Source organism: Vigna unguiculata, chromosome 9 (assembly GCF_037176805.1).
Source record: "Vigna unguiculata cultivar grain cowpea cultivar isolate G323 ecotype 2 chromosome 9, ASM3717680v1, whole genome shotgun sequence".
In the NCBI taxonomy this organism is placed as follows: domain Eukaryota; kingdom Viridiplantae; phylum Streptophyta; class Magnoliopsida; order Fabales; family Fabaceae; genus Vigna; species Vigna unguiculata.
In genome coordinates this window covers 40,855,290-40,982,907 of record NC_140800.1, presented here as the reverse complement: position 1 = coordinate 40,982,907, position 127,618 = coordinate 40,855,290, and the positions used below count along the sequence as shown (strand labels likewise).

The following is a 127,618-nucleotide window of genomic DNA, read 5'->3' as shown; positions in this document are numbered from 1 at the left end:
AAAAAAAATAAAAAATAAAAGTGGGGACCCATCCATGCTTATCTCTTGTATTAATTTTACTTGCGTCAGATTTTTTTATTATTATCGATAAGTTAATTACTACAGCGTGTGCATTATCATGTAAGAAAAATAACACAGAAAATGGGTGATTAAAAAATTTAAGTACATGCCAAAACATATTTTGGCTAAATTTTAATTATAAATTAATTATTCACAGAATCAGTTTCGAAAAGCAAATACTAACATGCTAAAAAAGACGTGTAAAAGACGAAGTCAAGAATAACCTGACTGAGAAAGATAATGTTCTGCCAAACATATATAAATATATTAGGTTACATAATTAGTATGTCTTTTAATGTAAAGACGAGATTTTGGGAAGAATCTGAATATACGTGTTTTTAGTCGATTCATATAACAAAGCAAGTAGATTTAATATAAATTTTATAAAAGTTAATATTGATTTGAATAAAGTGATAAATTAAAAAAGAAAATAATAAATAAAACTTTAAAATTATTAAAATATTTTTGATAATAAAAACAAAATTAAATAAGTATTAGATGAATTAAAAATATTTTAATTATTATTAATTATTATACATATTTTTTATTATTAATTATTATATACATATGTTAACCATTATTATTATTATTAGTATTTAAAACTATTTTAATTATTATACGTATTTATATTTTTATTATTATTATTATTAATTATTATATATTATGTAAGCGGTTATGGTTAAATATATATATATATATATATATATATATATATATATATATAATATGAAGAGGGAACAAAAGTAAAATGATTATATATTTTTTAAAATTTTTGTAAAACTGAGTGATGGGCTTTGAGAATAAATTTGCAGGTCCGTCTTTGTTTTTTTTTTTTAAATCATCGAATGAAAATATAAAAATGATTTTAGATGTGTCTGTAAATCGGTGTATTTGAATAATTTATTAAGAGAATATAACGTAAAGAAAAAATGAAAAAGAATAAATAAATATATACTTACAATATTAAGCATTTATCGTTGTTGAATAAATAATACAAACAGTATAGACTCTATTTTAAAGTTCCAGTGTGTAGAATCTTCTTGTTTACTTTCTATAGTTGTGTCTTATCATTCAAATGATAGTGAGAGTAACGTCTTATGTGTAATATTATAATTAATAACGGAAAAGTGTCTTAATAAATAGCATGAAAATGAAAAAGAAAAAGGAAAGAAAGTTTTGTTGCAGGAGATGACAGAGATGTTATTGGTGAAGAGAAAGGTTGCATTGCATGTTATGCAAGTGGCTAATTTTCTGTGTAAACTTAATTAATATTATTTAAAGCTGACAACACATTAAGAGCTGTGCTATTGATTCCTTTGCCTCAAATCAATAAATAAAAAGGATCATTCACAGACATTACATTAATTACATCCATCAGGTTTCAGATTAAAGGTAATATTATATTACCGAGTAACATTTACTTTCTTTATCCCTTCTTGTTTTATTGGGAGCTAGTTATCATACATGGTTATGATGCTTGTTTTTTTGTTCATAGTATTTAAATTTTATAAGAGTGCTTGTTGAGTAGTAATTAATAAATATAAAGTTTATAATTAATTATAATATTAATATTGAATAAATGTTGATTGTAGTGATTATTAGTGTAGTTTTAATTTATTTAACGAATTAAAATATTCATAAATATTATATAGTTATAATTAATGATTTATTTGATGTATAAAAAAAGTAATAAAATAATTTTAATGTAGAAGGTATTTAAATAAAAATGTGAATATTATAACATTATTTCAGTTTAAAAGAATATAATGAAATAAGATTTAAATTAAATATATATATAAAATTAATTTTATATATATATTTCATTGGAAATCTTGTATTCAAGTCTAGAAACAAAAGTGCCTCGTTTAGTGTGCCTTTTCACTTTGAAATTTGAAGTTTCTTTGTAAATTGGTGTGTTTCCGTTGTTGGAAACAAACAGGGCACTGCATAAGAGAAATTGTTTGGTATGCAATGCAGGTCTCAAAAGCCAAAATTGTTGAATGATGAAAAACAAGTGCAACTCATGTGAGTCATGTGTTTTGTTACATGATGATGAAGAACTGACACTAAATAACTATGTATGAAAAATTGAGACTCGGTTTAAAATAAAATAATTTAATTTATTCTGTAGAATTTTTCATACATGTGTGCATTTACGATTTTTCTTTTTAATGGCTAATGTAACGCTTAATTTAGCGTTAGCACCCACCATATCTTTTATTCTGGATAGAATGAAAAAAAATATAAAATTTTTATTTAATTATTAAAGTAATTGAAAAAATGAATAAATTTAAAATTAATAAATGAATTGAAATTCAAAAATATTTAGTATCTATAATTTTTGTAAAATAATTTAATGCACAAAAGTATTTAAAAAATATAAATTAAGAACAGAAATAAGTTTTAAATTAATATTAACGAATAATCATTATAAAATTTTTATCAAAAAAATTATATTTTACAACAATATATTCCATTTATTTTTAAAAACCTAAAGTTTTATTATAAAATAGGGGCACAAAACCAACAACATCTCCTTATTTACTTTCTGACATTTGCTTCTGCACCCCCATGATTAGTATATGTACCCTTATGTTAACAGCAAAAGGATTAAAAAACCTTCGGTTGCAACATGTTGCCGCCGTAGTTGTGTTTACTTCTTCTCCGTTGCATCTCCGATTACAGTTTGCCACGAGAGAAAAAAAATAGTATAAACGTTTAAAAATAACTTGTTTTCAAAAATTTATTCTGAATAAAATCCTATTTCAGAAATTGTTCTGGAAATCATGTTTTGAAAATTTCATAAAGTTTGTGGAGGTGTAATTAGTAATTATGGGAATACAAAGTCGTATTTTCATGGAAGTATTAATGATGCAAATGAGCATTTGGGCTTTCTATTCGTCAAGCACAGTGAATTTGGGCTTTCCATTCGTCATGCACAGTGAATAGGTCGAAACCAACAGGTTTAATTTTAAATATTAAACTTATGTTACTTTTATGCCTATTATACAAATATAACTTTAGTTTTACTTTCATACCTAACATATGATCATATATGAAATTTTATCAATAAAATATTGATTTACAAACTAATATTATTTTTACAATAATAATAATTTTTAATTTTTTTACAATGATTAATATGTTACTTTATTTTAAATTTACATAATAACAATTATAAGTTTATCATGTTTTCAATAAAAATTACATTTTTCAATATAGCGTATATAGTATCTTATTGCTTTCAAAATAAATTGTGTGAAATACTAAATATACATATAATATCCATGCATCATATATATATATATATATATATGATCCCAAAGAAAAGAATTTTTTACCACAAAGCAATTGAAGTATGTAAGTACAAGTGTTTGTCACCTATAAAAAGAGTAAGACCACATTTTAAAGACGTTAACTATTTCACCCATGAGTTAGACACGGTTAAATCTTTTTGAGATACAGAAATGATTTTGATCCATGCATGTGCCTATAAAATGCAGTTTAGTGTACAATGATCAGAAGTAGAATCATATTTTTACCTTCTTTCGCAGCATTCAAATGGAAGTGAAGTAATGGCATAACTCAACTTTCATCGAAGTTATTCTAAAAAAATCTACTCCTCCTAATAAGTTGACTGTTTGCAATAAAGACATTTTTAATGTTCAAAGCACTCCATAAATGATCTTTGGTGTATCTATTTAGCTTCTTTAAACAATGATCCTACACTTGCTCCCCACATACATTGGGAAAAGGAGAGAAAGACCGAATTGGGGGTTGAAAGATATGGAGAAAATTTGAGAAAAGTGAATGATATGATACCCCAAAGAGAATCAAGATTAAGAGAAAACTGTTAAGCCACCCCATAAATAAAAACACAACCTTTTGGTCTCAAACTCTATCATTGTCCTCTTTTGTCTTCGGAACTGGGATCTGATGGTTGGACTGGATTTCTGGTATCTTTAGCAAAAACGCTACCTTGGTGTGCCCCTATCACCAGATGTTCAACAATGTCAATCAGTAACAAATTCAATAGTTCAAAAAGACCACTTTAGTTTTGAACCAACCATGATCCACACATTATCTATTGGTTGCTAAATTTAGAAAGTATAGCCGAATAAGATCAACATAAATTTAGATTCTCTGCTGAATTTTTTTTGTGCTGTTTTTCTGTTATGTTTTCAAAATATACTTACGGATACTGATTTTGATGTTTTAAAATGTATTAAAAAGAATTTTAATATACCAACATTGCTGTAATGCTCAGCTGAGAACAACACAAAAACTAAACTCAGAAGAGAATCTAGACTCGATGATCAGAAGGTTAAGTATTCTCCTATTGTTGTGGAATAATAGTGTAAAAAACAACACTATTGGGAGCTATCATATGACAAAAAGAATGTGGACAAATCATACCTGCAGTAGTAGTTACTCGATCACCAGACACCATGGCATGGCTAGAACTTGCAGTAATAGAGAGTTTCCCATGAAGGTCCTGTGGGAATGCTACATTATTCACTGCACCTGTTTCATTTTCTCCGCTGTGCAAATTCCCATCATTAACCATTTTTACACCGGATTTAGGCGAGAACGCAGTCGACCAAGATCCACCGTTTGACCCGGCCAAAGCCATTATAACATCTGCCTGCATGCATAACTCATGATAAAACACAAAACCATATTGCTTCTTACTCAATGAGCTTCACTCAATTATGTAATTTTCAATCGGTTTTAACCAACAATGCTACTCACTTACAATAACAATAAATAGATTAAAACCAAGAACTCGGTAATCAATTCAATGTTAACAATATATCTGCAAATGAAGAGAGATTTATAGGAAAAAATAAGCATAAAAAGCAGATTTGATCGATTGAATTAATCTAAGATATAAGTGGATAAGACAAAGATGATGCAAACCAATAGTAAACGCAAAAACAAATTTTGGAACACAAAACAATCAATGACATCCCAGACCTGCATCCACTTGCTGCTACTAGTATATCATTTTAGGTCAAAGAGCATATTGTTATGAACTATATATTCCAAACTTTTAAGCTATTATGTGGAAGCACGTGAATGGTTTGATATTGTTATTTAAATAGTGAATTATTAGAGTAAAAATATTCTCAATATCTCCATAGTAAGTAGTAAGAAAATATCTTTTGAATCTTCCTATTCATTTTGACATATTTCCATTTTCTTATTGTTAAGAGTTTGATAGTCTTTCTAATAAAGATGTTAAGCAAATGTGTCCCATTTTGGTACAAGTCAAAGTCACCACCGCAATACTTGTGATTAAAAATTGTTTCCGCTCGAGGGAAAGTGTACCAATATGGAAGTAACTCATTCGTAAGAAGGAGATTGGTGGTACCAATGGTGGAGTTTAGATGTAAGTTGAAGTCTTACACTGTGTAAAAATATACAAATTGAGTAACATATATTTAAGAAAGAGCCACAAACTTATAACCTCAAGGTTTCAAGTTGAAGGGAAAACATAATAAATTCACAAAACATGGATGACAACTCAAGGATGCTGGAGATATCAAATCATATTATAGTAAATAGAATCAAAATAAATCCATAGTTTTCAATCTAGAAAGTGGGTAGAGCCTTATAGCCAGATTATAGGTTCAGGAGTGTTATTGGTTGCTATCAAGTCTTATCTATCAGCAATTATAGGTTAAAAACAAAAACTAGATAGTGCAGTGACTAGGTAAAATAAGTTGTAGAAACTACAGTACAAGTGTGGCATGAAAATCAACTCTTAATATCAAAACATGTTTTTCAGCTAAACCAGAACGATAGAAGAAGTTATAATGAGCACTTAAAATTTGACTGCCATATGGCTCTGAACAAAGTGTGGTCTCCATAAGTGATTGTCAAATCATCTCAAAAGCTTAGACTATTTAGTTAAGACAGATGAATAGTTTATATCACATCTCTAACACGTACACCCCCACACAAGAAGCCTTTGAGCTAGCATTATGCACAAACCTAACCACTAAGTGTGTGCTTGGTTTTTCAGTTTGGGAGCTCCAAACGTAGGTTGTTTTCAAAGTAAAACCATAAGGCTTTTCCGTTGAATGAGATTTTCAATTTCATTCAATCAAACTTAATTTTTCTAACCGTAATCCAAACACACGCTAAATCATAGAGGCTCTAATATCACATCATGAACCAACAATCCCAAAAGTTTAAGCTATTAGGTGAAGTCATGCAAATAGTCTTATATATACCCTTGTAGTAATCATAAATTAAATTTTAGGACACAAATTTTAGGGCAACACACAAATATGACAAGCAAACGAGTTTTGACAGAGGAATCAAAGGAAGAAGCTAACTCTAAACTTGGACTTTGGAAACAAAAATTGGAGTAGAAAGGCTTTTGCAAGAGTAGGAGTGGGACATAGTATGTGCATTATGATTTTAACAACAAACAAGAAGAAAATGACGAGATAAAAGTTGGAGAGGGGTAAATTAAAGCATTTGGTGATTGAATCATAAAAGGGATAGAGGGGGTCCAAAAAAGGGCATTGGAGGAAATCATAAAAAACATGAGCCATGTGAAAAGAGATCATATGGTGAATAATATTCTGAAGAACTTGACTTTTAACTGAGCTCAATGGTATATATATCATGTAATCTATGTGATTCAACCTTAAGACTACTGCCATTGTTGTTATTACACTAAATTCAACATACAAATATGACATGCTAAAAATCAGAGGTCAGACCTTATGAGGATGGACATCATCAAAAACATGAGCTTGGCCTCCATAAAAAATAGTCATCTGACGGCTGGCAGAAGTTAGGGTGGGTTGATTGCTGTCAATACCAAAAGCATAAAGTCAAGGAACTTCTCCCTTTTCCAATGTAAAGGGAGCAAAAAACAAAAGAACCAAGGTGAATTCAGAAACTGTATCTACAAGAAAGATTTACCTTGGAGGAGTGGATGATTCTATGATATTACTTCCAGGTTTTGGCCTGCTGCTACCAAGCATAATAGCAGATGGAGTTTTCTCAGCAGCCACAGCAGCAGCAACGTTTATAGAACTTAAAATTCCAGGGCCTTTGATTCCAGTTCTAGACCCTTCATCAGCAGCAGACTGAGAAATGAATGAAGGGCCAGCATTGGTATCCCTGATCTTGCTTGAGGCCATTTGGTGGACAAAAGGTGCCAATTGCCCTCCACGAGGTGGATACTGCATGGAAGGGCCAACATTCATGAGAATAGATCGTTCCCACTTATTGGCATCAATCTTAGTGCTGGTTGGAGGCTGAAATATCTGAGGAGAAGATTGTTTCAGTGACTGCATACCAAGTAACACTTCCTCATCATTTGGCCTTCTAGACCTATCTCCAGCTGCATTCCGGAGAACCTGTGTGAAATCAGAACTCATGATGTAAAGCAAAGAAGACAAAAGCAGAAGTGTTTCTATTCATTTTTGAAGATTGAGCACATTGGGGGAGAATTATTAAGCAATAAGTCAAATCAACCTTCATCAAATGTGAGTTTTGATAGGAATCTGGGACCATTTGGAAGGCCTCTCTGGAGGAACCAGTAAAAGCGGAATCAGAATTACTTCTCTTGCTTCCCACTAATCTGTTACTGATCTCAGCACCAGAAAGATCACTCCTTGGGCCATAGAAAGGAACTCCCTCAAGATGGTTTCCTACCTGTTTCTCTACCAAATTTATGAGACGAAAAACATTACTTTCATGGAAATGAAAAAAACCCTCCAAAGATAATAGAAATCTCCATAAATAACTTCCATTTTCAACAACATCAAGAAAAAAATGAGCCAGAATGTCCATTTATAGATGAAAAGGCCAAGAAAAGAAAAAAAAAATGAAACAGCACAATCACAATAACTGTCATAAATACCTAAAACCCCGTATCATCACTATGGCCCCAATGCACAAATGTTGACAGAACATTACAGTTTTCTACTGAAAATTCTCAGAAATTTTCAGCACGAATTCAATCCTCCCACTTGGTACACTAAATTATAGTCTAGAAGACAGAATACAATAGCCTATTCAAACACCATACTGAAACCCCTGACATTGATAGGAAAAACAAACCGAACACACTAGCTACTAAAAAGTCAAAAGACATTAGAGAATGAAAAAACAAAAAGCTCAAAGCAAAGTGGAGAAATTATGAAAAACCATGTGAAGTAAAACTAACCCAGCAGCACTGATCTCACTAAACTAATCCATCAAAAAGGTACCCCACCAAAAGAAAGAGATGGTATCAAAGCAGGGTCTTGTAAGCAAAGGGTAATGCCCTGAGTACGGCCCTCAATTTTTTCTTTTTAATTTATAAAATTTTCACCTTTGATTACAAAAGCCGAAAAGTGAAACCAGAAAACAGCACTCACCAGAAGCGATGTCGGAGGTGGCTGAGAAAGGGCCACGTCCACCAGCGGAGGAGGCGGAGGCCGACGGTTCCGACAACCTTACATCGGTGGTTTTTGGAGAATCAGCTGCGGGCTTCATGCCCAGAAAGTCATGAAGAACCAAAGTGTGGTTGAGAGTGTTGCTGGTGTTGCCATTGTGAGGCTGAGCCATTCTCAGCAGCACAGCCATGACATACCCATCTCACCAACAAACACAAAGAGTGAGTGAGTAGGTGGGAAGAAGAAGAAGCAGCAGCAGCAGAAGAAGAAGAAGCAAAAACACGATCTCTTAAAAAAGAAAGATAAAAGACATAGATGGAGAGAGAATCAGTCCTTTTCGGAGAGAGAGAAGAAAAAAAAAAAAAAAAGCAAAAGGTTCTTTCTTTGTTGGCAAATGTTGTTGGGCTAATGTGTTCTGTTCATTTTAATGGGCGCATGTCTGTCTCTGTTATGCTGTCCTTGGTTGTGTTGGGAGTGAGTGAGTGAGTGAGTGGGTATATATGTAATGATAAACTTGTTGTGACTTTTGTCAGATTTTGTTCTTCCTTCTCACATTGGAGAGCCAAATAATTGAGCTAACTAATAATCATGCTCCAATTGGAGAAAAGATGAATCTTTTTAGAATGTGATGTGATTACATTCTCTTTCCTTCTTAAATCTAACTGCACTTCTTATCTACTTCAATCATGCATTCTACATTTATCTCCCCTGTTCCAAAATACTCACAAATTCACTCTTTTTCTTTCTTTTCATCAACTTTTCTTCCACATTTCAAATATCCAATTCCCTACTCATGTCAAATTACACCCTCTTATGACGTTGGGATTAAAATACTAATATAAAGTCTAATTATTTATTACTTCAAAATTATTCTTTCACTTTTTTTTCTAAACATTAGAAATAAACAAACTGGAATAAGAAAATAAAATAAAAATTGTTTTACTCTTTCATGTTTTCTCCTATTTTCAAACTAAGACTTTCTTTTTTATAATGTTTTGATATCTGGAAAAATCAATTATATTAAAAAAAAAGGATGGTTAATGTTTAAAATAAATAAGTAGTTAATTTTGTATCAATTAACAGTTCGGTTTTATTTAAAAAAAGGATTTTTTTTTTTGTATAAATTAGAATCGTTGTCTTGAACAAAATATTTTGAACTCTCATTAGGATCTTTTCTTTAACGAGTTTTTCAATTTATTGTCCCTTATTTGTTTTAATTTTTAATTTTGATTATTTTAACTCTACTTTGAATTTCAATATGCTTTTAAAAGAATTATTAATAATTTAAAATAGAATTATGCATGATATAATTATGTATCATAAATCTAATAGAACTTAAATGTTTTGAAACATTTATTAAAATTTTTAATTGGAATATGATTTTTATATTTAAAAATTGATTTAATGAAAATTTTAATAGTATAAACAAAATATTTATTCTATGTTGTGCATCTATTAAACTATTAATTTACAAAAATCATATATTTTTTAGAATCAAGTGTGATTGAATACAAATTCAAAGTATATGTATTTACAAATATTAGAATTTTAAAAATAGATAAAATTAAAACTTATAGTCTCAGAATAAATAATTTTTAAGGAAGAGTTAATACAAATTAAATATTAAAATATGCTTTTATAATAGAAATAAAAATTAATTTAAAAGCGTACTCATTTTAAAAAAAAGGGTTAAATATGTTTTTGGTCCCTCAAGTTTAAGTGAAATTTGGGTTTAGTCCCTCATCAAACCTTTTTACCAATTTAGTCCTTCATCTTTCAAAATGCGTGAATTTAGTCTTTTCAACCAAATTTTGTTAAGTTTATATGACGTTTCGAGCGCATTTTATGATAGTATTTAAGTTAACATTGAAGCAAAAATGTGTCAAACAGTATAAATAATTTAAATACTATCATAAAATGTGCTTGAAATGTCAGATAAACTTAACAAAATTTGGTTAAAATGACTAAATTCACGCATTTTGGAAGATGAAAAACTAAATTGGTCAAAAATTTTGATGAGGGACTAAACCCAAATTTCGCTTAAACTTGAGGAACCAAAAACATATTTAACCCTAAAAAAAAACAAAATAAAATGTTATCAAGAGGTTGTTTTGCAACTCTTAATATTATGAAATAGTTTGTATTAAATGTCCATACCTTGTTTTACTTAAAAAAACGCATTATGAACAAGTATTTCGTATATATAAACAATTACTCTTTAGCGTTTTAGTTCTTGCTTCGTTTTCTCGTTCGTTAAGAAAAAAAAATGGTAATTTTAACTTAACTTGCGTGAGTTTATTTGTGTTTATTTAAAAAAAAATGTTTATTTTAACAAAATGAAAAAAAAATCTTTTTGTCTAATCTTTTTATTTTAATATTTTTTTGTCTTTTTAATAAAAAAAACATTTTAATTTTTATCTTTTTAATAAATAGTATTTTATTTTTAAATAAATAATTGTTTTAAAAATATTTATTTTAGAAATACTTAGCTTAAGTTTAAGCTAGCCGATATAGCATTGTTATTTTAAATAACACAAAACAATAAACTACTCAGAAAGTATTATGGATAAGTAAACTTATGTAAACTAGCTTATATTAAGAATTCATTAAAATGAATTATTTACTGACACATGAACAAGTTTTAGTTTATGAGAAAATTATTTTTCTTTTTGCTATTTTCATCTGCAAAAAATACTCATAGAAAAAAAATCACCAATAAAGATGATTTTTCAAAAAAGGAAACGAGAATTTGCAGAGGCACGAGAGTGAGTGTCTAACAATTAGTGTAGACTATAGAAAGGAATATACATTATTTTAGCATAGTTCGCAATCAATAATAATAGCTATTTAATATATTTGACAAATTATTGGAAAGTGTCACTATAAACTCAAAATTTCTATACGTGACATCACTAATAATAATGAGATCATAATACCAGACACTTGTCCTCCTTCTACACAACTCCATTAATATATAAATAAATATATATCGATTTAAATATACATTCGATCTATATTTGGTATTTTTATTCAATTTGGTCTTTTTTTTTAATTAAATTTTTATTTTTTTCAAAATTTTGGTTAATTTGGTCTGTAAAATAGTTCACGTTTTTAAAGAGTACATGTCACGTGTCAATTTCTGTTTATTTAATTTTTTTTTTATTTTAAAAAAATTGTTCACGTGTGAAGTCACATGTCAATATCAGTACTACATGTCAGTTTATGGTTATATTATTTCTTTTTGTTTAATTTAGTCCCGATATTCGTTATTTTTATTCAATTTAGTTTATATATTTGTTACTTTTATTTAATTTAATCAATAATTTTTGTTAAAATAAAACAATTTTTTCTTTATCAAATTTTAACAAATTTATTTTTTTATAAATATTATATATATATATATATTTAAATTGACATTATTTTTAGTTATTTTTGAAATTCAATTATAAATTATTATATTTAATTATAAATTGAATATAATATTTAAATTCAATTTTCAAATAAAATATAATTATTTAAAATATTATTAAAATATAATTATTAAATGTTTAAAAATATATATTAATATTTATAAAATTGACATTTAAATCTAAAATATTTAATATACTTATTGCATTTTAGATATTAAAATCTAAAATATTTTATATTTAAATGTTAATTTTATAAATATTATTTTACTTTTCTAAAATATTTTCAATATTTGGAATATTTTTAAATATCAATTTTAAAAGTATGAGTATTTTAGAATATAAATATTAGAAAAAAATTTAATAATTATATTCTTATAATATTTTAAATAATTGTATTATATTTAATAATTGAATATAATAATTTTATTCAATTTATAACTAAATTTGATATTTTGTAATTGAATTTCAAAAATAATTAATAAGAATGTCAATTTTATAAAAAATACTAGTATATTTTTTATAAAAAGATATTAAATTTAGTGTCAATATGAAGGGGACAAATTTGATTCATTTTAATAAAAGTTGGGATGAAAATGAAAAAAAAAATGAATATAGGGACTAAATTTAACAAAAATAACAAATATAGGGACTAAATTGAACAAAAAATAATAATATAACCACAAATTGACATGTGTCACTGACATTGACAAGTGGCATTTAAAATTAAAAATAAAAATAAAAAAATAGGAGTTGAGAGACATGTATGTACTGTTCAAAAACGTTAATTATTTAAACATCGTTAATAAAAAATACTAAATTAACCAAAAAATACTAAATTAACCAAAATTTGATGAAAATAAGAATATAATTTAACACAAAACCAAAATAAAAATTAAATTAAAAAATAATAATAATAACTAAATATATATTTAAGTCTAATATAATATGTCTAAAATAAAAATTACCTGAAATAAGGTACGAGGAATAATAGGTAAAAATTTTAAATTTTATTCTCTCTTTTCTTTTCTTCTATACACACACACACCGAGCAAGAAGGGTTTATTTGTGGATTGAAGTAACTTCCTTTGACTATGCCAAAGCTGCTGGTAAGCTTTGTTTTTCTCTAAAGTCGAGATAACAACCGGTCAAACTTATTCTCAAAAAGTTTGTTCGCTACCATTTTTTTCCTTTTACTTTTTACCACCATAACTCTGAAACTTTTGGCTGTTAATGTTTTAATTTAAAGTTAATTGAGTATAGTTAAGATTAATCATCTAATTCAATATATTGTTTCTTTGATATCGTCTTTTTGAAACTCAAAGCTTTATTATATTTTATCCAAGCATTTCAAATATTAGAAGAAACGTATATTTAAATTATTATTGAATAGTAATTCTTTAGATCTTGACTAAAATTTGTTTTGGTCAAGAGTTGAATAAAAAATAAACTAAATATATATTTTTTTAATTGAAACGACTTTAAAGATAAAAGCATTGATTCTAACAATGTTATTGTAACATTTTTTAAAAACAATTTGGTTAAATATGTTTTTATTTTCTATGCAAAATATTTCATCTAGATCTCAAATTTTGATAGAGTTTGATCTTCGTTTAATAAATGAATATATGTACATTGTGTTTTTTTCGGTGAATGTACTATTCACAAGTAAGGAAAAATAATGATCAAGGAGTGAGTAACATGATTTTTTGGAATTGATATAAGGTGATGTGAGGAGATGATTAGGAAGATTCATTGAAAATTCGATCTCATTCTTCATAGTAATATTAGATGATGACATTATCAAATTTACCAAATCGCTCATTCATTATTTAATTTTTGTTGTATTTGGTTTAGTAGTTAAAACCAATACACATGGTTTCAGTTCACTTTTTTAATTATATGTTAACTGTATTTTGTTCCAAAACAATGTCTTTATGACCATTGCAATGACTACACGTTTATTCATTCACCTTATTATGAAAAAACTACATAATGAAAATGAGTAACGCAAATAAGAATTTATTATAGTTATAATAAAAAAAATTTACTTCTAAAATTACTATTAAAAAGAAAAAAAAAGGTTTTCACCTAAATAATTTTTTTCCACCTTATATATTAAATTTATTTTCATACAAAATATATTGTATTATCTTTTTTTTTATAATTTTTTTTATATTTTCAATCATTCAATGAAATTTATAAAAATAATTTTAAATTATTTATATATAAATTTATAATACGTATAACAATAAGAACATCTTGGTAATCTAACTTCTTTTTCTATTAAAAGGTTTTTTTAATAGGTTAGATTAGTCAATTTAATTATAAACTTTGACAAACTTCGTTATCTAATACACTATAAAATCACTTTTAAATCATTTCAAATAAACAACACAAACTTCACCCTTTAATCCTTCCTCTCTTCTAAAAAAACATAATATTCATAACAAATCAACCTTAAATTTGTTGACGTGACAAATAATATTAACAGGTCACTTATCTATTTATTAACAAAGTTAAGAATGAAAATAATTAAAACTTTGCAAAAATAAATCCAATTCTACGTAAGTTAAAGAATTAAAAATATATTTAACTTAAAATAACTTTAGTAAATTAATTCATCTAGGATAAATATGAATAACAAAGTTTGTACTTCGTACTACTACAAATTGAGCAGATAGAGTAGAGAAAGTTGCAGTGAAAAGAACATAGACGCATAAACTCAATAAAAAACAAAGATAAGATACTTTTGGCCAGAATCGTATTAAAAGGAAATCTGATACATCTCAAACATGTGCAAGGAGTAAGACAAAATTACAAGACATAAGCAACAGTATAAGACAAGATGTTGAGAAAAACCAAACAGGTCAAATTCTACAAATATTATTTATTGTTCATTCCCATCAATAATAAATATGCAGGACCAAAATTAAATATCTCAGTTTAAAAAAACTTAGGAAATTGAATGCATAAATATGATTGTTACTTTTACCAATACTACTGGTTTACATAATCGAGGGATATGATTCTTACTTTTTTGCTTACAGAAAATATTTGATTCTGCTGTGAATAAGTGTGAAGCGATTGTCATGGATTCAAATTCTCAATTATTGCTCCTTGTTGGTACCCTAACAAATTTTGTTGGTGAACCCTTTTTTTCACTCTTACCAATTTCTCTGGGTCCTTACAGTTCAGCAAATTAATTAATCAAACTTTCTGAATTATATTAATCTTATTTCATCTGTGTTACGTTTGCAAAGTGTTACACATGTGGGCAAAAGACATCAAGTTGAAAACTTTTGGTGTGTCACAAGTCATGTCCTTCGTCTCTTTAAGTCTGCATGCGTGCATTCTCAGGAAAGTGATGTACTCTCAAGAAAATTTCATATTTGAGAATGCATAATTAGATGAGTTATAATTTTTTATTTACGATAATAATTATTTTAATAATTTATAATTTTTATTTTAAAAATTGACATCTAAGTTAATTATTATGATAATTAATAATATTTTATCATTAAAAATTAGTTATTAATGAATTATTTTTTGTAATAATACTACTAAGCAAAGTAGTGTTTGCTCTGATTATATACGATAAATTGAATTTTATCTTCGATTGACGTAGAAATTTTAAAATCATAGTTGAAAATAGCAGAACAATGGTTTTAATATCATGTTAGGAGTGAGTTTTAAGTCTAACTCAACCTCACAAAATCAACTTGTAAGGTGAGGTTTGCACCTCACTTATATACTATGAAATTGTCTTATCTCTAATCTCTAGTTGATGTGAGACTTCCAACAAAATCAGAAAAAAACCACGTTCATCAAAAAATAACACACTATATGAAAATTTGTACAACACATAGACTATCATCTCATGTCCCTTGACCCCAAATATACTCACACTCTCCAAAACAATAATTAAACACAAATCTTACAATGCTTTATTACAATTACAAGAATATAAAAAAAATCAAATATAAACTTAAAAGTATGTTTGATTGGGACAATGAACATCGTTAACTTAAAATCTATTACTTTTAAACTATATATTTTCCTTCCTTTCCTACCACACTCAACCTCTTCATCTTCTCCCACACTATCTTACTTGGATCCAAGTTCCGACCTTTCTCTCATTTTCTCCTTAAACTTGCACTTACACTCACTCCCGATATGTTTTCAACCACAAATAATGACATAAAGAAAAACAGTCCCAACAAAATAAACAAAAGAAACCTCAATTTTTTAAATCAACAAAAGAACAAATAATTTTTTTTCAATTTCACTAATAATAAGAATAAAAAAAGTTGTTTCATCAGTACAAAAAAGTAGTATAGTTGAGATAACAATTAAAAGTTTTAACATTTCCAAAACAAATATTAAGAAAATATGCAAACATATACACACTCTAAATATATTGTATTTAAATTAAAAAATGATTTTTTTTCAAAAACATCTATAATATACTTAAATGACTCTTCCACAGATTTTTCTTATGTTCCTTACTTTTTATTACCTCATAAAGAATAGATATACAGATATATAACGTTTGAGTTAGTGAAAAATACATGTAAAATAAGAATATAAATCATTTTAATAAATTCAAGAACTTAAGGTTAAGAATTTAAAGTCTAATTATACTATGCAAATGTAATATGCATAAAACAACTAGTAACTTTACGTTCTAAGAATTTAAATCCAATTATACCACAATATTGATAAAACAAACACGAGTAAACCCAAATACTAACTTATAGATTATACTGATTTAAAAGTAACATATCAATTTTATTTAAAATTATATAAATAAATATTTGTAAACTTTTAATGGATTTTTTTAAAATAAAATTATGTTAAATTGCTCTATTAAATTTAAATTTCAAATGACTAAATATCACAAAAATATTTATGAAATAAAATTTTCACATAAATTTTAGTCACTCTTAAAACGAAGGAATGAACAAAGTAGTTGAAATTATTAGGGTTAAAATACCTTTTTGGTCCCAATTTTCGTGAAGCTTTTTCAAATAAGTCCTAATTTTGGTTTTGTGTTTAAATAGGTCCCAATTTTCGTCAATTTTGTTCAATTGAGTCTTTTTTCCTAACACCGTTTAAATCATTAACGGCCATGAACAGTGTCTGCCATGTGTCACTTCGTGGTTTTTTTTATTTTTGATTTTATTTTATTTTAAATGTACACATGTCAACCCAGTAGCGTGCCACATGTCACTTCATGGTTTTTTTGAATTTTTTTTATTTTTTTTAAATGTCCACGTGTCAACCCAGTAGCGTGCCACGTGTCAAAGTTCTATATTCAATTTGGTCCTGATATTTGTTATTTTTGTTCAATTTAGTCCCAATTTTTGTTTAAAATTGACCAATTGTGTCCCTATCAAAGATGTGACCAAATTTAATTTTTATATCAAAGTTATAATGATGTGAATTTTAATATATTATATAAAAAAATTTAATAAAAAATGTGAATTTTAATATAAAAATTAAATTTGGTTTAATTTGGAGAGAGACCAAATTGATTAATGTTAAAAAATATTGGGACCTAATTGAACAAAAATAACAAATATTGGGACCAAATTGAATATAGAACATTGAATTTGACATGTGGCACACTACTAGGTTGACACATGAACATTTATAAAAATTTAAAAAAAATTCAAAAATAAAATTAAAAAATAAATAAAATTAAAATTAAAAAAATCACAAAGTGACATGTGGCACACTATTGGGTTGACACGTGTACATTTAAAAAAAATAAAAAAAATCATGAAGTGACACGTGGCAATCACTGTTCATGGCCGTTAATGATTTATGGTGTTAGCAAAAAAAGACCCAATTGAACAAAATTAACGAAAATTAAGATCTAACTGAACACAAAACCAAAATTATGACTTATTTAAAATAAATTGACGAAAATTGAGACCAAAAAGATATTTTAACCTAATTATCAGTGTTGGCTTAACATTACTCTTAAAAAAAAATATGTATGTAGGAATAAAATATCATTGAATAGGCTAAAAATATTTCTTAAATAATATTACACCATCAATACTTAAAAGAAGTGTTATTTTATTTATATTTTTCAAGAAGAAAATGACACACTCTTGAGATTGCTCTCAATGATGGAAGGAATCATTGTTATAAGAGACCAAGATTGCTTGTTACGAGAGTCTTTCTACGTACAATTTCACAAAACTTTCTTCATCTTCTTCCCAAGGAAAGATTATTCCCTTCTTTCCCTCTTTACTTTCGTAACACTCATTGGTTAATATAAAATATAAACTATGAATTCTATAACAAGTTTCCCTAACCCTACTTTATTTTCTTCCACTCATACCACAAAAGGGTTCAAACTTAATGAGTAGTAGATTTACTTTCAAAGTTTTTCAAAGTTTAAAATTCTAAGTGCATACGAGACTTTTAATGTCTCTAATGATTTTACACCAAATTCAGTATGAATATTTATGTAATCTTCGACAGTATGTGATGAAAGAAAGGGAAGATTCAAAGCAACCTCAAAAAGATGTCTCCTCACCGGAACCCAAAGCAAAGCATCTCAAGTTTTTACTTCATCATAGACTCAACTAACCAACCATTATCCATTTTACTACTTTTTTCTATCACATCTAAGAACCCACCATGGCTTCAACACTCAACGCAACTATTTTCAACTATTTTCTCATTCTTCATCTCATCTTTAACCACCTCACACAAACACAAGCAACCGCAAAAATCGGTGTTAATTATGGAACACTCGCAAACAACCTTCCTCCACCTTCCGAGGTCGCGAAATTCCTCTCCAAATCCACCACAATCAACAGAGTCAGAATCTTCGACGCCAACCCTCAAATTCTACGCGCTTTTGCCAACACCGGCATAGAAGTAACCATAACTGTCCCCAACGACCAAATCCCCCAAATAACTAACTTAACCTTCGCACAACAATGGGTCAAAACCAACGTCCAACCGTTCCTCCCCGCCACCAAACTAATCCGAATCCTCGTCGGCAACGAAGTGCTCTCCACCGCCAACAAACTCCTCATCAGCAACCTTGTACCCGCCATGCAAACCCTTCACGCGGCCCTCGTCACAGCATCGTTGGCCAACAACGTTAAAGTCTCAACCCCACACTCTTTGGGCATTCTGTCGAACTCAAGCCCTCCCTCAACCGCCAAGTTCAGACAAGGCTACGACATGCACATCATCAAACCAATGCTTAGTTTTCTCAAAGATTCCGATGCACCCTTCATGGTTAACCCTTACCCTTTCTTCGGATCCTCTGCCACCAACCTTGATTATGCACTCTTTCGGACCAATTCCGGTGTATTCGACGACAACACCAATCTCCGATACACCAACATGTTGGACGCGCAACTCGATGCTGTTTATTCCGCGCTCAAGGTTTTGGGCTTTGAGGATGTTCAGATTGTCATTGCCGAAACGGGCTGGCCCTCTTTCTGTGATCCGGCCCAAATCGGCGTTGACCCGAACGCTGCTTCTGAGTACAATGGAAATCTCATACGACACGTCAATTCTGGGGTTGGAACACCTCTCATGCCTAACAGGACTTTCGATACCTATATTTTTGCTTTGTTTGATGAAAATTTAAAGCCCGGCCCAACTTGTGAGAGGCATTTTGGGCTCTTCTGGCCCAATATGAGTCTCGTTTATGACGTCCCGATAATGAGGAACGATGCAGCTGTTGTTGGTAATAGACATTATTATTATAAAGCTTTTTTCTCATTCATCGTCGTCTTCAACTTCATTTCTACGTCATGGGTTTAAATTTGGTAATTGCTTTTCCCCTTTCGATTCTTGTTTGTCATTTTTTTTTTCTTTTAAATATTATTTTGGTTAAATATATATATATATATATATATATATATATATATATATATATATATATATATATATATATATATTTTCGTTTCCTCTAAAATCCTCAAAGGTTGATTTCAGCTTTTCTAAAACATCTGATCTTCGGAAATGTTGTTGAAACGACACCCAGCCCTCGAGCTTTCGAATTTGAAATCTGTGGCCACTGAAGTGGTGGTTGATCTTTCTGAGGTAATTTGTTTTACTTTTATAATGTATTTTTCTTCTCCTTCAGGATCGATTTAGGTTATAATTTGCACAAGTATTTCATCAATGTTAAAGCCTGAAGGAGAATTTTTATTATAGGTTTGCTTGTTGTTGATGAGATTGTGGTATCCCTTTGGAATGATTGGTTGAAAGGCAAAACCAAAACTCTTTCATTATGGAAACACAAATTGGATTCACCAGTCTAAACCAGCAAGCAAGATTTGTTCTCAGCAGAGGCATGTTGAAACGCATATCTTTAGAATATTGTAATGTGCAAGATTCAAGAGTAGAGAGGTTTTGAACCAAGTTTTACTGGAATTGTCAAAGTCATAACAAGGATTCTCTACTTCTTTTTTTCTTGGAGAGAAGGAAGAATATAATATGTTACATAGATATCAATGAGGTATTCATTACTGATTAACATATTGTTTCTTAGTGTTGTAGTGTGTGTTTAGTTTTTAATGGATTTTGTATTTTCTTTTAGTTAGTTTTTCTTTCACTTTTTGTTATGTTTATTTAAAGTATACTGTTTTGAGCAACAATAGCATATGATTCTTTTTTTATCTGTGCTTCTTCTTCTGTTAGCACTCTCGTAGCATCAATGTGTTATTAGAGTATATAATGTATTTTTTGATGAAATTGGATGATTCTTTTATATAAATTCGAAATAAGGTCCTTCTATTCTATATTTTACCTTCTCTTCATTATGTGTTTTTTTGGTTCTGAGCGATTAATCAATTAGAAATTAATCTTTTTAACAAACTCTTTCCATAAACTCTGAAAGTATGATTTTAATGGTTAAATCTTCTAACAAATTTTCTCCTGTTGAAAGAAAGGCTAAAATGTGCACATTATAGTAGTTGATACAAAGATTAACTTGTTCCATATATCTCCTTCGATGTGATATATACATATATATATATATATATATATATATATATATATATATATATATTATTAATTCAGGTAATATAGTTTAAATCATCAAATTAATTTTGTTTTATTCATTTATTAATAAAATGATTTTATGTAAATTATATTTTTTTCACAATGTTTTTACTTTATAATATAGTTTAAATCATCAAATTAATTTATCTTAGATAACTCACTACAAAAAAATTTAAATTATCAATGAAAATAAATTTATTGGTAAAATTAATTTGTCAACGTATTTTATTCATAGATTTTAAAATGTATATTATTGATGAATATTGTTGATGGATGTGTTTTTGTATGTAATATTTGTTTGTAAATCTATCATTGATATATATTTCAATTATCGATGAATTTTTTTTTGATAAAATTTGTCGGTACTTCATATTTTAAAATTTGTCAAAAAAATTTGTTAATAATATAATATCTCATTATCAATGAATTCGTTTATCAGTAAATCCATCAATAAAAAGAATGATAAATCTCTCGTCCACATTCAACATCTTCGCCTCCCAAATTTTAAAATTAATTTATCCTTTTAATCTTGGTTTTTGCACGAATATTGTTTCCCAAAATAAATCTCTTTTACAAGCATAATAAACAAAACACAAGTGAGATTCCAAAATACCATAATAGGTTAGGGGTTAGGGACTAACTTCGTTGCTATTTGTAATTCGATGTGAAAGAAGGGTAGTGGTGGAGGGCAAGATGCAACAACAATACCAAAAGGAGAAACGACCAAGCTAAAGTGAGGACAACGCACTATGACGCACTTCGGCAAGTGTATTGAGTAAACATGTCAAATGAGTTAGAACTTGTGAGCCAACTTGACTCATCACGTAATTAAATCGGATTGGGTTGAAAATTTGAAATTTTCTCCAATTATAGACAAAAAGGGGTTAGCTTATTTATCTCAGGAGTTATGCGAGTTCGAGTTGAGTTAGATTCACGTAACTCGCAACCCACTTATTTTTTTTTCAAACTCTATTTTTTTTATCTTTTGACCAAAAAATAAACTCTTGTGTTATTATGTTTATATGTATTTCTTGATATCTTTTTGATCCTACAAATTTTAACATTCAAAAAAAATAAAATTAGTTTCATCCTACAAATTTTGATAAAAAAATATTGTATCAAATTACTAATAAAATATACCTATATATTTTTATTTTTAATTATATATAATTTTGATTTACCGATATATTTTAAGTATTATTGACGAATTTTAATTGTCAATAATATATTTTTTTAGTGGAACAATATTTAAGTTGTATAAAAGAAATATACCTAAAAAACATTTGTCTAGGAAGGAAAACTTTAGCTAAGAATATTTCACAAACAACCTTTACAGGTCCATTTGAATTCTTTTAGCTTTAACTTAAAAATGAATTTTAGAAGAAATAAACTGGTCAAACACAAGTTTTCGAGTTCTTCTCAAACAATAATAAAATGAATAAAAATAGTACACAAGTATGCTGTGTTTTTTAATTGTAATTGTATATTTTCAACATTTTTTATTTTTAATTAACATTTTAAAAATATTTTAGCAGTAATAATTATTTACCGATTTAAATTCAACATAATTTTAAGTTCTAACAATATAAGATGTTGCCATAAAAAAATTTAAGTTGATTTTGTGATTAGGGATGGTAAAACAGGTTTTGTTACCGTAAAGTTGATTTTAGGTATAATTATTGATTTAGTACCCCAATTTTTTGGTTAAGTTTAATTTGGTTTCTATACTTTTTGTTTGTTCAATTTAGTACTCAAATTATCTAAAAATATTTGATTTGGTCTTCCGTTAAGTTGGAGTTAACATCATGTATGTACATGACACGTGTCAAGCCGTGAAATTTTTATTTTTATTTTTATTTTTTAATTTTTTTTGTAAAAATTTATAAACTGTCACGTGTCAATTTATCGTCGTGCCATGTGACAACTTACAACCATGACATGTGGTAGTGGTAATAGCAATTTAGTTATCTATTTAAATTTTTGGTTCAACTTAGTACCCTAATTTTTTAAAATGATCCAATTTCGTTATCTTCAATTTAAGACCAAATTAGTAAATAAGTTTAATTACAAACTTATATATGCATGTTTGAATAACTTTTTATAATATATAAATCAAATCATTTAACCTAAATACTTAAATTATTTTATTTTATACATTTTTTACACATTAAATTTTTTACACTCGTAAAAAATAAAATAATTTGAATATTTAGGTGTAGTGAATTGATGTATAAATTTAAAACAATTATTTTAACATGTATATATAAGGTATAATTAAACTTAGTTACTAATTTGGTCTCAAATTGTAAAGGACGAAATTGGATCATTTTAAGAAATTGAGGTACTAAATTGAACCAAAAATTTAGATAGAGGATTAAATTGAAAATAACTATTACCACTGTCATGTGTCATGATTGTAAGCTATCATGTGGACAGTTTTAAATTTTGAATCTTTTAACGGAGATGACTAAATTGAATCTTTTTAAATAATTGAGATACTAAATTTAACAAACCAAAGGTATGGAGACAAAATTAAACTTAACAAAAAAGTTGAGATAACAAATTGGTAATTATACCTTGATTTTATGTTAATTTGTCAAATTTTGACAGGATAGAGTGTTTCATGTTTATCAATTGTTTTAACTCATCCCGCTTATCTTGATAAATTAACGAGTTAAATAGAAATTAAGAGCAACCGAAATACAAATTTACCTCTTTTAAATAAAAAATAAAATAAAATATTATATTTTATATTATGTTATTTGAAAGATATAAATAAATAATATTATTATAATTTAAAGTAATAATTATTATAGGTTAAATTTAATTATTAATATAATAAAATTATTTTTATTTATGTTATTATATATATATATATATATATATTAATTTAAATTTTATTACGACCGTTTGGTTACGACCTTTCGCATCTCTTTGTTCAAATGGTAAAGACTATTATTTTTTGTGTTACATTCTCTTCCTCTTAATCTAAATTAAGACCGAAATCATGTTAATTAGGTATAACTTCAACTTTAATAATATTTTGAACTAACATCGTGTGATCTTGATTTTTTCACATTAAAGTCATACTATTTTGACATGATTTATCCACTTTCACAATTTTTACTCCATTTCACATTTTAATAATTTAAAAATAAAATTGCTGTATTTTACCCCTAATTTACATGTCACCTTAACACTACTTTTTTTCACTTTTGTAATTTTTTTGAAATATACTCCATTTCACATTTCAGTAATTTAAAAATAAAATACCCCCAAACCTACATGTTTATTAAACGATAGTGAGGAGCATGTAACCCAGTTAATAAAAATTATATTAAAAGAAATGTTAAAATTGAAAAAAATATATATATAAATATACGTTAGGTCTTTTCTTATTTATATATATACACGTACGTGTGTTATGTTACTATTTATTCAATGATTAACTTTGATTATAACATTTTATTTAAAAAGAATTATATTTTACTTAAAAATCAAGACGTTTTTTATATTATTTTATATCATAACATTAAATTGTTATAGAAAATGAATGTATATGAGAGACGATATTCTAAAATATATCAGAAAATTGACTAGAAATTTATATATTTATATATATATATATATATATATATATATATATATTAAATAGTTAATTATTAAAACCAATATTTTTTTTAAATATAATTAATAACAAAATAAGATGATACGAGTACACTAACACAAGGATATAACATATATTGTTATAGACAATAATAAAATAATAAAATACGAAAGGATTGGATATCTAGTACGCGAGTTCTTGTTATAGATTCATAAACACGTTTACTTAAAAATTTTAGTGTTTTTTATTTGCTGTATAGTTTATTTATGAATATTAACTTTTTGTATTTATTTTTGAAGAGTCCATAATAAACAAAGAAAAAACGTCCCAATTTGTTAATTAGAATCCATTTTTTTACTCGTTATAAGAAATGCTTGCATTTGTTTAGTCCAAACTCAAATTGGTACAAAAATGTTTATAATAATGGTTAAATATATCAAATTATAAAAATAAATTACAAAATTTTGTAGGTGAGACACCTTTGTATAATTAAAAATTAAATTATTTTGTTAACAATATTTATAACAACTGAGAATGGTGTGATTCACACTGAGAACTACTTCATAAGAACTGTTTTTATAATTGCTTTAACTATTTTTTTTTATTACTGCAAAAAGTTGGATACATTCTACTATTCATTATATAAAACAAGTCAAAATGTAAAAAAAAAAATAACTACTTTAATATTTCAAAAAATTATTTAAGAATGTAAATCCAATTATACTAGACATTTTCATTAAAACAAATCATAATTAAGGTAATTTACACGCACGTAAACAAAAACGTCAATTTATAACACTGACTAAATAATTAATAATAAAATATTAACTTAAATTAAAGCTATATAACATTTTTTTAACTTTTAAAGAAAGAAATTCTTTTTTTTTGGAAAGAAAATCTTGTTAAATTGTCCCATTTATTTATAAATCTTAAATGAGTAAACAATTATTAAAAAATATTTATCTATATAAAATGTTCACTTGAATTTTAATTTGTAATCAATCTTAAAACCAAAAAATAAACAAACTAGTTGTAATCACTCTTCAAATAAAAATAATAATTATACGTAGAAAAAAAATATTATTAAAATAAGTTTTGATAATATTGGTTAAATGACAGTCATTACACTACGAACATTTCCTTACAAAAATGTTAACTTACGTATATTTTCTTTTCAATTTTTATAGAACCCAACTTTATATTATCAAATATCTTATTTAACATTTTATGCATCTGTCCTTTTAGAAAAACTATATTTCCAATTTTCATGTTTAGGGTATGATCATCCAACTTAATGGAAACAATTTTGACATGATTTTAAAGTAATGATTACAAAATTTAATATGTAATAATTAAAAGTTGAATGATAATATAAAACCAGTTTACACAGCCATTTTCAAGTATAACTTTCTACATTATACATGCATTTTAATTAAATTTAAAAACATTTCATAAGATTATTGTGATTAACAATTAATAATATTTTTAGTTTTACCTCTGCAATAAATGTGGAAAATTATAACTATTACACAAACAAAACTTGTCTTTTTCAGGAATTTCAATTACTTAGTTGATTTGACGTAATGAGAAAAGTTGAAAGGTCGCCACTTTTCAAGTTTTGAACTGTGTCCCTATCCCGCCCGCTCTCACTGACGCTCCTCTGCATATAATATATCAACCATTCTCATTCTTCTTCGACCACTTTGCTTTTTCTTCAACACTCACTTCTCATTCAAAGGTAACAAACCTTGTACCATTTTTTTATAATTATTTGTTTCTTTCTTCAATCTATACTCTGTTTATGAGTATAGTGTTCTTTTGAGGTTTTTATTTCAGTCTGTTAAGGATGTTCTGTCTTACCACATGGATCTTGGTTCCAACTGCATTACTTTGTTAAATTTACGTAAATTTGATAACTTTTTTCCTTTGCGTGAGATTTTAAGCATGTGGGTGTTTTTCTGATAATTTTTCGGATTTGAGTCGAGTGAAATACTGAAGAGAATGAAGATGATGAGGGATCTTTTTTTTTGATCGCGTGTTGTTTGAAAATTGTTTTCAGTGGTTACTTTTGTATTTCTGTCAGGGTTGAGTGAATGCGTGTTCATACACCTTTTCTCAACAACTTGTCAGCATCAGCATTTTTCATTCAACGCTGGAGAAAACTATGCCACGAGAAAGAATAAATATTAAGAAAAAAGATCTGGGGCATACCTTGAAGAATTTTGTCGGTTTTGACTTATGGCTTAACAGGGGAGTGTAGGGAGTGTAGTCACAGTGGAACAATTACCATTTCAATGTTTTGTGGTTTCAAACAAAATCAAGTCAAAGATTAAGCCTTTTATTGTGCTTCATGTTATAACATTAGGCTATTCTTATGTACTTTTTTCTTAAATGTTGGTATTATCTGACGAATGGATGTTAAATTTGTGTTTGAAGAACAGGTATGAGCTAAATTTTCATTTGAGACAATTGGGTTGCTCTTCTTCTAGGCACAAGCAATGGATAAAGTAGGTAAAGCGTGTGCCCAAGATGAAGAACGTCCAATACGTTTCACCAGAGCAAAGGCTAGAGCCTTGAGAGGAATTCCTCCTCCCCCCTCAAGACCTTCCTCCAAAAATGAACAGAAAAACATGTCTCGAGCAAATTCCAAAAGAGCAGCAGCTTCTGGAGATCAAACTTCTGTGGTTGTTCCTGCTCTTGGCCAAAATAAGAGAAGGGCAGTTCTGACAGATGTAACAAATATTTGCGCAGAATCACATGATAAGTGTACTGATGCATCAAAATTTAGGGTAAGCATGCACCACTCACTTTGTCATCAAAGATAGAGCTCAAAGTATGAATATTTTACAATTTTTGTGATATGGGAAGTAAACATTTGTTTCTGTTGAATTGTTCTCCTTAGAAAGTATAAAAACATTTGATCCTGCATCCTTTATTTGCTCATAATAAAACAATATTTATAATTCTATAAAGTTGTATAAGTTCATCTACATGAAAGTATGAAGATCATTAGGTTATGTTGGTGATGCTGGTTGACCATCTATTGTGTAGGCCAAAGGAGTTTATAGAAAGAAAAGCACAAAACGAGCTTCAGGTGTTACGTCTGAACTCTCATCAACACAAGAGAATGTTAGAGCAAAGTTGGTTGAAGATTTATCAACAATAAGGATGGTAGAATCCAATGACACCATAAGTGAACGTGTTATGCCAGGCACCAAGCCGTCAATGCAAGATTCTGTGAAGTCCGAAGAATTCCAGAGCTCTTCAAAAAATGGTTTGTCTAAAATCTCAAGTGCTACTGCCCGTATGCAACAGACTTTAGGTGTGTAATATGATATACTAAATCTCTAACTCTGATTGATCATGCAAATACATAGGTTACTATGAACTGCATCTCTTATCCTTATAGTTGGAGAAAGCAAACACTAGTATTTTTATATAAAGATTTTTCTAGTTCAAAGAGTTACAGTGTTATGTTACATGATTGCTCGTTTGATATTGAATAAAAATAGTTATCTAAGCTAGGATCCTGTAATTACTGTTTTTGTTCTCTTGTTGGATTATACAGATGTAGAAGTGATTTCTGAGAAGCCAGGAACCTCAAACTCCCTTGATATAGTGGACATTGATTCAGAGTTAAAGGATCCTCAAATTTGGAGTTCTTATGCCTCTGACATGTACAACAACATTCGAGTCACAGAGGTTTGTGATGTAGTGATGTAATTGTTTTTTTTTTCCTGATGGGTTTCTATTCTACTATTAGTTAATGTAACGCTAATATTGGTTGCTAAAAGAACTTTACAAAGTAACACTCTTATAATGCTAAGAGAAGAAAACTTTGACTACAACAATATTGACAGTGAGTTTTGGTGAATCACTTCAGCTTAAAATGAAACCATTGACCAACTACATGGAGAAGTTGCAGACAGATATTAATCCAAGCATGCGTGGAATTCTGGTAGATTGGCTTGTGGAGGTTAGTCTCATGGTGGCAGCATTATGTAGATTTGTAAACTTGAGTACATACGATGAATTTTATCTACTGCATTTCAATTCAAATGTGGTTGAATTATAGGACTTTGGGAATAAGATGAATATTTACAATTCATTATCATGCTCCTGAAATTCACAATCTGTAATTTTATTATTTTCTCATTTCAGGTTTCTGAGGAATACAAATTGGTTCCAGATGCTCTTTATCTGACAGTGAACCTCATTGATCGGTATCTCTCAACTAAATTTATTCAGAAGCAAAGGCTACAGTTGCTGGGTGTTACTAGCATGCTGATTGCATCGTAAGTACCGAAATTTGTAATGGTTCTGGTTAAGATTGATGCTGGGTGTTACACACACGTTGATGATGCTTTTCCTTAAAATGATAAATCTGAAATGCCTTAAAATGTACAATGTGAGTATTTACTAATTTTTGACAGTGTAATCTGTTTAATGATAATTTGTTTAGACATTCATAAATACATAATGAAGTCTAATATTATTCATGCAACTCTTGATTCTGATTGAGTGTATTTGGAGATGCTGATAAGTATAATAATTTCAGATATCATGTCTATTATTATTTTTTAATAAAAATTAAAAATTGATCTTAGATGTGTTTTTTTTTCTTTTGTGACTTGAAGAAAGTACGAAGAGATGTGCCCACCTCGAGTGGAAGAATTCTGCTTCATCACAGATAACACATACACAAAGGAAGAGGTACTGTATTTGTTAGCACGTCTTGAATCTTTTATCTTTTTTCTTTATTGTGTAGTTTCATGATGATTGATATATATATATATATATATATATATATATATATATATATATATATATATATATATATATATATATATATATATATATATATATATATATATATATATAACACCTAATTGGCTTTATCTGACAGGTACTCAAAATGGAGAGAGAAGTACTGAATGTGATTCATTTTCAGTTATCTGTTCCCACAATCAAAACATTTCTGAGGTATGTATGTTGTATTTACATTTACATGGTTTTAAATAGCCTGTTATAGTGGCATTAGTGTAGTATCAAATCAAATAGTAGACAGAAGTTAAAACCGATTCATTTGTTGATTCCTCAAAGAAAGAACTCTAAACAGAGACATTAAGATTTTCTTGAGAGTTATTTTTGGGATTTCAAATTTTAAAAATGAAAGGCATGTGCATTTATCTTTTCAGGAGTTATCTTACTGTAATAACAATTTTCTCTTGACATGTTCTTGGTTTTCAGGAGATTCATCCAAGCAGCACAATCTTCTTACAAGGTACTAGAGTTGTTATACACTATTTATCCACAATTTATTACACTTTGGAAAGGTTATTTCATCATGCAAAAAGGAAAAATGTTAATGAACTTGGTAATTTCATTCTATTATGCAGGCTCCTTGTGTTGAACTGGAATTCTTGGCAAATTATTTAGCAGAGCTTGCTCTTGTTGAATATAGCTTCTTCCAGTTTCTTCCTTCTCTTGTAGCTGCATCTGCCGTGTTCCTTGCCAGATGGACCCTGAACGATTCAGAACATCCATGGGTATGAACTCTTGATTGCTTAGTTGCGATTTAACTATTCACCTTTGATCCTTATGTAGAAGTAAACAAATTTAAAAAGTCTCATGCATTTATTTGCAGAATCCAACTTTGGAGCACTATACAAACTACAAAGCTTCAGAGCTCAAAACTGTTGTTCTTGAACTGCAAGATTTGCAACTTAATTCCAAAGGCTGTCCTCTCAATGCTGTTCGCGATAAGTATAAACTACAGAAGGTTGGAATTCTGTGCAATAATTAATTCTGTTCAGATAAACTTCACAGAAGAAAAAAGAGTTAAAATGAAATCAACTTGTGTATTTTCAATGTTTAAAGAAGTTCAATCAAATTTTTTTATAGATCTTAAATACACAACTTCATTTGAACTTACAAGAAAATTTCAATTCAATTTAATTGTTTACTTCATTCTCTGTAAATATTTTCGAAAAACCTCACCCACTCTTCTTTCAGTTGACTAAACTTTTTAACTCCACTACTCAGCCTCACCAAAATTGCTAAACATCCCAAGACATACATAATATTATTGTACTTCTTTTCCAGGCACCCTTTTTGTCAGTGTCAAACATGTCCAGTATGGAATATATGTTAATGGTTATGTTATAAATACCATTTGTTGAAGTTGTAGCAGTGTTAGAGTTGTTTTTACGTAGGAATCAAAACGAAAAATATATGTTTATGTGGAGACCAAAACATGGATTTTTTCTATATGTTGTAAAAAAATGAATTCTGAAATTTTCCAACAAAAAAGAACTGTATAAAGTATATAGCTTTGGTAAATGGCAGGATCAATTTATAGGCTTCATCTGTATTATTTAATCTATGTCAAGTTATATCATTATTGGGAAAATGGGGTGTTTAAGGGGTTCATATTCTGCTGTATTTTACCTGTTTATTGTTCCCCGTTTGAACAGGCAAAATAATATGCATGTCCTTATCGTTGCTGAAAAAGGGTGTTGAGATAATTAAATGACAGTGACTTTTGTTTCCTGTGACAGTTCAATTGTGTGGCAAACTTGTCCCCAAAACCGGTGCAGTCACTCTTCGAGGCCCAAGTGTAAATGTTTTTGGCTGTTCCCTAAAGACTAATGGATGACTTCACAGTTTCCGGCACAGTGATGCTTGATAATCATCATCAGTTGCATATATTTTACCATTCTTTTTCGTCATCAATCACCTATTGCTGTTTGTTCCGTGATTGTTACATGTTTAAGATGGTCTCATACTCTGGTTCTTCCAGATTTCTTTGTAAAACAAAATTGTTGCGGATGATACAGTTCAAAGAGTGAGTTGATGTACTAACACCGAGTAGGCTTCATTTTAAGGTTGTCATGATGCAACAAAGCCCTATAGTTGGTCGCAATATTTTGTACTGAAACAAACGTTTCTGTATGTAATGCAAATTAAATTACATACAATTTGTTTTCTATTTATATATCGTACAACATTTGCAATTATTATCTAAAGTCATCCACATTGAGTGTCTTAAACCATGCACTTGCTTTATATTTTAATCTTGAATTATTGAAATTTGAACCAATTGTTGAAAACACGTTTCAGGAATTCAGATCCACCTTATTCTAGTGTAGGTCCATGAAAAAAGAATATACTGGACCCAAGTAGCTACTGTAATGTAAGTCCAGCTTTTGCTTTTGACGCCAAAGAAAAAGAAGCTTTTCGCTGGTAGGGCCGCAAATTTATAATTTTCTCTTCCGTGAATACTGATCCAACAACTGTGGTCACTGGTTAATCTTTTTCAAAATTGTATATATAGTTTGACTGAAATTACAAGCTACTTTATTTTCAATGATCTTCGAGCAATTTTTTATGTTTTTGCTGTACTTAGTTTCTGGTAATTAACATTATAAATTAAGCCTTTCTATTAAAAAATGAAATCAGAATGAAACAATAACCATGTCATTATTATAAAAGCGTGTATTCAACGAACTTTAGATTTATAAAAGTTTTCATCGGAAGAACTAGACAAGACAAGAAGTGAATGATTGAAATGTCGCACTTTACAAAAATACTGTTTTCTACTTTTCAATTTGAAGCAAGAACATTAGAAAAACTAACATTTAATTTTATATCATTCCCACGTGCAGATTCCATCTCCGTTTTAGTATCTTCTTCCTAATGCACAAAAAATTGTTACATGACCGTGACATTGGAACACAAGTCTTAAAGAGGTGGAACCTTAATCAAATGTATATAATTCATTAGTTTATTAACAGTATCTTAGTATGGCAATTACTGGTGATTAAGGAGAAAGGCTCAGAAGCACAGCAGATTTTGGAAATAGGCTTATACAGAAATTGGTTTGATCCACTGCATAGAGTCCTTCACATCACTTATCAGAAGGAGGCAGATAAGTTACTACCATACAGTGGCAATCAAAAGCATTTTACAAGGTACAACATCTGGCTGCCAGAAGCATCAAATGCATGTAGGAACCTTAAAGATAACAGCCATTTACCACTTTTCTAGCGGTTTTTTTCCACCATATCAGGATGAAAGGGATAGGGATTGAATTTCTGACATAGATACATGCATACATAAGTTACAGGTTATCAAATTGTAGACACTAAAACTGGAGTATTTCCAATCACAGGCTGAAGACTGGCTGCATGTTCTAGTTGTTTCCATGCTTCCTTCCGCTTCTCTGCAGCTGCGTTTAGCAGTGCTTCTTCTTCCTTAAACTGAGAATGACAAGCCAGGAATAGCTTCTCATCCATCTCTGCAAACATTTTTCTAACATTATGAGTTAGGTTCATCACTGCTTGGCTCCAGTGGCCTTGAGAATTCTTCTCTAAGGCTGGAAACATGATTGGCAGGATCACTTGTCGGTTGTGAGCAATCAAATTCACAATATGATCATTGTTCCATAAGAAAAGGGCTCTTTCAGCTACCTGAAACAATTCATGTTGAACAGAAAAGGGTTATGTTTCAGCAGTTAAGAAAAACGTCACAGGAAACAAGTGATTCTCAGAAGATACAAAAACAAATGAAGATGGAGAGGAATTGCAGAAACTAAATCAGTTGCCATGCCAGTCCCTATATTGAAAAGACAAGAAAGTTGCCAAACATACTTAAAGAAAACATGGACAGCTCTAATCAAACAAGAAGGAATACAAACTACTTTCAGTTTCACATCCTATAAAGTGAACTCTAACACAAAATTAATGCAATCAACTCAATAATAACCTTGGCAGAAAAATCTCCCAACAAAGGTGCAGTACATTTTGGACTTTGAACCTGAAGTTATTAAGCATTATTATTAGTCCCTACCCTGTGATGTACATATTCCTGAATCAATTCCATTAAGGATGGATAAACCAGGTTCTGAAGCCTGTTGAGTACTTATACTAAAAGCCAGGCTGTGAAACAGTATGCCCTTTGATTCAGACAGGATTTTTGTGTCTTCACAAATCCCCCTGGTGTTTATAGATTGTTCTTTCCAACACAGCAAAAATGACACTGATCTTGTATTAGCTGGGTGTGAAACGCATCCCTGTATTATAAGGGTTCTACTCCACATCTTGGAGAGACTATAAAGATCCGTTTGCTAATGTGCTTAGCCAGAATAGATAGCACCATGCAAACTATAGTTGAAAGGCATAGATTTCATTCCTATATAAAAGCATGAAAATAACTAGAATTAGCTAATAAGTGAATAAAAATCGTACCTGAAAGTGCATACTGTTAATGCAGCATCCAATCCGCCAAAACAACGGTACCATGACCCTCTGGAACTCTACCATGTTAATTGTTTCCAAAATTTCTTCCAGTTCACCCAGGAACATCACCTCTTTCTGACTATTCGTTATCGGCCAATACTTCAACAATCCCCTGATGACAATGCTCGCCAACTTAGGCTCCTTCTCCACGAACTGTGTAACGCAGTAAGACAACTGCTGGAAGTACACCCCCATAGATTTGGGCTTGTGCAAAGGGATCAAAACCCTCCACAAGAAGATCTTGTGCTCCTCCTTCAAAGGCAAAGCAAACCCGCTAATTATGCTCCCAAAAATCTCCAACAACTCAGCAATCCCATTGTGCCTCTCAGTCTCAAACACAAACTTAAAAAACACGTTGTTAATGGATTTCCTTATGTAGGGTCTATGCACCATGAACTTGCCATAAACCCTATGCATAATGGTCTTCAAGCAGTCCCTCTCCCTAGGATCTTCCGAATCAAACAACTCCAACAACCTCAAGATAAAAGAATGGTCGATGTACTTCTTGGCCACCTTAGCATCAAGACAGTTAGAGGTTATAAACTTGAGCAGCAAATCATACACGAGCTGCAAATGAGGCCAAGCGGGATCAAAGGATGGCTCATCATCATCATTCTCACCACCACGATTGGACCTATAATTTGGCGGGAAAACGCGAAAGAGATTAATAGCACACATTCTACACACAGCGAGAATAGCAGGTTCACCGAACCTCGTGGACCCACAAGAGGAAACAAAATCAACAAGTTCAACAAGGGTTCTTCTCTTCACCTCTTTCTCCACCGTGTCCTTACCAGGGTCCGTGAAATCGAACGACACGCAACACAGACTCAGCTTGCTCACGAAAAGGTTCATCTTTTCCGAGCTTGGAACATCCTTGAAGGGCACCAGAGGTTCTATCACCGACACCGTGCTCGCCGGAAAGACCGCAGACGAGGATGTCCGTTTCGCAGCGTTCGAAGCGGCCGCGACGCCGTGCGTGCGATTGTGTCTGCCGGCGGCGCGTGGGGAATCGTCCGAGCGCGACGAGTCGGCTCGGCATGACTCGTCCGAGTCGGATTTCGGTGTCTTGCGGGGGAGTCTGCTGAGGAATTGCTTCAGCATGGCGACCCGGAAGGTAAAAACGGTAAATTTGAAAACTTTAGACGAAACCCATTAAAGAAGACAAATCAATGTGGCACGAAAATCAATGGTTTCTGCTTGAATGGCAGAATGAGGAAGGAGCATAGAGTGAAACCCTAGATCTCAGTCATGGAAAGCAGGAGAAATTACAAGCAATGTGAGACGGGTGCATGAAATTGAGACGGGAAATTCAAAAGGGTCGAGAAAAAATTGCGATTTAGCCGCATGCATGGGAGAAAAATCAAATCTTGAAGATTGTGAAAGAGAGAGCTTCAGGAATGCAAATGAAAAGCTTCTTCTTACAAGAAGGGTGAAGAATAATTAACATTTATCATTAGAAACTCGGCCGTTTCGGATCTTCTTTTTCTCGGGAATGTGAGAAAAAATGAAAAAAAAAAAATTGTAAAATGCTGAATGTGGGAAAGAAGGAGTTTCTAATTTCTCTCTATAGGACACACATGGTTAGAGGGAATGTGTGAAGATGTAGATCAAGAAGTTTTCTTCTGTGAATTTTTTGGACAATGAAACCTCTTTAGCTGTTTCTTCTTCTGTTGTTGGATAATGTGATCCACCGCCATGGAACTCAGAAATAAACAAGAAAAACTACAATGAGGCAATGGTTGGTTTTAACTTCTTTTATCTTGTTTAGGGGCTTTTAATCAAAATCACCAAACAGTAGTGGCACTTGTTCTAATATTCTATAATTTCTATCATTTTATGAATTTAATTTTATTCAATAATTTTGGTTTTTTTTGTTAGGGTTTGAGATATATCGATAATAATTGAAGGAGGAAAAAAATAAAATCAGAAACTAGAGTACAATTTAGACACCAACACGTGTAACTGTGTCTATGTAAGGAAAAGGCAAAAAGCCTGTAAAACTAGGGACTTGACATGGTTTCTTGCATATGTGAAAATTACAGATAAGTTGTATGATTTTTTCTATCCATTTGTTTGGATATTATGGTTATAATAATAGCAAATCATGTAAATCTTGTTTTAAAAATTATCTAATCAATTGCTAGTTCATATGTTTATCTACTCAAATTTTAGTGTATTTGATTTTGTTTTAATCTGACATGTAAATCATAGAATTTTCCACCTCAAATCTTATTAAAATTCATTTTAAGTTTACACTATTTCTAATTAAGTTTCATAGAATTAAGAGATAAATTATCTCCTTAATTTTGTGATTAGAACAAAAGTATTTTTAGCTATATGTCATCAGTTAAAGTGATGATTACATCTAATTTGAGTGAAAGAAAAGTATATTTGAGTGTCTAAATATATGAAAATAATATACGCATTAATGATTATCTTGGTTAACAATTATTTCACTCCAATCTATGATGACTATTTTTAACTGATGTTGTTTCTGAAAAGCTTTTAAGTTTTATCTCTTAAATATATACATTTATTTAACAAAATATTCGTTCTTTACACCAAATCATATGAATTATTCAAATTATTCGTTAGTAGGTAATTCATAAGTTATCTAAATACTTATAACTACCTCCTAATTTTATGATTATTGATTTTTAGGCATGATTATTATCATTATGTGGTTTCTAGGAACTAGTTAAACCAAAATTAGGAGAGACCACAAACAAGTACTGCACAGTTGGGTACACACTTGTAATTAGGTTTATTAGCAATTTAATGAACTGAATCTGCTTCATCTTAATAAATAAATATCTTTTTAATCCATTACTAGTGTATATATATAATATGATGAATTTTGAGTGATTTTTTATTTCACAGAAAACTACAACCACACATTTATTAGAACTGATACTGAATTTTCTGCTCAAGAGCTAGTCTATGTTATAAATATAAATGTGTTATTGTTACAAGCCAATGTTAACTGAATTTTGATGAAAAAATTACTTAAATACAAAATTTATTTAATTACAAGTTACTTAATTATATTGTAAATAGAAAATAAAAGAAAAACAAGATTGAAATATGAAGAAGAGGCAAGAAGATAAAGACTAGGATAAGAAAAAAAAAATTTCAAGAACTCCTTCCTTTTATGAAAGTTTGAAAGATATAAATAACAAAAAGGAAATTCAAGAAAAATAATAATATAAAATTGTATATCACCATTTAATAGGAATTCAAATTGTATATCACAGACAAATTTGACATAAATGTTACAAACAAAATGATGATCCAATAAACAATTTAAAAGTTATTTTCATTCGAAATCTTACAAACTTGACTATTAAGTGAATAAAGTGAATTGTTTGTGAACAAACAAATGTAAGTAAATTTTTCTATTAGTAAATTAAGTGAATAAGGTGAATTACTTGTGAATGAACAAACAAATGTGAGTACATTTTTCTATTGGTAAGTATTGTGGTTAACTTTTATATGATGTTATTATACAAGAACACATTTTTTTTAACTCTATATTAAACTTGATAACTTGTTTGAATAAAAATATATGTTAATTTTTATCTGTAGTATGTCAAATTTTAAGTGGTGAATCATTCTCTTATTTATTTTTAGGATGTCACTTCTTATACTATTAGTCCAAGTGACATTGAATATCTTGATGTAGGTTAAATAGAAATAGTTATGTCTTGACTATTAACTATAATTTTTGGTTTAGGGATAAACTCTTAATCTAAAAATTGGTATAAAAATTAAACTTATATAATTTTGATTCTCAACTGGACAACTATTGAAGGGGAGATTGTTGTTAGTGATATCAATTTCTATGTCTTAGTTAGGTAGACTAAGTTACAATTAAAATCAAAGTATTTAGGTTACTATCCTAGTTAAGCTTTAAGATGCATATTAACTATTATGATCTAAGAGTGTTTCCAAACTTGCTTATATTAGGGTTTAGGGTTTAAGGTTAAATGTTGGGTTATTAATCTTTGTTTGTATTTGTCCTTTTGTTTTATTGGTACAATGTTGTAATGTGAGTTATGTTTTTAAAATTATGTACATATCTTTTGTATAAAGATTGGAGCACCCCAAGTGTTTCATTATTTTAATACATATATATAAATTGCTAATAAAAAAAAGTATTTAGGTTATTGTCTTTTTTTATATCAAAAAAATATATATTATGATTATCAGTTAAATGCTTTTAATCTAGACATAGTGACAAGAGTTTGAGTCAACACTTATATGACACTAGAGTGAAAAGTTTTATCTCTTATGATTTATTATCTTGTTAACACTTAGGTGTTCTTAGTGAATTTGAATAAAGGAGAAGTTGGGCGTGAACCAAAGCTCAAAACAACTTGATGAATATTTCAGGGAAGCTTGGAGAATTTGTCTGCTTGAGTTTCAAAGAATAACATTGTATCTTGGATTTAATATTGGAAGGATTTTTGGATGAAAGATCGCATTGGATTATTTTGTTCTAACTTGTAAGTTTAAATTGAAGAAAATTGAAAGTAATGAGCAAAACAACTTAGTTGTTGGTTAAGGTGGAGTTATGGTTGTAAGAAACGAAAAAAGAGGGTATAATTTTTGGAGAACATACAACAAGTATTATGCAATATTTATTCACATGCTCCAAAAAAACATTATAACATTATAGCATTGATATATTGATACATTTGTTTGTCCAATTTCTAGCAACACTGTTGTGTAAGAACAATTTTTATTCCTATGAAAAAACACCTTTCTCATAAAAGTGAATTTTTCAAATTTGTCTATGGATAGAATTGTCTTAGAAAACATATTGTATTCTATAATTTTGGAATCAATCACTATATATTTTCTATTGGTCTTTCTTCCCCATGCATCAATGTTGGTTCCTATAAGCTACAATACTTCACCACTAACACTAGTCATATGTTATATGGCATTCTTATTTTCAAGTTTATCGAAATTAGTTAATTAGATAGTTTATTTATTACTCACTTCATGTTTTTTCTATGATGAGTGAGTTCTTCTACTGAATTTATAATTATGGTATTGTACTTCCTGGAATCTTGTGCAGATTTGCTTTATTTAACTTGTCTATGTTCTAAATCATTTCTTTAATTGGTTATGACAGGATAAGAAGCATATCTAACGTTAGATATTTGTCTTTTGCATGGGAAACTTTCAGTACTTTAACAATTTGGTCTATAAGAGAAAGAAATTACAATCTAAACTTAAAATTTGGTTCTTATTCTTATTTTAGTTATTATAATGTCTGTTACTTCAATTAAGGGAAGTAGACCATGCAAATATTTTTTTCTCACAAATATTCATAGATAAATTGAATAATTAAATCATAATTTTTAATAATTTTTAATAACAATTTTCTTAAAATATCTTTTAATATTTACCGTTTACAGTTAGCAATTTTATTTTATATAAATAAATTTTTTGTTTATATTTATTATAGATAAAGTTTCTATACAATCAACAGATAATAAAACATTTATATATGATTTTAAAATAAGTGTTATACAATCAATCACAACTATATATATTTTTTTTAAAAAAAAACACATGTTCATATTTTAAAAAATAATAATAATTTATTTTAACTACAAATAATGGTTTTATTATTCAATCAATTTTTTTTTAAATTTAATTGTTTTTCTATTTAGTTATTTTTAATTATAAAATTACTTATAAAATACAAAAAAAAATATTTGCAATAACATTGGAAAATTTATTTATTTTATTTTTTTAATTACAGTAATAAATAATACAAATTAACTTTATTGTTTTTCTTTATTATCATACTATCCTATATAGTCTTATTACATGTGTTTTCAATTGTACCTATGTTAAAGAAGGTTTTATCATTTTTGTTGTCCCTAGAACATTGTCCCGAAATTTGTGGCAGAGTTGTTTTCGATGATGTCCCTAAATGGAAAAATATACCATGACATGTATGTCTCCGATGTATAGGATAGAAGTCAATATGTCTTAGAATAAGGCCAAATTAAAATTCATTAGACTTATCTTAACTTGTAACTTGTGTATAATACATTATGAACCAACGTGGTACAAAAGTTTGAAAAGTATTTGAAAATTGTCAAGTTAATCCATTAAACTAATAATCTAATAGATTGGAAGGCTAATCCATTAGGCTAATAATATAATCTATTAAAAATACCATAATTGATATTTGATCATTAAAATTGGTATTTTGATTGCATGAAAGTTGAACAAGTTATTTTGGAAAAGATTATTTGAAAGCTTTCTTGGAACATAAGGAAGGAAATTGTTGAAACTTCTCAAGATTGTTCAATATTGGAGTTAATCAATGGGTCTTGACTTAGCAATATGGAATGAAATCTGATTGAACAGATGTATTTAATCTGATTACGGCTTTTAGAATTCATATTTGTTATCTGAAAATCACTAAATGTATGATTATGTTATTACAAGTGTGTGTAGCCTTGTATAAGAATTTTTCTTGAATAGTTTGTTAATTATATTATGTCTAGAGTTAAATTTTACCAAGTGTTTTGTTAATCTTTTAATTCTTTTGAGACATAGTGAAAAAATTTTCTAGTTGAGTTTAACTTGATGTAGATTCTAAGGAATCGACTAAGTATAAATCATTCTGCTTGTATGTTCTATCTCTCCTTCACTTTATTTTACTATGGTATAAACAATCTAACACTTGAACATCATATTACATTGTGTTGATCTTTTTAACAAGTTTTCTTTAAAAACTAGTTTTAAAAATATTAAATCAAGCTAAAATTTTAAATATCAAATCACCTCCTCTTAGTTTGAGAATATTGACCATACCATTTTAACAATTTTTAGTATATGTCTATTTTATTAATAATTGATTTCGACCAAAATGCTTGATTAATCACCTTAGTTATAACCTTTCTCATAATTTTTTATACTATTAGTATATGTTAATTATTTTTATAGATAATATGTACTCGTAAATAGTAATGATAATAATTAATAATTAATAATTAATGATAAATAGAAAAATACCAGTTCTTCTGTATTTAATAAGACTACATAATTTTAATTATGAAGTATAAAAATTTACATTAATTAAATAATTAATGTTGGAGTTGTTTATGGAAAGGATATTAATTACTTTCTTTTAATCAGCAAAAATATTAATTACTACTTCAAAGCGTTATTTTGAAAACAACTAAATCTGTTTGTTGTGAAAATTTATTAGGATATTTATTTATTAATATTTTCTGTTATTTATTTGTTTTTCAATAAAATATTTTAACATAAAAATTGTGTAACCCCACACAAAAACACACACATGATCTTCTTTTTAACAAAAGAAATTTTCTCTCTTCTCTTTAAATTCCATCTTCAGTCTTCATCTCTGTAAAAATTTGAAAGCATCCAAAGAGTAGAAACTTTTGTATCAATCAGATTTTTGTAAAGGTAAGTTTTTATTTATTTTATAGTTTTTTTTTTTAAATTTATCTCACGATTTTTTTCATAAATTTTAATAGGTCGATTGAAAAAAAAAATATTCTCAAATTATTTTACCACTATTAAAATTGTTATGTTTGGATATGTTACTTTAAATCTATATATTTTAGAATAATCTTATTGCACGATTTTGAAATTTACTTTGAAATTGAGCATTTCACTTGTTTAATATTTTGATAGAGCTACATGACACAAACAACAAGATGTAAAAGTGATTTGTTCAATGATTTTTTTTTTTTTTTTTACTTTTTGAGAGGGATTGTGGTAGGATGTAAAATTTTTTAAATATTTTTAACTTGAGCATAATTGGATTTTATTTAATAACTGATTCTTTAGAATATTTTGGGCTAGATATTGTTATTAATAAGTTTATATAGTAATTAGGTTAAGCATGTGAAGTATAGAGTTTTCTTTAATAGAGTTTTAAATATAGTTTAAATAAATAAAATAAATTTATATAAATTTTCTTACCAATAGTAATGGATTTGATATGAACATAAACATGGATATTATGAGTTAAGGAAACAAGACTAATTTAAAATGAGTAAAAGAGGATATTTGAATAAATCATGTTTTAGATTTATTATTTGAATTCTTCAAAAGTTATATGTTTTAAAATATTTTTAAAAGGTATTGATTACGCTATTGAGATTGATTTTTATGATATTTTTACTCGTAATAATATTTTAAAAATTACAAATTTTAATACGGGTCAAAAATGGATTCATTCATCCGAGTTGAACATGTTGTGAGTCACATTGAATTACTAACTCACACATAAATCTTAAATATTAAATTATAGTAAAAAGTGAAAACCCTAAAGTGTATTTTCTCTTATTCTCTCTCCAAACTACTATAACTTTTTCATTTTAGGAGTAAAATAAATTATACAACTTTAAACTTTATATAGATATTTAAAATAAATACAATTGTGTAAAATGTATAAAATAAAAATAAAAAAACAAAACGATACACTACAGTCACAGTTATCAACTTAATGTAATTTTTTTAGTACAATTTCTTTGGGTTGAAGGTAGCTCTCGTGAACCTATGAATCTATAATATGTCTTAAATTTATTTAAATTTTAATTAAAATTACAATTCATTTTTTTTAGGATAGAAAAAAAATTGTATTTTTTTTTAATTAAGTGAGTCAACTCGTTTAACTCACCAACTCGTTGTGAGTCAGACTAAGTTTGAATTTTTTGGACTCACTAAGTGACCAACCCGTGGTATGTGAAGACATAACAAACAACGGATAAGTGTGTGTGTATATATATATATATATATATATATATATATATATATATATATATATTAAAATTAATAACTAAGGGTGTATGTTCATCTTCTTATAAAGAAAATTGAATTGGGGGCATAATGATTTATCCATCACAACACAAAATACCTTTTTCAACTTTACTCCGAACTATCTTCCATTGAGGATTTGGTAGCAGGTATAACATGTGCAGAGTCTTACGAATCTGTCCAATATATTAGTCTTCCAGAAGCAAAAATTTAGAGTCTATAAATTTCTCTATAGTTTAATACTTGGACTTTAGTTAACTGACTTTAATTTAAGATTTTGGTGAAAATTACGATATCTTTCAATTAATTATTAATGATATTGTGTATATACAAGAACAAATTTAGGAGCAGATGGAGATACTAGCAATAATGGAGTTAAAGCTATTCACCAAAGAAGTAACATAGAAATAAGTTAGAGAATATGTATTAGCCTTATGAAAAAACTGTATTAAGCTTTTAATTTCTATTTTGTATTACTTATGAATTATGTTAACTATATTTTGAAATAAACCATCAGATTGTAATTGTAACTCAATTTAACTATAAAGACGGATGTTATTATAAGTTATAATTTTAATTATATTTATGAAGGGCATGATTAAGAAAATCGGATTGTTATATGGTGGGTCCGATTCTATAACCCGTTTTGACAACTCTATAAACGACGATATCTCCTTCAAGGATTTATTATATTCAACGAAAATTATTTTTAAAGCAAATTAAAATTATAAGATTATATGATAAAAAATATAAAAAATATATAATTTCATAATTTTTTAATTATCTAATTTTCCAGTAGTGTTTTTATATCTATAATTAAGTCATTATAAATTTATAAATTTATAAAATATAAAATGATATAATTATATATTATAAAATTACAAAATAATAAAATTACAAAATAATAAGATTAAAATAGTATACATTTTGAAATTATGATATTATGACGTTATAAAATTACGAAATAGATTATAAAAATATGAACAGTAAAATTAGATAATTAAAATTTATGAAATCATATTTTTTATTTTTTATTTAATAATTTAATAATTTTATTATTATCTAATTTTATATTTCATAATTTGATATTTTTTTTTAATTTTATATTTTATAATTTTTATTTGTTTTAAAAATAATTTTTTTTTAAATACAATAAATCTTTGAGATGATCGTCATCATTAAAGTATTTCAATATTATATAACGATAGTTTAAGTAGAATGGTAATGTAACATAACACTCACATCATATAATTAACAGGAAAATATAAGAACAAAGATTTAATAAAAAGTTTTAATATTTTGAGAACTCAATTAAACAAATTTAGTAAAGACTCAATTTAAAATTTTCAACTTTATCAGTAGATTCTAGTTAAACCCAAAATGAATATAAATTTATTTGATTGATTTGTAATTTGTGTGGACCGTTAATTGAATTGTATATTAATATAGATTTCCTAATTGACTGATCATTTAAGTAACAGATACTAAAATAACATGAATGAGAAACATACGTGGGAGTTCTCACACACCATGTATAATTGTACAAACTTTCATTGAATTCATGATTTGTGAGTTCATTTATTAATGTGACATATTATTTTAAAATTATTATTATAAATTTTGTATATATTTTTTGATAAGTTTATAGTATAAGATTAATTTTTAAAATATTATGAATTTACCAAATAAGATATGTAATGTGGAAAACAAGAATTTAGTATAACTTTCTACCACGAATCAATTAAATTTTGTTATATATATATATATATATATATATATATATATATATATAATTGTAAACTAAAAGACTTTTAATGAATTTAGTCTGAATACTGTGTAGTACAGTAAATATGGCATAACTTATAATTATTATAATAATTAATAATCCACAACATATTAAAATTAACTTCCTAATATATAATCCATTCACTCCCTCCTCTATGTACACCTAAATTAATAGTTAATAGAGTTACCACTTAAGAGGGTATAATCTATGATAACCTGGAAATAAATTATAAAAAATAAGAGAATTATATGTATTATTATTATAATACTCATTTTTTTCTATTTAAATATATTACAGAAAATATGTGATTTTTTTTGTGAGAAAGATTTTTTTTGGTTTGTATCGTAAAGTTCCTAAGAGGGGGTGAAATTATTGGTTTGGATATATTGAGTCATGGTTGATGTTGTTACAATATGAAAATGGTATGAAAGTAGTGATGGAAGAGTTAGATGAGTATAAATTATATTGATTGAATGTGATTTTTGTAATTGCACAACTAAGTGATTTCTTTAGAATTTGTTGTTTGAGTGTCTTTAATGAAGTGAGATGATTATACTTATCACTTTATTATTATATGAAGGGTAAGACTTAAAGAGAGTACAAACATATCAAAGTCTGAATCTGAATATCTGATTTTGAAGATACAAGAAATTGAATTATGAATGAATATGAATGAAGTTTATTAAATTATCTATTGTTGAGAAATTTATGAATTTGTTTTGTTTGATTTGGGTTACATGGTTACAACCTGTGATTTCGAAAGTTTTGATGGATGAATTAATGAGGAGTATGGATACATATGTTATCTTATTTGGTAATCGATTACAAACGTGGATTTTTCAAAAAATTTGTAGAGTTTACAAATTTTATGTTAGATAAATCTATGATGCTTTCATACATCATTTTGAAATGATGATTGGATTGAGTTGTGTCCGTCGATGTACATTTGTTTGAAGAAATAATTTTGTTGTGATACAGTAGTTTAAATTAGGTATTACCAAAGGGGAAATACTAATCGAGGCTCAGTCAAGGTGTATTGGTGTATTGAAGGATATTTGTTATACGAGACTTTTCTGACTCTACTAGTATCTAATTCATATAGAGGAAGATAATTAGGTGGTGAGAGTCAAAGAAGACTTCACTTGACAGGTCGTATGATGTGAAATTTTGGTTGTGATATTGTAGTTTAAATGAGTTGTTTCCAAGGGGAAAATACTAACATAGGGTCAGTCAAAGTGTATTGAAGGAGATTTGCTATATGAGACTATCTTGACTAAGTAGTATCTAACTAACATAGAGGAAAATAAATAGGAGGTGAGAGTCGAATGAGACTTCACTTAACAGACAATATGATATGAGAGAGAATCATACTTAGTGAGTTAGTAAGGTTAACCCTGTCATTATTGGATGAGATAAGTGAGTTCCATTTGATAACAAGTTGTAGAAACGAATGAGATGGTGGTAAGTATGACATATGCAAAGTCTTATAAGTTTATTCAATACACTAGTCTTCCGAAAGCAAAGTCTATACTTATTTTTGTTGTTGAATCGCTTTGGAATGATGTTTGTTCGAGCCATTGGGCTGAACCATGTGGATTGACACTTTGTTTGAATTTATGAATGTGAACTATTTGCGTTTTTGGGCCGATTCATCACAATGAAATGTATTTGTTGAATGGGTTACTAGGCTCAAGTAGTGGAGTGATATATATGGAAGAATGAGAAGGATTAAATTATTTATTTTGGGCACATAAATGTTTTAAAAATCTCTATTATAAGTTATTACTTATTTTCATATTAAGCTTATTATTTTAAATACATTGTGAGTTTTAGGTTGGTGTTTGAAGAAAATGTTCACTGAGTGAGTATTTGTGTAATAATATATGGAAAAATAAGAGAAGATGATTCAAGAACTTATTTTCTACCAAATATATGTTGAGATTGTTCATAATTAGTTTGGTACGTTACTAATTGAGGTATATTAATTCTCATTATTATTTTTTGTTTTTGTATTAACTTACCTCGCATTTGTGTATCTCTTGTTTTTTTGTTCAGATGCGATGATGGTATATATATTTTGGAAAATAATTTTTTGACTACTTTCTCTTATAATTTTAGGTGTTATTTTTTAAGTGGTTTTTCATTTTTTTATTTTTTCATTCTCAAATTTTTAAAACCATTTAAAATATGTCATATCATGTTATATGAAAAATTATCAAAATTTAATAATCAAAATATCATTGTCTATATATTTTATATGGGAGAGCAATTAAGAGCTCAAGATGATAGTATCACAAGAGTTGGAAGAGAAACCAAAGGATTAGTATATAGTTATCATAGATAGTATGTTTAACTTTCTTTTTAAACAATATTAAGTTTCTATTTTTTATTTTATCTTCAATAATCCTTTAAAATTTTTATATAAAATTCACTAATGTAAAAAAAGAGAATGAAAATTAAATAAACTAAAATACATTAAAGTAAAAGAAATGGAATAAATAATATGTAGATTGAAAAAAAACTATCTATACTTTAAATATAAGTAAATTAATTTTAAGTGTTAGAAAAATTAATTCTTTGTGATTAATTATTTTGTTATACCATAAATTTAATATAGTATACAATAAATAATATTTAATTATATTTCTATATAATAAATAAAATTACATAAAATAAAAAGTACTATATATTTATTTATTAAAAGATTATAAGAAAACACTGAAAAAATACAGTAACGTATGTACCATGCCATTTGCGTTTTTGGTAATAACTATAGTATGATAATAACTAATCTATAATATATAAAGATATATTTTTATTTAGTTTATACAGTAGATGTATTTATTTTACCTTTCAAAAATATGAATATTATAATTAGTATATTTTTATAAAAAAATGTTACATGCTTAAAATTATCACATAGTTTTATTTATTTTAAAAAAATAGTTATACCCTTTATTTCGTCTATTTTCAAATGTAAACTTTTTTTTTTTTTAATTTAACCGCTCTGCATAAAGTATTTAATTTCTATCTAGGTAAAATTTAAAATGTAATATAAAAATGAATGAAAACGACAATGCAACGATGCGTTTTACGGGTAAACTTTAGACGAATCAGGAAGTTGAGATGCGGTTAATATTGTGTGACTTGTTTATTTCTTTGGGTATCTTCGTTATCGTCTTTTTTCTTTCTCCGTTCAACATCCTCTTAGGGTTTTCACTGTTGCACTCAGCTTTCAGCGCCGCTCATACATACCACTTCCGTTCACTTCATCGCAACATTGCTTCATCAAGGTACGTCATAATTCTCTATTCCTTTCCTTCTATCGATTGGTTTTCTACTTTTTCTCGCTTCTAACACTTGTTTGTGCCATTTATAATACTTCTTTCGCTTGTACGACATTCAATTGAATTGCAATAATTCATTTCTGAGAAAATTGGAAAGAGTTGTTTTTCTTTTTAGGTTTTATTCAATTAAAGCTTTTATCAATCGATTAATTAATCGTTGTTCGGAATTTGATTTCATCGGTGCTCTGATGCTGGGTTCCACCATGCAATTGATTGATTCAACACCAGGGCTGCTATTGTGTTTTCTTTTGAACGAGACTGTCGTTGTGGTTGCTGTAATATTAGGTTAGATTAGATATCTGTCGTTTGTTTGTTGTGTGGCTTGTTTGATGGTTTATTGGTTAAGGGTGTGTGACGTGTTATTAACTGTTTCATTTTCAGGTGTGTTTGTCAAATTTATGGTTAATGGTACTAGTCGGGAATGTCTAACAATCTGGTTTCAGAGCCTATGCCCAGTATGCAAATGGCTCGGTTAGAGCCGCTTATGAACAAGATTGATTCGTCAGGGAGACAGATGGAAATGGGGATTTTGGTTCCTGTGTCCAGTGATATTGTTTCACAGCCTATGGGGAGCTCAAATGAACATGTTGGGTTATTGAGAGCTGTGCCTGGTGAATCTAGGTTTCAGGGCATGCCCCTTTCGACCATGCAGAGTGGACGAGTAGAAGCACAACCGAGTAATCCAGGAATGCATCAAATTCTTTCCGCAAACCGACAGTCCATGCAAATGGGGAGGCTTCCAAATAGCGCAGGGCCTCAGCAGCAGCAGCAGCCAACAACTCCCAAGCGCAAGGCGCCAACAGAACTATCATCCAGTAGTTCCTTTAACAAGCGTGTTGCACAAATGGGAAACAGACCTTGGTTGCAGCAAGTACCTAATGCATCAAATAGAGGTTCTCTGCAGATGCAATCCCCGTCAAATGCCTCCAGGACACAGCATTCGGCAGCTTCTAGTAAGAGAAAAACACAGTTGGATAGCACTTCCGGTAAAGCCGGTACACCTCGGTCTGTGAATTCTAAAAGTCAGAATAGCCAGATAAAGCAGTCCTCCAAGGCGCAAACTGAATCATCTGAAAGTGTTAGGTCCAAGATGAGAGAGTCATTAGCTGCTGCTCTGGCCTTGGTTTCTCAACAAGGTAAACCGCAGATTCCAAATAATAATAGACCAACTGATGATGCTACCAATACTCAAGGTAAATTAGAGAACAACTCTCAGTGTTCCGGATCAACACCTACATCCATCAATGCTCCACTGGAGCAAAGTATTTCTCAATCAGTTAATTCCTCTTTTGCTGAGGTTGATTCAGTTGGCCGGGTGGAGACAGAGCACATGCAGAGTACATCATTCAAAGAAGATTTTCCTGAAAAATACAAGGACTATGAAGCAGGATCCACAAATGCATCAAACAATGAAAGCATACTGACTTCTATGCAAGTCTTGAACTGTGATAAGCAAGATTTCCAGTCATGTTACACTTTGACTACTGATGATGTTCCTTTTAGTGACAGTTTCTTTATGAAAGATGATCTTTTGCAGGGAAATGGTCTTTCCTGGGTATTATCTGATATGGTGGACGTGGGAAATCAAAGGGAAAGTCAAACTAATATAGAGCAGAGATCAGAACCTGAGGAAAAAGGTGAAGGTTGCAGGGAGGAGGCCCCTTTACCTGAACTTTTGGCATCAAAAATAGAAGCAGAACTCTTTAAACTATTTGGAGGTGTGAATAAGAAGTACAAAGAGAAAGGGAGGTCGCTTTTATTTAATTTAAAAGATCGCAACAACCCTGAACTTAGAGAAAGGGTTATGTTTGGTCAAATTCCTCCTGAACAATTATGTTCCATGACTGCAGAGGAACTTGCTTCAAAAGAGCTCTCTCAGTGGCGTATAGCCAAGGCTGAGGAGCTTGCTCAAATGGTGGTTTTACCTAATTCAGATGTTGATTTTAGGCGTTTGGTCAAGAAGACTCATAAAGGTGAGTTTCAAGTGGAAGTTGAACATGAAGACAACGTATCCATTGAGGAGGTTTCAGGTGGCACAAACTCAGTGGCTAGAAGCCAAACAGCAAAAAGGGATGTGGAAGGCACTTCTTCAAAACCTGATGTGAACAGTGATGCTGAGAAGCGCAATTTACAGAAGGATGATACATTTTCCATTACCATTTCGTCCACTGATGGCACCGATCCCATGCAGGGCCTTATGACTGATGATGCCTTGAAGGACCCTGATTTTCTTCCACCAATTGTCTCTCTTGATGAATTCATGGAATCTCTTCATTCTGAGCCACCGTTTGAAAATTTACCTCTAGAAACTGGGAAAGTGACACCTGCTTTAGACAAGGATGATTCAGGGGTTGGATCTAAATCAAAATCTTCTGATTTAACTCCAAATGAGCAAGCCGTTGTCACACCTGAGAAGTTTCCAAGCACACGTGTAACTTCAGATGCTGAAAAGGAGAAAAAGGCTGATGCTGAATCTGGGACCATTTCTTCTGATACGGCGGGATACAGTGGGAGTCAAGCTGACATGAAGTCAACTGATGATCGTACCAAGGAAATGTCTATTGATAATGCGAAGCCTGCACCCAGCGATACTGATTTCAAAGGCAATCAGTCTCATGCCGAAGGGCGATACGGTAATGATAATAAATACATGAAGGATGCAGTCCCCACTAAGGGTGAATGCCTTTGGGAGGGAATGCTTCAACCCAATATATCTACCACTCAGTCTGTCATAAGCTTCTATAAGAGGTAATCTACTAATGGTTTGCGTATATCTTTATGATAAGTTGCTACATATTGTGAACTTTTATGCATGGATAATATGGGTTTTGATTGTTCCTTTTTTTGGTCTGAGTGAAGATCATGAGTTGGATAGTGTCATTCTTTTCATCTAGCATATGAATCAAATATTCTTAAACTATGTAGTAAAGAGGTGAAATTTAAGAACGGACCCATTTTCGGTAATCATCTTCCATTGTTTCCAATTTTGTTTGGAATTAATGATTACATATTTGTTTAAGCCTGCATGTAATTTTGCATTAGAAGTTTTATACGTTAATGTGATTTGTTGTTTTCCCTGGACCAAAAAAATTTATATTCAAGTTGAGCTCAGGTCAATTAATTAGTCTTGTGTTTATATATTTTTGAAACCAAGTCTTTTAGTTTCTCATGTTTCGTGGCCATTAAGCATGTACTGAATTAACAAATCAATAAATATACAGTATCATAAACTCAGAATTAATTTAAATATAAAGTTGAAATACATCTTAATGAGATGTAAGTGTGATAATGAACTCATGAAAAGATAAATTGAGGTGGTAGTCTAATATATTTCTCCAAATATGAATTGTTTGGAAAATTTATAATTAAAATTATGCAAGTTTATATAAAAGTTTGGTTTTTAAAATTAGATTTGAAACTCAACCCAATCCTAGAGGATAAATTTTTTTTTGTTCAATAGATTTTTAGTTTGTTTGCTTGGGTTTTGGTTTATATTACTTCGGTTTATGAACTACCCTTTTGATGGGTTTGGTTTGATGACTACTTGACACTATTTATATCGGAAAATATAGTTTTGAACTTTATTTGTGTTGTTCAAAGAGAATTAATACTTATTTTCAGTGGTTTTTACTGATCCTACATTATAATTCTCTGTGAAGTGGCGAGAAAACTGCTGCTAAAGACTGGCCTGGGTTTCTCGAGATCAAGGGAAGGGTTCGACTAGATGCATTTGAGAAATTTCTTCAAGATCTTCGATTGTCTAGGAGTCGTGCAATCATGGTATCACAAGTTTCCTTTTGTTGTGCTAGAGCTTTGTTTGAATATTGTCTGTTAATCTCACCACCATCCATACAGAAAGAAGTGACTAAAAATGGGGGAAATATGCCGCAGTTTGGTGCTACTTTATACCACTTGTTTAATTTAAAGTATCTTGAGTTATACAATTATTCTGCTTTTTTTTCGCTTGCTGATGGGATAAAGGGGCAGTGAAGTGGTGGGGGTGATTGTGCATGAGAAATGACGACTTATTGGTAAGACTGGCAGGTTGAGGTTTTCTTTGCAGTGACAAGTAATGAAACCATGAAAATGTGTTGTGTAGCTTCTGAAAAATTGTCACTGTTAGAATATGTATTACGTGATTGAATCGATTTTGGTAATTATAATACGATTTTCTGGTGGGTGGAACTAAGTTTCTCATGTCATCCTTTGGGCGATATGCTACGAAAGTTTCAAAAATATACATGTATATATAATATTTTGACGCAAGAAAAAAAAAGGGGTAAAGAAATGAAGGTGGAATTCTGTATTAAAAAAATGCGAAAAGTCTCCCAAAATTCTTTTGTTTTTAGTGGAAGACCAAATTACTGTGACTCGACGAGATAGATGCTCGGGACCATAAAGATGTCGTAACATTGAATAAATATACACCAGTGTGGCTAATTGATTTGAATACGCTGAATGACCGAATTAGACTCCTTTCGGTTTGATGTTTTACTTTTTCTGTAGGAAATCTGTGTAGCTGATTAGAAACTTTCTCGCGTCACTTTCTTTCTGAGACAAAGTAAAATTAAAATTTTAATTTTATTGCAGGTTTCACATTTCCTTTCCAAGGAGTTGGACGAGCAATCAACTCTCCGTGAGGTAATGATAGTTATGTTAGTTTGGTTATCATCTCTACATAGACGCTGATTGTTGTTATTTAAGAGAGTTCTACTTTTGGTCGCAGGTGGCTGAGTCGTATATTTCGGACGAGAGAGTAGGATTTGCAGAGCCTGTGCATGGAGTAGAACTTTACTTTTGCCCACCTCATAAGAAAACAGTTGAAATGCTGAGCAACATACTTCCAAAGGAACAAATTGAGGCAGTTAATTCTATTGATAATGGTCTAATTGGTATTATTGTATGGAGAAAAACTAATTTAACTTCGTCTATATCACCCACCACTGCTACTCACCACAAACACAGCTCTAAAAGACAACAATACTTGAGTAGGAGACAGCAAGATATAAATGTGAATGCCAATTCCACCCATAAAGCAGTACCCCCTACGGACCTTAAGACCACTGAGAATGAGAATGATGACGATGATGATGTTCCTCCTGGATTTGGGCCACCGGCCGCCCGAGTCGAGGATGACCTGCCGGAGTTTAATTTCTCCAGTAGTTCGATTCCACCACACTTGGCCCAAAAACCAAAGGAACTATCAAATATGGTTGCATTACATTCGGTTAACCCAGCCCCACCACCTGCACGACCTGTAGAACAAATGAGAGAACTTGTGTACAAATATGGGCAAAACAAAGCAAGTGCACCTTCTTCAGTAAACTGGCAGGATAAATTTGGGGGAACCATTCAACCCTGGAATGATGATGATGATGACATACCTGAATGGCAGCCCCAAACATCCCAGAATCAGTTTCTTCCCCAACAGACAATGCATAACTTTCATCTTCGACCGCACATTGTGAATCAATCATTACCGGGTTCACAACAACAGCCTATTATGACACCACAATATCTGCAACCCCCGATGAATGTGACTCATACCCAAAGAAATTTTGACCCTCAATGGCTTCCTTCTCCCCAGGCTACCAACCTTCCCCCAAGAGGTCCACCGCCCTACGGAGCGCCTTCGCAAGGCACTACCTGGCCTCAAAATGTCTCTAGAACTAGTAGGGGATTTTAGTTTCTTTTGCAGTCTTTTAATTTTGTAATGTCTTTCCTATCTGTAGTATGTAAGCTTATTGTAAGGTCTCGTGCTATTTTTTTTGTAGCATCACCTCGAAGATTAAACAAATGACCATTTTTCTCCTGTTTCTGTTTGCCGATACTAGGTGTTCCGCTAAATAAATGCGAGGGACAAAACAATTTTTCATGCTTTAGTTTTTACGTAACTTCTAGATTTTCATTGCGCTTTCGTTACTTTGACTGTTTTAACGATCCCTGCTTGCTTTAGCAATCGTACAGGGTGATTCTGATTTCGTGTTTGCATACTATAGAATACTCTCAAATGTAAACGAGAGAGAAAATGTAGGGTCGTCTTTGAACGTGGTTTTGAACACAAACATAAATATGCGCGTAGTCTCTGTGTTACTCGTAGTTGCTACCTTGCTTGATCTTGGGGATATTTGCATAAATTTGACTTAGTTTGAATTATGGTATCTTTTATGTGTGCGTCTAAAAGTACAAGAGAAAAGGTATACTGGAGTTCTGAAGTACGGAAAGTGGTTCGTATATCCTTTCGTTTCGTGTATTTTTTTGTTCAGATTCAGTATTGCTGTCTCAATAAACAACATTTTACTCTATATGAAAGAATCATGATTTAGTATTAAGCATCTGAATCCACCATCACGTGGCATGATTCGATTCCAGAGGTACCCAAATCTTAAGTTTCCACCGTTACGTGAAATTTAGAACCTATATTATATTTACATCTTCAGCAAAGAAGTACAGCAACAGAAGGCCCCACGTATTACACCCCCTCCCCCCAGAAAAAAAGTAAAAACAATGAACAATTATAAAAATGATGGAGAAAAACAGAGAAATGGTAAGAAAGCCAAGAGCTTTGTAGACAAATATGAGAAACATTGAAGAACAGGTACGAAGATAAATAGATGACTAAATTCAAAGATTTGATTCGAAGAATGATCAAGTTGTGAGTGTTCGCTTGAGTCCTGCTCGTTGCTCAGGGGTCAACTTTGTGGGAAAACTGACATCAAATTTGATCTTGAGATCACCCCTATGACCAGGCTCCTTTGTTATTGGCATCCCTTCTTTTGGAATACTCATCTCGTAACCAGGACTCACAATGTCAGTGACTTGAACACTTAAACTGCGTCCATCAAGCGTGGTGAGGTTTATTGTGGTTCCTCCAATGGCCTCAGCCAACGACACCCTTTTGTTCACAATAAGGTCATTCCCGTCTCTCTTGAACACATCATGAGGCTTCTCGTCGATCACAAACACAAGATCTGCAGGCAGTTGATTCGGTTCTTGATTCCCTTTCTCAGGAAACGTAATTTTTGTCCCTTTCTTCCAACCCGGCTTCACATCAATCGTCAATATCTCTGTTTCCGGAACTGTCCATCTGCAATTTTTCATTGCTCAGAAATTTATCAACATAGTCTTAAGTTAAAGATGATTGATTATACTTACCCATTAGCATCCACGGTTTTCCTTGAGATCTTCATTTTCCTAGTCGATCCAGTGTACAATTCCTCCAAAGAGCAAGGAAGTTTGGATTCCACTGGGAGTGGCTTCTTTAGCACATTCCCTCGTCCAGTACTATATGATCGAAAATTATTATCCTTCGCACTAAATCCACCAAAGGGTGTAGTACCTCCATCAGAGGGGAATCTCTTAGATTTGTTTGCCCCAGATGATCCAAATCCAAAAGGGCTACTTCCAAAGAATTCTGCAAAAATATCCTCTGCATTTCTTGGGTTGAACCCATTATTTGATGGTTCGTCCGGTGGCTTATCTTTCAACCCCTCCTCTCCATACTGATCATAAACCAACCTTCTCTGAGGGTCACTCAGCACCTGAATTCACCAAACCCAGCCCCATTACATCTACAGTTTCACGAAAAACATGCATCAAACTGATAAAGCTCACAATCGAACATGAAATTTATGATGCAGAATCCACAAAGAACAACCTTCAATGCCCCTAAAATTTTTCATCAATTTCATTTCTCTACAATTAGTATTTAAAAATCACGAATTTGCCTTTTACAATCCCATTGACATTACTAGCATTTAAAAAAAATGAAATAACGCGTGTAAATTCTAATGGCTAAAAAGTAACATTAAAAAGAAGACAGCATGAAAGGTTTCTTGCCTCGTAAGCCTCTGAAATCTGTTTGAAATTGGCTTCAGCTTCCTTTTTGTTGTTGGGGTTCTTATCAGGGTGCCATTTCATGGCCAACTTTCTGTATGATTTCTTCAAATCATCCTCCGTAGCATTTCTGTTAACCTTCAACACATCATAGTAATCCACACCCATGTTTCCTTTTTCTACAAAAACTTGAATATCTCGCTATTATTACCTTCAAATTAACACTCTTTTCACAGACACCCGATTGCGAAATACAACCCTTCGTCCACCAAAGTTTAAAACTTCCTTGGAGGGTTGATTGAATATGCGAGGTGACATGAAAAGAGAACAAAAAATGCTCGATCAAATCAAATGACAACGATTTTCAAAAATCCAGAAATTCATGTCTCGGTTTGCGATTGCAGGGGAAAATTCGGATGCAGTTCCACGGATGGAGGTGCACGTGTATTCTTTCTTTTCTTTTCAACGAGCTGGTTGAAATTAAACGGGAAATTCTAAATAAACCACGGCAAAAATAAACCACAGCTCAATTTCAATAACTATCAAATCTTTAAAATCATAAACATTTTTCTTAAATTCTAAATAAACCGCATTCATTTGAACAGTTTTAGTGTAATTTACTTAATGTTTGTTTTGTGGTGTGTTTTTTTATTTACCAAAATTATATTTTCTGAAATATTACATCTGAGATGCTACTCTTATACATATATTTTATTTGTATTCAATCATTTTAGAAAAAAGTTCAACATTTATTTAATTCTAACATTGAAAAATAAAAAACAAGGAATGTAGAGAAAACAAATAATTGTGTGAAAAATAACTCCCCCTATTGAGTAGAAACATTTTATAGTCAATAAACAAACATCGATAACATATTCCAATTTATAAAAATGACACCATTCTTATTTTAACCCCCAATCAACACCATGATATCTTTTCAGAAAGTAATCAACAAACATTTTTACATAGTAATTGAACATTTTGACTTAAAGGGTATTTTTCAGATGCCCATATATGAGATGATTTATAAAAAATTAAGAATTGAGAGAGGTGAATAGCATTGCCACTTCGTGACTTTTGTTCTACTATCTCCAATGCGATACCTCAAAAGTATTTCGGAAAGGAAAGTGCACAGTTAATACCCCACAGCTCGAGTAATCCGATCAAAAATTTAACACTTTCGCTACCAAAAGCAAAATAATATTCAACCAGCTGAGAAGTAAACAAACAAAAAACAACCATAGATGTGTTCTGTCAAAGATAAAGTTTCCTACATTTACACTTATGCTGCAGTGAGTTACAAATTTATTCACTTGCTGATTGCTTTATTGAGATTTGGTGAAGCACTGCCTTATTTTTCAGCTTCCTTCTCTTTTGGTGAAGTAGAAGCATCATCTGCTGCCACAGGATTATCCATATCCGGCATTTCATTACTCTGTAAGGTGAAAACATGGAATTAATGGACAGAAATTACAGCAAAAAGTAGAACATATAACATATAAATTGAATAATTACATTCAGAAGTGACTTTGACAAATTAAGTTACCAATATGTGATAATTCTGGCAATTAATTGTACTGGGAAACAGATTACTGCAACACAAATAGGTGAGAGAAGTTTCAAGGAATGTTCTTCCACCCAGAAATAATCTCACATAAATTTCCACTCAGCATCATACCGTAATCAATTGTTCATCCAACATACAATATACACAACCCAAACAGAAAAAACGAATGCATAAAGCCACAAAACTTTGAGATGACGAAGCCAGAACAAAATCATGGAATATGAAAAAAAATACCTCAAGCATACTGAGCATGTCCATGGCATCTTCCAGATCACCACAATTGAAATTGTATATATCTCTAAGGGATTCTCGAGAAATATCAGGAAATGACCTTTTTAGATATTCAATATCCACTTCAGCTTCTTCCTCAAGCAACTTTGTCATCTGTGAAGAAACCCATTCTGCTCGCTCGATCTCTCCTTGACGCAAAGACTCAGTAAGTTTTCTGACACGCATTTGAATAAGGGTCTCATCGATCTCAGGTTTTGGCTTCTTCTTCATATCTTTTTTACCTTTCTTCTTGGAAGGACTCTCTTTGTGTTTCTTCGAATGCTCTTCTTCATGGTTCTTGGAGTCTTTCTCTTCGAGGTTTTTGGAATATTCTTCGCGAGACTTAGGATTTTCCTCCTCGCGAATGTTGGAACCTTCTTCAACTTGATTCTCAGAACCTTCCTCGGGATTCTTGGAACCTTCTTCTTCGTGATTCTTGTGATCCAGTTCTTCGTGAGTCCTGGAGACTGGGACATTCAAATTAGGCTTTCCTGACATTGTAGATGTGATTCTAGGAGCTCCATTTGTACAAAAACAAGGAAATTCAGGCAACAAAGTTAGTAAATCCAGTCGTTACTAAAGAAATCCAGAATCAACTTTAAGTTGCAATGTCTTTTCACAACAAGAAACCAAAAAGTTTGAAAATTTCATCATGACTCTTGCACACACCCATTTCCAAAACCCCCAATAAATCAAGTTTCTTATTTTCTTTTTCCAATGCAATACAAGTAAAAGACTGATTCTTGAAAAACAAATTTGAACTTGGTGGTGAAAGCAGAAAAAGAAATTGGAAATGAAAAGAGAGCAGAACAAACCAGTTGATCGAGAAACTTTGAACTGAGAGATTAAAGAATGAGACGAAGTGCGAAGAGAAATTTCGAAGAGGGAAAGGCTTTTATAGGAATTTGTGTTGTGTTGGCGCGCCAATCCATCCATGGAAATGCGCATTTAATTAAAATTAACATTAGTTAAAAAGAATATAATTGTCGTGAGTGAAATAAAAATTATTTTCGTAAATTTATTTAATTCCTTAATTTATAAACAAAATTAACTATTTTAGTTCAAAATAATACAAGTAAAATTCCTTTAATATTTTGTTTTCATATATTAAAGGTATACTTTTTAAATTATTTATAATCATAAAACTTATGTTTATAGATAAAGGAAATTTTGTAAAATTGACATTAATTATTGAAATGGTTTGTTTATGTTAGTTCTCTAATTTTTTTTCTTTCTTATAATAGATAAGGAACCATAGAGAGAATGTTAAGAGTAATTTTGTACTGGTAGTTTCTAGATTAGTACGTGTTTGTTTTAAACATTATAATTTTCAATCTAAAATATGAGTCAGGAAAAAGTTTGACTAACATTAAATGAAGTTTTGAATGAAAAACAAAAAAAAAATATAATTATTTCTATTGAAAACAATAAAATATGGTAGTACTAGTGACACAAATGATTTTTACAGAACTAGTGACAAATTCTTTATATATATATATATATATATATATATATATATATATATATATATATATATATATATATATAATATAATATAAATAATTGAAACTTAGAAGGGAGTTATAGGAATTTGTAGAATTTAAATTTAGTATGTACAAATATGTAAATATTCAATTTTAAGTTTAATTTTTGTTTCAACGTACACGTATGAAAAATAAAAAATATATTAATTTTTAGAATAATTTTTTATTTGAAAACATATTATAATAAAAAATAATGCTTCTTTTAAAAACTCAGAATGTAAATTATTTTGAAAAAAAAATTAAAAGGACAATTTTTTTAAAATTGAACCACTAGTTGTTAACATTTTCTTTTGGGCGTAAAATTAGCAACAATTAATTTTCTTTATTTTAGAATTAAGAACTTCTAATCATTAAAAATATTTTTTCTTAAAGTTAAAAACTTGATATCTATACTAGAATACGATCATTAAAAAACAAAATCCTACAATGATGTTTAAAAACAGTCTCATTAAGTAAAGTAAAATTAGTTAAAAACTGTTTGTGTTTAAGACTAACACACAGTTTTTAATTATTTTTCTTATATTTGGACAGCAAGGAAATAATTCTTTTTCGTTTTTATATTGCATCTTATTTTTGTCACCTGCATAATCATTTTATCTTCAATTATTTGTTGCACACTGTGTTTTTTTTGTCTTTAAATAACTTTTTTCCATTCTATTAATTTAATCACACATTGTGTAGATGATATCTCTTTCTCATGGAACCATGCATTCACCAAAAAATGAAATAACTATTTTTAACATTTAATAAACATCTTAAAATATGTTTTTTAACCAAAAGTAAAATTATGCCTACAATAACTATATATATATATATATATATATATATATGTATATATATATAAATAATATTAAATCATAAAAATTTCCGCTTAGAGAAACATAAAGAGATTACAAACAAGATTTCACTATTATTTATATTATTACAATGTTTTGTTTACAGAATGTTGTTTCATCAAAACCACTTAAGTAACCTTCTAAATCGTTTAATAGTCAGAATAATACAATGAAATTATTGCATTACTGTTAAAATATTTATGGCAACAGCAGTTAAATTGGTTTCTGAACACTAAATTAAAAAAAAAAAATAGTAACCGATAAATATTACCATGAACCTATTTCCTGGTATGTTGTTGAGAACATGTTAATGTTAGAAGAATAAAGTTGTAATAAAAGAAAGAGAAGTGTTGAAAGTGAGATAATGTTACAGAGTGGTGGTGGATGACACAACTGAGAGCTAGCAATGGTTTTACCTTCTTCCTCCCTCTCCCTTTCCTTCTTCTTCCCCACTTCTACTCTGCTTCCTAATAACCTTATCTTCAGGTTCTTCTGCATAACCCTTTTCAATAATTTTAATTTTTTTTTAATTTATGTTTATATATGCTCTCTTTCTTCTAAACCCATTTGCTTTTGTTTATCAGAAACAACAACAGAGTTATCTTTAACCAACACAATGTTCCATTATCAAAGGAAAGACTACGCTTTTCATGTTGTGCTCTAAGACCCACTTCGCAAAACCGGGTTTTTAGAAGGGATTTGATGTTGTTAGGCTTGACTTCGGTTTCTCTCACATGGCCACTTTCAGGTATCTCTTTTGCATCCTCTGTGTGATTTGTGTGCTTGTTGAGAAAATTTGAGATTATAAGAACTAGTGTGATTTCATCTGACATGTGTTTTATTATGTGATGCAATAGACACATTTGCTTTATCATTATTCTTTCTGTCTTGCAGTGGCTCTTGCTGAAGAAGAGCCCACAATGGCTTCGTTTTTTGATGAAACAAATGCCTATTCTTATCAGTACCCTGTTGAGTCTCCTTCCGACAATATTTCCCTCAAATGGTATGCCAAGTAGATGCATGTTATGAGAATGCTAGCAACACTCTTTTCAATATACTATCTTTCACTACAATTTATTTCACTACAATTTATTAGAATTAGAAATCACCAAAAAAATGCGACTCTTACTTATTATTTAAGGAATCTTATGATTTTATAGTTTTCTGTAAAAGTGTGTAGAAGATATGTTACAAGCACTTCTCATATTTTAGATATCTTTGTTTATATTAAGCAAAATGATATGGGTAGTTTCAACTTTCAACTTTATCTAATGGTTTTTACTACATTTAATAATGTCAGTAAGACATTAACATGTTCAGTGAACTTGATCCGATGGAATTTAGTGCTATTGCATCTGAGATACCTATATTTGTCTTACAACTCCACTATTGTCTGGAATTTTTCCTTGATTATTATATAAGCTAACTCTTTCCATATCTATTTAAAGGGTAGAATCCCGAAAGCCAGAGCGATATTCATCAGCTGCACCACTTTCTCGTAAGTTTTTGTCTTTTCCTTTGCTAGGAAAAAATCTCTTATCAAATAATTCAGGATACAGGTCATGTTTCCTTTTGAGCTTGTTATAGAACAACTGCCATTTAGATTTAATAGCCACCAGCTCCATGATTAAAGTGTTTGAATGGTAGAAATTTTCACTAGTGAATACTGATCTTGTGCATAAAGATACTGGATGCTTGCTTCATAATTTTCCTTATATGGATAAAAATTTCTCTGTAAATTTCATGCAGCCGATGCACGCCTGCGCATTGTGTCCGAGCGTGTAGACTTTATTGATAATGTCATCATTTCTGTCACGGTATTCTCTTAACCTCATACTTGTTTGAAGGAATTTTAGTTATCTGTTCATGTTTTCTGTACTACATTCAGATAGGTCCACCAAATGGAAGCTTTATAAAATCAAAGGATAAGAGTACATGGACTGCAAAGGATGTTGCTGATTCAGTTTTAGCTGACAGATCTTCACTGGTAACTGGCCTCTCTGTTACTCAAGGTTTTTGTGTTAACACTATTCTTATATGAAACAAAAATTTCAAACCACAAGGTGCCACTACTAATGTTCTGAGTATTGATTAAAATTCAGAGATTTATCATTCACTCACCAGTTAATAGGGATTATCCCTACTTGGAAGTCAGGGAGTTGTATATGGTCATAAATGTTAGATGGTAGGTAAAACACTTTGTTATAGATAGTAAGATAACATGTTAAATTAATCTTCTCTGTATTGAGGATTTTCACTGACCACAAAATGAGAAATGGTGCTCCAAGATGTTAAAATACTGTTTACCTCTCCAGCATATTCTGATAACAAGATTTTGCAGCGAGTTACCTCAAGTCAGCGTTTAGAAGAGAGTTCGGTTCTCAATACCCATTCTAGTGAAGTAAGCCTCGCAAAACAATCTTTATTTCTTTGTTTCCAATATTTGATACATCTCTCTCTCTCTCTATATATATATATATATTTAAGTTGAAGTTTATGCATAGTGAGCTTATTTGCTTTTCCTCACAGATTGATGGTGAGAAGTACTGGTATTATGAATACCTTGTTCGTAAAGCACCTTTGAGACTAGTAAGTACTGCCTTTTGATAGAAGTTTTTTTTCATGGAAAGATGTGATATTTTTGTAATGATTACTTTTTTTTTTCATGAAGACTGATCAATCAAACACTTACCGGCATTATCTTGCTTCAACAGCTGAAAGAGATGGTATATCTTCTATTTTATTTCATGGGTATAGATTATTTCTAACTTGGTGTATCTAATATGAGACTATCCTCTGTATATTCATACAAAGTGCTTCAATGCTCCTTTTTTACATGATTATGTTGTATTTTCTATTTCTCATTCCGAGAGTCACACTTGTTTCGGCTTACCATGGGGGCCAAAAACAAAACAAGACAACATGAAATATCTCTTCATTATATTTTTATGGGATTATCAATTAGCTAATTCACATGCCGATGTTTCTTTTGGTGTTGCATTTCAAAACTTCTCTTCTACTACTAAGCACTTGCTTGCAGGTTATTTTTACTCTATCAGTGCTTCAACCATCAGCCCACGTTGGGAAAAGGTTTTATCTCTCACTCATTCACTCACTCACTCTCTTTTGTTGTCTTTGTGTATTTTATGTTCATTCATTCAAATGATATATGAGAACCTATAGAAGCAGTATAAAAACAGAATTAGAAAATGAACTTTTCTTGCACTGCCTTAATCAAATGATCAAGCATGTCTAATTCTTTAAGTTGACAATGGTTTGGCTATCCATACACTCACTGAGAACATGTCACACTTTTTCCTTCAATCTATCAAAGGTGATTGTACAACCTGAGAAAAAAGAAAAAATATGGTATGTTTAAAAGAGGTAAAAAGAATGCAAATGGTTTGATTTTACCTAAATGCATGCATATGAAATCATCTGTTCCATAATTTTCTGGAAGTAATTAAACTTAAAGTTCATATTTTAATAGCTTTCACCTTTTGAAGATCAGTCTCTGATTTCTAATTTACGAGAGAAATTCTTAAAGATATCAGAACCAAGTTGTGGTTTGGGCAAGAAGTTTGATACATGTTACTTTGGAGTAGTTTATTCAAAATGTCCCAAAGTATTACTACAATTCTGAAAATAATTTATCTTTTGTGTGGCTCTAACCATAGAATATATTTGATGCAGCTGGGGCCTTTCCTTGAAAAGGCAGTGAGTTCGTTTCGTCTCCTTAGCCCAACAGAAAATTATGTTCCTCCCTACAAAGATCCCTGGAGATTTTGGTGAAAACTCTTTTTTTTCAATCGTATTCATGTGATAATTTTTTAGGCATGAAATTTATGTTTGATTTAATTGTTGGTCCAAAAAGGCAAATTGAAATAGATTCTCTGAAAGAGATGAGCAGAAGATGAGGCCTTCTATTTCTGTTTTTACTATTCTTTTTTATCATTCCTAGATGTACTTTAACATCGTTTATTTAACACTCCAATTTAGATAATAAAACAGCTTTTAAAATCTTAATTTTAACTGTGATTGCGTTACTATATATATATATATATATATATATATTCTGTAAACTGTTGGTGTAATATTATGTGAACTTTCTAGGAAAAAGCAATTGTCTTATCATTTAATCTGTCTCAATGTTATATTTAGCCCTTTTTAGGTTAATTGTTAATCACCTAAAGTTCTGAAATTTACAAAAGTAAAATAAAAACAAGGAATCGGTTATATTTTGTATTCTTCTCCTGTTTGGTAATTTAGAATTTATAATAAATTGAAACAATAAAAGTAAAGGAATGATTGAAATTAAAGATAAATAATCAGAATTACTTAATTTCAATTTAACCCGAACAATTAATTGCCAAAGTAATGAAATTTAGAAACAATTTAAGAAAGTACTTTCCAAATATCTTTTACAGGATATGCTTAAGTACCATTAGTCCACAATCCAAGGACCTAAAGTTTTCAGGATTCAGGAGAAACTGCTACTTTTTACATGCCTAAAAAGGTTGGGAGAAAAGAATCTAATTTAGAAAGGTTGGGAAAAAAAAGAATCTAATTTAGAGTTACCAATTGTATAGCTTTTTTTTTTTTTACTTGAAAATGTTTATAATTATTAGTCTCTTCTAGGATTTTGTCAAAAAAAGTGTAAAATCAATTTTTTTTATTATAGTTTTCTTCATAAAAAAATGTTACACTTGCCCCGAATCTCTGACATGGTACGAGGGTTTTTTACTTCTGAGGTTGAAAGAAACGACCTCTTACACTGCATCCCTCATTCCAATTGTCTATGCCTTTCTTCATCCATTGAATTTCTTTTCAAAAAGAAACTAAGGATACTATTCCTTAGATTAGCAGCTACCCTTTAACAAGCTCAACCTGTGAAAAATACTTCTTAAAATACAAAGAGTACCCTCAAAAGTCCCAACCTATGAACAAAACATGTAAGATAAAGACTAATTTTCCCAAGGAAGGTGCTGGTGTTAGTTAGTCCTGGGATGTAGCAGTATATTCAAAAAGTATGCATTTGGATGAGCCATGCTTTAGACACAGATGCAAGCGACTTGTTAGTTGATAGGTCAAGGTCCATTCCATTGCCATCTGTGACTCCTTCATTTGCCTAACGATTCTGGCCTGCAAGAAGAAAAACAATTGCTTTAGATGATAACAAGTTTTTACCAGTGAAATGTGTCTGCAGTTCCAACACTGAAAGAATTTGGCAAATAAGATGTAAGAAGAACTAGAGGACATGATAACCAAAGAATAAAGATATTTTATACTGTCTTCTAATTACAAATGGTCATGTTTGGTGAGTTTGTGAACTTTCACAATAATTACCTTAAAAAAGCCATACCTATTATACTTTTTACTGATTGATAATATATTAGACAGAGCACAGAAATTACACTATATATGTATGTGTAGTAACATATACACTATATGTTCTTCACCATTACATTTTAACTATCAGTTCAAAATAAAGTTTGCCATTTGTTGCTTTATTAATAAAGAAATACTACAACTAACAATTTCCCTCTACTGATACGGATTTATTGACAAGAGAATTTGGCTGAAACAAGAATAAATCCAGTTCTTGGAAAGCAATGATTAGAAATAAGAAGTAACTTGATTATAACTACCTGAAGACGTTTCCCAAGCTGGACTTCTACGTCAGTACCAAACGTTAAATTATCAGCAAGTAAAGTGAAAGGATCAACTGTAGCACCAGAAAGTAAAGTAGGAATTTGAGGGGCATAAACCCACTTCAACTTAGCCTGGCCAAACTCTCCCTTTCCTTCTATTCGTGGCATTAGTTTTTCAAGAGTAGCAGTTACAAGTTTGTCAAAGGCAAGTTGACCATTGCTTTCCAAAATGGATTCTGCTAACTGGCTATCAAGTCTTCTGGCAACCTGCATGGTTTGAAACAATCAACAAGACCATGCTGCTAGAAAGAAAGATCATGAGTATTGATCTTTCACAGATGAAACTATTAACCAACTTGAAAACTTGAATTAATTAGAGAAGCTTTGGGACATGGAGATTTGCTGTGAAAGTGAATGTTATTGTCCACAAAGTGGTTCCCAATCAAAAGTAACTTGTGACACTTCAATTGGAAAGTTTTGAGCTTAATCAACTCAAGGTTCTGTTCCAACACTAAAATGGACCAGTTGATTCTGAACCCTAAACCCAATAGGGAGGATATGGGATCTCAAGCTTCAAATATGATTACAATTTATAACTCTTAATTGATAATGCTTAATTAGTGAACTGGTAAAAAAAAAAAAAACTAAATTGGCTCATACAATTATGATATTTCATTCTTTTATTAATTGTGAGATGAGTGAAGTTGTTGTGCTGCCATTGAGAATGCTTGTAAATTAATAATTGATTTATTTCATGTGTAAATACAAGATGACAGAGAGCAGTATCATCTACCTCAATTGGTGACAGTGTATCCTGTTCAATAAAGTCTTGCCAATTGCTAGCTCGACGGTGAATTCTATATTGCCTCTCAGCACCAACCAAGGTTAAATCTAGCATTGGATCTAGTCCATAATCAGGTTCAAACCTTGCAATGTTGAGATGCTCCCGTTTTAACCTCACCTGCATTTAAATGAATTTAATCAACCTAAACAATGGGTCCATAAAGTAAGGGAAGAAATGAAGACAAAACTAGTCTCAGGTTACTGTTCATAAGAGTTGTAAGATTAAACATAAACCTGTGTTGCAACTAGATCAACTTCACCATTCTCAAATACCAGCTTGCCCCTAGGTTTTATACATTTTGGATGGGCAAGACCATTCAACTCAAGCTCTCCACTAACAGCAAAATTAAGAATCAAAGGATAAACTATCTTCAGCTCTGGTCCAAGAACAAGCTTCAAATCAGAAAGGCCGATTCCTATATTTGGTTTTATCTGCACTTCCTCCGTGTCCTTTTCTACCTGAATTGACTCATTGACTTCCGTGTGGTTTTTTTTCAAGGTAAAATATCATCAGAACCCAAAAAAAAAGCAATGAATCTTAAAAATAACATACAGTGAACTTGATTAATTTTTCAAATAACACAAGCACATGTATAGACAAAGCAATCATATTGTGATGAGTTAGATGTTTTGAGGATATTATAGATCAGAATATAAGATAAGGTGTTTACTATGGTTGATTATTTTTTAATCTTTATATTCTGTTCTCCATTATCTTGCACAAATGATTGATCTTGGCATCTCCAAATGTATCATGAACTACATAGCATAGCAAAAAAAATAGTCAGCAAATTAACTTGTAAACCCAGTAGGTATGTCCAAGTTCAATTAAGCTTGTAAGTGCTTGTGGAAAAGTTATATGAGAAAGTTTATGAAAAGAATAAGGTGCAACCGATTTCAATTTTGTGACAAATATGAGGGAGGATAGCTGCAATAATTCGCAGAGCTAATACTAGTAATTTGTTCAAAATGTGCTACATATGAAGCAGCTCAGAGCCTTTGGTTGGAGAAAAATGTAATACATGAGAGGATAGTTTCTTGCCAACGTTGCTTATCTGGGATAGAATGGTCTTAGCTTCTTGGTGGTGCTTCACTAGTGTTTGTTTAGTTACATTGATCACAAATTCACAATACTAACTTCACATAGTTGGCAGCAACAAAATAATTTGAGAAAAAATAAATATGCCTGATTTAGATTTAATAAATGCAGAGTCATTAGATTATGTAACGGTGCAGAAATCCAGAGTCAACTATAATGTTATAGAAAGAGGCATGAGAGTGATACATTTGCAATAATAGGCAAGTCCATTCTGATTTAGAGAATTATTATAAGGACAGGTAGAGACGACATGCTAATCCAACAAGCATGTAAAGAATTACCAGAGCCAGAAGTTTGAGAAATCTTGACCATTGGAGGAGCAGATTCCAAGCCAAAATACCGCGAAATATATCTTGAAGCAAATGATTTATCAATGCCGCCACTTGGAAGTTCCGATTGAAATGATCGGAATTTATTAGTAGAAGCACCACCCCTATCATGTGGCAAATATACTTTCCCATGACTAAGTTTAATATTTCCAGAAATGTTAGGTTGCAATATGGAACCAGTTATTTGCACCTGGGAGTTGACCTGACCACTGACAAAGTACGTTTTTCAAATAAAAATCATAAGCAAATAACATACAACAAAATAAACGTTATATTATCAAAATTCTATAATATTTGAGATTTAATGATCACATCAGCTAGATACATCCATTAATAAGTCGAGACAATTTAGATCGCTAGTGCCAGAAGTTAAAGAAGCAACCTTAAAATATTTTTTGCTTGAACTTCTAGAACTTCACACTTAAACTCGATCTTGTCATCAAGGGCTGCTTCCTTAGTTCTTAGAGGAAGGTTCCCTTTCACTAGTAGCTTTCCCTTTCTGCCTAGCCTACTCTCCAGTGAGGTGATGGATAACCTGTTTGATTTCATGTGCACAGTTCCACCAAAGTTGGTCAGTGAATTTCGAAACATGGGTGAAGATATAGTTGCCCTACGGAAAGATGCATATCCATTAAGCACCGGTTGATCAACTGTACCTCTGGCCTGTTAGGTCAAACAACATGACAAAACTTTAGAGAAGTAAAAATAATTATTTCACAAAAATTTATTCACCACACCCACCTCAAGCATGATATCAGCATTGCCATGAAGCCAATTGGCATAAGGAGTTAAAGCTGTTACCAGCATCATTCCCCCATCTTTTATATCAACATCAACCCTGACTTCTCTAACATCTAAAGTTTGCCAATTCAAACCTTTAAGCTTTTCTACTAATTGAGTATTCCAACCCTTTTTATTTCTTTGCCTAGAAACTTTTTTGTCTCTGGCATGGTTGGTGGTTGTGGTCCCTTTGTTCTTTTTCACCCATTCAGAAACCCAAGTATCTCTATTCTTGTCTAATTCTACATCTTGCTGTAACATTTTACTTTGGAAAAAATTAACAGGAATAGATCCTTGAATTAGTACATGACCATTCTGGATCAAAGGTTCAAATTTTGCATTGAATAGAAAACGACTTGTTGGGGTTAGAGAGGCAACAAGTTCTGCTCGATCAAGAACAGCTCCACCAATGACACCATCAAGGAGCCTAATTTGAACATCACATTCTGGTTTTTCTAAACTTCCTCTAAGATCTCCCTCCATATGCAAGATCCCCTTAATGGGTGCTAACAATTGCCGCAGAGAATGAACAACATTATTTGCTGTAGAGTCAATGATCTGTACTAGTGTTGGTATCAGACTAACAGGAAAATTTAAGACAGCAAAATGAAGGTTGGTTTTAGGTCCTAAGAAAGTTCCATCAGCATGAATTGTGGCATTATCCTTCTGGACAAAAATTTTCTTCAGGTGTATACCATCATCGTTACTATAAGTACCAACTGCTGAGACACTCTGAGTTTTGTATTCTCCCCACTCCCAATCCTCACCATGAAAGTCAAATTCTGCCTGAAATCGAATAGAAAGGCAATCTTCAAAAAGTAGAAGATTTTGCTAACTCCCAATATGCAGAAACAAATAAACTTTTACCAGGGTGTCTCCATTCCCTCCACCACTGGCATTGAGGGAACCATGCCAGCAACCTTTGAGTTCAAGTAAACCAGGAAGGCTCAGATGGTCAAGAACATCATTTGACGGAACGTGAAGCTCCCTTATTAACTGCAAGTTAAATGTCATTAATGACAGAAAAAGAAAAACAAATTTTGCAGTGAAAGCCATTTGGATCATGAATGTTATGAATCAATATGTACAAAACTTAGATACAATTTAGGAGCTTTTGGTGTTATTCTTAATTAGAGTTGGCATTTTACATTGGTAATTTATATTGAAATTTATCGCAAACTTTTAATACATAGCTTACCAAGGTGAAACCCCAATTTTGATTGAAGAATAACACCTGAAGAAGTACATCTAATTTCTGTCCTCAATAAATAAACATTACACATGCTCTTCATGTTGGGAATACAAACTTGGATGCATGAAGTATTGTGCCCTTTGAAAATAAAGTATAATATTATGATTGTTCGATGATACCTCAAGCAGTTCTTGAGTGCTCATAGAATATAATCCCGTTGACTGTAAACTTTGAATAAAAAGATCCTACAAGGGACATTGTAACATGCACAATCAGAATTCTATTTCTTAAAATATAAGTATACAGTATCGACAGCAGGTTTTGGGGTGACAAGCAATAAAATATAATCTTTCACAAAGTCTAGATATGTAATGGATGACTGACAATCATTAAAGTTTTCAGCAGATACTTACCTGAAAACATATATAACAGACAATTACAGGGAAAAAACGTACTTCAAGTATGTTATTGACCTTGAAACCTCTACTAATTTACAATCATAACAAAACCGAGGCTGATTAGAAACAGAAGCATAGTGATATAAAACTTATATACTCAGGTTCTTCAATCCTATAGTGTATTCTTGTTGACTAAGTTGAATTAGGTATGCATTTTCTTACTTTTGGGTTTACTTTCTTTGAGTCCAGTAAAGTAAATAGATTTAATAACAATATGACCCCACTAAACCTCCAAGAAAACTAGTACTTCACATACAAAGGTTTCAGCAATACAATATTTGCAACAATGAATCTGTATCCTAACTGAACGGGTTCAACTACACACACTACTAACTAAAAAGAAAGTATTAGCAACATTAGTGCATCAGAAACAACAATAATAGCCACGCCTTTCAGGAGTAACAAATAAACCATGCAGCTACACTTCTGAATTAACCAAGTTACATGTTACAAAGATTGAATCAGAAGCAAAGTATCTAAATCAACTGACTTAGAATCTGTCAATTAAGACATATAAAGCATAATACAACCTTTGATCTTGAAAGAACAGCAGGATCCATACTTCGAGATAGAAGCCTTGCAAGAGGAAGCATCTCAGCAACCTCAGCTCTGGGAACTTCAAGTTTCATTCTCCACCTACCCATTGATGATATAACACTACCAACACGCTCAGACAAAAACCTTTCTAAAATTCCATCTCCTTTTATGTCAACAGGAATACAATCTCGAGTGCCAGGTAATACATATTCTCCTTGTATTTCATAATAACTGTGGCTTTGTTCCAAAACAGTTTTTTCAATTGTGATCTGAACAATAGAGCATCAACTGACAATCAGTAACAAGCATAGCACAACGTGCAGTTCAGATATTAGTGCAACATAACCACTATTTAATGCCATTATTACTAATTTTGCCATTATAATAAAATTGAATTTGACAAAATGAAATCACTAATTTTGCCAACTTTAATAGTTAATCAGCAAATGACTTCACTAAGTCTTTGAGGGGTACTCTAATTGTTTATGTTTGTATCTAGCTCAATGCATATGATTTATACATGCTTCAACTTGAGAGAATGTGTCACATATTGTAGATTTCTTTGGCTAACAAAACAATTATAGGATTCAAAGAATTATAGAGATTAGCCAACTATTTTTGTTGTAATTGTTACCCTCTCCTCATAACAATACACTCCATTGGGTATAATGACACATGCATTCAGTCACATTGCTTGCTTTCACTTCTCAATCTAAAAGAATGAACTTAGGTACTCACAACATCTCCACTCCACCTAGCTGCCACATCCAGTGCTTCACCGATCACCCCACTGAATTTTGGCCAAAGTACAGATATGATTCCATGTCCTCTTCTTTTTGGGAGATTAAGCTGGATTTCTGCCTGAAAAAGAAAAGGGCAACCAGATAGAAACCACATTACTTTTATTTCATGACCGTTAATAACGCATTAACCTAGTCATCATTCAGGCAAGACTGAACAGAAAAAGGCAGAAGTAAATGAAGTAGCAACATATCAAAAGTTGCATATTTCCCTGAAATAAAGGAAAAAGACAACTAGCTGAAAAGTACCACATTATTTTCATTAACTATTAAATCATGCTTTGACCATGTATTATTCAGGCAGGAATGAACAGAAAACGGGAGAGATCAAAAGGTTAAAAAACAACAAATCTGATAGAAATGGCAAAAGTTGCATATTTTTCGTCTATATTTTATGCAATTCTTCTATGAGCACCTTTGCTTTGCTATGTTTTATCTTAAAAATACACATACGCATACCTCTATAGAAAGGGATTCCTTCATTTCATGTCCATTTTTCTTTTGTCAAAAATCCAGTTTGCTTTTTATTGTAATTGTAAACAGGAGAAAATAATTTAAAGTCACCACAAGCCCCATGTTAGATACACTCCCTATTTTTAGGAATTTTGTTTTAAAATTAACTTTACAAACTATGGTGTATATGTCAGTTTTCAAATAATAGAAAAATTGTAATGCCTTTATATACTTAAATAAAAGTACATTTCTTTTACCACCATCACTGATACCTCCTTATTAATAAAAATATTATAGTTTCTCCAAATAATGAGTTTTTTGGATGCTGATCCATGACACCAATTAGAGCCTACTGTTTTGAGTAAATCCTTTAAGCCCAAAGGACTTTATTTACATAAGCAGGTATGCTAGAGATATTAACTAGAAATAACCAATGCTTGATCTTCTAACATTAGAGATGGATGGGTATCAATTACTAATAGTCATTTATTGTCCTCAAAGCCCTCTTGCATTTACTCTAAAAGATCCTGAGTCAGATGAATAACTCATGCAGAACACTGAAAACCGTATAATCCAGACAAAACTGGGTCAAATGATAAAAATATGCATAGAACTGTCTAGCAAAGACAAGAATGATAAGTCATTACGAAGTCAAATAGGTAATATTATGGCTTACTCTACGTATAGTTCCCCTGAGAGAAGCAATCTCCAGATCATCAAGTGGAAAATGACATACCTAAAAGTACAGCCCACAAAAGCAAGAAAAATGAAAAAAAAAAAAATCAACATTAACGTTTGGGCTCATAGGGTGCCTAAAAATATGCCAGCACAGAATCAAATATATCTAGATTCAATCATTCAATCTAATATTTGAATATAAGTACCTCTAAGCTAGCTGAATAACACGGTCGAAAATCTACATTAGCCCTCAATTGTCCCTTATGAAGGGAAACGGACAACACTGTTCCACTTTTCAGACCACTTTCTCCACTGAGCTGTAGCGGGCCAACAAAATCCACCACAAGACTTTCATCAGACCTACCAGAGGCATTTAACTACACTCCAATAAACAATGGAAGTTAGAAAAACTCATATATGTAGAATAAAGCCAGACAATTTGAAATTGTTTCTCATAAGGATGTTTGAAACTTACAGACATAAACATCTATACCCTTAACTAAATAACTACATTTTTTAAATATGGATACCCGAGGGGGAAAAATCCTTTTGAAATAAAATACAAATATAAATAATATTATAAATTGTACAAAGGAGAAATATCCCATTTAATATAATTCACGTGTACATGTGGATGAGTTGACCTACACATAAAACTATGTTCATATCAATCACTTTCCTTAACCAAAGGACAAAAATCATAAGCAAAGCAGGGCCTGCATAATTCTCTGGGAGAGTTTCATCCTGAAGTCTAAATTCAACCTTTTAAATTTATTTTCGAAAGAAGCAAGATCCAACAAAAATCTACAAATTAACTTAACACTCGCACATAAATCAGGTTCAGGAAACTTCTCACCAGGCTTTATATACCAAACATCCTCAAAACGATTTTGGTTGTGTGTGACAGGAGAGAGAGGATTAATTGAAACATATTCACTTGCTGGAATAGATCTAGAGATTTCATCCATCAAAATTTCAAACATAATGATCCATAGATATTTCAAAAAGGAATCTTGGTAAAATATTGCCAGTAAGGAACAGTTAACCATTCAACTGATTCATTAAGTCAACAAGCAATTACTTGTTAACAGCTCTTCCAACACATTAATCATTAGCCAATTAACTGCTCACGAATCTAAAAACCTTCACCAAGAACTTATATCCCCCATCCCCACCCATATTTATTCAATTCAAATCTCTTTAACAGAATCCTAGTCCATGATTTTGTAAACACACCTCCCCCCATCCCTAAAAAACAGAACTGTACTACAATTTGATAATACCAGGCAGCAAGTTTGTTAAGTTCATAATATCTCAAAATGAAACAACTTTTATGCGGAGAAACTTTTATTCGTCACCTTTATATATTCGGGAGAAACACTCAACGACCCAGACAACTGAGGTGCAAGCATCAATTGATTAACTTTGAGACCAGAGATTGAAACCTCCCCAACGAGACTATCTGCATTTCCTTTCTCCAACATACTCACATGTTTCTTGTTCTTGTCAAAATTTTGTTCAATAATAGTGGTACTAGATTTTAAAAGGTTTCCCTGAAACTTGACTCTTCCGGCTGCTTTCAAAATCAAAGGTCTTGGAAAATCCATCACATAAGGAGTAACCAAACTAAAGAATTCAAATTCATGCATGTGCAAATCAAAATCAACTCCACCAACAATAAATGGAATGGCTCTCGATGCATTAAACTCTTCTCTAAGAGAGAAATGATCAGAATAAGAAGTTTGAACTTTCACATACAAATCAAATGCAGCTGAAGCAAAATTAACAGTAATGAAATTATGGGAGATTATGATATCTCCTCTAGCATCATTAAGAGACCCTTCTCCTGTCGGTGCAGTCCATTTTATATCAAACCTCCTGCAATAAAAAAATTATAAAACAACTAATTGAGAAGGAAAGCAATATTAACAAGTTGGACAGGCCCCAACTTGAAGTACAAGAAATGTCGATAATAAGAAAAGGAGAAATCATTGCTAATGTAAATATAATCAACAATTTTGAGTGGTGATAAAGGAATAATCTTACGGTCTTAAAAGAGATCCTGAAAGTTTTGTGTTCTCATTCAAAACCCCAAATTTGAGTGGCATCAAATGATGATAACTGGGAACATAGCGAAGCATAATTTTCTCAAGGTTAAAACTTCCTGAGAAGTTTGCATCTATTGCTTTGTCATCATCCAAAGCCTGAGAACAAATTATTACACACTAGCAGGGTGAGGGAAAACTGTAAAGAAAACTGGTGCAGAGGCATACACATGGGACAAGATATTCACATTCTGAAATTTTGTTTTAGCCAATCAATGAAACCTATTAATATCCTGATTTGTGAGAATGAGAATAACTACCTTTCATGTGATATTTTTACTTGACTGAGTCATATATGGACTATGGATGACCTATGAAGTATGAGAGAATAAATTTGTATCCATAGCAAACAAGTGACAGAAAATGAAAATAATTTTTTGACAAAATTCATCCCCTACCTAAAAAAACATATCATAAAAGGAGTATGAATAATGGTGACAAAAATTACATGGCTAAGCAAAAACTTCCAAGAAGTCCCTCTCCAACATAAATAAGTAAAGAAATAAATATAACATTGTAAATTGGGTAAAACATTGGTGATCCACCATTGTATTAACATGGTATCACCTCTATACATTCTAGGAAACTGGAAAAAGAAAGTGGTGACTATTTGCTAAATAAAAGCATGCTACTTCATGGCTAAGAAAAGAAAAAAAAAAAGTACTATTAAATAGTTTACAGGTAATAATATACCTCTGAGCATATCCACACTGTCCCAGCCCCTTGAATTTCACCACCATCCACAAGGCTCGCCCTGATTCCATACAAATCAGCAATCTGTGCTATGCAGTGGAAGTGTTACCAAACAACGAGTCAAAACTATGAACCACCGAGTGCAAAATTATTATCACTTTCAACTTACACAGTTATCAGTGTTGAAAGTGAAATTGGCAGATACATGCGAGAAAGGCACACGATCAAATACTGCCAATGCTCCAGCCTCCATACTTTTAGCAAGTACTTCAGATGCTTCAGTTGTAGGAGTGTCCACATGTAAAGAAGAGGATGTCCTAGAAAGCATCCCAGTTCCCACAAATATAGGAGTATCCAGAGGGCCTTGACAATTAAAAAGGGCAGTCACTGATCCTGCAAGCTGCAATCAATAAACTTTGATTATGAAAAAAATTAGGGATGTTCATTGGCTCGGGTTACCTGATGACCCAACCTGACCCAATTAAATTCGGTTAGCGGTTGGATAATAGGTTTAGTATGGGTGACTTGAGACTCGCTCTAATACTAGTGTTTTGGACAAATTGCATTATGTTTTTCTTTTCATGTCTTGAATTAGTTTGGATTAACTTGTTATGACTTTACTAATTGGCTTACTCGAAACCTTGAATTTATTTTTGTGAAGATTGTGTTATTTTTTAATTAGGTTGATAATTGAAAATTACAACTTATAATAAAAGAAAAGAAAGTTTTTCAAAATCTTAATCCAATTGACCCAACCCGCTAAAGAATGGGTAGGGTTGTTGAGATCAGTTTTATAAAAATATAAGGATCAAAATGTAAGGTTTTCAAGTAGGAGCTTGTTGAGATCTCATTTTGCCTGTAGAGTAAAGCTTATGATCTAGCTTTTGAGATTGAACTGGCTTAGACCAAATTGAAAAGGACTAAAACAAAAGAACGAGACGCTTGTGGGGACCAAATTTAATCAAATTACTTTTTTAGGAGACAGTGGAAATTGACATCAGGCACATTATGTCTAAATTTTGAAAAATCTATTTAACTTCTATGAAAGTCATAGACAGCTTCTGCTTCACAAAAGTCTTTGGAAAATCTAACCTAAATTTTAGAAAAAGCCATGTGTTAGCTATGAAATATGGTGAGTATATAGAAATAATGGTACAGTGGGACCGCAATTTAAAAATAACAGAAAAATTGAAAGCAATGAACTAAGTTTATGAATGACTTTAATGGCACTGTTTTCAGATTTAAAAACTGCAACATAAAGAAAGAAAAAAATATAAAAATGGAAACGTTCAACCTACTAGAAAACTTGAACATGTCTAAGTTAATGCATCAAACTGAAGAAAACATACAGGAAACAAGAGAGATCTCATATTGAAAGTTCTCATCAGCGCATTCACTTCAACACTGGGAACCTGGAAAGTTGATCAACAATGTATTAGGGAAGATGAAAAAACAGTAACTTTTTCCTCAAATTCAATGAGGAGAGTATAGTTGAAGACAAAAACAATAGAAGACTGATTATGAGTGAACATTATAGAGTGCACGCTTCATACTCAGTTCAATGATACACATACACAGAAATAACTAATACAGAATACTGTTCACAAGAAAGGGTAATTAAACTATTTTCCTAGATTACAATGAACATAAGCATTAAAGCGAGCTAAATCTAATTGTAATCAAGTTATCTATAATTCCAACACATCCCCTTGACCAAAAGCATCGAGCTTAGTGCAGATATAAAATATTTTTGGTCCCCCTCCCTTGAGAACAAATCAGCCAACTGATAATTTTTCATAACTATATTATTAGTAAGAAGTATCTACCAGCTTTGCCAATGACTACTTTATCAGAAAACCTGACTGGGCACCTGTGGGATCCCTTGTCCTAACCACATTTTTTCCATCCATAAGACTCAAACCTAAGCCAATGCTTAATAGTATATAGTGTCCAGTATCACTCAGACCACTTGAACCTGACGAAGTATGTGCTAAGTTCTCCAAAAGTATTCATTAAAGTGATAGTGAATTTCTACATGTTCAGTTTGTTTATGGAAGATTGGGTTAGAAGAAATCTCTGATTGTCACAAATTAGCTTCATAGCTTTGCTCTCACAGCACAACATTTCAACTTTTAAAAGTTGTTTATAACATATGAATTCACCTTTAGTGAAAGTCATAGCTTAGTATTAGCTTCAGCACTTGATCTTTGTAAGCACATGCAAGTTCTTGCTTTACAATGAACTTGGATTTCCTCCAAAGAGTTACCAAGAGGTGGACCTCCTAGGCCACAGTACTAATGACTTCTTTGGGTTATCCTTAATTGTAGTCTCAAGGATGGCGGTTTAGTCCCATGTTGACCAGAGATATGGCTTAAATAGAACTTATATAGTTTTAACAATTCTCACCTTACAAACAGGTTTTGTAAGGTTGAGATAGGTCCTCGGTCCAAATTCTAAGATGAAATCCCCTAAGATATCTATCACCAAAATACAGGGAGAGCGTAGATGAGTGTGCAATCAAACAGAACCAGGCAATTTTCTGGTGCATCTAGAATCAGGACATGCTATAATTTCTCTCTTCTGGTATGAACATTATTTTTATGAAGAATCATTCTCGATTGATTCTTAGGTTCAAATCAGTGTACAGAATCAGCCTAGTATCTCAATTTATTTACCCTCGTTGTAATGGTTCCACAAGTAAGAAATACAATTAATTTTTCTTGTCCAACATTTTTTTCTTATTTTTATTTTCTAAATTCAAAGACATCAAGGAGAACATACAACTAAGTTCTAGGAACCTAATACAGCAGAATGGAGAAATACTCCTCAAGGTGAACACTAGTGCTTTGATACCATGTCAACTTTTAAAATTTTAGACTAGAAAAATGCAAGAATGACGGCCAGTAATGTGTTATCAGAGTTTACTCACATTTTCCAATAACCTAATGCAGTTATTTATAATACTAATAAGGTCAAGTCATAGTATAAAACCAAGCCCTCTATTAGTGACCCTGCTATCTTCTAACAATAAATAAATAATTTTGAACTCAAGCACACACACATAAGGGAGTACCTGACACAGAAGATGAAATTCTCCTTCCTCAGGATGGATGCCAAAATCTCCAGATGCTTCTAGAGGAATACTGCCAAACCAGCCACTTGTATTATGTAGAAATATACTTTGACCACGAAAACATAAACTTCCTGATGTGTTCTGCAAGTGCAGGAACATAAACAAGAGAAGAGAACATCTTTTAATTTTAAGCGTGCCAGCAACAGAAATATGTAGTTGCTGCAGATCAATATGCCTAAGCACTTTATACGAGACCAAAGGTCCAGTAGTCATCAACGGTTACTAGTATGTGTCAGATTTAATCTAAAACCCATTGGTATTAAATGAAGTTGCTCAACAGATATGTCACATTATAAGAATTGAGACAGACATGTGAGACTTCCCAAAAACCCCCTCCAAAGATGCCATACCGTGTCAAATTTCAACTAAAACCAATTGGCATTAAATAAAATTGTCCAACAAATACATAGTCGCACGCCAAGAATTGGGGCAGGCTATTTACTCATTAGCAGAAATAAAAACTAAAATAAACCTACACAGCTAGGGTTTGTACCAAACATGATCCCTCATCCCATGTAAATTATAATTTCAGACATCCATTCAGTGCATCACATCAAATAAGATACAAATGTTGCTATTTTCTTCCCATTCTTCACAATTAATATCGTTGTTTGTCAAAAACTAAAGTATTATTTCTGGTACAAAAATGTCACATATTTAACGAGTAAACAACACTTCTAATATTCATATAGAAACTAATAAATAAAAGTCTAATTAGGCATCTATAAGAATAGACTTTATTAAAAAGTTGTTTTGAGTTGTACCTAGGGACCCAAAGATGCTTGTTTTCTAATCTTTCTATCTTTCAATGTATCTCAAATGAATCTACCATTTCTATATAAATATGAGAACCTAAGAGAGACTTGGATAAGCTCTATAAAAAGTAGTCTCTCTTTAGTTGGTATTGGAGCAAGTTGATCCCACTTTGCATGTCTGTCTTTTCCGCAAAAGAAAATGTTGTCCAACCATTGTCTGCTATCATCTACTGTTGTCAAACTGTCACAGTTTTCTCTGAAGATCACCGAATCAGGAGAGTCTCTTTGGATGACGGCCAACCCCGTGGGTCCCAAAGGCAGAAACTAGTCACACGCAACCATGCACAGCCTCTTTGCCAACATGCCATCTTCCAACCATCAAAGTGACATTGTGCAGCTGCAGCTGGATACGTTGTCCCCTATTTGTCCCTTCCTCACGGGTGGATTGTTTGGCTCCCTTTTTTCTTTGTAGAGTTTCCACTTTACCCCCTCTTTTCTTATCGTAGATGGCTTATGAGCCAACAGACTCAAGTTCTCCCATCATTACGTTAGAAAAGCTTAATGGGAGGAATTATTTATCTTGGACAACCTCTATTGAACTTTGGTTTCTTGGCTTTTGGTTTTATGATCACTCGGAAAAAGATGTTAGCAAGTTCTCATAAGAAAATACTGCACAATGACAAAAATTGGACTTTCAACTTTGTGCTCTATTCTGGCAATTTGTGGAACCCTCAACTATAAAAACATACACAACCTCTTAAAAAAGCTTAGTGTATTTTTGCAAATGGCACTTAGTGGCTCTATGATTTTGCGCACAAGCTAGCATCCCTTAAACAAATAGATTGTGATATAACGTCTTTTATTGTTGAAGGTTAATCTGGTATTAAAGAATTGAAGATGTTCTTGGAAGTTGTTCACGATCCTTCATGCAATGAATCCAAATTTTGATTATATTCAGGATCACATGTTAACAGGTCAAGAAGTTCAAACCATTGAAAACTTAAGAACACGACTTCTTCATGTTATAGCTCTCAAAGGTAGAAAATATCAAGAATTTGCTAAATCCTCTGCTATGGTATCTACATGTGGAAAAGGAGGTCATGTCATTAGATGAGGACATGGTGATAGTGGTAGGAGTCGTCCTCAATGCATGCATTGTAAAATAATGGTCATTCTAAAGAAACTAATACTCTTTCCACGGCTTTTCTGACAAGACAGTCAATATCTTGAAATCTAAGATTGTTGAACCAAAGTTTTCTAGTGAGGAATATCAATAATATTTGAGGTTAAAATCCAACAACTTAGCACAATCATCTACAAATCATAGTTTGTCAACAGCTTTCATTTACAATATTTGTAAAGACAAAGTCCGTGGATAATTCACTCAGGTGCTTATGGTCATACATTTGGTAATACCTCTTTACTCCCTTCCCTTTCTTGGTTCCAATGATCAACTTGCAAATGTGTTAACAAAATCCTAGAAGGGGCCTCAAATTGAACTTACTTGTTTTAAGCTTGGTACATATAATTTGTGTGCTCCATTTTGAGCGAGAGTGTTAAAATAGGCTTTATTAAAATGTTGAGTTATAAATAAAAGTACCTAGGGTCCGACAAGTGTCTTTACCCCTTTTCTCTCTTTCATTGAATGAGCTCTCTAAAATATATTTGCTCTCTCTTTATTTTTCTCAAGTGCATCTTTAAATATAAAGCATACTTTTGTTGAGCAATATAAAATACAATGCATATATAACGAAGGATAAAAAATATACCACAAAAGAAGTTTCAAATGGCAAAAAAGAATTGCACAAGATATCCTAGTGTAGATGAGAGGAAGACATACAGAAAAACAAGATGGAGCATCCGACACTTGGAAATTCAACCCCGTTACATCAAGCTGTCCATAAAGATTTGGAAAAGCTTCACCCTTCGACATGCACAAGTGAACCTAAATATAGGGAATCAATATATCAAGCAGGTGAAATCCAGTTATTAGGAAGCAGCAGCCTGTCATTGCCAAGATAATTATCAAAAGTACGAAGAACTTGTTGTAACATCAGATCCTTGAATTTTCAAAACCTAAGCCAAAAGATATAACATGTATGTGTTTCTAAAACAACATAAATACAATATATAATAATCAACTATGTAGTTGAATCTGTACAAGGGAAGCACCTTCCATTGACATATCCAGGTAAAAGTTACAAAGGACCTCCACAATATAGGCATGCTTGGTTAGAGAAGGCTATAAATGGGCATAACACTCCTTAAGCTTTTAAGTATTAAACATATAATACACTTGAAAGAATTATAACCAAAAGAAAGCTATTTTCTAGATAACCATATGAGCAGAGTAATAACCAGGGACACTGAAGCTTCAGTTAGCCTCACCAATGATAAATCATAGTTCCAATCTGATGCAGAGCAACATGTCCTTTAGGATCTAGGTAAACCAAAATACGTCGTTGAAAGCACTATGTTTTACTTTGTTGAGAGACAGATAAAAGCTAATAAGGAGGGAAAGAAGCACAGCAAACAAATCCATTGTTCAGGTCTTACTCAAACAAATTATTCTAGTTTAGGAGGCACATTTAGGTTTATAGCAGCCCTGAGAATCAGCAACAAGTATTACTCAGCAAATACACTAAAATTTAATCACAACTGAAATTAAAATCAACATTACAACATTTCCAAATAGAATTTGAAAGTAACTAAACTTTGGTTAGAGAAACACCTCACCACTTGCCCTCCCTTTAGACCATGTTATTGGAATGTCTAGTATCCTTTCAAAGAGCTGCATAGAACATGATCCAGACATAAACTACATGCCAGCCGTACAAATTAATTGAAATTAAGGAAGATGACGAAATACTGAAACTCCAGGTTACTATATATATACCTTACCGGGACAAAAAGATGGTCAGTTTTCAAATTAGCATGCCATTTCTCCTCGACAGAGTCAACAAAAACGTCAACAGACAACCAGCCATCACCTTCACTTTTATCATCTGATCTCCAAGTCTTGCAATTTCCACTCAGTTTTAAATTTATACAGTTGTAGTGGTTATGAAACTTCGTATGGCCATTGACATTCTCTATCACCCTGAAAGTAAAGCATAGAGAACAATTAAATTGATATCGATCATAATTTTCAAAATAAGACTTCAATTCCAATATTAAACCAGCTCTTCAATATTTACAACTATGACTTCACCTACAAGGCACAAGCTTACAATCAATAAAAGAATATTTTACTTAAAAAAAGTTGACACAAGCTTACAATCAATAAAAGAATATTTTACTTAAAAAAAGTTGACATCTCGCCTTTTTATCCAAAAATATGAAGATTATCAAGATGCTAACAAATTTAAAAGTTCAGCATCAACTCTAGTGAAGGGTTTCATATTCACCAAGTCTCTAAGAGGACCAAGGATTGATTATTTGGAGTAAGTTGGCCACTGACAACTTATATGTTCCAGCTTGAGGGGCAGTATTATAATTATAGAAAAAAGAGCAAATTCTATATAATCATGAATATCCAAATTATACACGTATTATTAGGAACGTTTTTATTTATTACTACATCGTATCTTCATTACTAAAGGATGCCAAATCTCTTAGTATGTTGATTTTTTTTCTCTCACTATAAATAAAGCATTTGTGTTGTCTCAAGAACACAGTTTTAACTCAATCTCTCTTTCTACTAATTAGCGTAACCTCTCTAAACACCTGTATCATATTAAAAATATAAGTTAGTACATCATTTCTTTTCCATAATAAGTGATAATAATAATAAGTCATAATAGATCTCACCTGACTTCCCTGTCCCCGTATGCAAGCAGCATGACGGTTGCACCTCTAACATGAACAGAATCAAATGTAACAGGAAGAGTTTTATTTAGGCCTTCAGACTGCTGAACATCTACCCTATCTACATGTTCTGAAACAGTATCTTCAACTTTGAGACCCATTTCAGACTTCCTCTTTTCAATATTTCTAAAACAAGAGGTGAAGCCAATTTTTTTAATCAAAGTCTTGAACGGAACTTCAAAATATGTAGCCAACTGAGACGTTTGCTTCACTGAAATCAAATCTCTTTGGCCCTTAGTTGCACTAACATCAATTGGACTTTGTGCAACGTGATGTCCCAACTCCTCCTTTTTCTCTGTACGAATATCTGCATTGGCATGTTCTGCGACATCCTTGCTAGATTGTAAATGTTCGTGTTTGCTCTCACTTGTTTTTGAAGGAAGATCACTGGAAAATTTTAAATCATTTGAATGACCATTGATATTTTCATTTGATGAAGGAGACCAGATTTCCAGATCTCTGAATTGTGTTCCATTTTGGTTATCATTGTTTCTATTATCATCAGCACTGGCAAAAGATACAGCTTTTTTGTCAACATCACTTTTTACCAACTGCGTATCACGATCTCTAGAATGAAAAAATCTAGAAGATGATGAAGGCTGCTCAAACTTCCCATATGAACTGCGAAAATATGCATTTGCTGCAAATGCACCTTGTTCAAGAATTCTTTTCCTAAGAGCAATACCAGATGCACTGATGTCACTCCTTTTAGCCTTTCTTTTACATTTTTGTTTTTCATGCCCTTTAATGATTCTGGACCAAAACTTTAGTCCTTTTCCGGGGAACTTCACCTTAAATGATTTCTCCAAATCAGCATGTTTCATGTCATAATCGACACCTGTGTCCACACAACGATGACCATGTTGTTCCCCCTCCTTCATGCAGAAAAAACCCTTGGAGTTTGTTCCTTCTGATGAATGAGTTCCTATCTCCTTTAAATCATCATCACCCTTGGATGGACCACAATTCTCCTCAGACATAAAGTAACCCTTCTCTGCAGCTTCCATGGCTGCATCATCCCTTTCTTTCACGTGTTTTGCTGCAGCCTCCTCACGTGCAACCCTCCTCACCCGAGTGCGGTGATCAAGTCCTTCTTCCGTTGACAACCGCATCTGAGTGCCCTCTTCATACAACGGTATCCCTAACCAACTATAGTCCTTCTTCTGCACCACCATCACACACGCATGTGACAAAACTGCATCAAACACAAATTTCCCTCTCCACAGACTCGAAAGAGGGTGAAAACGAACTTTAACAGTGGGAGCCTCGCCACAGGAGAAATCATCTTCACGTGGCCCAAACGAACACGACTCCAATGTTACACTCAATGGCGAGATTTTTGTAACCTTGCCAAAGCAAACATCATGCTGAATACACTCACTGATAATTGAACAAACAGAGGGCAAGATATTAGCTTCAACGAAACCCTTGGCTTTGTTCCTTCCAAACCAAAGCAATAATAACAAACCAGAGATAACAGCAGTGTATACAGAGGCCCTCACCAAAAAGAGCCCCTCTTTCCACAATGGTGTGAAATAACTCACGCTAAAAGAAAAAGGTGGTTCCTTTTCCTTGAAACATCTAAACCTCCTCCACCCACTTGCGGAACCATGGCGTTTCCTCAACAAGTCTACATTTTGTCCACAAAATTTAAAAGTTTGCCTCAATGGGTAACAACCATGTATCACAGAAACAGTGCATCTCTTGTTTCTGGGGAAAATCCTTTTGACAGTGTTGTTACCGTCCCAAGAAACACGAAGCTTAATCCCGAAAAATGAAGTATTCATTGTCTCCTTCTTTCATAAAGCAAGAGAAGATGTTGTTTTCTGCCCCCTTTAACGATTCAGAAGAAAACACGCATGACAAATGGAACATGGAGCTTGAGAAGTGAAGTGAACAGCAATCAATGTGGTTTGCTTTGTTGGCTCAAATGAGTGAGAGATCTTGATTGTGGGTTGTGGTGTTGGAACCATTATAGTGAAGTATGTGTGTGTGTGTGTGGCGGTAAGAAGAATGAACAAGAAACGAAGGAGACACGAAGAATATTACGTTGCTTGTCTTGAGGGAAATCAAAAGAAAAAGAAAGAAACTACCTTTAACGCTGTTTACGAAAACACAGTTTTCTTCTGTTCAAATTTTTAGATTTAAAATGAAGACAAAGGAAAAACATATAGGTTTTGTGTACACATGTCTAAGAAAATCGACTAGGCTCATGGTTCACCACGATCTAAGTTGAAAATAAGTAAATTTAATTCGACTTATTTTATGGTAAATCAGAAATTTTGCAATCCGATTTAATTTATTATGCGTTGGTGAGTTAAGTAGGTTGGTTCACCAACTTACATAAAAAAATTATTTTTATTTTTATTTAAATATTTAAATAAACTTTTAAGTAACCTATGAGATAAAATACTAAAATCAGGAACCAATATCTTTATCATACTCACTACTAATATATATGAATTATTTTTAATAAAATATCAATATAGTCCAAAAAAATATAGTTAATATTACACATTTTTTGTCGTGTTATTCAACAAAATATAAATAGAAAAACTATACATTTTAGAACAAATTATTTATAAATCGGTTGTTTGAATAATTTAATATGAAGATTATATTTAAAGATTAAAGTATCAAAATATATATATATATATATATATATAATTTGGTAAAAGAAATGTTAGTGAGTTCTCTGAATATTTTTTTTCAATTCAACCCAACTTAAATCTATGCTGAGTCAGATTAACTCGTTGGTTAAAACCCATTTTAACATACATTATTAACTTTAGAATTAAAATATTTTAAAATATAATATTTCTTTATGTTCTTTTTTTTTATTAAATTCTTCCTCTTGCTTCTATGAAAGTGGTTGAAATTGTTAGTTTAGAATAACTTTTATTTACTCCGTTTATATAATTTTTCACACGTTTATATAAAATACAAAAGTGTTAAATTATTTATTTTGAAGCAAGAAATTTAAACATTTTAAGTAAAATCTTAGATTTTAAATATATGAGTACTACACAAAATTAAATATGTCAAAATGAACCAATTCGGTTCACATACACGAGTTGGCTCACCACAAACAGAATTGAAAATGATTGAATCCAACTCAATTCATTTTATAATAAGTCAAAAATTTTACAATTAAATTCAATCTACCAAACTAAAAAATTATATATATATATATATATATATATATATATATATATATATATTTGTTAATTCGATATAAGTGATACTGAAAATAAAATTTGAATAAAATAAGACAGAAACATTATTTATTATCAATCTTATATGTAAAATAAAATTTTATTTTAAAAATTTCTACATACAAATCGAGAAATTTTATTATATATTTGATTCAAACTATAATCACCAATTAGATGATTTGAATTAAATATATAATAAAATTTCTCAATAAATATATATATATATATATATATATATATATATTTATTAAATATATAATAAAATTTCTCAATAAATATATATATATATATATATATATATATATGCTTGTATAACTTTCTAATCGCAAAATTTAATAATAATTTAGATTATTTTTTAAAAATTAGAAAAATGCGACATACAGAAGTTATAATGTCTATGTTTTCGTTAGGTTATTATTTAAATTACCATGTCGATAAATTTTATAATTCTTTTACTATAGACACTGATTGAAACATAATCATGAGAAAACTTGTATATTTTCTTATGTTGTTTTAATATTTATGTTAATTTAAATTTTATGTAATTTTGTTAATAAATTGTGTTTTTATCTTATTATTAATAAAACCATAAATTAGAATATAATATATGTATTGTACGTAACTTCGTAAAATTAAAATATTTTAAAAGAGTCGTGTTATTTTATGTATTTATTTTATTAGCCTGTAAATGTTTATGCTATTGTCATGGAATTCCATCTCCTAAAGTAAAGTACAATAAAGAATGTGATTCATATAAATAAAATTTTAATGTTGTCAATTGATGGTTTAATTAATACTGGTGATTTTACTGAAAGCTTGTAACATAAACACAATAAAACATAAATATATTTTAACTACCAGACGTTGATTTGTATCTTCTAATATAAAATAAAAGTATGTTGAAGTTTTTTTAATATTTATTCAAAGGATGTTTACTCAAGTAGAATAGTATGTCATATATATACAAATAAATACGGTAATACTTGATTTTGGGATAAAAAGAAATTATTTACATAATACAACATTTTTTTATAAAATTTCTATGTACTTCTTTATAAGGTGTTCTTCTTTAACAATGGAAAATATAAGTTTTGAATATTGTCTACTTAAAAGTACAATAAAGCATATTATTCAAGCATGTTTTTCTTTTGTATGAAAAATTAGAGGAAAAGAACTATGCTCAGTCCGAAAAACATGTTATTTGTAACAGAAAACTCGTATCTAAAAGGGTCTTTCACTATCTCAATAGATTTCACCTTGGTTTAGAATATTACTATAATAATTTATGATATACAACAATAAATCAATTACATAATATATACCAATCTACTTTTTAATGTGTTGATAGATCTGACAATGACCTTATTCTAAAGTAAAACGTAAAATAAATTACTAGAAATGAAGCTCGATTACTAAGTACAGGTGTAAATAGCTTGTTCTGGTAAAAGTTATTACTGAGAAGTAAAGAGAAATTGATGGGGGAAAACACTTTTAGATTATAAAATCCAAATGCCCTGAATGGAAGAGAACCCTAGATGAAAGAAATCTAATGAGAATAAACCTTCAAGCTTTTTGCACCAACTACATTCTATTCTAATTTTGACACCTCTGTTTGACATAGTATACCCAGGCTAAGACAACACAGTCTCCACTACTATTCTTATTGAACCTCAAACAAATTGGATCGATTTCAGGGGGTTAAATAGCCTCTATAAAACAACACAGCACTTTCTATATAATAAAAGATAAAGTTGGCAGTCATAACTAATTCACCACTGATCAGACACAAGGACATACAAGAACTACAATACACAACAATGTAGTTCAGGTAATATTTAAAGCTAAAATTTTCTGTGCCAAAATAGCAAGTCCGGAACAATTGAACAACACTAATTTCCCCCCAAAAGAAAAAACTAGATGAAAATTTCCCAGGTCCACTGGAATACGACTAGAGTCATGACCACTCTCACCAGAGCCTAGAGCCCACAGTTTATTCGGCATCATCATATGAACAAGAAATACAAATTCCTGTATTGATGTTAAGGAGCAGGGTTCTTTTACCGCACAGGCTGTTGGTTATAATGGTTCTTTTCTTTTTTCTTTGCAGCAGCAAGCCTTGCACTCCTTGCAGCAGCCTCCTGAGCAGCAGCTCGGGCAGCACCATCCATTTCTTTACTAGATTTCTTCTTCTTTGCAGAAGCAACTTTCTTAAGACGCTCTTTCACATCAACGGTTGATGTATCCTCCTCCACATTATCAGCGCCCGTCGCCAAATCAGGCCCATTGTTTGTGTCTGAACTGTTGGGTTGATCTTGAGATTCTTTCACTTCCTTGGAAGATTTATCCTTCTTCTTCTTCTTCTTGGAAGTTTTGGACTCTACATTGATATTTTCCTTCTTTTCTCCATCTCCATCAGTCTCAACACCTTTCTTATCCTGAGGACCACCTGCCAATGCGATTTAAGAAAATCTTAGTTGAGCAAGATTCGTAAAAAATAAGCAGCCTTCAGTACTTACATCGTAACACACACATAAAATTTACTTTTCTCAGATAAAAATACATATATATTAAAGAGGTTTGAATAAAAAGTTGTCTTTTGTAGTTAGATAGAAAAACCTGTGAATGCAAATTGCTTAAACAAAAAACGCAAACTATAATCTTGAAAACCATTTGGCATGCAGTATAAACGTTTACCTTGTGACTCATCTTGACCGTCATTACTTTGCTTTGGTGCTACTCCAAAATCAGCTAGAAGAGCTTCAAGCTCTGCAAGTTCCTTCTTCTTCCTTTCTTTTTTAGAGAGCTGTCTTTCTGCCTCCTTTGGTGGAGGCACAGAAGCTTCAGCATCCTTCTTAACTTCAGGTTCAGATTTCACCGATTCTTCTTGTTCATGATCATGCTCTTCCTCCACCTCATCATCCCCTTCATCCAAAATATCTTCCTCACTCTCACTGTCCTGTAATCAGAAATCTTATCAACTATAAAGCACCAAATCTGGAGCAGATCCATTCATGCATAAACAATACAATGCAAACATACACACACACACAGCACTACATACTTACATGCCAACATTGACCTCAAAAAGAAAAACCCTGCAATTACATTCCAAAGTTCAAAGAATCTCTATTTTTCCAACAAATGAAACAACTAATCCAGGAAAAACTAAATTGCACACAGAACCAAACCAAGTATTCTACCCAATGATAAGGCATAACTATAACAAAACCTTTATACACATAACACGTTCGGTTCCACATCCCAGATGTAATTTGTCACGTTTACTAAGAAGCTAGCAGTCATAGCTTCCACAACCTAAACATGATTTCTAACTCTTCAAATTCACATGGAATTTAACTAGCACAATAATACTAGTAATCACAACAAAATATTTCAAACTCTAATTTAACCATTGTAAATTCAGTAAGTGATCTACCCACATATCATCCACAAAACCTAAACACCAGTATATCCTGCAACAACAAAAGCAACCAATCGAATTCAAGAGAACCGTTACATGTGCTTCCATCCATCCACACAACACAGTGAAATAAATAATAAACAAAACAACAAATAAATAATCGGACCTCAAAATTCTCGTGTTTGTCATCCTTGCTGTGATGAGTTTCAGAAATGCCCCACCCCGATTGGGGCGGCGCTGTGGTGGCATAGTAATCGTCATCGTCGTCGACATCGGCCCAAGATTTGGCGTTCAAGGGCGCAGGGGCCCAAAACACCTGGGCCTCCGTTTTGGTGGACTGTCCCTGCGATTTGGTCGACGAGCCCTTTCCCTTGCTCTTCTCCTTATCCGACTTCTTCTTCTTCTTCAGAGTATCCAGCGCCGCAAACACGTTCGTGTTGTTCAACATCAACGACCCCTCATCCCTCCGGCTTCCACCTCCCACCATTGTTTCCTTCTCGGATCAAACACTCCTCAACAACGCAACACGCGATTTCCCTAACACCTGTAAGTTACCTCACCCGCTCCAAATTCAAACTCCGTTTACCGATTTAAATCAGAATAGTAACTTAATCAAAACAAAAAAATTTAAAAATAGCAACGGAAAAAACTAAGTTCTCTCTGGAATGTTAAAATCAGCGGAAAACGTTAGTTGTTGCTTAGGATATTAAAATGAAATTTAGCCAAATTTTGTTATTTAATCGATGAAAAGAGAGTGCCAGTTAGAGATCTGGCTCACGAAGACCGTGAGAATTGAAATCGGGAGATTAGGGTTTGGAGAGAAGAGAAAAGATGTATAGAGAAAGAGAAAGCGAGAAGATGAGTGAAACGCAGACAAGGGACGAAGAAAAATGCGAGTTCTTCTTCTTCTTCCGAGCTAGGGTTATAACAATAAGAGAAGATAACGAAATGAAGGGAACACGCCCCAGAAACGAGATTTTATAGGGTTTTTTATTTTCAATTTTGTTTTACTTTTGTATTTTTTAATATTACTTGTAACTTTTTTCACATAGAATTTTGACTTTTTAAATTTATTTTATTTAAACTTACGCAAATCAACAAGGTACTGATAAAATAATTTTTTTCTTGTAAGATATAAGTAGTAGTTAATTATTCCAATGTCAATAGGTTTTTTTTAACATGTACATTAAATAATAGTTATTATTACTTTTTTTTATTGTAAATAATTAACTTAATTTTAAAAAATTATGAAATTTAAATAAATAATAATTTAAAAGGAATAAAATAATTATTTTAATTTATTAAATAATTAAATATAAACTAAATAAAATTAATAAAATAAGTATTTTAATTTAAAATATTTTTTAAAGAATTAAATTGAATGAAAATTACTTACACGAAAAGGTACATTTTTTTAATTGTGATTATGTAATGATGACTAATAAACATTATAAGTATAAGGTGATTACAAAACCAATCTTCTCTATAGTCAAAATACATTTGATTATGGGTATTTATATCTACTTTTTTATAATATGATAACAAAGAAATTTAATTTTATCATACTTATTAAAAATATAATAATTTTATTATGGACAATTAAATTTAAAACAAATTATAAATTAAAAAGATTAAATGATAAAATATATATAAATAAAGTTAGAATCGATAAGAACATGTATAAAAAAAGTTATAAGATGGAATCCTTAAGTATAGAAACATTACTTGCTTTATAGGTCAAACTGCTATAAGTATTTATAACTTTGTTAAGTAATCATTATTTTTATATAATTTTATTTATTATATAACAATAAAATGATTAAATACATTATTTATTATATAATATATTAAAGTTATATTGTAACTAAAAAAATATTATGAAAAATACAATATTTTAAATGTGTACCTTAATTTACTTAAAATATAAATAATTACTTGTTTTTCATCTACATGAAAGTCATTTTCAGTTTTTTTTTCTATTTTTATTTTTATTAAGTCAACTTTTATATATTTTTCATTTTAAAATTTGGTATTTTCATTGTGAATTTATGTTATGAATTAAAAATATTATTAAAAATAAATTAGAAAAAATAATTGTATATATATATATATATGGGATTCCTTCCAAAATTTCAATTAAATAATTGTTTTATCAGTTATATTTCTTGAGTGACTTTTCCTTTACATTTAAACATTTTTTTATTTGAATATTTTATTAAACTTAATTGTTTTTTAATTACCATATTACCTATAAAATAAATAGAAACTATTTATTATAAAATTTTAAAAATTATTTTAATTTTATAATTACAATAATAATAATAATTCTTTTATTTTTTATTAACATAAAAATGTGAACACCACCATGTGTTCTGACTATTATATGAATAGTGGAATTATATTGTATTATTATTATTTTAGATTATAATATATATTGTTATTGATAATTTTGTATTAATAATAGAAGTAATGTTAAAGTTTAATTATTATTATTTTTCATTCAAAGTTAGAATAATTTTGATTATTGTTCCCAAAATTTAAAAGAAAAACCATTTTTTCTCTTCAAATTGAAAAGCAAGAGTATTTTAGTTATTATACATTCGATTTAAAAGACTAAAATGAGTTAGTATCTAGGAATAATTATACAGTTACAGGGATTAAAATCAACTTCATTTAATTTGTGGAACTTAAACATGAATTATTCCAAATTTGAATTAGTGAAGACATAATCAAAATATGTTTTTAACATTTTTTTGTGATGTTTTGAAATTATATACTATGGTATTTGATTCAACCAAATTAACAAAATCATAATGTTGTTAATATATTGTGAGAAAGACAAGTAGTTGAACAAACATAAATTAGTATTGTTGATACCATTTACACAATATTAACAATACATCTGTGTTGATACATTTGTATGATTATAAAAAAACAGTTAATATAATTTGAAATTTTAATTATTACAATATCTACCATACCATAACAAAAAATAGTTATGAAAAGATAAAAAAGAAAAATAAGGAAACAAAATACTTAGCTTATTTTCATTACATATGCACTTTTCACTTCTTTATACTTCTCTATTTACGTCTAAAAACCTATTACAACATTTGTTTCGCAAATATCATATAAAAAGTCATAAATTTAAAATTTGAATCTTATAACACCTTTTCATTAAAGTATACTTAAATAATATAAAGTTATTTTATAAAGTACTGAAATAGTAATTAAAACTATACAAGATAACTCTTCTAAGGGAGACATTATCAAGTTAGTGAATCTCTATGGACAAATGTGACAGGAAGTCTCCATTAGATAAAAACCAACCGTCACAGAAAGATAATATGCAATGCACACAGTTCTCAACCTCGATACGTACAAGTATAACATTTGACAAACTTGGTTCTATGCTAAAATCTGCCGGAATGAATATAGATTTGGAGAAAGAAATATTAATGAAATACAAAAGGCTTATCTTTTATGTCCATTGTGTCCTCGTTTTCATTTCTCTGTCATCGGGATTACTATGCCACAAAAAATAAGAAAACCATAAGAAAAAATATTAATACAAAGAAAATCTTGATCATCAGCCACCTATTAGAAGATATGCTGTTCAGATACTTCAATAAAGCCCCTTGAGCCCCCTCTACGTTTGCCAATGTATCATCCATGTTTTCATCAATCCTGCAAATTAAGTACCTCTATCAACCCCACCAATGTCTCCATATAAAAGCAAAATTCAGTTAACCTTATCAATAACCAAACAACGTGTGCAATTCTTCACATCAAATTACAATAGTTTCAGAGTATTGCAGCAAGGTCGTAAAACAAGAAAAAGCTCACGGAAGGGCACACTCAAGTCCTACACCCCTACTTTAGTTAATGGCTAACCAACACTGACCCGTGACTGCCCCACTTGCCCCACCTGCATGGGGAGGGTTTGGTGAACTTAAAACCCGCTCTGCCATGGGACAGGGCAGGTGTGGACTTAGGGTTCCTACAGCCTGTGTCAACATATTAAGCATCATACTTATCTAAGTTACCAATAAAGTCAAATATATTAACTCACCTTTACTAGTTTAACACTAATGTTTTCTTTGGTTGAGTGGAGGAAGAACCATGGGGTGGGGAGGAATAAAGAAGAAACAATTTTTAACAATAGTGCGACCCACTCTCCTTATTTCCGATCCAATCAATAAAATTACACAACTCATAAAAAACTGCATCTCTATTTCTCATTTATTTATGCTCTACCAAACAACTAAACATTCAATTCCGTTTCTTACCTATTTCTCTTCAAAACCAAACAGCGTAAGAGAACATTTGATACCAGTGAATTTTTTCCATACACCAAAGAATCATGATTCTTGGTAATTTTTTATTGAAATTAAAGAGTAGTGTGTTATTAAAATCTTTAATTTGTTACCACGCCTGATTTAACTCAGGAAAGTTAGAATCTCGCTACCTTCCCTCAGAATGTTTTATGGAAAACTTGACCAAATATCATTCGAAAACTTGACCAAATATCATTCGTTAGGAATGTTACTTTTTAAAAGTCAACCAAACATACGAAACATATTTTTCCCAATTTATATTTTCGGAATACGAGACAAACTTTTCTTCTACAAAATGTTCCTAGTACTAAACACAAATTACTTTATGAGAGTAGATTAATTTTAAGAGTATGACTTCAACCATTTAAGGGGGGCAGGTATGGTATAGTGTGGGTTCTACTAATATTTTTCTAAATTCTAATGGAGCTCAATTTAAAACCCTAGGGGCTAGGGTGCAGTTGGAGTTAGGTTGAGCAATAGCCACTAAGCACCCCGACATGCCCATTGACATGATGAAGTATTAATAATAGACTGATATCTATCACAAAAAATCATTACAAAGATTTAACTGGGAAAAAATTGATATCATAGTCAAAATCAATAAATTAATAAAAGTAGATAGCAATATCTTCGTAATTATAAAGAAGAAAGCAAGTGTTAACTCCGAAAGTGGAAAAGTTAAGTAAGATTTTAAAAATTGAAAATATTCATCATTCCCAACATTTTACAAACTTTACCTTGAGTTTGAACGTGGACTTTTGCGAATAAGTTAGCACGTTTTACAGATATAATCACATGTTAAACCAGTTCTACCAGAACTCCTTCAGAAATTAACCAATTTCTCTCACCGTGACAAGACAAGCATTTCAAAGAAAAAATTGTAGTTGAAATTAATTTGGACACACATACCAACTACATTTACCAATTCAGAATAAATTTTATCAAAATGAATTCTACCCAAATTTAAAGTAATCATCCCCTTAGGTACAACAACATGGATTGCTGGACTTTCCCCATTTCTACTTCTCTGCTCATCCTTTTTCTTTAATAGAAAACACATAAATTAAGAATTTAATACAACAGCAGCATCGAAATCAGGAGAATGAAATCAAAAACAGATCCAAGCATAAGATGGAACAGTCGTAAATAGGAAAGCAAAGCTTTCACTTTCTGTAGCTCTTTCACCAGAACAGATCATCATAACATAACTCGTTAAAGGTTCAATAAGAAAAAACACTAATTAGTTTATAATATCAATTCCTACATATATCTGAAGTCCAAGATACTTTAAAACAAAGTGATGCTTTGCTACAAAGAATATTATAAGTTAAAAGTCAAAAGCCAAATTTATCAGTGTCAATGTAACTGACAGGCTCACTTGATCATAACAAAATGATGAACAAACAAGTAAGCTTGTATCTAATAGCAATATCATCATACATTAATTAAAATAAAGCAACAAAAGACAATAAATACGCATCTATATAATGCATGAGTGAGAAATATAAAAACCTGATGGCAACTTCTCCCTGTTGGGAAACAAGTGTTGCTAGTTGATTAAAGATGTTGCTAAGCTCATGAATAGTGGACTCAACATTCTGAAGAGCTTCAGCTCTGCTTTGCATGTAGCTATCTTGCAATGGGGCTACCTCTTGTTGCTGCTGTTGCAGCAACGGTTGACTCTCCCCATCCACCTGTTTTCTGCAGGTTCAAAAGGCCCACCGGAAAATAGTGAGATCATAGTTTCAGATATGATTCGCCATGACCAAAAACAGTCTTGATATTGGAGAATAACAATAGTAGCCACTGTTCAAACAAGGGTCCAAATCGTGCCTTGTAACCATAGTTCTCACTTCTCGGCTAGAACAAGGCTCAGCATTTTTGTGGGCCATACTTAACATTTCAACTTCCAATTGAAAAGGTTTTATTTCATTCATAGGTGGGGAAAACAACAAAGCCAATTTTGTAAGTGATGCTAAATTTTGAGATTTTAAATCACCCTAACCATAAATGCATTTCATTCACCTTCACTGCTGTTCCATTGTTGTATTCTTCCAAAGTGTCGCATTTTATCTCTTAACACCAACCATTCTTTTGAAACTTCGTTGATACTATAAGTTCCTATCCATTCTCTTCCCTCATACAAGCTACTTCTGGGATAACTTTCGAGAGTTCGAGATGGTACTCTTAAGAGAAAGGGGACACTACCCACTTCTTGCAATTCGCTTATTTAGGCTGAGGTATACTAGGAATTTGAAAAATTCAAGGAAATGAATATTTAGCACCTTTTTTATTTTAGTTTGCAGTGTATATATGTTTGAATATAATTTAGAATTTTTTTAGTTAAATATTATTTTTTAAGATTCGTGAACAAAATATGTAGAATACTATGTTAGGATCCAACTGCAATATATTGAAAGTATGAGATTCTAGCCTGTGGCATGGCCTAGGGCTCTCCAACTACATATGCTAGATTTTTCAGTATGGCTCTCTCAAGGTTCTTGTCATTGGTATGAAAGCTATCCATCATGTTTCTCAGCTCCAAAATAACTGTTGCATGTGGTGATGTCAACAGTGCAATGTTTGCCTCCAAAATAAAATGATTTTACAACTAATACTTTGGGAGATCCATGATAGAATCCAATAGTTGTGAGTGGGGGTAATGGTCTAGATGTACCTAATTATATATTATAGGAGAAGAATGTCAAGTAAATGGTATTGCTCCTAATGAGATGATCCGATCAATGAGATTTGGATCTCGTTGAAGATCTCACATCAACTAAATATTTGACAACATTATAATATATAAGTGGACGTAAACTTTTATTTACCAAGTTGGTTTTGTGAGATTATGTTGGGCTTAAAGTTTATTTTATATGATGCTATCAGAGTTTATCTTAGTGAAATTTGTTGGACCTAATATGTCACTTACTATCAGATCCCCTTTTATTCCCACACTCGAGATGTTCACTCCTTACTTACCAAGCCAATTTTGTAAGGTCAAGTTAGACTTAAAGTTTAATTTCTAATGTTGAAAGAGGAAAAAGTCACTCATTAAATACAAACAGCCTTACGAGATCATACTTACAAGGAGAATGCTATTAGAAAAGTAAACCTGCCGCATTTCAGTTCTCCCACCCCATGTGTCAACCATAGTTTTAAAAGTTTCAATTTTGTATATGCTTTGCATTTTGTTAAATTTGCTTTTATCTTGCATAATTGAAGTAAATATGACTGTTTTCACAATCAAGTACAAATTCCTTGTCTTCCTATCAATGGTGTTAATAGCTAGTGTAGCATCACTATGACATTGCATAAATGCACTGATCCACGATTGGAACTCCACTGCGCAGCATCTGAAAAAACGGCTCTGGCAACCACAACCGGTACCGTGGTTTCAACTGCCACAGCGGTTTAGAGGGCAGGAAGTAGGACTACATGTTACAGCCGCGCCCAGTCCCAGTGCCCCACTCTTTTTAGTGTTTCAATCATGATTTTATCTTTAACAATTGAACATTCTCAGTTAATATTGTACCATTTTTATAAAGCCTGTTGTTATTTGCATACAACTGAATTTTTTATAGATATGATTGATTTTTTTCAACAGTTATGCAAATTCAGCTATTTGTAGAGCGATGCTTTCATGTTATCTGCAATATAATATGGTGCCTTTCCGCCATTTCCCACTATCCGCTCATGCACAATTTTTATCTATTCAATTTAGATCAAACACTTTCTTCGTTCTAGCACGTTTTTATCTTTGTTATGCCCCTTACATACTATTGCACAAGCAACACAAGTAAAAAGGGACAGCTGAAGAAGCATAACTTACTTAGCTAACAACTGAGATGAAGATGACCCACTAGCCCATGGTGGAGCAGGGGCATTAGAACTACTAGCAGCCGATCTGGTAGCCAACGGCCGTTGCCGGACAAAAGGATTTGCAGAATCCTTAGAACCAGAGGCCGAAAACAGCTGTCTTCTATTCTCGTGCACTTTCAAGTTCTTCACAAAAACATCAGCATCGCATCAGTGTCGTGCGCAATTAGAAAACACACACACACATACAGAAAAGCACAGCAACGCAAACACAACGCAGTACCTCAGTTCGCATGGTGAGAACATCTTTAAACTCTTTAGTGGCGCCCATCAGCCGCGTCTTGAGGTCATCAACCACCGTTGTTGAATGGCTAGTGGTGTCGGTGGAAGCGTTCCCACTCTCGTTCCTAGAGTTGCAAAGCAACTGAAGATCCACAACCGCAGAGTTTAACGCGGTGATATCTTGCTTAATTACCCCCGTAAGCTCTTGGATTTCCATGGTAGGGTCATCGAAAACCGAGGTCCTCTTAGCCACTGCAGAGCAATGAAAATCAAAACATAGGGTTCTAAAATCAATTAAAAATAGGATTTTATTTGCTTACACTTGGCAAGCTTGGCAAGCTTCTGAGACGTTTGGTGAATCCCGAAGCCAATCTTGGAAGCTCTTCTGTTGAACTCTGATTGATTTGTAATTGCGGATCGCTGCTCCTCCAATCTGGATAAATTGCTGCTTTGTCCATTCGGCGCTGATCCCGGCTTCTTCAACCTCTCCGCAATGGTATGAAATTCAAGCGTCCGATCCCGAAACGATGACTGCGCTGATTTGGAGTGCATTTTGCCAGCGTATCAGACACCGATGCGAGATCCTTGAAGCCGGCGCCGGAAATTCGGTTATGGTTTCCGGCGAGAGGTGGCGAACAACAGAGAAAGAGAAACCCTAGATCTAATTGGAATCGGATCGTATTAGCAATTGGAAGTGTTATGCAGTAGAGATTTTAGAAATGAAAATGTTGCGTTACAGCAAAACCTGTAGCTCTGTTTGGACATTTCACCCTCACCTCGCGGGATAGGATCTGTGTTATTGTTAACTGCTTCGTCTTTTCGTTATTTTAACACGTGAAGTAGACTGCAAAATGCACTTTATGTTGAGATTTAGTAGAATAAATTATTTTTATTCATGGGAAATATAAAAAAATATATATATAAAAAAATAGAGAAGACACTTGCAATTTAGATATAATAAATAAGTTTGTTAACTCTTTTTTCAATAATTATGCTAGAAGTCATGTTAACCACAAAGTTTTATTGGTAGATAGTGTAAAATTACTTTTTACTAACTTTGTATTTATATTTATACATATATATATATATATATATATATGATATTTATTATTTTACTTTTAACTATAATGTCATTAAAGATTTTATGACTATAAAAACTCTTACCAGATCACTTATCAAATTAACTAACAAGTTAATGTGTCTCTGTAAAAAAGAAAATGAAGTCTCATAATTTATCAACACTCTCTCCTAATGTATAATGTAGTTTTTTTTTTTATCATTTCTTATCACCATCTAAGGATTTAAAGGAAAACATAAACAATTTCGTATTATCAGAGGGAAATCTTCGATGTGACCAATACAAAAAAAATCATATTTATCCTTCACAAAAAACTCCTCTTTCATTTATTAAAATATTTGCCTTTTGACCTTCAACCTTTCTAAAATCAATTGAAATATGTGGATCTCTCTATTTTTTTTTTGTTTTATATATATATATATATATATATATATATATATATATATATATATATGTGTGTGTGTGACATGTTTTCCTTAATTATTTCTAGTATATATGTATTTGAATTAAAAAAACTGCAAATAATTGTTGACTTTAAATCATTCCTTTGACATTCGATTTGAATGAAATGTAAAGTTTTAATAATAAATCAAGCATACACTGCATTCATTCTAAATGAATGCATACACAATTACTTGGATCACTAACTTATACTAAGCATTTTAACATTATATGACGACAATTTCTTTAAATACCACTATACTTTCTTTTTCATAAGTGTAGATAAAATTATAACTTTTACATACTCAACTCTGCAAGAATGAATATATATTAGCAGAAATAAATAATTAAATAAATACAGAAGGCCGCCACTGGTGTGTTTGTTTTCATTTCTGTGTCATCCCAATGGCTATGCCACAAAAAATAAGAAAACCATAAGGAAAAATATCAATACAAAGAAAATTTTGATCATCAACCACCGATTAGAAGATATGCTGTTCAGATATTTCAACAAAGCCCCTTGTGCTCCCTCTACGTTTGACAATGTATCATCCATGTTTTCATCGATCCTGCATATTAGTGACGTCTATTAACCCCACTACTATGTCATAAACAACTAAATAAGAAACCAAAAACAATTCTTAAAAAAAGTCATAAACAAGGACGGACAAAGAAAGAAACTACAAATAGTTTGCTACAGACATTATACAGGCTCATTGAATTCAGGGCAAGAAGTCATTTCAGTTTCAATGAAGTTGGCACAGATATACTTGATAATAGAATTACTAGCAAAACAAATAGGATTTGATCTAACAGTAACATTCATTGAATATCATATTGTAATACAGAAATAATGAACAATAAGGATGTATGTGTGAAATAATGAAATAAGGATGTATGTGTGAAATAATGAACAATAAGGATGTATGTGTGAAATAATGAACAATAAGGATGTGTGTGTGTGTGTATATAAATATGTATAATATAGCGCACAATTGAGACATATGAAATACCTGATGGCAATCTCTCCTTGTTGGGAAACAAGCGTCGCTAGCTGATTAAAAATGCTGCTAAGCTCATGAATAGTGGACTCAACATTCTGAAGAGCTTCAGTTCGGCTTTGCATGTAACTGTCTTGTAATGGAACTACACCCTCCTGCTGCTGCTGCTGCAACAATGGTTGACTCTCCATGTCCATTCGCTTCCTATAGATTTGAAAGCTATGAGAAAAGTATAAAAGTTTTGGGAAGAAGCCAGAATTCCTGGCAGAATTTGACCCGATTTGAAACAGCCTTAAAACATTAGAGCATAGCAAAAGCTTTTATTGTTAAATGTAAAGAATCCACAAATCATGCCTAGTAACTGTGCTCTTAATTCGGACCGAGATCCCACTGCTTTTAGTGTATACGTGTCACTTCAACTCCCATCTCTTGAATTGAGCCAAGCCGACGGAAAATGGTTAAAATGGTAATCTTGTTTTCCTACTTATATTTTGGCCTGGCTTATTTGACCCACAAAATTCTCTTGCCCAGGCCAAATATCATAAGTACATGATTTTCTTGGGTCAGTTTATGCCAACATATGAGATCTGAAAGGGCCAAACTGTTTAACCAGTATAATTGTAACCAAACAATCAATTGAAGTCCATAGGGCTGTAACTTATGCTTGTTTGATGCAATTGCATCAAAGGGATGGCCAAAGTTCACAGGTTGGAAGTTAAAATTGGTAAAGTGGTAGCAAAAAAAAAAAAAACTGCAAAATTCAGTTGGACTTCAATAACATCTCAAAGAAAACAAATAAATAAAATCCATGTAAGTTTGTAACCACACTTACACTATATATTAATTAATAAACCAACTAGTCTTACTTAGATTCACCAATTCCTTTCTTCCAACAAAATTCATACACTCAACAATCTATCCAGACATAATAACACACATTCATGTGATAAGAAAACATCAATTAAATATACCAATACAAACACTTTACTTACTTGGGAAACACCTGAGATGAAGATGGCGAATCATTAGCCCATGGAGGAGCAGGGGCATTAGAACTACTAGCTGCCGCCTTAGCAGCCAAGGGCCGTTGCCGGATGAAAGGATTAGCTGAATCCTTAGAACCAGAAGAAGAAAACAACTGTCTTCTATTCTCGTGCACTTTCATGTTCTTCACAAAACACACACACACACAATACGGTCTTAGTAGCTAGACATTAAGCCACAAAAACAAACACAACAAACCACCAACACAACAAAGTACCTCAGTTCTCATGGTGAGAACATCCTTAAACTCTTTGGTAGCGCTCATCAACCGCGTCTTCAAGTCATCCACCACGGTGCTCGAATGGCTCGTTGTGTCCACAGAAACATTTCCACTCTCATTCCTCGAGTTGCACAGCAACTGAAGATCCACCACCGCAGAGTTTAAAGCAGTGATATCCTGCTTAATAACACCAGTAAGCTCTTGGATTTCCATGGTAGGATCATCAAAAACAGAAGTCCTTTTCGCCACTACGAATCAAAACAAATACACACGTTCATAATAACTTCATATCATACTATCCTATATTAAAATCAATTAAAATAGGTATATAACTTCACAACATCACAATCTAAAATCAATGAATAGGCTTATAACTTTATAACTTCATAACTTCCTACCTTCACATTCTATGACTTCGTTCTAAAATCAATGAAAACAGGATTATAACTTCGTATCATAAGATTATAACCTAAATTCAATTAAATTAAACGTATAGTCATTTGCTTACATCTGGCGAGCTTGGCGAGCTTCTGAGACGTTTGGTGAATTCCGAAGCCAATTTTGGAGGCCCTTCTATTGAAATCCGATTGATTTGCGATCGCCGATAGCTGTTCCTCCGATCTGGAAGGACTGCTACTGCTGGGCCCAGGGGGCCCTGATCCGGATTTCTTCAACCTCTCGGTGATATTGTGGAATTCATGCGTCCGATCCCGGAACGATGACTGTGCCGCTTTCACGTGCATTTTCTTTTCCGGTCTCAGAAATTCAATGGGATCGTTGGCTCCGAGAATCTGAGATCCGTGAAATTAATCAGGTACACGTGAACAACACCGGTAAAACTCAAATTGAATTTGGATTTGGATTTGGATTTTTTTTTTTCGGTGATTGTGTTGTTAATCAATCATGTATTGCAATTCGTCGTGGACACGGATCTGGAAAATTGGTGTAGTGGGTAGGGGTTTGTTTACATTGAATGAATTTGATAGTTTCATTTTGTTCCTTTTCGACCTTCTAACATCTAACATGGCTAATTTGGCATTTGAATATCCCATAGTTATAACTTATAACTGTTATTTTGTTAAAAAAATGAATAAATAGTGGTTTTATTAGCAGATAATCCTATAGTAGATTGGTTATTTAGCTTTTTATTTAAAATCAAAAATATAAATGTTACTTTTTTTCATATAATTATTATAAACAATAAAACTCCATTTTTAACTGAGCTTCAAATTAGAGATGATAACAGATCGGGTATAGATAGTGCCTATCCGCAATCCGACCCGCAAAAAAATGTGGTTGTTTATCTGTTGGATACCCATTTAAAAAATATCTGCAAATTTTTTTTAAAATTCACGGGTAGGTATCCGCATATCCGCAAATATTTAAAAAAAAAAAAAATATATATATATATATATATTTTATAATTTTTTTAATATAAATTATAAGAATAAAATAAAGTATAATTAAATTAAGTTAAATTTTAATTTTAATTAAATTTAACCTAATAAAATATAATTTTAATTAAATTTAACTTAATAAAATATAAATTAAATTTTAATTTTAATATTACCCGCAAGTACGAATAATATAATACTCATACATGTCCCGTTTATAAGTAGATATTAAAATGCCCGCTACCCGCGGATAATAAATATTTGCGGCTACTAACTATCTATCACATATTTCATCCACAGATATTTGTAGGCATAAGTATTTTTGTCATTCCCACTTCAAACTCAATCTTAACACACCTAATAAATGTTTTGCTACGTGTTAGAATCATGGAAGGTGATTATAAACATGATTTTGAAATGTTTTACTTCTAAAATAAATAAATAAAAAATGAGTCAAAATATTTTCGTTAGATTCAATAAGATTAAAACATGGGTCAAGGATGTTTACCTTACCCCATAAGTTAGTGAATGGTTCACAAATTACTTTGTAATAAAATTATTTTTCAGTAAGAGAGATAAATAATATTTTGAGTTTAATCTATTCAAATTGAGTCGAAATGTTTTTCTTTTTTCTTTTTGTAGGTTTTAACTATGACATGGCTTTTTGTGTCGGAAATTTGTCTTAAAATATAAAATTCATACTTGTTTTCAAAATATAAAATTTAATATTTTATATTTATTGAATGAGATTGAAAAAAATTAATGGTGAAATTGATATGCCTATTACATTAAACTTATTAACCCGGTGATAAATTATAATTTTAAATTAAATTAAAATGATATTTAAATTTTGATTATATTTGTCTGGATCTATATCGGAATAAGAATAAATATTCCTCGAATATTTAGTTATCAATGTAATTTGGTTACAAAAATTGTTGATATTATTACGAAGAAGTTGATGTAATTTTTTATTTTTTTTGTAATTTTTATTTTTCTAATTATATGTGAGAAATAATTAATTGTATAATGTGATAAGTGTATTGCTAGTAAGAAAGTTAAATCTAAAGTTATGCTATATGGTCACTATATTTTGTTACCTATTTCAAGATGTGATATTTTTATAAATCTTGTTTTAGGTTTGTATTGGTCTAAAGGGAGAAACAATTTTAAATTTTGTAGTTGTTGACACGTTTTCTAAAATTACTCGTTTTATATATATATTGTGGATAAAAAGTAATTATTTTTTCAAAGAAAGTATAAGATTTCATAGGTTGCCTGAAAGTGTTGTGAGTGATTGAGATTCAAATTTCTTAGTAATTTTATGCAGATTTTGTGGAGATAAAATTAGAGTTAAATTGTTATTTTCAAAAGATTTTCACTCCTCAAACAAATTGATAAAATAAGATGGTTAATAAAGTTCTTTTACTTTTCTTAAAACTACTTAAGAATAACGTATGATTGATGGTTACATTTTCGAGAATAATGGATGCCTTCGTAAAGAAGTCAAAGTTTATATTATGAGGGGATAATTATTTGTAAGTATTGGCCAAAATAATTATAATGCCTACAAATCAAAATGTATAAGTGAGATTAATGTAGTTCATCTTTGTTTTTTTTTTTTATATGTGTAGGAAATTATTAGATTTGAGAACAAATCCACTTGAATGAATAGGGAATGATATGGACGTAATTGACCATACTAAATCTTATAAAAACCAAGAAATTCAAGTTTGTAATTTGTTGGAGGTCTAATAATCAACAAAGACTTTGGAGGGTTCGTGATAAAAATAAAAGTTAAATTGGTTAAATTTTTTTTCAAAAGATGATGATGAGATCTCACATGTAGAGATCCATATGAATAAAGTGTTACTTAAGTGTGTTGTTGATTAGAAATATCATTGAACATCCAATTGTTAAAATAAAATATCTATAAACTTAATTGTTTTTTTTTTCATTGCAAAATAATTTGGAAATGAATGAAATCGACAAAATGTTTTGAATTATCATTTGAGGTGAGAAAACTCCTATATTGGGGTTTTTACTTTGACTATTACATCTTATAAAAAATTTCATAATTTATGTGTTGATTCTAAAACTTATAAAGCTTCATTGTTTGTTGCACCGACCTTTATGTGTTTTTTTTTTCTCTAATCGTGATCATGCATGTCAAAATTTGTATTCATAATTTTGTAAATCACAATGTTCATTATTGATAAAATAATTCTTTAAATCTCATACTTGTTCATACAATTTTGTTGTAACATGAATTACGTTCACACCCTAGTTATGTCCGAAATTCATTGAGACCAATAATATTACTCATAAATGCTTGATTCTCAAATTTAGTTGGTTTATGATCTTCCTCTTTAAAATGGGTTAAAGGAAAACAACCCGAAGTATCATCAACACTAAAAAAAACTTTCAAAATTATAAGCTCATTAAACAAAAGTACCATATATTCATGTTTACTCTTATCGAGCGCTTTATTTTATAGAAATCAAAAATTTTATTCTTAGTTAATGTATAAACTAAAAAAAATATTTTAACACGTATTTACGAATTATAATTAAATTTTATTACTAATTTAATTTTACTTTAAAAATACAGATTTACTTTATTATAAAAAATTGAGACTTAACTAAATCAAAATTTTAAATATAAAAATTAATTAAATTTTATAAACTTTCATGAAGAAATCACATTTGATATGTTGGGTTAGTCCGGTACATGTCATTAATTTGTCATGTGACAATAAAAACTTGATGGGTGAAAAAAATTAAATAAATAAAAAATTTAAAACATCATAAATGACATGAATGAATACAACTTAACGCAAATTTGAAATAATTTAATTAAATCAAGTAAAAAAATAAAGATTTAATTGATCCAAATTAAATAACTCAAAGTAATACGAGAAGAAAAATATTTTAGCTAATAATACAATAACATCCTAGTTTTCGATATAGTCAGAAGATACATATTTTAATTAATCATTTTCTAGCAAATTTCAGAAGATAAAACTATTTTTAGAATCGATTTATCTTTCGGAATAAATATTTTTGTGACTATATTAGTCAACAAATCATTATCTGCTATAAACAATATTTGAGATACGATATAAACATATGATAAAATAATTAATTTTGAAATGTGTTTTAGTTCACGAATACCATATAAAAGTTTTATATAATGTAATGACAACACGATTATCCTACTATTTTGAAATTTGTTAGTATTTGTATTTTTTTTAGTTAAGCATAATTTTGATTCTATAAAATTGTACACATCAGTTATACTTATTTTCCGAGTTTTTTTTGGTCATCAATAATTTATAATAGTCCCGAAGATGTTAAAAATGGGCTAAAAGGACACACAAATTTTAAACCAAAGGATTGTAAAAGTATTAGTAAAAATAAATAAATAAATAAAGAAATAAAGAAATAAAGTGAACATTTATGTATTCTTTATTTTCAAAAACATATTTATTTATTTCATCTTTGAGCGGTCGTCGTGGAGTGGAACTGAAAAACCTCGATGGCATTTCCGATATTTCACCCAAATTTATTTTACTTTCTATTTTCTCGTGAATAGGCGGTGTGCATAAATCCTATCGCCCATGCCTCGTGCAACCTCTGGAACCTTATGGAATCTTCGTTCCCTTTGGGTCAACAAGTTCAATCCTAGCCGTTCCTATCACCATCGCACGTTTTCAAAAAGGTCACTCCCATTTTCTAATGGTACGCCTCGAGCAGGTAATCGTAGCCCCATGCAAAAGATTTTCCATCAAGTGGACTTTAGTGAGCCACGTGTCGAGCCAAATCATTGTTGGAGTGTTTTCATGCTATTTACCATTTCCATTAGTTATTATTTTCAGTATTTTTTCAATCTAAAAACCCTTACTTGCCTAACCAAAAGAAACCCTACTTCTCGTGCGTCTCTCGCGGGTTTTGAAACAAAATATAAACACGTAGAAATCGAATTTGTCGGTGAATTTAATTTCAAAATTGGGGATTCCATTGGGGGTTTTAAATCGTCTGGGTCGGATTCAAACCCTAATTCATGTTTCGTGATCGTGATCGCCGAGTTTTGGGGAGGAATCGACTGTGTCGTGGTGTGTTGTTGGTTTAGGTATGTGTGTGATTTGGTTATGATTTTATAGCTAATATGTTTCGTATGTTTTTTTTTTTTTTTTTTTTTTTATAATGCAATTAGTCCAGTGCGTGGTGGAAATGGTTATTGTGATATTAGTTTTTTCGTTGGTTGAAGGATTTTTTTTGTGATTTTTCATGTGGTTGTAGTCACAGATCTGAAAAAGCGCACAGTCATGTATGATGGAATGTGAACATTGTAGAGTCTCGGTCTGTTCTGCTTATTGTACATGGAAGATAGAGAGGAGACCACCCATGGTACTGCAATTCCCAAAAAATCGAGATCTTTGGATCTGAAGAGTTTGTATAAACCAAAACTGAAAAAAGAGAGTCCAGAGAAGGGCTTAAAGAGGAAAGGGAGTCATCCTGGGGGTGTTTATGAAAATACGAACAAGAAAAAGAAGACCAGAAAGGAAGTGTCTCTAAGTAGCTTAGAGAATGCTGATACTCTCAACAAGAAGGTTGTCGATGAAGAATTTCAGAAAGGGTTTGGTTCTGGCAGGCAGGAATTGTGCGAACAAAAGTTGGAGCCAAAGCAGGGATCAGGTAGCAATACTGTGCTGAATAAAGGCTCGCTATGTTTTGATGAAAATGTTTACATTCCAAAGCGAAGGAGGGATTTTGTGGGGAGAAGGAAAATTGAAGTTGGTTTGTCTCCGAAGTTGGCTAGAGAGTCTAGTAATACAGGTGGCCATGGTGATCAGATACATAAGTTAAGTAGTGATGATTTGGACAGGGGGATTGAATCGTCAAAGATCAAACACAAACGAGATTTTGATGAGTTTAAGGGAACTAAAAGTAAATCTGCTGTAAAGAGTGGTGATTCCTCCTCAAAGAAGTCACTGAAGAAGGACAGAAAGCTAAAGGCATTTGCTCCAGATAGAAATAGGGTCGCCACGGAGGTTAAGCCTCGTATTGATAGTAGTAAAACATCTGATTACAAACAAAAGGCTGTGGCTCCGGATAGGGGCAGGGTTGCCAAGGAGGTTCGACCTCTGATTGATGATAGTAAAACATCTGACTACAAGCAAAAGTCTTTGGCTCCTGATAGAAATAAAGTTGCCAAAGAGGTTAAGCCTCTGATTGATGCTAATAAAATATCTGATTATTTGCGGGAAGATGAAGAGGAGAATCTTGAAGAGAATGCAGCAAGGATGCTGTCTTCACGATTTGATCCAAATTATGCCGGCTTTTGTTCAAGTAGTAAGCCCTCTACATTGCCATCATCAAATGGGTTGTCCTTTTTGATCTCTTCTAGTCGGAATATTGATAGTTGTGCGTCTAAGTCTCATTCAGGTTCAGAATCAGCATCAGTTGATACTGCTGGCAGAGTCTTGAGACCGAGGAAACAATACAATGAAAAAGGTCGTTCCCGCAAGAGGCGGCACTTTTATGAAATTTCATTAGGTGACTTAGATAAACATTGGATACTGAACCAGAGAATTAAGGTGTTTTGGCCTTTGGACCAAATTTGGTATCATGGTCTTGTTGATGACTATAACAAAGAAACAAAGTGTCATCATATCAAATATGATGATCGGGAAGAAGAGTGGATTAATCTCGAAACAGAGAGGTTCAAACTCCTGCTACTTCCAAGTGAAGTTCCTGGAAAAGCAGGGAAAAAAAGAGCAGTAAGGAAAACTAAAAGCCCTAGCCAGCAAAAGGGAAGCCTGTCCAGCAAAGAAAGGCAAATAAGAGATGTGATTACTGAGAATAACAGTTGTGGTGAAAGCTGTATGGACACAGAGCCTATAATCTCTTGGTTGGCTCGATCTTCCCATCGGTTTAAATCTTCTGCCTTTAATGGGGTTAAGAGAAAGAAAAATCCTATTACACTTCCAAGTACAGCCTCATCATTAAGCAATGAAGCTGTGAAAACAGGGAGGCCCTTAGTTGAGAGTTCCCCGAGGGATGGGAAAAGCAGCTTTTCCAGAGATTCTGTATCAGAAGATAAATTAGGTGATAACTTTGGGAGTAAGTCTCCATTGCAAAGCTTCAATTGCCCTAAAGATGACAAACGACCTATTGTTTATTTTAGAAGGCGGTTTCGTAAGCCAACCCCAATGTCACCACATATTTCTGAAGATAAACATGTTAACACAACTGCATCTTGTTCCATTTCTTTGGATCCTGTGGCTGGTGGGCCTATGGATGTAAAAGAATCCAATGATGGGAGGGGTGAGATGGAGGGACCATTGTGTTACACACATAATGGGGGGGTTTTTAAAATTTTTTTGGAAACTGGTTCAGCAACATTCAAGTTTGGCTTAAAGTATCCAATACAATCTGTGTTGAATGGCTCGTTCAAATTAGAGAATTTGTGGCTGTTCCGTGCTATTCTGCTACTTCAGTATGGTACAGTTATGAGCCTGTGGCCAAGAGTTCATTTGGAGATGCTTTTTGTTGACAATGTGGCTGGATTGAGGTTTCTCTTATTTGAAGGCTGCTTGATGATGGCTGCAGCCTTTGTCTTTTGTGTCCTTCGGTTATTTCATCAACCTGCTGAACAGGGGAAGTATATTGACGTGCAGTTGCCTGCTACATCGATCCGATTCAGGTTTTCTAGTGTTTATGGTATAAGGAAGCCTCTTGTGTTCACATTTTACAATTTCTCGAGAGTGAAAAATACAAAATGGATGTATTTAGATTCAAAACTTCAGAGACATTGCTTACTCGGTAAGCAGCTCCATCTCTCCGAATGCACATATGACAACATCCAGGCGCTTCAAAACCAATCTAGTGAGTATCCAATTACGTCCATCAGAGGGAACCCCTTAGTCAAGGTACTTTCTCCAATTTTGTTATTATGTTTTCTGATTGGTAACTCCGTGTCTTTCACCTCATTTCAAGATTATCTGTGCTATATTTAATAATGTATACTGCCAAAACCCCCAGTCACTGCTATTTGAGTTGTGTTGGATTTTTTGCATGAACAGGTCATGCAGAAGAGGATTAGGCCAGGGATTAACGTTATGGGTGTTTCCAGAGAGTTATCTCAGGCTGATACCAGTGAATATTCTGACTCTGGCAAGAGAAAGATTCCTCCATTTTCACTTTCTTTTGCTGCTGCACCTACATTTTTTATTAGTTTACATTTGAAGTTGCTGATGGAAAAGTCAGTAGCTCATATTAGCTTTTGTGATCATGCACTGGTAGATGATGAGGAAGACTGTGGTCCGATGACAGATGACTGCTCTAGCATCGATGATTGCTCTAACAGAAATGCAGAATTTAATGTGAAGAAAGATATGATTACTTTGTCAAAGGATGCTGTGCGTGATGGATTGACTTGTGCCAAGCCTGATTTATTAATTAGTCCATCTAATGGCAGTGGTCAAGTTCTCTCCCAAAATTACCAGAATATTGATCGTAGTGCTGATAGAACTTCCATATTGGATTGTTCTGAGAAGCATCGGAATGTTCAGTTACCAGACTGGCAAACATGTCACTTTGACCATTCTTTTCCTTCAAATTCTTTATCTGATAAGATTAAAGTGAATGATGATTCTCATTCTTTCCTGTGCGATTTGAGTGTTCAAATACCTTCTGTCAATCAATTTGAGAAATCTTGTGATGGTGATTTGCGTGATGCTCAACACTCTTCTGATTTTTCCTGGAATGCAAATGGAGGTGTCAGTCTCAGCCCCAACCCAACAGCTCCCAGAAGTTCTTGGCACCGGAACAGAAATAATTCCTCATCTTTTGGATTCCAGTCTCATGGGTGGTCTGATGTGAAGGGTGATTCTCTTCACAATGGTTTAAGCAGTGGACCTAAGAAACCAAGGACACAAGTATCTTATTCAGTGCCTATTTCTGGGTATGATTACAATTCGAGGCACAGAAGCCATTATCAGAGACAGAGAGGGTTGCCTCACAAGCGAATTAGAAAGGCTAATGACAAGAAATCATTGGATGTTGCTAGGAGTCCTGAAAAGAATCTGGAGTCATTATCGTGTGGTGCTAATGTGTTGATTACCCTTGGTGATAAGGGGTGGAGAGAATCCGGTGCTCGAGTTGTACTAGAATTGTTTGATCATAACGAGTGGAAACTTTCTGTAAAAGTTGCAGGTATTACAAGGTATTCATACAAAGCACATCAGTTTCTGCAGACTGGATCAACAAATCGTTACACTCATGCTATGATGTGGAAAGGAGGGAAGGATTGGATCTTAGAATTTCCTGATCGGAGTCAGTGGGCTGTTTTCAAGGAGATGCATGAGGAATGCTACAACCAGAACATCCGTGCTGCTTCAGTTAAAAATATACCTATTCCTGGTGTTGTCTTGATAGAAGAAAGTTATGATAATGAAGCAGAAGCTACTTTTGTTCGTGGCTCTAAATATTTTCGACAAGTTGAAACAGATGTAGAGATGGCTCTGAATCCATTGCATGTATTATATGATTTGGATAGTGAAGATGAGCAGTGGATTTTGACTATTCAAAATTCTGAGAAAGATAATGGTTTCTTGGATGGGATCTCCGATGAGATGTTTGAGAAAACAATGGACATGTTTGAGAAGGCTGCATATGCTCAGCAGCGTGATCATTTTACTCCAACTGAAATAGAGGAACTGACTGTTGATGTTGGGCCCTTCTGTGTAACCAAAATCATTTATGAATACTGGCAGCAGAAAAGGCAGAAGAAGGGAATGCCGCTAATACGACATTTTCAGGTACATTCTAAAAGATAACCAATGTAATTTATGATATTATCATTCTGCTTTAGGAATGTTACACTGGTACTGATTAATGACATTTTGAATGATACACTAGCTTTACACGTGAATAGGAAGGGGGATAGAGAAGTAAAGGGGAAGGGATTTTAATGTGCGTGGCAGTGGATTATTTTTTACTTATTTGCCCTAGTTGTACCTATCAGCAAGCTGAAGGCCAGCCGAACGTAATGCTAGGTGTTTTTAGTTGTTACCTATTGATTGAGATGTATTTTAACGTTGTGATTTTGCAATTGATTATCTTAAGTATGGTGGTATTACGCAATTTACCTTTTGTTTCGTTTCAACATTGTCTGTTTCTTTCGAACACCGATATTTAGGCACGTTATCAAGGTTGAAAATTTACCTCTACTTGTTTATGCTCTATTCAGCCACCTCTATGGGAAAGATATCAACATGAATTGAGGGAGTGGGAAGTTTCCGTGACGAAGAATAATATTCCCATTTCTAATGGGTGCTTGGACAAGGGTGTGGCTGTGGAGAAGCCAGCTATGTTTGCTTTCTGTTTGAAACCAAGAGGTTTGGAAGTACCAAACAAAGGGTCAAAACATCGATCACAAAAGAAAATATCGGTCTCAGGCCATTCAAACAATATTCTGTATGAACAGGATGGATTCCATCCTTACGGTGAGTATTTCATTCATGACATGATTAACATTTTGAACAACTTATGCACTTCTCCTTACATCTGTTTGGTGTGTCCTCAGGACGAAGATTCAATGGGTTGGTATATGGTGATGAAAAGTTTGCATTCCCAGGTCATAGTTATGATTCGGTGGATGATTCCCCATTGCCCCAAATCTCTCCGATATTCTCACCCCGAGACGTTGGCAGCATGGGATATTATTCTATAAACAACCGTTATGACAGGAATCATATACCCAAATATAACAGACACAAGTCAAGGAAATTTGGATCATTTGGGTTTCACAATGATTCCTATAGTCAGAGAATTTCATCTTCAGGGAAGAGAAATGGGGATGGTAGGTGGAATGTGGGGTATTATGACTTGGCAGGAGGCCACAGGCAATACCTCTTGGATGGTCCTCAGAGACATGGGATTGATCAAAGTGATGGTACAGATCTGTATGAACTTAGAATGCGTGATGCCTCGGGAGCTGCTCAGCATGCAGTTAACGTAGCCAGAATGAAGAGAGAGAGAGCTCAGAGATTGCTCTACAGAGCGGATCTAGCAATTCACAAGGCTGTGGTTGCTCTTGTGACCGCTGAAGCAATGAAAGCTTCTGAAGATTCCAATGGTGATGGGTAGATAAAACATGAATGTCTGACTCTGATAACTTCATGGATCCCTCCAGTTTGCAATTGAGCTGCATGGAGGCCGGCAGCAAGTAGACTCAGCAGTGAGTTTACCAGACAAAGCAACTCCTTCGACTTTGTTAATGGCGCTGAACTTGAAGCCGTGAGAGCTGATATCAATGGGATGGAGTAGATTTTGTTGCTTCAAAGTGCAACTCTTTTGCACGGTTTTCCGGCACCTTCCCCAGCTATGCCTAGTTCAGTGCGTGGTATGGATCTATGGAATTTTGGCTGCCTATATTTTGTACAGAATTTTTTCCCCTTGACCTCAGTTTCAAATGTTAAATATGAAAATAGAAATCGGCCAAATAATACGACACCACCTTCCATGGAATTGCAGTTCTATTTATGTCATAACTGGACACATAATTCGCCAGATAGTAACGCAATTTCCCTTTTTTCTCACCACAAGGATCATCGAAAGAAATTTGTCTTGCAGGCAAACCAGTTTATATTTTTCGTATATGGCTAGTCTTTTATCTTGGTTGGGTTTTTTATCAAATGTGTCTACTGCAAGAACTTTTATTTCAAGATTAGGGATCCTGTTGGAAAGTTTAACCATAAAATATCTGAATCATAGAAATTGATCTGGTTTATAAATACAAAATTTTAGGAGTATCAACAACTGGATGCTAGTTGAAACAGCACCCAATGCAGAAGATCCGATTCCGAAGGTACTGATTTAATGTCTGGCTTTCAGTGATAGTTACAATCTTTGGTTTGAAATGTGACCATTGTTTTTGGGTCAGAAGCAACCATTTGGTCCAAAGCTTCGCGTAATCTGAGTTAGCTAAGTGCATATAATTACTTTCTGCACCATTATACTCTTGCACCTCTACTTTCTTTTTGGGATTGACGTATAAGAAACTAAAAAAATAGTCCAAAAATTTTAATTTTATTAGTTTTTTTAATATATAATTAAGTGTAAATTTAACTTTAACAATGGTTTTAAACGCATAAAATACGTGTTTAATTCTCTAAACGACTTCAAATAAAAGTAAGAAAAAAAATTCTATTGATAATTTTTTCTTATATGAAAATAATATATTAAATCAACTATTTATTCCTTTTATCTAATGCTCATTTAACCTTTGAATATAGATGGGAATGCTTAGTATAATATTAGAACTTGTTTCACCAAAATGAATGCTATTAGTTTTAAACTCATTTATTCAAGTGTGAATTATGATAATTTGGTATAGTGTCTAATACAAGATAATTTTGGAAAACTAGCTCATCATTTACCCCAAATTCGTTGGCCATGGATAGAGATATTTGCATACGATATACCGTTTATTTTGGATTTTAGATTTGGATATGTCAAATTTTTTTCTTAAAAATAATATGTTTAAAAATATATCATTTTTTTTAAAAATATAAGTAATTGAATAATTAGTTTCAAATTTTGGATTAAAAATTAAGAACCGAACTCGATAAAATAAGACGTTTTTTTTTAATGCAATGTTACATATTTAGAGTTAATTAACAACTAACATAGATGGGTATATTTATTGAAAATAATTTTTCAATTTGATTATATTGTTATCATAACATATTTATATTTTTCGGAAACATATACAAAATTCATATTCAAGTTATCGACTATATAATTATGCATTTTACTTATGATGATGAGAAAAAAACTTAATTAGACATATATCAATAACTATAAGAAGAGCACATTTTTTAGTTATAAAATGTTTAATAATATTTTTTAAAATTTGATAATATTTTTTTTTTGTAAAAATAAAAAGGCCAAAATTAATTTAAAATAAATTATAAAATATTGATTTGGTTTGATTTAGATTTTATGTTAAATTTAATCTAATTAAATTACATTTATTTTTTATTGTTGTTATTAATAGTGATTATTTTAGAAATTAATATCTTTTTATTGTGTAAATTAGTATTCAAATTTGTCATTATGGCAATTAACAGTCTCTAAAATGAGTTATAAATGAAGTATTTATTTATTTATTTTTTTTGTAGTGAAACATGTTTCAATCATAATTTTTGTGTAAGGGTTTAATTCTCCATAAAAATGATGAGATGACATCACCAATGTCATGAAAAGTTATGGTGTAAACGTTTTTGCAGTTATTTTATGTTGTTGTGACCTAAGATTTTCATATTTGATTGGTGTCTGTCTATTGAACAAATGATTGTGACGAAAGTCGGTTCAATGAGAAGTAAGAAATGATTGTTTTTAGAAGCATTTTCTTTGCATATGGTGTATCCATGATTGAAATGTTATATTATGCCATTAAAACAACATAATGAAGGGAATGACCAATTCCAATTCATTTCAGAGATGTTATGCTCCAAATTTGTCAAGACAAATGCAGATACATTCAAATTATAGGAACAAGTATAGAGAATAAATAAACTTTACTCTCAACATTATGCACAAAACATATGGTGCATATACAATATGGACACAAAATTTGACAAAAATCTTAAAATGATAGAGCATGGTTATGATACAATATATACAAGTTAATGTAAAGTTATATATAATAATAATACTGATAAATATTTTAATTAAGATTCAAGTTTTTTTGTAATTAATATATTTTTTTAGTAAAAAAAAGTTACAAAAGTTTTTAAAAGTTTATATTTTTTAATTGAATCTTTCTTACTAATTATAATGATATTTCTGTTTAATTTTATAATCTCAAGCAAAATATTACAAATTAGGTAATACATGACGAAAATATTTTTTTAAATTTTAATTAGTTTTAAAAAAAAAAACATTGTTTATTTGATAAATTAAATATTGAAATAAAAATCAAATGAAATATGTGGAGACATGAAATGATGATTGGTAAAGATAATTACAATTTTAGAGTTTCGTTTTATTTATTGTTTTATGGTATTTTATTTGAAACTATAAAATCAAATAGTTATATAATCTCAATCATAACCGAAACTCAATTAAAAAAATATAAAAAATTAAACACCATAAATTTTATTCATTAGATATTAAAATGAAAATATTCAAGAAACATAAATAATGATGATGCAAAGTAACACGTGTCTTCCGGGTTAATAGAAAAATAAAACTACATAGATTCAATTAAAAAATGTATAAATTTTAAGTACTCTTTAATAAAATTTAATTAAAAATATATAAATTTATCAAATATTTAAAACCAAATGAAAAAATTTGACGCAATAAGAAACAATATTTCAAAAAATAATTAGATTCATTGTGACATGACAATTTGTTTTGTTATAACTTATGAGAGTTATTATGGTATACAATTCCTATTTAAATTTTAAAATAAAGACAAAAAAATTGTAATTATTAGAAATATAAGTGGGTCTTTGTAATGTAAAAAATGAATATTTAACACAACAAATAAGTATTTGTTCTCATTCATTTAATGAAATTCTATATGACCAAATAAAAGAGCCAGGTTTTCTTCCTTAATATATATATAAAAAAAAAGTTAAAGCGAACTTTATATAATAATTAAAAGACATTAACTGATTAATTACAATATGGCAGGCAATTTTTCCATGACACAAAAAACAAAGTTACTATTTTTCTTTATTTGATGTTCCTGAAACATGAGTTACAAAATAAATCTAAGTCGACAACCAATGGAGATATTGAAGACATATATATATATATATATATATATATATATATATATATATATATAGAGAGAGAGACAAAGAATAAATAAATTATAGTAGGATATTTAAGGGTCTTCTAATCCTTCTAAAAAAATACATAATTAGTTGAGAGAGATAAAACATTTTTCAAGTACTTTTTTAATTAATTTATTTTTTGTTGATAAAAAAAAAATCCATTTTATTTATGATTTTTGTAATATTTTTTTCTTTCACATTTGATTAAATTTTGATGGATTTTGCATAATATGTGAGGCATTAGTTCATCTTTTACCTTCGTTTTAAGATATTGTGTTCTATATCTTGTTAATATTTTGATCTTAATTTGCAATTTTTATGAAAAGTGGATGAATAGAAGTCTAGGGTAACCTAGCAGAGTAGGAGATTAACTATCTGAAATTTTTAATACGATTATGGGCATTTTAAGTGGTTAATCTTTTATTTTGACCTAAACCCTAAACCATATCTCTCAATCTCAAACCATATCATATGTTCATAATCTTTATTCTTTTATTCCACACCTTGCTAGAGTGCATTATTATCACTTAGAGAATGAGTGAACGCAAAAAGGGCTATTCATTGATGTATAATAATTAATTGACACTAGACAAATTTTGTTATGGTTCGAATAAAGATATTAGAATTTAGCACTGTTATTTGTTTTAACGAGTTTTTTGTGCATTGAAATTATCTTTTCTATTTTTTTTCTTCTTTGAATTCATTTAATTATGACTTAATATCATTTTTTTCTATATTTATATAATAATAATAATTGATTTTTGGGTTAAATATGTTTTTGGTTCCTCAACTTCTATGAAAATTGAAATTAGTCACTCTCTAAAACTTTGATCCAATTAAGTTCCAACCTTAAAACTATGTGAATTTAGTCATTTTTACCAAAATTTTTGTTAAGTTTATTTAATGTTTCAAATGCATTTCATGATATCATTTGAGTAATTGTTTGACACATTTTTACTTCAATGTGAGCTAAGAAACAATCATGAAATGCATTTGAAACGTCAAATAAACTTAACAAAATTTGGTTATAAAGACTAAATTTATGCACTTATAAAGTTAGTGAACTAAATTGGACCAAAATTTTAGAGATTGACTAATTTTAATTTTTACTAAAAGTTGAAAGACCAAAAACATATTTAATCTTTGATTTTATTCCTTGTATTTTTGTTTAAAGGATTCAATGCGACAACTTCTTCTATAAGTTAACATTATTCTTTCTGTTTCATCTTTGGGATTAATAATAAATATGTAAAAGAAGAGGATAATTAATGAGTATGGACACTTATTATTATTATCTTCTAAATGAAGTTAGTTTTAATATATCATAAATAATCGCATTGAATCTTTTAAAAGAACGTAGAGACATCACTGAGTCAACAATAAATAATATAAAAATATTAATTTATTATTATTGTACATAAATATAGAACTAAAAAAACTATTAAATATTTAGTTAATAATTCAAAATATAATTGTAATAACACTTATGAAAATTTTATATTTATTGTATAATAACAATATCATATATGATATGATAAGTAATTGACTTTGTTAAACTATAAAAAGGAAGTATAATATAAAGATTTGATATGGTGAATGTGGCTACATTTATTAGTCCATTAGAGCATAGAAACCCTAATCGTGTTAATAAATAAAGAATCTTAGTTACGACACTATATCATATAAACAATTATTTTGTAGTTATCATTGGCATGTATGAGATAATAAAAACTATAGAAAAAGGAGAACAACATTTATACTATTAGTAATGGTATACGTCATGGCAACATTTCTTGGATAATAATTGTTTAGCAAAATAAATCACGGTGTAGCTACTTGTCAAACTATAATAATTCAACCATATGAAATCTTCATATCTAAATGGGAAAGGTGAACTCATTTATTAACTAAGAATGGAAAGTTAAATTTTCTTCTAGTTTTTTTTTTTTCCTTTGAAGTGTACACTATAGACATAATTATGTTATTGAAAAAAAATTGAGAAGTTCTTCCCCTTTACAGATAATATTTCTTGAAATAAACTTACTTTCTTTTGGAATATTTAATTATTAAATGATTGATTCTCCTTTACTTTTTTTTTAAAGTTACATAAGTTTTTTCCCTTTTTTTTTCCTGTTCTTAAACTTTGAGAAAGTTAAATTAATCCATTACCATTTTCTTAGATTCTCAAAAGGGTTTAGAGATCTTTCTTTTTGGTTGACACTTGCATTTATTTTGGAATATAATTTAATCATTTTCAAATATTAATTTATTCTTGAAAAACTTTAAAGTGTTTTTTTTTAAAGCGTTAAGAAGAAATATATAGCCTTATATCTATCATCAAATTCCATTTCAATATCCTCAAGATTATTCAATATCTTGTTAAAACATGTTAATTGTTTCACTATTGTTATTAATTTGTCATATTAATCAAATACAATCCTTCTTTCAATTAAAGTTTATACGTAAAGTACTTCATCTACAAATATTAATTGAACTTAATACTTTGATAATAATTTTTGTGTTCCTTCGCAACTTCTTTTGGTGCCTTACCTTCAAAATACAAGATTATAAAACCATTTCCTTTGTTAATCATATTTGTTAAAATTTTAAATACGAGTTTGGTTTTATATTAAGTAAGAATGAGCCTAAATAACAGTATATAATAAATAAAATCCACATACATATTATCTTAAGAGTTTAGATCCACGTAATAATGTCTTGACTTTCTTATATAAAATATTTATGACTCAAATAGAGATAAAAAAAAAAATTGTACATGCCATGGATATTTATAGATAAATTCTGTTAACAAGTAGAAAATAGATATTGAAAATGGATATCCGCAAGTAATGAATATACGCATATTTTTTATATCTGTTTGTTAACGGGATGGGTACGATTATCATAGTATTCGTATCCGTGGATACCTGTACCCGCTATACTCTAATTTAAATTAAAAAAGAATTATTAAAACATTACATTGACCTTGAATAATTATTTTTTATCAATTGATTTTAAAAAATCTTCACTTATTTATAAATTGTCATTCAACACTGTTTAAATGAGTTATTTTCACTTTGTTTAAAATGAGTTATTTTCACTTTGTTTAAAATTTATAAATGTTACGTATTGTATTTTTATTTGAATTTATGATTAAAGTTTGTTATTAAACATTAAAGTTTTCTTTTATAAATATTCGCGGATATCTATGAATATTAAAAAGATATGCGGGTATCCGCACGGATGTGAGTACAAGTACGAAACAAATATTTATCCAGCGGGTAGGGTACGAGAGAGTTACTATCCGTATCCTATCCGTTCCGTTGACATCTCTACCCATTAATATCGAAACTCGGAAAGGTTGTCATAGTTAAATTATATCAATATTCTCGTTTTCTTATAATTCAAAACCTTTTGACCATGTTCAAATTCATATAAGTGTTTTTTGTTCTCTTTTCCAACATATGCATTATGTTCAAGCAATATTAAACACGAAAAAAGAAAAACTATTGCGTATTAACTGAAATATATATCATACATACACTGATAAAATACATGTAAATAAAATAACAAACAAATGTTCTATATACAGACCTCAAATGTAATAGTAATAATAGTGAACAAGTGTCATAAAAAATAATGTAATACATTATTACACGAGATAACAAAGATGACGTGTTTATCATAAACAATACTATGTTTTAACACAGTATATATTAGACAAAGTAAATAACAATTTTTTTTCTTACAAATAACTATATTTTCGATTTGTTTGTATTCAGGTGAGAATTGTTCAGATGAATTTGAAGAAGGTTTACATATTTATATTTGTTATTCAAAAAAGTATCTAAAAACAAAATCATATTAAGAAAGGTAATATTTTATAATTTTATTTTTAATATTAATGTGATAATCAATTTTTTTTAAATATTATATATATATATATATATATATATATATATATATATTATAAAGAGGATACATTTTTGTGTAAACATTTACTTTTCTTATTTTACACATAATAATATAATTCTTAACTGATTTATATATGTTAAGGGCTAATATTTATTGTTTTGTATCAAAATAACCTTCAAATTAAAATTAAAATTAATGGTATTTAGCTTGAATTTTGAATATTTAATTATATTAAATATTCTCATGTGTTAGAGTGATAGCAACCGAGGATTTACGCATTGTTGTGTAAGAACGATGGCGAACGACTGTATCATTCGTTTGTTTTTGTGCATTTGAGCGGAAGAGAGCGATGGTTTGAACAAACTTTTTTTTTATAGTTTTATTATTAAATAAAATTAAACTCCAAATTTAATTTCAACAATTAACAGTTTTATCATCGTATATAAAGATATAAGTGTATCATATTATACAAACTCAGTAAAGATTAAAAATCAACAAACTTGTCACACATAAGTTTAGGAATTAAATTTTAAGTTTAAAACAAAATAAAAGTTTAATATTTTGTATAGAATTTAAAGTTAATTTAAAATATTTCTAAAAATATTTAATAAAAATATTAATTTTAATAAGAATATACCATAAGATTTATAAAAAAGTAAATTGAATCTCAATCTAATGAGAGACACTATTATTTCATTTTTACAAAAATTGAAACTAAAAATTAATATAAGGACAAAATTGAATGATTTTGACACGTGACAATACGTGTAAAAAATTAAAAAAAATTAAAAAAAAAAAGAAATTGACACGTAGTTGACTTTAACCCCGTTTGATCAAACTGACGGTAACAACTAACTTTAATCATTTTTAAGAAAATGAGGATCAAATTTAAAAAAAAAAAAACTTAAAAACTAAATTGATATTACTTAACAAATAAAATAACCAAATAATTTAACCTAAAATAAATATAAACTAAAACAAAAGTGTCTCTCCGAGTATTAATGTCGGACCTACACCTTCTTGACTTTTGCTGTTTGACCACAAAACATTAGGATCCCTAATAATGCAGCATAGGTCAAATACAGCACTAGTACCACTTACAAAAGTGCATGCTTATTCACAACATTATACTCTTATTTTAATTCTTAATATATTTATAGTTTCACACATAAACCACAATCAATTACCGAATTTCATTTGTGTTCCTTTGTTAAAACATTAGTCCAGTTTCTTCCCCAATTCAAAAGTCTGAACTTAAATCCACTTCAATTTTTTTTTTTTAACTTTGAATTTGATTATACTATTATGTTTATAATTGTGGAAAAAATGGTTTTTAATGTCAATTCAGAGGTGCTTTTCATGTTTTTTTTTTCTTAAATTTACGTGATTTCTGTCACGTTATAAAAATATTCATTCTTCAACCCATTTTAATAATATACATTAGTACTTTAAGTTAAAAAACATAATTAAATTATTAATATAAAAAAGTAATATGAAAAAAAGAAGAAAAATATTCCATGGAATAAGAATAAAGTGTCTACACACAAAAACTTTCGAAACTATTATTATTTTTAAGACATACCACTACATGCTGAGGTACTTATATATAATAGAATATGGAAAAGAAAAGTATTCCAAAATACTATTTTTCTTTATTCTAAAACCAAAGTATCTAATAAAAAATAAATTTTAAAAACCCATTAAATACCTAGATTTGAACTATAATGTCTCTCAATTGATATTATTCCATTTATACACATGAATTCGATTATGATTATATATTCAAGAGACATGACGAGTGAACAATATTATTAATACTATTTTTTTCGAAAAGCAAAATAATTAAAAATAATATTTACGGCTTAAAACGTTGGACAAATAAGATGAGATTGAAAGCAATCACTTATTGTTTTTTAATTAGCCAATGTGACCAAGTGATTTTCAAACCACAATCATTAAAGCATGGAAAATCTTTTATTCCAAAAGCTGATAATTTTGCTATCAATTTGCACAAAGTAGGAGACATTTTTTCTCATTCGTGAACACATTATTTTACCCATGAATATCATTAATAAATCAATAAGTTGGCTAAATCTTTTTTAGTACAAGTTCATTTTTTAGTTTTTTCATACATCTACTGAAGGATGTATAAAATTAAAATTTATAATAGCTAACAAAAATCTAAAAATAAAATATTTCAGTGTTATTTTTAAAAAATTAAATATAACACAGTTTAAAAATTCAATAACTTGCATCACAAAACCCCTTTTTCTGTTAGTTTAAGTAGAAACTAACTATCTCAACAGTACATATTTTTTAATGGTACTAATCGATATATATATATATATATATATATATATATATATATATATATATATATATATATATATTTCCATCATGAAGAGTTTTTCTATTGTTCTCTTAAATGTAAGACGATGTAAAAGTCAGATATTGTATGTAACATCTCAATAGAAAATCTTGTATTAATGATATGTTAGAATATATGTTTTTAAATAAAAATATATATAATTAGTGTTTGATGGCTGGTTATTAAAATAGGATGTGTCAACGTTTTTTTTTCTTTTGTATTATGTTTGCTCATTACTACCAAAAGCTGTATCCGAAAAGTAAGCACCAAAATCATGGAGAAACCTTTTTTTTTTTTTTATCATTGTGTAAAATAAGTTTAAAATTTTAAAAAGCAGAGAAATTAATTAGCATCAGGTGAACAATGCCAGCCAAAAAGCAATTTGAAAAGGGATTATGCAACAAAAAGTTTCTTTGATGGTTTGATGGATTAACACAACCCCACATGCATATTAAAATATCACACTCATGAAAGAAAAAGAATACAACAAACTTAATTAGTGAAATGCTACCTACACAAGAGACCAAGAATAAGATAAGAAAAACAATCTTTTCACACTAAAACATAACTAGTTTCATTAGGACTAATATAATAAACAAAAAGAATAAATTTTTTTAATTATATAAAAAAAAATCAGAGGTAAGAATTATTGGGTGAAAGAAGTCATGAATGTAAACATAACATAAGAGAATGAAAAAACAATCACAAGTACATATACTCACCATTTTACACATGTATACAAGCAGAGATAGAAGAATAAGAGCCATAGCAAAACTTGAAGCAGAAGCTACATATTTATATTCTTTCCTTACAAATACATGACTAAAACTTCAACATTTCAGTGTCAAATCCCAGAAAAAGCTAGAATAATTGGCAACAAAAAGAAACTTGCATGAGACGATTTATTCTAAGTCATGCAATTATTTACACTACAAGACACTGATAACCCATTAATTAGCAACAGCATATATAGATAATGAGATACATATTCAATATCCTATTTTTCTCCTTCACACTTGTTCATTTGTGTCTTCATGCCTCCAAATAGCATTCAGTGGCTTGCCATTGGTCCAATCCCTGAGCTTAAGAAGCACAAAAACAATCATCCCACACAGAAAACCAAGAGCAGCACTGGAACCCACCAAAGAAACTGCAGTACAAATGAGCATAACAAAGGAATCTTCTTTGGTGTTCATGTCCCTAGAAGCCATGGCTAGTTCAATCCCAGCAAACAATAGCAACACCCCTAATATCCCCACAGGAAACTGGTTGAAAAAATGAGCCAATGAACTCCCCAACACAAACCCCAACACCAATTTGGCTGCACCAAGAAGTGCCACACACCCACCACTTCTCCCTCCAAACTTGTATTGCCCTGCAAGCCCACCTGCCCCATGGCAACATGGCATTGCCCCAAACCACCCTCCCACAAGGTTCATCAACCCCACAGTTACAGACAGCGATGTCACTGAGAAATCCTTACCCGGAAACAAGTCTGATGAAAGCTTACAAACAGCTATCACAGAGTTCAAAATTGACAATGGGAGTTGAGGAATAGTACCCTTTATAAATCCTTGCCTCCATGCATGTTTAGACATTTTCACCACCTCTATGGAAGAGGGTCCAAATCTAAACTCATGCATAACCCTTGGCCTTCTTACAAAAGCCAAAACCACACCCAGCACAAACACCAGAAAAGCAGAAGGAAGGGAGAAAAAAACCCTTCTCACCTTCCTCATTTTGCTTCTAACTTGGGTTTCACGCCTCAATTCTTCTTGACCTTGATCCTGGCGGTGACAACCATGGTCCTCGTCAGCACCGTTTATAGTGACAATAAAACAAACACATAGTGTGGCGAGAATCAACCCGTCAAACCCAAGCCAGTGCCTGTTCTCCAAAGATTTGGATTTGGGGAGGTCTTGCACTTTCCTCACGTATTTGACCGCGGTCAACGCGAAGGACAAGCCCTGCGCGAGCTGAATTCCCCTCACGACGCATAAAGGAATGAGCTTGTAAGCTAGCTGCATGAGTCCGGTGACGCCGAGCACCAAGAGAGTGGCTCCGGTGAGGATCCCGGAGGCCATGATCTCGGGAACGGAGAAGGTGGGGTCGGCGAGGGCGACGGCGGCGATTGATTTCATGGGCTGGACGGGCATGGGGACGCCGTAGATGGCTCCGGTGACGATGTTGTAGAAGCCGGTGAAGATCAATGTGGTGCCGAGGTTGAGTTGTTTTGCTAGGGTTAGGGACAAGACTATGGGTATGTAGGTGCCTAGGTCGCCCATGGCGCCGTTTAGTTCGGCCCAGGTGGAACGCATGACGAGGTTGCGTTTTACTTTCTGCACGGTGGAGGAACTTGAGTCTGGGGTTGGAGAGGGTTGTGCCATGGAAATGGAGTGAGAGTTAAGCTCTGAAGAATGGAGCATGAGAAGAAGAGTGAAAGGGAACTCTGCTTTTATACTGTTCAAACAAGTGTCACTGTCGAAAACATGTTTGCATTTCAAATCAATGTTTTTCTGCCATTGATTTGTTAAGAGAGTTTTCGGAAGAAAGAAAAATATTTCATATATTAATACATAAGAGTTTAAATCAAACCTTCCATAAAAACAAGTATCTAATTTTTTTAAAGTATGTTTGATAAATTAAATATTTTAATGTAACTCATTTTATCTATAAATTTTATGTTTAATTAGTAATTTGATGTTATATATAACGTTCCAATTTAGTAGAATAATTCTAATCAATAAAATGTTATAGGGTTATGGTATAAAATGAAGCACCAACAGAAAACATATAAGAATAATCCTAAAGTTATCAATAATATTATTAGAGGAAGAGTACTAAGGCACAAAACATTGGTCATGAGCTTAACTTGAGTGTTCACAGAGCAAGGAGTTGCAAAAAAATAAAAATAAAAAATAAATAAATAAAACGGTATGACAAAAGTTGCTCAAAAGAGCTCCAGCTGCCATGCCTAAAACAAGACAACAACATCTCTATCATCCCAACGATCTTCAAAATCTGCACGTCTGCTCACACCACGTCTGCTCACACCATGGATTTGGTGATCATCGCAAAAAGAAACACCACATAAGAAAAACACAATCAAAAGGATAAGCTAGAGATAAAATATTTAACATGTTATTGAGCAACCATATTATAAAACAGGTTATAGACAAGCAAAGCAGTAAGCACCCAAAACATGTGAAAGCAAACAATTGAAGGACTCAATGATCATACTCATACTCTTGATATATAATTCTAAACGAAGTATGCACATGTGTTGGTTTCTAAACTCTGCAGAGTCTAGACGCAAGGGGTTATCACCCAACCACACACAGGGTTAATCCTTTAATTTCTTGGGCCCAATATGTCCCAAGACTAGGACCTCCTACCACTCTCACCCGCATAAATTATTCTACTCTATGTGAGCGTGAATAATTTTTAGAGTTCAGGATACTTCCTTTATCTAGACATTTTTAGAGTTCAGGATACTTCTTTTATCTAGACATCTCCTATATATATCAAGATATACACTAACCACCATCACTAAGAGTTTCCCTTGAAACTCTTTTACCAACAATTTCCACATGTCATCTCAATCATTCAAGTCTCATGCCAAACCACCACCAATCAAACAAGTCATGTTTTCCACTTCATACTCAAACATAACAAGATTCCATTTAATCTCATACTTTATAAATGCATACCATGACATACATATATCACAAAATAGTATTCATCCTAAATAAATGAGTGCCAACATTTAAGTGCCTACAATTCCATACAATAAAACATAACGCACAACCATAATTCTTACACCAAAATTCCTAAGTAAATTTATTATCACAAAACCAAAATTACTGCAGTAATGCATGACACATTTCTTGAGTTACACACATCTAATCCACGATCCAACCGGTCAAACCATAAAATAGCATGTTACGAACCAAATGTCAAAATTTGAGCTCAATCCAACGGTTAATGAGTCAGAAAAGTCAATTTTATTAAAACTGC

General features: G+C 31.0%; 13 protein-coding genes and 1 pseudogene across 20 annotated transcripts; 5 read left to right on the top strand and 9 right to left on the bottom strand.

Annotated features, from left to right (window-relative positions):
- Nucleotides 1-3,661: 3,661 nt before the first annotated feature.
- TIFY8 (TIFY domain protein 8) lies at nt 3,662-8,919 on the bottom strand. 2 transcript variants are annotated; one of them, XM_028049144.2, is made up of 6 exons: nt 8,448-8,919; nt 7,561-7,748; nt 7,003-7,442; nt 6,798-6,888; nt 4,477-4,717; nt 3,662-4,050 (listed from the first exon to the last, which is right to left on the bottom strand). In XM_028049144.2, exons 1-6 carry the CDS (start codon nt 8,653-8,655, stop codon nt 3,962-3,964), a joined length of 1,257 nt encoding a protein of 418 aa, XP_027904945.1. In that variant the 5' UTR covers nt 8,656-8,919; the 3' UTR covers nt 3,662-3,961. The 2 variants fall into 2 exon arrangements, with proteins under 2 accessions (XP_027904945.1, XP_027904946.1); XM_028049145.2 differs by having other exon boundaries at nt 4,477-4,705.
- A 9,465-nt stretch (nt 8,920-18,384) lies between these two features.
- LOC114164316 (O-Glycosyl hydrolases family 17 protein) lies at nt 18,385-20,535 on the top strand. 2 transcript variants are annotated; one of them, XM_028048951.2, is made up of 3 exons: nt 18,385-19,680; nt 19,850-19,957; nt 20,072-20,535. In XM_028048951.2, exon 1 carries the CDS (start codon nt 18,530-18,532, stop codon nt 19,673-19,675), a length of 1,146 nt encoding a protein of 381 aa, XP_027904752.1. In that variant the 5' UTR covers nt 18,385-18,529; the 3' UTR covers nt 19,676-19,680; nt 19,850-19,957; nt 20,072-20,535. The 2 variants fall into 2 exon arrangements, with proteins under 2 accessions (XP_027904752.1, XP_027904751.1); XM_028048950.2 differs by having other exon boundaries at nt 19,839-19,957.
- A 5,585-nt stretch (nt 20,536-26,120) lies between these two features.
- LOC114162502 (cyclin-A2-2-like) lies at nt 26,121-31,582 on the top strand. 2 transcript variants are annotated; one of them, XM_028046420.2, is made up of 12 exons: nt 26,121-26,265; nt 26,969-27,316; nt 27,579-27,801; nt 28,096-28,229; nt 28,411-28,503; nt 28,689-28,822; nt 29,165-29,240; nt 29,434-29,510; nt 29,778-29,811; nt 29,927-30,076; nt 30,175-30,309; nt 31,088-31,582. In XM_028046420.2, exons 2-12 carry the CDS (start codon nt 27,026-27,028, stop codon nt 31,148-31,150), a joined length of 1,410 nt encoding a protein of 469 aa, XP_027902221.1. In that variant the 5' UTR covers nt 26,121-26,265; nt 26,969-27,025; the 3' UTR covers nt 31,151-31,582. The 2 variants fall into 2 exon arrangements, with proteins under 2 accessions (XP_027902221.1, XP_027902218.1); XM_028046417.2 differs by having other exon boundaries at nt 27,579-27,849.
- A 797-nt stretch (nt 31,583-32,379) lies between these two features.
- LOC114164548 (serine/threonine protein phosphatase 2A 57 kDa regulatory subunit B' kappa isoform-like) lies at nt 32,380-35,560 on the bottom strand. Its single transcript, XM_028049262.2, has 2 exons — nt 33,776-35,560; nt 32,380-32,998 (listed from the first exon to the last, which is right to left on the bottom strand). Exons 1-2 carry the CDS (start codon nt 34,928-34,930, stop codon nt 32,660-32,662), a joined length of 1,494 nt encoding a protein of 497 aa, XP_027905063.1. The 5' UTR covers nt 34,931-35,560; the 3' UTR covers nt 32,380-32,659.
- A 12,014-nt stretch (nt 35,561-47,574) lies between these two features.
- On the top strand, nt 47,575-53,664 carry LOC114195947 (uncharacterized). Of its 2 annotated transcripts, XM_028086400.2 has the most exons (6): nt 47,594-47,728; nt 48,011-48,067; nt 48,164-50,530; nt 51,442-51,562; nt 52,373-52,423; nt 52,509-53,664. In XM_028086400.2, the coding sequence occupies exons 3-6, from the start codon at nt 48,204-48,206 to the stop codon at nt 53,466-53,468; spliced, it is 3,459 nt and encodes a 1,152-aa protein (XP_027942201.1). In that variant the 5' UTR covers nt 47,594-47,728; nt 48,011-48,067; nt 48,164-48,203; the 3' UTR covers nt 53,469-53,664. The 2 variants fall into 2 exon arrangements, with proteins under 2 accessions (XP_027942200.1, XP_027942201.1); XM_028086399.2 differs by lacking the exon at nt 48,011-48,067 and having other exon boundaries at nt 47,575-47,728.
- Nucleotides 53,665-54,327: 663 nt separating this feature from the next.
- Nucleotides 54,328-56,114, bottom strand: LOC114162750 (DNAJ heat shock family protein). The gene is made up of 3 exons (XM_028046715.2): nt 55,622-56,114; nt 54,938-55,323; nt 54,328-54,869 (listed from the first exon to the last, which is right to left on the bottom strand). The coding sequence occupies exons 1-3, from the start codon at nt 55,784-55,786 to the stop codon at nt 54,431-54,433; spliced, it is 990 nt and encodes a 329-aa protein (XP_027902516.1). The 5' UTR covers nt 55,787-56,114; the 3' UTR covers nt 54,328-54,430.
- Nucleotides 56,115-56,773: 659 nt separating this feature from the next.
- On the bottom strand, nt 56,774-58,381 carry LOC114164471 (uncharacterized). 3 transcript variants are annotated; one of them, XM_085666060.1, is made up of 4 exons: nt 58,271-58,376; nt 57,420-57,973; nt 57,165-57,210; nt 56,774-57,053 (listed from the first exon to the last, which is right to left on the bottom strand). In XM_085666060.1, exons 2-3 carry the CDS (start codon nt 57,951-57,953, stop codon nt 57,208-57,210), a joined length of 537 nt encoding a protein of 178 aa, XP_085522186.1. In that variant the 5' UTR covers nt 57,954-57,973; nt 58,271-58,376; the 3' UTR covers nt 56,774-57,053; nt 57,165-57,207. The 3 variants fall into 3 exon arrangements, with proteins under 3 accessions (XP_085522186.1, XP_085522184.1, XP_027904960.1); XM_085666058.1 differs by lacking the exon at nt 57,165-57,210 and having other exon boundaries at nt 57,420-57,966; nt 58,271-58,381; XM_028049159.2 differs by lacking the exon at nt 57,165-57,210.
- A 1,771-nt stretch (nt 58,382-60,152) lies between these two features.
- PPD5 (PsbP domain protein (Mog1/PsbP/DUF1795-like photosystem II reaction center PsbP family protein)) lies at nt 60,153-63,861 on the top strand. The gene is made up of 11 exons (XM_028046624.2): nt 60,153-60,321; nt 60,420-60,583; nt 60,730-60,838; nt 61,284-61,333; nt 61,585-61,652; nt 61,724-61,822; nt 62,177-62,236; nt 62,365-62,424; nt 62,507-62,561; nt 62,876-62,925; nt 63,529-63,861. Exons 1-11 carry the CDS (start codon nt 60,242-60,244, stop codon nt 63,625-63,627), a joined length of 894 nt encoding a protein of 297 aa, XP_027902425.1. The 5' UTR covers nt 60,153-60,241; the 3' UTR covers nt 63,628-63,861.
- A 692-nt stretch (nt 63,862-64,553) lies between these two features.
- LOC114196207 (protein TIC236, chloroplastic-like) lies at nt 64,554-85,302 on the bottom strand. Of its 2 annotated transcripts, XM_028086772.2 has the most exons (23): nt 83,152-85,302; nt 82,243-82,441; nt 82,073-82,132; nt 81,182-81,286; nt 78,527-78,667; nt 76,803-76,865; nt 75,623-75,853; nt 75,454-75,537; nt 74,702-74,859; nt 74,014-74,533; nt 72,862-73,032; nt 72,654-72,713; nt 71,463-71,585; nt 70,718-70,993; nt 69,909-69,974; nt 69,405-69,533; nt 68,499-69,323; nt 68,140-68,420; nt 67,710-67,966; nt 66,564-66,805; nt 66,280-66,447; nt 65,484-65,753; nt 64,554-64,977 (listed from the first exon to the last, which is right to left on the bottom strand). In XM_028086772.2, the coding sequence occupies exons 1-23, from the start codon at nt 84,993-84,995 to the stop codon at nt 64,831-64,833; spliced, it is 6,420 nt and encodes a 2,139-aa protein (XP_027942573.1). In that variant the 5' UTR covers nt 84,996-85,302; the 3' UTR covers nt 64,554-64,830. The 2 variants fall into 2 exon arrangements, with proteins under 2 accessions (XP_027942573.1, XP_085522426.1); XM_085666300.1 differs by lacking the exon at nt 72,654-72,713.
- A 2,831-nt stretch (nt 85,303-88,133) lies between these two features.
- LOC114163918 (copper ion binding protein) lies at nt 88,134-90,794 on the bottom strand. Its single transcript, XM_028048305.2, has 3 exons — nt 90,011-90,794; nt 89,118-89,379; nt 88,134-88,869 (listed from the first exon to the last, which is right to left on the bottom strand). The coding sequence occupies exons 1-3, from the start codon at nt 90,329-90,331 to the stop codon at nt 88,481-88,483; spliced, it is 972 nt and encodes a 323-aa protein (XP_027904106.1). The 5' UTR covers nt 90,332-90,794; the 3' UTR covers nt 88,134-88,480.
- A 2,338-nt stretch (nt 90,795-93,132) lies between these two features.
- On the bottom strand, nt 93,133-99,095 carry LOC114163929 (syntaxin-32-like). The gene is made up of 5 exons (XM_028048323.2): nt 98,603-99,095; nt 98,284-98,534; nt 98,014-98,186; nt 95,694-95,882; nt 93,133-93,531 (listed from the first exon to the last, which is right to left on the bottom strand). Exons 1-5 carry the CDS (start codon nt 98,832-98,834, stop codon nt 93,372-93,374), a joined length of 1,005 nt encoding a protein of 334 aa, XP_027904124.1. The 5' UTR covers nt 98,835-99,095; the 3' UTR covers nt 93,133-93,371.
- Nucleotides 99,096-100,042: 947 nt separating this feature from the next.
- On the bottom strand, nt 100,043-103,102 carry LOC114162218 (syntaxin-32-like). Its single transcript, XM_028046033.2, has 5 exons — nt 102,575-103,102; nt 102,064-102,314; nt 101,795-101,970; nt 100,815-101,006; nt 100,043-100,370 (listed from the first exon to the last, which is right to left on the bottom strand). Exons 1-5 carry the CDS (start codon nt 102,807-102,809, stop codon nt 100,211-100,213), a joined length of 1,014 nt encoding a protein of 337 aa, XP_027901834.1. The 5' UTR covers nt 102,810-103,102; the 3' UTR covers nt 100,043-100,210.
- A 4,236-nt stretch (nt 103,103-107,338) lies between these two features.
- Nucleotides 107,339-114,066, top strand: LOC114163981 (Enhancer of polycomb-like transcription factor protein). Its single transcript, XM_028048405.2, has 5 exons — nt 107,339-107,591; nt 107,762-110,394; nt 110,548-112,284; nt 112,716-112,971; nt 113,052-114,066. The coding sequence occupies exons 2-5, from the start codon at nt 107,842-107,844 to the stop codon at nt 113,612-113,614; spliced, it is 5,109 nt and encodes a 1,702-aa protein (XP_027904206.1). The 5' UTR covers nt 107,339-107,591; nt 107,762-107,841; the 3' UTR covers nt 113,615-114,066.
- Nucleotides 114,067-124,369: 10,303 nt separating this feature from the next.
- Nucleotides 124,370-126,099, bottom strand: LOC114196305 (molybdate transporter 1 pseudogene; annotated as a pseudogene).
- Nucleotides 126,100-127,618: the final 1,519 nt, after the last annotated feature.

Coding starts and splice junctions, on each gene's coding strand:
- TIFY8 (XM_028049144.2), bottom strand. CDS start 8,655: ATGGCTGTGCTGCTGAGAATGGCTCAGCCTCACAATGGCAACACCAGC. Junction 7,443..7,560: donor AAAACTCACATTTGATGAAG/GTTGATTTGACT, acceptor GATTTCACACAG/GTTCTCCGGAATGCAGCTGG. Junction 4,051..4,476: donor TCGAGTAACTACTACTGCAG/GTATGATTTGTC, acceptor ATCTGGTGATAG/GGGCACACCAAGGTAGCGTT.
- LOC114162502 (XM_028046417.2), top strand. CDS start 27,026: ATGGATAAAGTAGGTAAAGCGTGTGCCCAAGATGAAGAACGTCCAATA. Junction 27,317..27,578: donor CTGATGCATCAAAATTTAGG/GTAAGCATGCAC, acceptor TCTATTGTGTAG/GCCAAAGGAGTTTATAGAAA. Junction 28,504..28,688: donor TGGTAGATTGGCTTGTGGAG/GTTAGTCTCATG, acceptor TTCTCATTTCAG/GTTTCTGAGGAATACAAATT.
- LOC114162218 (XM_028046033.2), bottom strand. CDS start 102,809: ATGCACGTGAAAGCGGCACAGTCATCGTTCCGGGATCGGACGCATGAA. Junction 101,007..101,794: donor TCATCTCAGGTGTTTCCCAA/GTAAGTAAAGTG, acceptor TCAAATCTATAG/GAAGCGAATGGACATGGAGA. Junction 100,371..100,814: donor CAAGGAGAGATTGCCATCAG/GTATTTCATATG, acceptor ACTAATATGCAG/GATCGATGAAAACATGGATG.
- LOC114164316 (XM_028048951.2), top strand. CDS start 18,530: ATGGCTTCAACACTCAACGCAACTATTTTCAACTATTTTCTCATTCTT.
- LOC114164548 (XM_028049262.2), bottom strand. CDS start 34,930: ATGCTGAAGCAATTCCTCAGCAGACTCCCCCGCAAGACACCGAAATCC. Junction 32,999..33,775: donor TTAACAGTATGCACTTTCAG/GTACGATTTTTA, acceptor GAATTGTTTCAG/GTAGCTGAAAGAGCCCTTTT.
- LOC114163981 (XM_028048405.2), top strand. CDS start 107,842: ATGGAAGATAGAGAGGAGACCACCCATGGTACTGCAATTCCCAAAAAA. Junction 110,395..110,547: donor GAGGGAACCCCTTAGTCAAG/GTACTTTCTCCA, acceptor TTGCATGAACAG/GTCATGCAGAAGAGGATTAG. Junction 112,285..112,715: donor CGCTAATACGACATTTTCAG/GTACATTCTAAA, acceptor TGCTCTATTCAG/CCACCTCTATGGGAAAGATA.
- LOC114163929 (XM_028048323.2), bottom strand. CDS start 98,834: ATGCACTCCAAATCAGCGCAGTCATCGTTTCGGGATCGGACGCTTGAA. Junction 98,535..98,602: donor GCTTGCCAAGCTTGCCAAGT/GTAAGCAAATAA, acceptor ATTGCTCTGCAG/TGGCTAAGAGGACCTCGGTT. Junction 95,883..98,013: donor TCATCTCAGTTGTTAGCTAA/GTAAGTTATGCT, acceptor TTGAACCTGCAG/AAAACAGGTGGATGGGGAGA.
- LOC114195947 (XM_028086399.2), top strand. CDS start 48,204: ATGTCTAACAATCTGGTTTCAGAGCCTATGCCCAGTATGCAAATGGCT. Junction 50,531..51,441: donor GTCATAAGCTTCTATAAGAG/GTAATCTACTAA, acceptor TTCTCTGTGAAG/TGGCGAGAAAACTGCTGCTA. Junction 51,563..52,372: donor CTAGGAGTCGTGCAATCATG/GTATCACAAGTT, acceptor ATTTTATTGCAG/GTTTCACATTTCCTTTCCAA.
- LOC114163918 (XM_028048305.2), bottom strand. CDS start 90,331: ATGGTGGGAGGTGGAAGCCGGAGGGATGAGGGGTCGTTGATGTTGAAC. Junction 89,380..90,010: donor ACAAACACGAGAATTTTGAG/GTCCGATTATTT, acceptor TTCTGATTACAG/GACAGTGAGAGTGAGGAAGA. Junction 88,870..89,117: donor CGGTCAAGATGAGTCACAAG/GTAAACGTTTAT, acceptor TCGCATTGGCAG/GTGGTCCTCAGGATAAGAAA.
- LOC114196207 (XM_028086772.2), bottom strand. CDS start 84,995: ATGAATACTTCATTTTTCGGGATTAAGCTTCGTGTTTCTTGGGACGGT. Junction 76,866..78,526: donor AATTTCATCTTCTGTGTCAG/GTACTCCCTTAT, acceptor TCAACTTTCCAG/GTTCCCAGTGTTGAAGTGAA. Junction 65,754..66,279: donor ATACACTGTCACCAATTGAG/GTAGATGATACT, acceptor CAAACCATGCAG/GTTGCCAGAAGACTTGATAG.
- PPD5 (XM_028046624.2), top strand. CDS start 60,242: ATGGTTTTACCTTCTTCCTCCCTCTCCCTTTCCTTCTTCTTCCCCACT. Junction 61,334..61,584: donor ATCAGCTGCACCACTTTCTC/GTAAGTTTTTGT, acceptor AATTTCATGCAG/CCGATGCACGCCTGCGCATT. Junction 61,823..62,176: donor TAGCTGACAGATCTTCACTG/GTAACTGGCCTC, acceptor AAGATTTTGCAG/CGAGTTACCTCAAGTCAGCG.
- LOC114164471 (XM_085666058.1), bottom strand. CDS start 57,953: ATGTCAGGAAAGCCTAATTTGAATGTCCCAGTCTCCAGGACTCACGAA. Junction 57,054..57,419: donor ACATGCTCAGTATGCTTGAG/GTATTTTTTTTC, acceptor TTCACCTTACAG/AGTAATGAAATGCCGGATAT.
- LOC114162750 (XM_028046715.2), bottom strand. CDS start 55,786: ATGGGTGTGGATTACTATGATGTGTTGAAGGTTAACAGAAATGCTACG. Junction 55,324..55,621: donor AGATTTCAGAGGCTTACGAG/GCAAGAAACCTT, acceptor TGGTGAATTCAG/GTGCTGAGTGACCCTCAGAG. Junction 54,870..54,937: donor AAAACCGTGGATGCTAATGG/GTAAGTATAATC, acceptor GAAAAATTGCAG/ATGGACAGTTCCGGAAACAG.